We start from the raw sequence: 144,179 nt of genomic DNA, 5'->3' as shown, positions 1-144,179 counted from the left end.
ACAGTACTGTGATGTTTTGGGAGTGACGTTTGCTCACTCGTCATGTTGCTGTGAACATGAAATACGAAGTTTATTTCAGTATTCTTGGTGACCACCTGTTGCCCTTTCTGCTAGGTCTTCGTGAGTAGTATGCTGTGGACACTCTCTGCTCGTCTAGATCGACGAACTATCAAGCATCCTGTCGTACTTCGACTGCCGTGCTGGTCACCCGATCTTAATCTCGTAGAAAATGACAGGGACGTTATGGGACGTCAGGCGAAACGTAGCAGCCAAAATCCCCACAGTTTGGTAGCTCTATGGGATCCACTCAACAACGAGCGGCTTCAGTTGGGTATGGCATACTTGAAGAAACTTGCGGATTCTCTCCCTCTCCGAAATGAGGTCGTTATCAAGTCATCAAGACTAGAAGCGGCGTTATACGGTATTAGCGTGTGACTAATTTTTTGTCCGATATGCTTATTTTCGCCAATCGCAATTGCGTGGTTATCTCGTTGAAAAAGTCATTCATCAACTCTTTCGGCGGTTATATACTCAAAGGGTTACATAATATAAAACCGATAACCTAAAATAATGGACGTCACGTTTTTCGTCCATGAATTCAAACACTGTTCCACCCCATGTATGTACATTTGATCGTTGCAGCCTGCCACAGTCGGTCATACGTGAACTTAATTCAAATTCCATAATGAGATTTTCACTCTGCATCGGAGTGTGCGCTGATATGAAACTTCCTGGCAGATTAAAACTGTGTACCCGACCGAGACTCGAACTCGGGACCTTTGCCTTTCGCGGGCAAGTGCTCTACCATCTGAGCTACCGATGCACGACTCACGGCCGGTACTCACAGCTTTACTTCTGCCAGTATCTCGTCTCCTACCTTCCAAACTTTACAGAAGCTCTTCTGCAAACCTTGCAGAACTAGCACTCCTGAAAGAAAGGATATTGCGGAGACATGGCTTAGCCACAGCCTGGGGGATGTTTCCAGAATGATATTTTCACTCTGCAGCGGAGTGTGCGCTGATATGAAACTTCCTGGCAGTCGTGCTTCGGTAGCTCAGATGGTAGAGCACTTGCCCGCGAAAGGCAAAGGTCCCGAGTCCGAGTCTCGGTCGGGCACACAGTTTTAATCTGCCAGGAAGTTTCATATCAGCGCACACTCCGCTGCAGAGTGAAAATCTCATTCTGGAAACATCCCCCAGACTGTGGCTAAGCCATGTCTCCGCAATATCCTTTCTTTCAGGAGTGCTTGTTCTGCAAGGTTCGCAGAACAGCTTCTGTAAAGTTTGGAAGGTATGAGACGTGATACTGGCAGAAGTAAAGCTGTGAGTGCCGGGCGTGAGTCGTGCTTCGGTAGCTGAGATGGTAGAGCACTTGGCCGCGAAAGGCAAAGGTCCCGAGTTCGAGTCTCGGTCGGGCACACAGTTTTAATCTGCCAGGAAGTTTCTTAATTCAAATTATTTCTTCAGTATCAGTAATACTTGGTAGTGTTCAACCGTTCTCTGTCCAACACACGACTCAACAATACGTTTCGAGAGGCAATGACATCATCAGGTTATAAAACGTTTTTCATGGAGTGAAAAATTTAAAAGGTCGTTGCGGCGTTCACAAAATAAAATAGAATAAAAACACACTGTACTAGCGGTTCTCGCGTTACATTCAAATCGTCGACTTCTACTTCTGTCATTACTCGTCCCATATCACAAGACACACTACACAAGGCCGCGTCCACATTATCTGCTGTGGGCTCCAAAACTGTCAAGCTGACGCTTCTCCAGATGTCCAAAGGTTGTTGTTCACTAACTGACATTCCCACAGTTTTGTTGTGTAAGCGCAGCTGTTGGCTAAACCTCAATTCCATCCTGTTGGTTCCCTACATTTCGACGTTTAAAAGATGTTACTTGGATATTGTCAACCATCGTCAGCCGCTAGTCGTTTCATAAAGAGAAGTACCGCCAGTTTGTAACTATACATCTGCCTTAAACTAATTCTAAAAAACCGTCAAGAAATCTTTAATCTTTTTCTTTAGTTTGCGCGTGAAGAATATTGGTACGTTTCTATTCATGAATGGCAATCACTAGTTCTTCCAGCAAGTTTATTGTCTTTCTGTTCTATGTGCAGGATTTCTAGGCCATCTCCTATTCCCTTAAGGGGATGGCATCTTGATGTTCCTTGTATCTGGTCGAAAATTTTCCTTCCGTCTGTACAGTATACTTCCCGTAAAAATACGCGAAGTGTATTTTGTAAACCTTCAATCTTTCAAACTTGCTTATCTTTTTACCAACTTCATGCTTCAGGCTATATATAACTAAATTATTTGTCTGGAACACTATTTTGACACCGTAGGTTTAAAAATGTTCGTAATGTTTCGCCAGACTCTTACACACCTGTTACAAAGTGTTTGTCTAAAATTGTGAGCCATGTGTTTGTGACTATTACAGCGCCATCCATCAGAAAGCGAAAAAAGTGGTCCAACTAAAACATTCATATTTCTTTACGTACTACACGAATATGTAATAAAAAATGGGGTTCCTATTTTAAAAAACGCAGTTGATATTCGTTTGACCTATGGCAGCGCCATCTAGCGGGCCAACCTAGCGCCATCTGGTTTCCCCCTTCAAGCTAGACAAGTTTCGTTTTTTGTAGTTTTTTCGTTTGATGCTTATTTCGTGAGATATTTGCCCCGGTCACTGTCAATGGACCACCTGTATATATAGTAATACAAAGTACATAAATAAAGAGATTAATTTTTTACCAAAAATCAGTTATTTACAATTAATGCCCAAATTTTGGATTTTTATAGTTTCTCTCCTTTGAGTCCGTTTCAACGTGAACTTACTGCCATGTTGTTCCGATTAACACACTTCGTTTTAAATACTTCTTCGTCTTCCGCCACAAAACTTTTCATTCTTGACCGTGGGTATAACGTATATTCATTTATCGGACTTCTTCCTCAGATTCAGGCAGCACTCGTGACATGACGTTTCCGTATTGCGCGGAGATAACTGAATAGCTACTTGGTTTTGTTCCAATAATAATTATTATTATTCGGACAACACGATTGGCTACTAGACACATCTTACAAAAAAAGTCTTCTCCACTCGAGAACTAAAGACAGAGTCTCTCTATTAATTGAAAAAAAATTGAATGAGGTTTCCCTCATTTGTTACCGCCTTCCGTCATAGTAAAATACATCTTTTGCTGACGCTTACAATGCTCTCGCTAAAGTTTTTTGTCAGTGCTTTTCTTACGTACCTATACAATTGCCCCCACACTGTGCGGTGACATACAATGGACGCGCACAGTGTTTTGTATATATTCGTATAGCTTAAATTTAATTTTGTGCCGATGGGGGTACAATGACCTTCATTTGTCGGCGTATTTGTCTTTGTATTTTTGGGTTGGATTTGTCAGCTTGTTTTGATTATACGTTATCTTATAGGAAAACGCACAACTTACATATGGAATGATAATTTACCAATTATTTACATGAGGGCGCTACGAGAGCGGTTACTCGTCTCTTTGGCAACATTGCTAGTCTGCGTGTGCATGCGCTCTAAATATGTTTGTTGACGGCGCAACAACCGTTAAATGTTCCAAATATTACTGGGTACGGTCGTCCGCGCTTCCACTCGCACTTTTAGTGTCATTTTCACTCTGAGTGCCGTACTATCCGTCGAATAGTTCGTTGTGGCGTGGTTTTCCAACGTGAGTGCGGTGCATGTGCGTTTACTCTTCAAGAACCGATGCTGTGGCAGATAATTCAACTTTCATACGGCCCGGGAAGGATCTTCTCCGTCGTATCCACATTTTCAGTGGGGTGAATACTGTACATCAACACCCGACGTCAAGGTAAGTGATGCTTGCACAATTGTAGTTTGCTGATTAATATATCACACGTTGCGTAGCATGACATTACCACACTTGATTCGTTGCACTAATGCACACGCATTTGGGTACCACTATATGCTTCGTCGTTCAGTTAGTCGTGAGAATTGCTTTTAGTCCTTGAGGTTTTGTTACTTTTAGGTAGTTATTCAAGTTCATCATTTACATATGACTCTATATATACAAAAAATTCACATAATCATTTTCACATAACAATGCACATTACAATGGATTACATCTAAGGCTGACATTGCACCCGATATTTGTATCCAACATAGAGAATTCTAAATTACTAAAACATTACAAAATTCCTTCTTCGATTATACTTACTGGTTAGTACAGTTTGTTTGTTAACTTCAAAAAAATTGCTTTGTACATAAATGCAAATACCTTATTACATTTCATTACACTGTGTTATTATATACGCATTTAACGTATCCACATTTTATTTTCCAGTAATGCATACATCAGTCATGAGCATTTGCCATTTTTCTAGGGAGAAATAGAAAAAAAAATTTACATCAGAATTTTACATTATGCCTTGTTGGCCTAACTATGCTTTGTTACCGCCTTCCGTCATAGTAAAATACGTTTTTGCTGACGCTTACAGTGTTTTGTCACCGCTTTTCTTACGTACCAAAACAAGAAGTAACAGTCTGAATAATGGTCATTAGGCTCACACCACACCATCGGAACAGCGAATGGCATGGCTCGGCGTTTTCCTTTCAACCACTAGGTTAAGATTGCAGTACAAGTTATGCAGGCAATATGAGGTACAAAATTTTTATCTTGATCACCAACAGGACAATCAAAATACAATTTACGAGCATATGCCTTCTTAACCAAATCAGTGATTGGTTTTCTTTTGGCTTTTGGAGTGAATTTCCCACACACATAACAGAAGTTGTCGGATGGTTTGGACAGCAACGAGATTTACTACTTGCCATTTTTCGTAGAGTAAGTTTTAAATACAAAATGTTTGCACTATCTTTCACATGAAACACTCACTGAGGATCTCTTTCACACCACTGGATTAGCACAACCAACCATTTACTGACGATTTGTAGATATTTTAGCTCTCCTCTGCAAATCAACAACAAACAATTAAACATCAAAACAGAAGAACAGCAAAAAGCGAAATAGTGAAAACAAAAAAATAAAAAACCTTTAAAAACTCAAAAATGGTACGTGCTAGAGCGCTTTGAAAGGTATATTCGGATTCTACACACCAAAATACATACTAGTTGATGTATCACATCCCAGATGGAAAATGGTTTTTTATTAGTGCAATCGTTTGGTCGGATTTTAAAATTTTATTTCCTAGGCCACTGAGAAGAATGTCAGCCACAGTGCCTTAAATGTGGACCTACTGCCTAAACTATTGTTTCGAATATAAAACTTCTGACTGAAAGTGAGATAATTAAAACTTGTGATCAGCTATAAAAGTTATATGAGTTGGGTAGCCCGTTGCTTTGAAATTTTCCTGTGTTCAAGAAAACTTCTTCTAATTAGCTTTAGCCAGAACGTAAGAGTATAAATTCTTATCATACAGTGAAACAAAGCTGGAGAGGTGAGTGACTGGTTTATCCTTAATTTCGTTTATCGGAGCTGTGAAACTACACTACTGGCCATTTAAATTGCTACACCAGGAAGAAATGCAGATGATAAACGGGCATTCATTGGACAAATATACTAGAATTGACATGTGATTACATTTTCACGCAATTTGGGTGCATAGTACCCAGAACAACCACCTCTGACCGTAATAACGGCCTTGATACGCCTGAGCATTGAGTCAAACGGAGCTTCGACGGAGTGTACAAGTACAGCTGCCCATGCAGCTTCAACACGATACCACAGTTCATCAAGAGTAGTGACTGGCATATTGTGACGAGCCAGTTGCTCGGCCACCATTGACCAGACGTTTTCAACTGGTGAGAGATCTGGAGAATGTGCTGGCCAGGGCAGCAGTCGAACATTTTCTGTATCCAGAAAGGCCCGTACAGGACCTGCAACATGCGGTCGTGCATTATCCTGTTGAAATGTAGGGTTTCGCAGGGATGGAATGAAGGGTAGAGCCACAGGTCGTAACACATCTCACATGTAACGTCCACTGTTCAAAGTGCCGTCAGTGCGAACAAGAGGTGACCGAGACGTGTAACCAATGGCACCCCATACCATCACGCCGGGTGATACGCCAGTATGGCGATGACGAATATACGCTTCCAATGTGCATTCACCGCAATGTCGCCAAACACGGATGCGACCATCATGATGCTATAAACAGAACCTGGATTCATCCGAAAAAACGACGTTTTGCCATTCGTGCACGCAGGCTCGTCGTTGAGTACATCATCGCAGGCGCTCCTGTCTGTGATGCAGCGTCAAGGGTAACCGCAGCCATGATCTCCGAGCTGATAGTCGATGCTGCTGCAAACGTCGTCAAACTGTTCGTGCAGACGGTTGTTGTCTTGCAAACGTCCCCATCCTCCTCAGTGTCACTTTTGTCGCTGTCAGTGTTGCTATCACTGTCTGGAGAACTGTCTAGCCGCTCTGAAATTATCATATACGCTACTGCTGACGAAGGAAACGTGTGCACTACTGCTTGTGACCGGGACAGCCACGTCTTGTATGGGCGCATTCCAGTTTTCGCCACCAAGCGCAAATCTGGCGCTGTATAGCATTTCGTCAACAACTCTGGTGCTCATATTGAAGAAATTGAGCAAGCGGCGGTTAACAATAACGTCAACGTTATACCTTTATCACTTACCAATTTTTGCTGCCATACGATCATTACAGTCCACGCTGGAGCTCTGTGAGTGTTGTTGTTGCGGTCTCCAGTCCAGAGACTGGTTTGATGCAGCTCTCCATGCTACTCTATCCTGTGCAATTCTCTTCATCTCCGAATAACTACTGCAATTTACATCCTTCTGAATCTGCTTTCTGTATTCATCTCTTCGTCTCCCTCTACGATTTTTACCCACCAACCTTCCCTCCACTACTAAATTGGTGATCCCTTCAAGCCTCAGAACGTGTCCTACCAACCGATCTCTTCTTCTAGTCAAGTTGTGCAACAAATTCCTCTTCTCCCCAATTCTGTTCAGTACCTCCCCATTAGTTACGTGATCTACCCATCTAATCTTCAGCATTCCTCTGTAGCATCACAATTCGAAGGCTTCACTTCCATACATGACTACACTCCATACAAATACTTTCAGAAAAGGCTTCATGACACTTAGTATGCACTCGATGTTAACAAATTTCCCTTCTTCAGGAACGCTTTCCTTGCCATAGCCAGCCTACATTTTATGCCCTCTCCACTTCGACCATCATCAGTTATTTTACTCCCCAAATAGCAAAACTCATTTACTACTTTAAGAGTCTCTTTTTCTAATCTTATACCCTCAGCATCACCTGATTTAATTCGACTGTATTCCATTGTCCTCGTTTTCCATTTGTTGATATCCATCTTATATCCTTCTTTCAAGAAACTGCCCATTCCGTTCAACTGCTCTTCCAGGTCCTTTTCTGTCTCTGACAGAATTACAATGTTATCAGCAGACCTCAAATTTTTTTGTCTCTCCTCCATGGATCTTAATTCCTACTCTAAATTTTTCTTTTGTTTCCTTTACTGCTTGCTGAATACACAGACTCAATAACATCGCGGATAGGCTACATCCCTGTCAGTCTTACTCCCTTTTGTGACCGAGCGATTCTAGGCAATTCAGTCCGGAACCGCGCTGCTGCTACCGTCGCAGGTTCGAATCCTGCTTCGGGCATGGATGTGTGTGATGTCCTTAGGTTAGTTAGGTTTAAGTAGTTCTAAGTCTAGGGGACTGATGACCTCAGATGTTAAGTCCCATAGTGCTCAGAGCCATTTGAACCATTTATCACTCCCTTTTCAACCGCTGCTTCCCTTTCATGACCCTCGACTCTTACAGCTGCCACCAGATTTCTGTTACAAATTGTAAATAACCTTTCGCTCCAAGCATTTTACCCCTGCCACCTTCAGAATTTGAAAGAGAGAATGCCAGTCAACAGTCTCAAAAACTTTCTCTAAGATAATAAATGCTAGAAATGTAGGCTTGCCTTTCCTTAACCTATCTTCTAAGATTAGTCGTAAGGTCGGTACTGCCTCACGTGTTCTTGCATATCCAAGGAATCCAAACTGATCTTCCCCGACGTCGGCTTCTACCAGTTTTTCCATTTGTATGTAAAGAATTCGTGTTAGTATTGTGCAGCCGTGACTTATTAAACTGATAAGTAATTTTCGCATCTGTCAACACTTGCTTTCTTTGGGATGGAAGTATTATAGTATTCATAAAGTCTGAGGGTATTTCGCCTGTCTCATACATCTTGCTCACCAGATGGCAGAGTTTTGTCATGGCTGGCTCTGCTAAGGCTATCAGTAGATCTAACGGAATGTAGTCTACTCCCGGGGTCTTGATTCGACTTAGGCCATATATCCCTTTCCATCTTCATCTACATCCTCTTTCATTTCCGTAATATTGCCCTCAAAGACTACGCTCTCGTATAGACCCTCTATATACTCTTACCACCTTGCTGTTTTCCGTTCTTTGCTTAGGACGGGTTTTCCATCTGAGTTCTTGATATTTCTACAGGCGGTTCTCTTTTCTCTAGAGGTCTCTTTAATTTTCCTGTAGGCAGTATCTATCTTACCTCTGGTGACACATGCTTCTACCTCCTTACATTTGTCTTCTAGCCATTCCCGCTTAGCCATTTTGCACTGCCTGTGTATCTCATTTTTGGGACGTTTGTATTCATTTTTGCCTGCTGCATTTACTTCATTTTTATATTTTCGCCTTTTATCAGTTAAATTCAATATCTCTTCTGTTACCCAACGATTTCTACTAGTCCTCGTCTTTTTACCTATGTGATCCTCTGCTGCCTTCACTATTTCATCTCTTAAAGCTACCCATTCTTCTTCTAGTGTATTCCTTTCCCTCGTTCTTGTCAATAGTTTCCTAATACTCTCTCTGAAACTCACTACAACCTCTGGTTCTTTTAGTTTATCCAGTTCCTATCTCCTTAAATTCTCACCTTTTTGCAGTTTGTTCAGTTTTGACCTATAGTTCATAACCAATAAATTGTGGTCAGCGATCACATATGCCCCTGGAAATGTCTTACAGTTTAAAACCTGGTTCCTAAATCTCTGTCTTACCATTATACAGGGTGAGTCACTAACTATTGCCACCAAAGACAACTTCGAAAGTATGACGGGAGCTGAAAAGTTTGTGGGACAAACGTTCCGTGGGACAACGGAGGCCATAATATGAAGTTGATTTTTTGTTTCTAGGAGGGGTCGCTTCAGAGATATGCAGGTCAACTTCGTTTTTTTTTAAATGGGATGCTATAGTTTGGTACTGATTTTCTGATAGCGGCTATCGAGACGAATCCAATGATGTGTAATGGTAATGTCTTTGAAGGTCAACGAAGATCACAAAGGTGGCATGAGCGTCCATTTACAGAAGGTGTTCTAATTGATGACCGTTGGTATCAATGCAGTGCTGCAATCTTCTTATCATGTATTAAGTGGTATTCCTTATCACATCGGCACTTATCGAAGCACATGCCCTGACAATTCTCTCCCGTATGCCGTGCAAATAATAAATATTCGCCGAATACGACATATCCACCTAACGTGTCATTGGCATGTAAACACCATTCGACTGTTTCGCAATACAACACTAATAGGAACATATCTTTGAAGCGACCCCACCTAGCAACAAAGAACCAGCGTCCTATTACGGTCTCCGTTGTCCCATGGAACTTTTTTCTCACAAACTTTTCACCTACTATCATACTTTCGAAGTTATTCTAGGTGGCAATAGTTAGTGACTCACCCTGCATAATCTATCTGAAACCTTCCAGTATCTCCAGGCCTCTTCCACGTATACAACCTTCTTTCATGATTCTTGAACCAAGTGTTAGCTATGATTAAGTTATGCTCTGTGCAAAATTCTACCTGGTGGCTTCCCCTTTCATTCCGTACCTCCAGCCCATATTCAATTACTACTTTTCCTTCTCTTCCTTTTCCTACAATCGGATTCCAGTCCCCCATGATTACTAAATTTTCGTCTCCCTTAACTATGTGAATAATTTCTTTTATCGCAGCATACATTTCTTCAATCTCTTCATTATCTGCGGAGCTAGTTGGCATATAAACTTGTACTACTGTGGTAGGCGTGGGCTTCGTGTCTATCTTGGCTACAATAGTGCGTTCACTATGCTGTTGGTAGTAGCTTATCTACATTCCTATTTTTTTTTATTCATTATTAAACCTACTCCTGCATTACCGTTACTTAACTTTGTATTTACAACCCTGTATTCACTTGACCAGAAGTCTTGAGCTCCACTAATTCCCACTATGAAGTACTCTGTGAGTACTTGCACTTTAATTGTAACCACCCGGTATGATTCGTCATGTTTACTGTCGGCACTGTGACGCCCTTCCTTTTTCTTTCTTAGACCATTGATGGCACACGACGTCATTACGTTGAAACCAACATCTCTAACAACTGACCAGTGGCGGTATTCATTGTAAACGACTTATGGAATACTGTTCAATTCATGTTTACTCAGTTATAGTATTTACAGAAAAGGTTTCTGTGTTACAATGGTGAAATTTGTGCTGCATTTGTTTGCACCGAACGATATGTGAAAGCTAGTAATGTCTCGTTCCACAGGTAAATTTGTTTTAGGAATACAAAAAAGATTGCGAACACATTTTTTGAAAGTTAGGATATATCTTGGCCTTTAGATCTGAAAACAACGAAGATTTTGGAACATCGGATGTTAATATCTAATTCACTATAAGACTTTTTGTCCTTAACCAACTTGTTCTAATATAACTTGGTTCTTATCTTGCCATTTATTCGGTATTTGTACCGGCTTAAGCATAAGTCATAAAACATAAACATTTATTTTGTGTGAAACCCGGACTTTATGGGCAGAAACGGATGTCACTTCTAATAAAAGCATTATAAAACATTTCATACGTATTGTAGAGGAGTTGTCAAATAAGAAATGGTTTTTGGCAAACTGATATTTTGTCTTCTACTCACGTGGAAAAGTGAAGTAAAAGACTCACAACACAACAAAAGCGGGTATTCACTGAAGAGCAGTACATCGGCCGCCTGTAAAAAGTTTGATGATGTGTAAAAACGATGACCATCGGTTTACTATTAGGAATTTTAGAGAAATTAACAGTTCTACTACGAATATAATAGTCATGTAATAAATCGTTCAGTTGTTAACATCAGTGCTAGGTTTGAGCTCTGAATGAGAAAGTCTGTCGGTTCCACTTGGTATAAGTTAGTTATGACGCAAAATCGGCTTGCTGCCCCGAATCGCCGGTCGGAGTGGCCGTGCGGTTCTAGGCGCTACAGACTGGAGCCGAGCGACCGCTACGGTCGCAGGTTCGAATCCTGCCTCGGGCATGGATGTGTCTGATGTCCTTAGGTTAGTTAGGTTTAATTAGTTCTAAATTCTAGGCGACCGATGACCTCAGAAGTTAAGTCGCATAGCGCTCAGAGCCATTTGAACCATTTTTTTTGCCCCGAATCACGTGAGTTAGATGTTGGTTTCACACCTCAACGCGGCAAAGATAGGGGCGTGATCAATTTTTGTTGTCTATGGTCGAAGCTTCCATCGTTAATAAATGTAACGAGGCCAGCTGCAAGTCGTTGCGGCTGCCCGCGAAGACGCTTCTGGCGTTCACTGTTCATGCTCGCTCTGCGAGGTGACAACGCGCACGGGTTTGGATGAGGCACAGCGGTTAGGGTTGAAACAACCGGTTTTCGGTTGTATCTTTCTTTCCACACCAGTTTCACCTGACTGTTAAAACCGCTCAAAATAAGTGGTTTATGAAATAACTGGTTTTCAGTTTTTCTTATTATTTCCTGTAATAAACATGGAAATCGAATGAAGATGGAAAAATTTTGACTCTCTCCGTTTAAACATACATAGAACCAAGATATTAAATTAAATAACCAAAGAAAAGAAACGTTATTTTTGAATGAACACACCACTATTTCACCGTATTGTTGTTTATTTAATTATGACACAGGTTTCGTCCTTTTATGCCATTTTCAAGTGATTGAGTTTATGTCACTAACATATATTGCAGGACATCAAGCTCGCCGGCCGAGATGGCCGTGCGGTTTTAGGCGCTACAGTCTGGAACCGCGCGACCGCTACGGTCGCAGGTTCGAATCCTGCCTCGGGCATGGATGTGTGTGATATCCTTAGGTTAGTTAGTGTGGTGTCACCGCCAGACACCACACTTGCTAAGTGGTAGCCTTTAAATCGGCCGCGGTCCGTTACTATACGTCGGACCCGCGTGTCGCCACTGTCAGTGATTGCAGACTGAGCGCCGCCACACGGCAGGTCTAGAGAAACTTCCTAGCACTCGCCCCAGTTGTACAGTCGACGTTGCGAGCAATGGTTCTCTGACAAATACGCTCTCATTTGCCGAGACGATAGTTAGCATAGCCTTCAGCTACGTTGTTTGCTACGACCTAGCAAGGCGCCATAGCATTTGATAATTATCTTGAAGCATGTACAATCAAGAGCGATGTTCTACAATTATGGATTATAGTTAAGTATTACAGCAACTGCGTCCGTTTTTCTAAGCTCTCATTTCCTTGTAATGTTCCAGACCTCACGCCAATCTGCGTGAGCTTAAAAGCGTGCATTTCGGCCTCCTCTAGCAACACGATGTTGGCTCTTCAGCCAACACTTCAGTTAGATTTAAGTAGTTCTAAGTTCTAGGGGACTGATGACCTCAGAAGTTAAGTCCCATAGTGCTCAAAGCCATTTCTGAACGTCAAGCTCAAAATTGGCCATAAAGTAAGAAAAATACATCAATAAATAATAGTGGAAGCACATCATATGCGTTTATACCAAAGTAAACCTGTTTGTTTTAAATATGACGTGTTCCCACTATTATTTATTGATTTTTTTGTTACCTGATGATTTTTACATCTGGCATTTCGTGGGGAGCGAATATTTTTCTTAATTTATGGCCAATTTTGTACTTGGTGCCCTGCAATATACGTTAATGACATAAACTCAATTACTTATAAATGGCGTAAAAGGCCGAAACCTGGGTCGTAATTAAGTAAACAACAATTGCTCAAATGGCGGTGTGTCGATTTAAATTATTGTATGATTGTTGCTCAGCAACATCAAAAAGAAAACTTAGTCCCTCCATCGCTGCTTCATAAATGGTTGAATACTACAAAAAATCACCAGTAGTTTTCTATTGATTCCACGCTATTGAAACTCTACTCAAAAATCGTATTGTTATCGGTTATCATACCACTATTTGGGCATTCCGAATAGTCATTCCAAGAGGGTGAAAACTGAAGAACTCTGTTTTTCGTGTTTATTTGTCCATTTTCAAGGGCTACAAGCGGTTAATGACACAGGCAACGAATCAGCTACTTTATGTTTTTATTGTATGCTACGAATTGAGTTTTGTTAAGTTTTTAATTTATTACTGTTACCACTACGTCGTTCCATTTTCGTTATTTCACAGAAATGGCAGACAAATCTTTAATCTTTTCAGGTAAATGAAGCATTGTGCTTCATTACTGAGTCACTTCGTAAAAATATTTGCGGACAAGCTTGGGGCCATTCTGGAATACGGCGAACGTCCGGGATCGACAGCGACAAGACCAGGTGGGGGCAAGTTTTGCACACTGCACGTACAGACGTACATTAAGCCACGACACACGTCAAGAAGGATATTGTTGTCCCAGAAGTACTGTACCAATTCCTATGACAAGCGTTTGTTGCTCGTTTCTGTCGGCATTGTTATTAAAAGAGCACTGATTACTTTTTGAATTTTATACAATAACGCAATATATAAAATCTATGCAAGTTTTGAAAATAAAAATTACTCCTTTTTTTTTAAAAAAAAGGGTTGATTTAAAAATGGAAAATTTTAGCTCTGGTGCTATAGCTAACTGATATTTCGTTTTTTTACTCAGTTAAGAGTAAAAAAGAAAAATACCTGTTGTAGCTGAACCAAACAAATACCGAAAAAATGCCCGTTATTCAGATCTGAAATACCGGTACAGGTTTTAACCGGTCGGTTTTTGCCACTCCTACTTTGCACTGGAAGGTTGCTCCGTATTAGCCACGTGATCAGGTTGCCTCCCGCTGAGCTTTGCCGAGTAATAAGAGTGAAGAAGCTGCCCGGTCGCTGTGATCACGGCCCGGTTGTCAACACTGACGGTGCCTGCAGGAGCAAACATGGCCACGCACTGCTGTGCTGCGGCAGCTGCGCCAGTATTTATGGCCCGCATGCAAACAGCACCGTCAGCGGCCATCTACCGCCTACTGCCGCTCATCAGACATCGCACATTGGCATTTGGAAGCGCTACTTACACTGATAAGTTTGTCTTCCTGTTATAACCAACCACGCGTATCTCGACGAGATCTGAATGTACAGTCATCAGAGCTGTTTCTCCGCGTCCATCGTCCGATATCTAGACACTGCAAACAAAGGCGACAGGAGGGATTAACAGCAACATCTACATCAGTCTTGGAACATATTTGCAGGTTGCCTGTCTAACAGTACCAAGAGGCAACAAATATTTTATTTTCAATACTTCACATAAATACTGACCGAAGTTAAAAATTTAAAATGCACAATTATAATCCACTCATTAAGTGATATATAAATTTTTAAAAAAGTATGGTAAGTATTTCAGTTAGAAACAGTGTATGTGTCTTGAGGTAGCAAAACTCAAACATGGTTCAAATGGCTCTGAGCACTATGGGACTTAACATCTGTGCTCATCAGTCCCCTAGAACTTAGAACTACTTAAACCTAACCTAACCTAAGGACATCACACACATCCATCCCCGAGGCAGGATTCGAACCTGCGACCGTAGCAGTCGCGCGGTCCCGGACTGCGCGCCTAGAATAGCAAAACTCACAGCGCGCAAATTAGCAAACTGTATTCATCCAGTATTTACGAATGAGAGCACTTAGCAATTTCCTGTATATAATTCCAAAACTTTAGGAAACTTTTCCGCGCTAACACCGCCCACAAAATTAAAGAAAAGGAGTTTATCGCATACTTCATTTTTATCGTTCATGCAGTAGAACTTCGGTATCAGACAAGTTGTTATAATTTACACTACTAGCCATTAAAATTGCTACACCACGAAGATGACGTGCTACAGACGCGAAATTTAGCCGTCAGTAAGAAGATCCTGTGATATGCAAATGATTAGCTTTTCAGAGCATTCACACAAGGTTGGCGCCGGTGGCGACACCTACAACGTGCTGACGTGAGGAAAGTTTCCAACCGATTTCTCATACACAAACAGCAGTTGACCGGCGTTGCCTGGTGAAACGTTGATGTGATACCTCGTGTAAGGAGGAGAAATGCGTACCATCACGTTTCCAACTTTGATAAAGGTCGGATTGTAGCCTATCGCGATTGCGGTTTATTGTATAGTGACATTGCTGCTCGCGTTGCTCGAGATCCAATGACTGTTAGCAGAATACGGAATCGGTGGGTTCAGGAGGGTAATACGGAACGCGGTACCGGATCCCAGCGGCCTCGTATCACTAGCAGTCGAGATGACAGGCATCTTATTCGCATGGATGTAACGGATCGTGCAGCCACGTCTCGATCCCTGACTCAAGAGATGGGGACGTTTGCAAGACAACAACCACCTGCACGAACAGTTTGACGACGTTTGCAGCAGCATGGACTATCAGCTCGGAGACCATGGCTGCAGTTACCCTTGACGCTCCATTACAGTCAGGAGCGCCTGCGATGGTGTACTCAACGACGAACCTGGGTGCACGAATGGGAAAACGTCGTTTTTTCGGATGAATCCAGGTTCTGTTTACAGCATCATGATGGTCGCATCCGTGTTTGGCGACATCGCGGTGAACGCACATTGGAAGCGTGTATTCGTCATCGCCATACTGGCGTGTCACCCGGCGTGATTTTATGGGGTGTCATTGGTTACACGTCTCGATCACCTCTTGTTCGCACTGACGGCACTTTGAACAGTGGACGTTACATGTCAGATGTGTTACGACCCGTGGCTCTACCCTTCATTCGATCCCTGCGAAACCCTACATTTCAGCAGGATAATGCACGACCGCATGTTGCAGGCCCTGTACGGGCCATTCTGGACACAGAAAATGTTCGACTGCTGCCGTGAGCAGCACGTTCTCCAGATCTCTCACCAGTTGAAAACGTCTGGTCAATGGTGGGCGTGCAACTGGCTCGTCACAATATGCCAGTCACTACTCTTGATGAACTGTGGTATCGTGTTGAAGCTACATGGGCAGCTGTACCTGTACACGCCATCCAAGCTCTGTTTGACTCAATGCCCAGGCGTATCAAGGCCATTATTACGGTCAGAGGTGGTTGTTCTGGGTACTGATTTCTCAGGATCTATGCACCCAAATTGCGTGAAAATGTAATTGCATGTCAGTTCTAGTATAATATATTTGTCTAATGGATACCCGATTATCATCTGCATTTCTTCTCGGTGTAGCAGTTTTAATGGCCAGTTGTGTATTACTTCTGTACTACTTGCTATATTCGCAACACGTTCTGCAGATAGTATCCATATATATCACTGAATATCTCTGCAAAATTATATCTTGACATACTTCAGAAAGTTTGATGTCACAAACATTGAAAAGCGTGGAAAACTAACTATTACTTAAAACGTAGACCAAATTACCAGCGTGTACTCAGAATGGTTCAAATGGCTCTAAGCACTATGGGACTTAACATCTGAGGTCATCACTCCCCTAGACTTAGAACAGCTTAAACCTAACTAACCTAAGGACATCACACACATCCATGCCCGAGGCAGGATTCGAACCTGCGACCGCAGCATCCGAATGGTTCCGGACTGAAGCGCCTAGAACCGCTCGGCCACAGCGTCCGACGCGTGTACTCACCCAGAGTTTGATAATGATAGCAGTTAGCGACTTCCGATAAACTTAATTCAGTGACTTAATTCAGTAAACGTAATTTAAACCTTTTCTAAGCTTTTACTCGCTTATATGCTTATCGCCAGATATTTAACTGATTTTTAAAGTAGTAGGATGTTTGAAGATATTTTATACGTGGGAGTCGATTCTTTATAGAATATGTGGTAATGGAGGGTAAGGGGAGAGGGGTTTAGTGGAAAATTTTCTAAGCAGCAATCTGTAAGCTATGGACTATTTCGTTCTATGACCAGTTATCTTCGGATTGAATGATGCCAGTGTTCCCGATAAATAAATAAAACAAAATAAATACAGATTTGTGGTCGGTTACCTCGCATTGTTCACTGCAGCACGTCTTCAAACGGCCCAACAACACAAAAAGTGGATAATAACAGAGTGTGCTCCGGCGGGTCGCTGTTTGGCGTCGTTTCTTATCACGAATGGTCGAACGCACGGAGGGCACAATGAGACGTTTAACCCTCACAGTGTGGAGGGTCTAATTCAGGTCAGAGGTGGTTCTGTGATGTTCTTTGTGCCATGGCTCGACCCAGTCGTTCAGTTTACCATGAATACCTTGGATGTTTATTTAAAAATTTTCAGCCATCAAGCATTCTGCTTTTCATCTTCATGATGGGTATACTGTGGACTCTACCTTCTTCCAAGATAGGCCCATTAAATCACCTTATCTCAAGCTCATATAAAATGTCTGAGACTATTTGGAACAGCAGTTGCAATGTAGCAATCAGTATGCCGACAATTATTTAGCTCTCCGAGATGTAACCATCAATGTGTGTCTTCAACTGGTCATGGAAATCTGAAAAAAAAAAAACAAACAAACTTGTGGAGTCTCTTTCAAGCCGAATTCACAAGAAGGGACGTCGAACAGATGTGCAAAACTATAGACCTATATCTCTAACGTCGATCAGCTGTAGAATTTTGGAACACGTATTATGTTCGAGTATAATGACTTTTCTGGAGACTAGAAATCTACTCTGTAGGAATCAGCATGGGTTTAGAAAAAGACGGTCGTGTGAAACCCAGCTCGCGCTATTCGTCCACGAGACTCAGAGGGCCATAGACACGGGTTCACAGGTAGATGCCGTGTTTCTTGACTTCCGCAAGGCGTTCGATACAGTTCCCCACAGTCGTTTAATCAACAAAGTAAGAGCATATGAACTATCAGACCAATTGTGTGATTGGATTGAGGAGTTCCTAGATAACAGAACGCAGCATGTCATTCTCAATGGAGAGAAGTCTTCCGAAGTAAGAGTGATTTCAGGTGTGCCGCAGGGGAGTGTCATGGGACCGTTGCTATTCACAATATACATAAATGACCTTGTGGATGACATCGGAAGTTGACTGAGGCTTTTTGCAGATGATGCTGTGGTGTATCGAGAGGTTGTAGCAATGGAAAATTGTACTGAAATGCGGGAGGATCTGCAGCGAATTGGCGCATGGTGCAGGGAATGGCAACTGAATCTCAATGTAGACAAGTGTAGTGTGCTGCGAATACGTAGAAAGATAGGTCCCTTATCATTTAGCTACAAAATAGCAGGTCAGCAACTGGAAGCAGTTAATTCCATAAATTATCTGGGAGTACGCATTAGGAGTGATTTAAAATGGAATGATCATATAAAGTTGATCGTCGGTAAAGCAGATGCCAGACTGAGATTCATTGGAAGAATCCTAAGGAAATGCAATCTGAAAACAAAGGAAGTGGGTTACAGTACGCTTGTTCGCCCACTGCTTGAATACTGCTCAGCAGTGTGGGATCCGTACCAGATAGGGTTGATAGAGGAGATAGAGAAGATCCAACGGAGAGCAGCGCGCTTTGTTACAGGATCATTTAGTAATCGCTAAAGCGTTACGGAGATGATAGATAAACTCCAGTGGAAGACTCTGCAGGAGAGACGCTCAGTAACTCGGTACGGGCTTTTGTTAAAGTTTCGAGAACATGCCTTCACCGAAGAGTCAAGCAGTATATTGCTCCCTCCTACGTATATCTCGCGAAGAGACCATGAGGATAAGATCAGAGAGATTAGAGCCCACGCAGAGGCATACCGACAGTCCTTCTTTCCACGAACAATACGAGACTGGAATAGAAGGGAGAACCGATAGAGGTACTCAAGGTACCCTCCACCACACACCGTAAGGTGGCTTGCAGAGTATGGATGTAGATGTAGATTATCAAGGCGAGAGACAAAGTCACACTGTATTAGTGCTGTGTCCCTTGGGCGTGATTAATTTTCTGTCCTTTTCAGCAATTAAATCTCCAACCTGATCTCAGCCAAGATCTCATTTGCAAAACCTTTATTTACTATGGGCGGTTTCGATGCAACAGAGTTGCCCGTATCTTATCAGTGAATAGTGCACTTAATTGTAAAATATTAAATTATAAAAAATAACATTCAGTGTCATAAATGTAATACATAGAGTGAATTGTTATTAAACATATCTCAGTAAAAATTAATGCAAGTGCCCAATTAGAACTATAAATGTATTCCATATCTTAATTAGCCAGATAGTTGATGTAGGACGCATTGGCATGTCAAAGTTAAAACCAGTGTTTACAGAATGTTTCGCCAAATGCATCTGTCCCGTATTACAGGTCACAGAGTACATCACAGACACAAGAGCGCCGCTGAAACGACATGCAGCGAAGGCTAGTAGAGAACTTGTCGACTCTTGGTGCCACTAGAGGTCCCTAGCGTATTCATGTCATCGTCAATTACAAATATAAATATGCGATTATAATAAAATCTGGTAACTGGTACACAATTCTAAAATTTTTGTAGCAGTTAAAAGCTAAAATATTTTTTAGAAAGAGAAAGTACATACATAATATATAGAGGTAGAACAGTATATCGGAAAATACAACATATTTTTAAAACTGCAGCCTAAAACTGTAGTAACTAGTTTGCAGTTAAAAACTTTTCTAGCAGACGGAAGTTAAAACATTTTCTAACTAAATTTTAGAATTATATACCAGTTACCAAATTTTATTATATTACATATTTATATTTCTGACACGATAAAATAAATACACAAGCGACCTCTAGTGACACTAAATGTTAGCATGTTCTCTAGTAACCTTCACAGCGCATCATTTCAACAGTGCTCTTGTATCTGTGACGTACTCTGTGACTTGCAATATGGGACGGATACATTTGGCGAAACATTTCGTAAATACTGGTTTTACCTTTGATATACCAATGGATATTACGTTGTCTCTCCTGCTAGATAATATATGAAGTAAGTTTGTGGATCTAATTGGGTGCTTGCATTAACCTCTACCGAGGTATGTTAATAGTAATTCACTCTGTACTCTAGTTATCACATTGGAAGTTATTTTTTCATAATTTAATATTTTACATTGATGCACACTATTCTCAGATAAGGTGATGGTAACTTTGTTTCACTGAAACTGGTCATAGTAAATATGGATTTTGCTAACGCAATCTTGACCGACAAGTTGTCTTCCTTCAAGTTTAATATTTTTATAATGGTAATCAATAACAGGCTAGGTGTCAAAATTTTTTTGAGATAGACCCGCAAAAACCAAGCTAAATGCCATTGCCAACAACCTGAAAAGCGGACTAAGCACTACGATTATTTCTAGTACGCACGTAACACCCGAAAGATGGTATGAGCGGTATGTGTCTATAGTAGGAAAAAGTATGTGTAGTGCACATTGTGGGTTGGCTACACCAGTGGCAAGTGTACATTCAGGGTAAACCTATTCTCCTTTAATTGACAGGTCCTTAACCTATTGTTACGATAAGAGGATTAACACCCCCTGTGAGTAAAACATCCTTTTGATTGACAGGCTATGACCCCCTGGAGATAATCCATCCTTTAGATTGACAGGTTATTACCCCAAAGGATAATCCTTTCTTTTGACTAACACATTCTTAACATTTTGCTCTCCCATCCCTCCCCCTCAACATCCTCCTCCCCTATCCCTCAGGGAACTCTCCTCAGCAATACAAGCACACTTTTGATATCAATTTGAGTGATTAATTAATTAAATCGATCAGTTGATTAAATCTCTGGGACCCCCCCCCCCAGCCCTCTCTCTCCTCTCTCCCTCTCGGAAATTGGCAGGAAAAAGGCTCAGTTGCTCGGTCGTTTGGAGGGAAATCGATTGCAGTGTATGGAATACTGTATAAACAATTTAGAGTGTGTGGAATATTGTTTATTTAAACAATTTATGCGATACAAGGCGGTGTTTGGAATATAGTTTATTTAGTTAGTTAAAGAATTTGTCACGAAATTGACTACAGTGTATGGATTGTTTATTTAACAATTTCCAGGATACAAGATGGTGTATGGAATATAGTTTATTTAGAGAAATTGTCAAGAAATCGATTGCACTATGGAATATTTAAACAACTGTGGCGCTTTTTTATTCTGATTGTGCTTGGAATCGCTGAGTAGGCTTAGTTTATATTTGCTGCCGGAGTCAGCGGTATTAAGGCTCTTATTATTTCTTTTCCTCACTTTTCGAAGCACACTGGTGTCTAAGCACAGACGGGAAAATCAGAACAATTACATATCAAAAAGTTCATGACATATTTCGAAAACCGTCAGTTTCTGCAGACAGACAAATTACTATAATCTTAGTGGCATACTATTTTGTACAGATCGAGAAACATACAGCAGTGATATTGCACTGACCGTTAAACTCTGCAAAAGTGGTCTATAGATCATGAAAGAAATGAAGTGCGGTATAGTAGCTGCCATTTGGAGTTCCCGTGCGTGTCTGTATCGTCAGCGCACCGCAACGAAGGTCAAAACCGCCCACTGTCCTAATTACAGATCATGTTACTAAATATCACCGACCACGGATTACACATTGGCCTCCTTTGATCTTGAGCTCCTCAAACAAAGCTTAAAGTGGCGACATTCTGTTGACTGAGAAATCCCTGACTGGCTTCTTGTCTCTGTCTTTCTCAAAAGACCACTCCCTGATAGTTTGTGTGAACCAACGTCCCGAAACATGCAGAAGGGGTTTTCATCCCTCCTGAGGATATAGTGTTCCTATTGGCTATGCTGGAGACAAAACGAGGAGAGCTGATACGATTTCTGAAAAAAATGAAATTTTCACCACAAATAGACCGTAGTGCTAAATATAGCCAAGGTCTTGCATGCACCAACGTTTGAGAACACAAACACACTCGTCCACCACAACGTTCCACTAAATGAGACCTTCGTTGCGGCGCCCTGACGATAGAGACACGCACGGAAGACCCCAAATTGTGGCTACTACACCACACTTCATTCCATTCATGATCTGTGATTTAAAAAAATTCTGCCGATCACACGAACTAGCCATCGCGAGGCCCGCGCCATTCACCGGCTACAGCAGGGCCGGCCAGAAATTCTGCACGCGTGCGGTGCTCCTGCACACGTGCAACTTACGGGTCACAGCGTGCACGCCGCAGCCGTCAGCGTTCATGTAGTGCATGTTTCTACGCACAGATGTCGCTTTATCCACTTGCTGGGATACTCTGTACCGGCGAATTCTAGTGCTCTTACCACAGCTTGCAAGCCAACCATGGGAAGGTATTTCGCGTATTAAACATTTAAAATACTGTCACAGTCTACTCATTGAGACGTCTGCTTTTATGTTAACAGTTTAACCCAGTAAGACAAGTAATACAATTAACAACCGTGGGTTTTTATTAAGGCAGCTTGACTGACGGCACGTAAATACGAGTAATGTTTTTGATCTAGTATTTAAGAAAGAGAGCACTTAGCGATTTCCAACGAACCTTATACATGATTTCAAATAACATTAAACTAATGCAAGGTTTCCTATAATTAATTCTCGGTGCCCTCAGTTACACCCACATAATTTCTGTCTCACTGACCTCTGAACAGAATGATAACCGCAGCCCTCTCGATGATCACCTGTTATTTCAATACCATTATTGCTACATCTTTCATCAGCTCCGTCTGAAATCTGCATAATAACCGACAATTAGATGAATATTATGTTTTATCGACTTCAGCTGAGCGTAGCCCTTCACATTAATAAAAACCCCTAAATGTAAGTATACATTGGAACAATCGGTTTAATGACTAATTTTCCTTATAATAATGTAACATGGAGCAGAATGAGGCAATAATGCGCAATTAGTTAACAGTAATTTTTAATTATGAGAAATGATATAGTTAAAATCGTGCGCAAAAGCACGGCTCATTGACAAACGCAAGCAGCTGCGAAGATTTTCATCACTTATGCTTCATCGAAACCTTGATTTATTCATTTTCATCACCGAGAAAAATCTTTCACATACAAGCTCTTGCTTGTACCACATAAACAGGGAAGTGGAGCCGCCGCCGTTCATTTAGGACACATGTCTAATAACAGATGTCGCTGTCACTCGCTGTCGCACACGTGCGTACATGTGCAGCACTTCCGCACGTCTGCACACTGTGCAGCGTTTGGCCGGCCCTGGGCTACAGCGTAGCCCCCGTTCTCAATGGCCGGGAAAGAGATCCACACCCACGCAATACAACTACCGGAAACAATAAATTGATCAATTGGGAATTAGACATAGCGGTTGGGCTTTTGAAAGTACTGCAGGATTCCTAAATTGGTTCTCACTGCTACGTCTGGAAGGAGGGAGGATCGTGCGTGATACAATAGAGACAACAGTAAATACAGCTGCAAGACAGAGTACATTGCGATGTATTGAGAAGCACTAAACACGACATACCTAAACCGCGTTCCAATCGGTAGTAATAAGATATTCATAGCTAAATGTCAGAGATCGCTATCAATCGGGCTGACATCGCGACTTGTTTTTAAACCACTATATAACCCGTAAGGTGCTTCTCTCCGCTGCATGTTTACGTTCGCTATTACCAATACCTTCTTGATACTAAGCGCAGAAACTAGAACAGTACTTTTGAACTAATAGTGCAGGTGATTTACGTAAAATGCTTCAAACGTCATCCATCTAGAGCTCCATCATGCATAAAAACCACCTGTTTCTTATTCTTAACCATCTATTATATCATCATAGCACTTTCATATCTACTATAAACCGATAAGGAATGCTAACCTTCTCGAAATTCGCGCATTTGGAGAAATATTGTGCTCTTGGATGGGAGTGTGACAGCAGTTACGGACTCGCTTCGCTCTGTTCCTTCACAAAACGTGGAATGTAGCGGTCTGTTTATGGTCAGTTGCAGAGATTAAATCGGTGACAGTGTTGCAGGGAGCGTTGGTCAAAGACAATGCGACGAGATCCTTCAGTCTCTAACTTTATCCTAAGAATGCGAGAATGCTCTGTGGCTCCCATCTGCGTAGGGAAGATAGGCAATCGTAGTCGCAAATTGCGCACTATGATCGAAAAGCTAGAAAAATGTAGACCACAGTCTGGTGCACTTTGGTGTATATGTTCGAGAATTAACGATCAGTGGACGTACTGCACAGTCATTTATCTACACTCGCAATGGTACGCGTAAAGTAGATGGGCGGCGGTTTAGCGATGATACAGAAATTGGTAAGAATGCTGCCATGTCACTGGTTGGCTTTGTAAAAAAACTGGTAAAATTGCTAAAATTGATCGCATTATCAACTGTGATACTTATTGCAGTACATAGGTAGTGTCTTTTCCATCCCATTCGCCCACTGGTACACTGGTATAATGATTGATTGACATCGCTTAAGATGGAGAAAGAGTCTTGGCGGAGGGGCAACACTTTTTGGAGATGAGTAGCAATAAAGCAGAAGTCGCGTACATCACTGCAATATGAAGAATTAATCGAAACGGAACATTAGCCATCCTGTTACTGTGAAAAATGAGTTTAAATGTAGAGGCCATCAATCACCTTCAGATAGCAGTTTAGGAATGATCTACAATGTCGCAAAACTCTTCCAGCTTCCTTACATTGTGACTGTCTTTTATTTCAGTCATCCAGTGTTTGTTTGTTGTGAGAGCAACAGTAACATGAATTTCACCATGCGATGTCCAGTTTTCTGTGGGACCCTATGGATCGAAGCATGTTAATGTCAGTTTAGAACCTGACACAGACCTCGAACTGTGGCGGAAAAAAAAATCTATGGCGTTGTACAAAGCGTGTTGCAGCAGAAATAAACGTGTCAATCAAAAAACAGGGACCCTCTCTTGCGACTGATAGTCTGTGGGATACAGTCCTTCTGCAGTGCAGCCGGCCGCTGTGGCCGAGCAGTACTAGGCGCTTCAGGCTGGAACCGAGCGACCGCTAAGGTTGCAGTTTCGGATCCTACCTCGGGCATGGATGTGTGTGAGGTCCTTAGGTTAGTTAGGTTTAAGTAGTTCTTAGTTCTGATGACCCCAGATGGTAAGTCCCATAGTGCTCAGAGCCATTTGAACCATTTTTTCTGCAGTACAGGCCATGAAACGTAACACTGCTTTGTGCAAGCGAGTTCGATCGCTGACCACCTGTTCCTGTGGATCAATAGCTGTATATTTAAAAGGTTCGCCACATAAGCTCGATGCCGACACACAGATGGTATTTGTTTTTGATATTTTAGATGACAGAGATGCTTAAAAATCATATAGAGCTCTCTGTCGGATGAAGTTAGCGAAATTTTTATAGTTCATAGTTTTTTTATTCTCTATTGGATGGTACAGAATAACGATGATAGAATGTTTGGGTGACAGACGTGAATACACCCTGAGGAACGCACATCTCCTTCAGACTGCAGTACCTGTATGTTGTTTGGAAACACATTGCGATGCAGTAGCAAAGTCCTCGTTCTTCTTCCATTTCTTGTGTGATGTGGAGTCTTCGTAATTTTACCAATAAGAAACACCACTGTAAGTGTTCATACTGTCTTTTGTATTACATCACACTGCAGGAAAACTTTGTTTTGGAGCTGATCTTACACATCGTACACCATTGGCGGTGCTACGACAGCATGTTTCCATTTCTGTCGAGTAGTCAAAAGATTGGCCGGTCGCATTAACTAAGCTTTCCCAGTTTCTCCATGGATTGCAGAAGGTGGTAGATAGAGCGCTCTCAGACTTCTGCTCAGTTCGAACTTAAACTGGAACGATCACATGTGCAAACCTGCAGGGGTGGTGGGAGAGACTGAGGAGCATTTACAAGATGTGTAGGGACTACCTAAACTCACGTTGGAGTTTTACTGTAGCAGATAGGTTCGGAAAAGGTGACTCGTCTGAAGATATGAGTGTGCCATGAATATAATTCACTAGTGGCTGTAATCATTAAGACGTCTCCATAGGATCCAAAACAGGGTGTTTGATTGAATGGAAAGCCTTGATTGCAAACTGCATACAGCATTTCTACCAGAAAGCGTAAGACTATCAATGACTGCTGTGATTACGTGTAGAACCAAGACCGCTTTTATGCAGGATGACAGTAACATAGTCGTTGTGATCACGTTTTTAATAGTGCTGTCCTTACGCTTAATATGTTGCCGGTGGTAGAATCCTTTCGTGGTCAGCTTCGTTGGCGGAGCTACGACAAAATGTTACCATTTCCAACGAATGGTGAAACCGTCCTGTTGCATTAACTCAGGTCAACCTGTTTCAACACAGGCTGCAGAAGGTGGTGGATATAGTTCTCGCTGACTTCCGTTCAGTTCAGATTTCAACTGGGTAGATCACATGGACGAAGCTGCAAGGAGGCTGGGGCATAGACTGAGCAACAGTCACAAGATGCAGAGGAATTGTCTAACATCACGTTGGAGTTTTGTTGTAGTAAACAGTTTCGAAAATGTGACTCATTTCGAGATATGAGAGTGGCATGAATATTATTCACCAGTGGCTGTAATCATTAAGACCTCTCCATAGGACCCATCACAAGTATGTGGTTGAATGGAGAGACTTGATTCCAAATCGTTGACAGAATTTCTACCAGGAAGCGTTACACTATTAGCAACTCTTGTGTGTGCCTGTAGAACCAAGACTGCTTTTTATGCAGGATGACTGTAACATAGTCGTCGTGATCATGTTTTTAACAACTTGGTCCTTACACATAATGCATGTTGCCGGCGGTAGAATTCGTCCGTGGTCAGTTTCAAATGTCGTTTTTCAATAGTATTCCTCGAAAAGAACATCGTCTTCCCTCCAGGGATTCCCACTTGACCTACCTGGAGCGTATATCCTGCTACTGGAAAAGAAAAATTACTCGCCACGCAAAGTGACTCTCATGATCAATTTAATTAATTACCCTATCAATTTGATATCAGTGACACGCCGCCTGGCGGGTATAGGCGATTGCTAGGGCACCATGAATGTGATTTTTCACTTGGTGTTTTTTTTCATTGCTGCGATATCTTTGAACGGTATTTCAATTGTCAATCTACACTCCTGGAAATGGAAAAAAGAACACATTGACGCCGGTGTGTCAGACCCACCATACTTGCTCCGGACACTGCGAGAGGGCTGTACAAGCAATGATCACACGCACGGCACAGCGGACACACCAGGAACCGCGGTGTTGGCCGTCGAATGGCGCTAGCTGCGCAGCATTTGTGCACCGCCGCCGTCAGTGTCAGCCAGTTTGCCGTGGCATACGGAGCTCCATCGCAGTCTTTAACACTGGTAGCATGCCGCGACAGCGTGGACGTGAACCGTATGTGCAGTTGACGGACTTTGAGCGAGGGCGTATAGTGGGCATGCGGGAGGCCGGGTGGACGTACCGCCGAATTGCTCAAGACGTGGGGCGTGAGGTCTCCACAGTACATGGATGTTGTCGCCAGTGGTCGGCGGAAGGTGCACGTGCCCGTCGACCTGGGACCGGACCGCAGCGACGCACGGATGCACGCCAAGACCGTAGGATCCTACACAGTGCCGTAGGGGGACCGCACCGCCACTTCCCAGCAAATTAGGGACACTGTTGCTCCTGGGGTATCGGCGAGGACCATTCGCAACCGTCTCCATGAAGCTGGGCTACGGTCCCGCACACCGTTAGGCCGTCTTCCGCTCACGCCCCAACACCGTGCAGCCCGCCTCCAGTGGTGTCGCGACAGGCGTGAATGGAGGGACGAATGGAGACGTGTCGTCTTCAGCGATGAGAGTCGCTTCTGCCTTGGTGCCAATGATGGTCGTATGCGTGTTTGGCGCCGTGCAGGTGAGCGCCACAATCAGGACTGCCTACGACCGAGGCACACAGGGCCAACACCCGGCATCATGGTGTGGGGAGCGATCTCCTACACTGGCCGTACACCACTGGTGATCGTCGAGGGGACACTGAATAGTGCACGGTACATCCAAACCGTCATCGAACCCATCGTTCTACCATTCCTAGACCGGCAAGGCAACTTGCTGTTCCAACAGGACAATGCACGTCCGCATGTATCCCATGCCACCCAACGTGCTCTAGAAGGTGTAAGTCAACTACCCTGACCAGCAAGATCTCCGGATCTGTCCCCCATTGAGCATGTTTGGGACTGGATGAAGCGTCGTCTCACGCGGTCTGCACGTCCAGCACGAACGCTGGTCCAACTGAGGCGCCAGGTGGAAATGGCATGGCAAGCCGTTCCACAGGACTACATCCAGCATCTCTACGATCGTCTCCATGGGAGAATAGCAGCCTGCATTGCTGCGAAAGGTGGATATACACTGTACTAGTGCCGACATTGTGCATGCTCTGTTGCCTGTGTCTATGTGCCTGTGGTTCTGTCAGTGTGATCATGTGATGTATCTGACCCCAGAAATGTGTCAATAAAGTTTCCCCATCCTGGGACAATGAATTCACGGTGTTCTTATTTCAATTTCCAGGAGTGTATACAGGGAGAGACAACCATCATAATAAAATCAGATGTGTTACCTAGTTGACAAACTGATACATAGTATAACACTTATACTTACAAATTCTTTGTGCTGTTACCTTAAGAGACCTCTTATATGGCGAGACATTTGGTTACCTTTACAGAGTATTGGAAAGTGAGGTGTTTGGTGACTGGACTAGATCTTCACGCCCAATCATGAGCCAAAAATGAGTTTAGTACTCCAGTCTTGTGATGTATGATGTGACAGATACGAAAAGATATTTTTCTACCTGATGAAAAAAAACTTAGAGGCTATAGTCCTGTACAGGATTTTCACAACAAATAGCGATACTTTAGCGACATAAAAATGCATGTCTTCTTCGATTTCTTCTATCTTCGAAAACGACTCGTATAAAAGGGATGAATCTATATGTTTAGAACTACTATATACGTCCAAGCTGTAGCTGCTTTTTGCATTGCAGCTGCCTTCAAGGGCGGTCACGAGGAGTCGGCAACCAGAAGTAATAGATTAACTCAGCCTTTGACAGGCACAAAGAATGCGCCTACCTGTGTGATCCTGGCCGAGCGGTTCTAGGTGCTACAGTATGGAACCGCGCGACCGCTACGGTCACAGGTTCGAATCCTGCCTCGGGCATGGATGTGTGTGATGTCCTTAGTTAGGTTTAAGTAGTTGTAAGTTGTAGGGGACTGATGACCTCAGAAGTTAAGTCCCATAGTGATCAGAGCCATTTGAACCATTTTTTTTGTGAACCTGCCCTCGGTAGTCAGGGCTGACGAGAAGACCAGTGCGCTGGATGAGCGCGGCAGAAGTGGACGTGTGTGTGTTGCATGAGAGAAGGTTAATAGCATCCAAACTCCTGCCACTCCAATCATCCCCAGATGCCCTCCACGGCCGGGGCTAGTGCACTCTGGCGTACACACTCGTCCACGGATGCTGCTGAGTTAACCCGTTACTTCTGGTTGCTGACTCCTCATGACCGCCCTTGCATGCAGCCGTGGTGCACTGCGAAACAAGCAGCTGCAGCTTGGATATATGCAGGACTAACCTCTTTACGTCGGCGCTGGCGTCGTTTAGAGGGGTTTGGCGCGCTGCGTGCGGCCGTCTGGGGGAAGGCGGGATGGTGGTGAGTGCGCGCGATGTGCGAGGGTTTCAGCGATCTCTGACATCTACCCACGGCAGCTACGGCTACTGACTGTGTTGTGGTTTGACTGTGTTATGTTTAGTCCTTCTCTGTCCTGCAGGTGTATATTCCATTGTCTCTACCCTATTATGCAGCATGTCTTCGTCCTTCTTCTTCTTCCGAATGTAGTGAAGAGAAGCAGATTCTGGGTTATATAGTGCTTTGAAAACCAACACGACGTCAGATTCCCGATTGATAGCGATCTCTGACATTTAGCCATGAGCAGCTTATTACTACTCATTGGATGGCTGCTTCAGTATGTCGTGTTTAGTGCTTCTCAGTACATCGCAATGGACTCTGTCTTGCAATGGTATTTGTTTGTTGTTGTCTGTACTGTATCACACACGTTTCTCCCTCCTTCTGAATGCAGTGAAGAGAACCAATTTAGGAATCCTACAGCACTATAAAAACCCCAATCGCGACGTCAAATTCCCGACTGATCAGTTTATTGTTTCCGATAGTTGTATTGTGTGCATGCATGTGTTTGCATGTGGGTCTCTCTCCCAGCCGGTGCGGACAAGGGCTATGTTCTAGACGGCGAACAGCGCGCTTCGCGATCGCTAATTTGTGTGTTCGGTAACGCTGCAGTCGCAGATTCGATCCTGCCTCAGGTATGGATGTATGTGATGTCCTTAGGTTACTTAGGTTTAAGTAGCTCTTAGCTCTAGGGTACTGATGACCTCAGCTGTTAAGTCCCGTAGTGCTCAGAATCATTTGAACCATTTTTTTTATGTTCGGTAAAATTTTTATTTTCATCAGATTTGTTTAGTGAAGAGTTATGGTGGAGGATGGAGGAGAGTGTTTGGCTCTCAAACACTGGTGCGTGCAAGTCCTCAGATATATTTAGTCCTACGATCTATTTGTGGTTTAAATTTCATTACTTGATTTGCATAATGTTTTTGTGTGATACTGAAACGTTAAAAATATGTTTTATTACGCAGAAGGATCATCGTAAGGTGGAGGTGAGTGTTTCAAGCGATCTATTTGACTGCTGCAAATTGTTAATCGGAATTGTATCGCTTCTCCTCCCTTTGCCTCCAGCATTAGTCAAGAGGAACACTGTATTCTGACACTGTATTCTGTGGAGAGATGCAAACCCCCTTCTACATGTTTTGGGACGTTGGTTCACGCAGACAATCAGGGTGTGGCCTCTTGAGAGAGACAGAGACAAGAAGCCAATCTGAAATTTCTCTCGTGCGGTTCTAGGCGCTCCAGTCCGGAGCCGCGCTGCTGCTACGGTCGCAGGTTCGAATCCTGCCTCGGGCATGGATGTGTGTGATGTCCTTAGGTTAGTTAGGTTTAATTAGTTCTAAGTTCTAGGGGACTGATGACCACAGCAGTTGAGTCCCATAGTGCTCAGAGCCATTTGAACCATTTTTTTTTGAAATTTCTCAAACAACAGAATGTCGCCACTTGATGCTTTGTTTGCGGAGCGCGAGATCAAAGGAGGCCGATATGTGGTTCATGGTCGGTGGTACTTAGTAACATGTTCTGTAATTACGACATTAGGCAGTTTTCACATTCGTTGCGGTACACTGACGATACAGACACGCACGGGAACCCCAAACGGAGACTACTATACCGCACGTCATCCCATTCATGATCTATAGATCACTTTTGCAGGGTTTAACTGTCAGTACAATATGACTGGTGTATGTTTCTCGATCTGTACAAAATAGTATGCCACTAAGATTATAGTAATTTGTCTATCTGCAGAAACTGACGGCGTTTTTCGAAATATGTCATGAACATTTATATATGTAATTGTTCTGATTTTCCCGTTTGCGCTTAGACACCAGTGTGCTTTGAAAAATGAGGAAAAGAAATAATAAGAGCCTTAATACCCCTGACTCCGGCAGCAAATATAAACTAAGCCTACTCAGCGTTTCCAGACACAATCAGAATAAAAAAGTGCCACAGTTGTTTAATTATTCCATACCGCATTCGATTTCTTGACAATTTCTCTAAATAAACTATAGTCCATACACCATTTTTATCCTGTAAATTGTTTAAATAAACAGTATTCCATACACTGCAGTCAATTTCCTGACAAATTCTCTAACTAATTAAACTATATTCCAAACACCAACTTATATCTCATACATTGTTTAAATAAACAATATTCCACACAGTCTCTAAATAGTTTAAACAATATTCAGTACACTGCAATCGATTTCCCTAGAAATGACCGATCAACAGAGCCTTTTTCCCGCCAATTTCCGACATGGGGAGAGGAGGTAGTGAGCTGAGGGGTCTCGCAGAGGATCGATTTAATTAACTGATCGATTTGATTAATTAATCAATCAAATTTATATCAAAAGTGTGCTTGTATCGCTGAGGAGAGTTCCCTGAGGGATGGGGGAGGAAGATGTGGAGGGGGAGGGGCGGGGGGAGCAACACATCGAGAACTTCTCAGTCAAAAGGAAGGATTTTCAAATGGCTCTGAGCACTATGGGACTTAACAGCTGAGGTTATGTCCCCTAGAACTTAGAACTACTTAAACCTAACTAACTAAGGACATCACACACATCCATGTCCGAGGCAGGATTCGAAGCGGCGACCGTAGCAGTAGCGCGGTGCCAGACTGTAGCGCTGAGAACTGCTCGGCCACTCCGACCGGCCGAAGGATTATCCTTAGGGGTCATAACCTGTCAATCAAAAGGATGGAATATCCCCACGGATTTTAATCCTGTTAGCAGAACAATAGGTTAAGGACTTGTCACTGAACGGATAACAAGAGGTTTGCTCCTGAATGTATACCCGCAATGTACATTGAAACATAATTTGTCCTTCTGCTTGTGCCAGTCCACTGGTGAGGTTAAAGTGGGCTACCTGCTGCAAAGATTTGTAATTGCTTGCTACAATTGTCTGCGACAATAGTGTGTAATCACACAGAGTTTTTATGTTTTGTTTCTTCACTTCACGAAAATACGTAGCAAAAACGATGGATTTATACAGTGATGTAACCGCAAATATTCCACACAATCTCTAAAGTGTTTAAACAATATTCCAAACACTGCAATCGATTTCCCCCCAAATGACCGATCAACTGACCCTTTTTCCTGCCAATTTATCTGACGATTTAGGCAAGTTTGATGAAACGAACAATAAATTTTTGGTCTGTGACCAGTCATTTACGTCGTGTTACGGAAAGGTTGCCCAAATTGAAAAATGTAAGAGGCTGGAAGAATGTCATGTACCTGAGGATCTTAAAAAAGTTATGGAAGATGCGACACCTATCAGTCTATTTTTGTTTACTATTCTCCAGGCTAAGGACATCATTGACTTTAAAAAAAGCGACCGATACACATATTAACACAACGAAAATAAGTATTTCAAATATAATTGGATTCAACTGAAAAAATTCAAAATGGTTCAATTGGCTCTGAGCACTATGGGACTTAACATCTGAGGTCATCAGTCCCCTAGAACTTAGAACTACTTAAACGTAACATACCTAAGGGCGTAACACACATCCATGCCCGAGGCAGGATTCGAACCTACGACCGTAGCGTCGCGCGGGTCCAGACTGAAACGCCTAGAACCGCTCGGACACCGCGGCCGGCTGAAAAAATTGCATCTGGTATCGTCAAGATGAGAACGTTGTTTAACTAACTTGAAGACTGCAGCAACTACAAGATTTTCGGGAAAGGGACTGCCACTAACATAGTAAAGAACTTTGTTTCACCGTCACAACAAATCAAAAACAACTTGTCAACTGAAAAGAAAAGGGATCTGTAGGAGATGCCACCATTTTTAGAACAGTTAATCAATTAAAGTTGCTCTGCGCGCTATAAAATTAAAAGAAGTATTGGATATAATTTAATCACAGGACAGTCTATCTGTATAAAATATCTGTAACATGCTTATTATTAAAATATCTGATAAATACTTCAGATTTCTTTCTTTGAGGCTTACCTCGTTGTTTGCCGATAGCTGTATGGCATTTAGCACGATCTGTGTTTTTCAGAATAAAATGTTTGTTTTCATTGATAAAAGGCAGGGAACTTAAAAAAGTGCCATAGTTGAGTGTATGACTCTTACTGTAGACAATAAATAAAAAATATTGTTCCGATTTTTTCCTTAAAATATTTTTGTAAAAAAAAAGGAAACAACTCTGAATCACTTTTTTGGCACTTAGCCCACTATTGGTTTTCAGTCTACAATTTTACAGGTCACCTCTTCTCCTCAGTACGAGCAAGTTAACTAATTAGATCTCCGTTCTGCTTGAAATGTATGTTCAGTTAAGATACTTTACGTTCGGTATAAATAGAATGTACGATCTCTTCTCAACTGCAAGTTCGGAGCTGTAGTTGGCGGAAGTGCGCGACGTGGACAAGTTGCTTGCAATTCGTTTCCGGCCGTCGCGTGACGAAGGTGCGCCGGCTGGAGGCAGTTGCGCGCGAGTTTCGGTTGGCTGGCTCCATTACGCAACTGTCAGCGGCCGGCGTCTCCAAGTTGTGCTGACGTTTATCCCACCAGCGGCGGTCGACACTACGGTCGCATTCTGCTCCGACGCCCAGCGCTTCGGGCGGCTCTCCACTCTACAGTTTACGAGTTTCTCCGCTGACTATATGCACGCACAGGGCCATGTAATAAAAAGAGATTGCTGCCTGAATTAGATTACAGCCGAGAGCCCTGTTCTGTATCGGTGGCAGAGTTCCCAAAATAATTCTTCCAGCGAGTTTTAAAGCGCCTCTCGCTACCCTGAGTCCCGCCGCACATTGTTTGGTTGCTGTGTCCGTCAGTTTTCATTGTTTCGCAGCAGTTACTCTCATACTTGACAGCAAATTTTTGTTCAGAGGGTACGTCGCGTTTATGCGGTAAAGTTCGGCACCCATAGATTTACTATTGTTCTGAGGTTTATTGTTCACTTCGCTTATTGATTGCAGACAGGACTTAATTTACGAGTGCGCATTTTTTACATGACGTTCTGGGACGCCATTGAATGCTGACTAATAAAATACGTCATCTGCAGAATACACTGCTTGGCTGTTGCTAGCGAACAGCAAGATTCCCAGACCGGTTGCTACGCTGCAGTGATGTTCGGCATGGAGCTATTGACGGCTCCGGAATCCGGATTGGCGGTGAAGAGGGGAAGGGGTAGCGCAGGAACATATACATACTCTCCATCGTTTATCACCAAATGATTGTCTGTGAGTTTACTAAACACCATCTAGAGCTACATTTTCATTTACTCCCAAGAGCTCACCCAAGATCTCATCCAGGGGAGTGACCAACTCATATTAGTTTCTTGCAAGGAAAAGAAACGAAACACAATTTCTTGCGAAAGAAAAGTGAAAACTATAAAAAAACTGTTCATTTACCAAAAACCAAACAATTACTAACGCTGCTACTTTATAATAGGTACCAATTATTTATTTTTATCGTAACTGAGAGAGTATAGGCTGTAAGAGATTTGTACATTATTATTTTACTCTCAGGCGGGTAACGTTGAGTTACAAGCTGCAGTAAAATGAAAACAAGATAGACGGGAAAGTTGTAAGTAAACAGTTTATTATTTTAATTGCCGTAATTATTAAAACATTAATTCCTCTCTGAGACAAGGCGGTTAATGCATTCATGGAAAAACGTTTGGGTTTGGCTACACATCCATGATTGCACTGTGGTATATACGGCTTCGTCCCGAGCAAATTGGCGGCTACAAATGTATTCCGTCAGGGCTCCAAAAATATAGAAATCGCAAGGTGAGTTGCTCAGTTAGTGAATACTAGAAATCAGAAACCTATTAGTATGGCCATCGTCGGGAATGGTGAACAGGAGCAAAACAATCGTTATAGAGATTCAAAGATGGCAATGAATAGGAGGAGTAGGGAATCAGTGAAAGGAGATTCAGAAATTCAAAAAGAGATTGGTAAAGGTGTTAGTGAAGAACTACATAACAGCAGAGAATACCTGATGAAGGTTTATAGGTGTGCCCAGCACTAGGTGTCGATATGAAAGGAACAGACTACAGCACAGTAGAATAAGTCCTCATAGGGACAAGGTACATTGTAAGAGAGTATCTACTTTTGATTATAATCACTTTTAAACTATAAAAAGTTTCAGGTGTTTAGAAATTCGACCGTTAGCTTTCATTCTAATGTTGATGAGAACATTTTGATTCTTCCCTTCTACCCATCTGGTCGACTAGCCATACGGTTGAATTTTTATGTGGATACCTTGAAGGTGAACCTGCAGTATGAATCTGTATATTAATTAACATTTTATGGAGCGATTTGGTAATAGAGCCAAACTTGTTATATGAAGTGAAGAGTAGTGAACAGAGGAAGCACTACACTTCATCGTGGCTATAGAAGCATATGGAATAGAGACTCAAGCTTTAGTATAGAGTACTAGTCACAGCAGTGCTATATCTCAGTCGATTTATGAACACAGTGAACCAGATCAGTTGTAGTCAGAATGCATGTCATCAGTGTGAACTTGGTAGCTGAATTTTGTGTTTATAGTAAATCTACTAAAGCTCATGTTGGCGTAATATTTTCGATCTAGAGGGTTACATGGAAACATGGCTTGCTGACGATATCTCAGTTGAGTAATGAAATAATTGGAGAATGAGTTTCTTGATGGTACCGCCATGTAAAAGTAGAGACGATAGGGTGCTGAGATAGCACATTCTGTATCATTTGAAAAGTGTGAAAGATGTAAAAGAAAAGAGGTTTGAAAATCCCCTTGGATAAACGTACATCCATGAACAATGCTGCCATAAACACAGGGCATGGGGCAAGTTATTGAGAGTGTTGCACACCCTATATCTTCTATCTGATGTACCCTCATTCAGCTGTGTAAAATCACTGATATGAAGTATTATCAGATTAGGAATGACTTGTGTTTGTTCTGTAAAGAAAAAGAGTAAATGATTACAAGAACTGGACTTACATTTGTAAGTATATAGTAGCAATATCATTTAAAGAATTAGATGAAGTAATTTAAATATAGCATAATTAAAAATAAATGTCAAGATACTAAGAGTCTTGTTTAAGTTGCAGATGAACTGAAATTAATTAATGTTCAATAAAGCACAGAAATGTTTAGTACCTAATAAAGAGAGCAAAAAGTAGATGAAACTGAACATAAATAAAATGTGTGAAGAGACAATGACGACATGCATACACAAAAATAAAAGCTGCGGAAGGGGTGCACCAGACAGTGTCAAAGTAATCACCTTCACTTAAAGGAAAAGGAAGGTTAAGAGAAAGATGAAATCTATGTAAAGCTATTTTTTCTAAAAGGAAAAAGTGATCCAAAAACTCATCAATCGAAGTCAGGAATGTAAATAATGCTTGTACCATTTTATGTGAACACTAATAATTTTATTACTATATATTAAATTTCTGTGATGTTTCAATGAAAAATAATAATTTGTGACCTTTAAATTAACTAATGCACCATTAGTGCACTAATTAAAGGGACAATAATTTTATCTAGGTGCTTGAAAAACAGTATACTCCCTACATAATAGACTGCTATGCTTTAAAATAATTTGTGTAATAGTTGCATACACTGTTTTAGACTAATTATAATTAATATTTTTGTTTTCTGTACTCTTAAATCTGTGACAGACTGTTATATATTATGCAATACATACCATGAAAACAATTTTCGTGTTAGTACATCATAACATTTTCCTCAAAGATAATTTACAGTGATGATTTAAAATTTGTTTGCTTATTACAATTGAAACATGAAGCTTGCAAGCCACTGTGTGCACGTTTGGACATTGCATTGAGTCTGTATTTGTCAATACAAATCAGTGAAATGTGGGGTACATGTAACTTCCACAACACAACGCCTCATTATTTTACAGTTAATTAACTCTGTAATTTTGCTGATAATTTTCTTGTGTATGTACTATGTACTTTATAAATTTTGCGTTATTTTCTATTTAAAAATGTAATATAATTATGAAAAACTATTGAAAAATATTGTAAAACTGAAGGAGAAATGCTAGCGAAGTTAGAGGAGGTTCAAAGTCTATAGAATCCAAAGAATATGTTTCAGAGTTGACAATAATATTGTTGAGCTCGAATGCACACACAGTTAGTAGCTGAGAGAAATTGAGGGGTGAGAGCTGCTATTCTTGTGTGGGATGGTACAGACATAATGTGGCAGTGCTCCAATGCGTGATGGAGATTGTCCTCCAAAAGGTGTTGTAAGCATTGTGCAAATGTGATCGAGCATGTTCTGGGCACAGTACAAAGTGTATGAGAAGACCTATTAATTGAGAGTATTGTGTGACCCAGAAATTATTAAAAGTATCTCATTGTTAAAGATGAGTATGTTACCAATAATGGCCATAACAAATTGCATTATGTGCACCAGTAGCAACTTGCCAAAAAGTAAGATCAAGCCAGTTACCTTTTTTAATTGTGTACATGGCTTGCCAGCATAGTATTTTCAGAACCTGAACCTTAAAGCGTTTATTTAATTGAACTATAAGCCCTGTGAGTGCTGCTGATTGTCCCAATTCATTACCCATCCGTAGGGTCCTAATACTTCCCCATAATTACCGAGAAAGTCAAAACTGAAAGAGATAATTCAGTAGAGATAAAAGGTAAATAAAACCAAGTAATTCAAAAAACGGGCGCGGTAATATAGTTCTTTTACAATGTAATGCCTTTCTGCACCAACCACTATAGTAGAAGTCATTTCACAGAAAGGTGCTGATGCTATTCCAACTAAAGAGACTTCTCTAATTTTGTGGTCTGTATTATGCAAATACACCATGTGTTATTAATTTTTGAAAGATTGGTATCACCTAGTGTTGACTGTGAGTTAGCGAAGTCATTACGAATTTCTCTGAGACACATTCATTATGAAACAGTGACTTGCCTCGCGTATTTGTTAGACTGAATCTGACAACACAGTGAGTAATGTAATTCAGAACATTTCACATGATGTGTTAATTGTTGGAAACTGTTATTGGTTTTTATTAATTGCAACCTGTGCATATGCAGTTTTGTCTTGCTAACGCTTCCCTTTACACTTATAATTATTAAGTAATGTCAGTGTCAATTCAGTTATTAACCACTTTTATCTTTCGATCGTGTTTGGGCTGATGAACATGATTAATTAACTTATAACGCCAGTTTCATACCATGTTGGTTAGTTAGTCCAAACAATTTTAGCTACACTGGTACAGTTCACTTCTTACAAAGTTTCGTTCTTTATCGACGTTGTACACAATATCTGTGCAACAATAATCAAGTTACAATTATCTACATTCTTTTGGTTAACATTGTTCTTAAAACTGATGCATTTTGCTATTAAATAGGGATATTAGGTACACAGGCCATTAAAATCATTGATAAACTGTAGAGTATAAATAAGTTATGAGATGACATCAGACTAGTGTTACATTTCACGGAGGTTAATACAGTTATTATGCCACAAACAGACAGACTGTTGACATTATAAGAGTTTCATAGTTGATGCCACATCTTAGGAACTGTGACCCTTTTGTTGTAATAAATACACACTGCCTGGATCACAACATTTTGTTTACTGACTACTGGTTTGAACCTGCATTGTTCATCATCTTCAGGTCTGGTACCACAAATACAGTTTGTCAACAGTTGTGTAAAACTCACATAATAAAAAGATCGTTAGTTTTGGACAATTATTGACCATCTGCACTTTTCGGCACCAGACGTTTATGTGATCTGCAAAGCTTATTGAAATCAATAACCAGCAAATGAAAAGTTGTGGTCCAGGAGGCGTTGGTTCATTTACTGGAATAGTTATTGCAAAAGTTCATGGTGTTAAGGTCCTATCGACAGGTGATCTATGAGTCAGTTGCTGCCAGACAGAGTTACACTGAAAGGTGACTCTGCAATTAAGGGGTATCTTTACAGTTAATCTGAATATGGGGGTAAAGTGTGGTCTCAATATAACTATAGCACAAATGAAATGCTGTAACATGTGCCAAACATAAGAGCCGGATGAAGCATGGAGTGGAATGTTTGCAGTGAGAGCATAAACAAAAATTCTGGCAAAAGAACATTTTTTAGGTCGGTAAATTTAATTGCTCACATGAACGTGTATAGTGAGTAATATGGAAGTTGATGTTGCCTGCAGTATGTTACGTCGCATATTAATTAACTCTAGAACTTTACTTCAGAGTGTAGTGTAACGACGTAAGTTTTGTATAAATGATTTTCTTTTGACATATGACCATGTGCAGGCTTCGTCACCTACGTCAGTTACAAAACGGTTCAAAATTAAATTCTTTTTAAAGTTGTCTCTGAATGGTTCTTGAACGAAACTGTAATTAAAACATCACCATTTGAGTCGTATGCACAGAATTACGTCACTCAGTCCAATTGGTTTGCGCAAAGTTTTTTCAATTTAGATGTCGTTTGTTTCTTCTCAGAAATTATATTAATGCAAGTTATCTGCTTTAATAAATATTAAAACCACATTGAATAAACTTTTAAGACTAAAACTCGCGATGAACGTTGTCAAAATTAATAATCTTGTCAAATAAATCAGTAATACTTCTTCCTTAATCTAATTCTTCATAAATAAATTCTCGTAACACGTATTTAAACTTTTGTAGTATACACTAGTTTATTATCTTCATATGTACTACATATAGACGCGAACATGAGCCTTGACAAGATAGGCCTTAACATTTACAACATGATTAAACTTTCTATGACGTCATTGTTGTAGAAACATTACAAATTCTTATTTTTCAGTTCTTAGAAGCACGACGCAACAACTCGGTTTCAGGATCTTCTGTTGCTCTTTGGCTATCGACTCGCGACGTATAGTGGGCAGCAATTTTCTCTCTGGTCCCGGCAGTGAAGATCCTGTCTCCGTTCATTGAGCCGCCCTCTCCGTACATGAAACATAAAAGTAAATACAAAACTTTAGATAATTCACAAACATTACAAATATTACTAAAATACATAAACAAAACACTAAATTAAACTTATATTCACCTCCAAACTGAGCTGACACTGGTGAATGGGTTACGCTTCAATTTCGTGTCCCACTACATACCCCACCCACAAGCTCAGTTTGTCAGGTTTTAACCAAAAATAAAACTTCTATATACAATATTTAACTGTTAATATTATACATTTTCTCACATTTTTCGTAATCTAAAGTCCTTTTTCTTAGATAGATTCAATCCTTTTATGACGATATTGTTGTGACTATTTGTCATTTACATTTAATTATGATATTATTGTAATTCATAACTGAATATAAGGAGATTACTCCTTTTCATTTAATAGTTGCTAGTAAATAATAATTTAGTACGTTCTTTAACGTTGTTACATTAGACAGAGCATTCAAATTGTGATAGGTTAGTTTCAGTTTTATTCATTTACTAGAGTTATTCTTTCCAAAATATATATTACTAATACGTTTCTCACAATAACTAATAGTACTATTTACTTAATGTCGTTCTTTTCCATAATGCTTTATTTATGCATGAGGTCAAGAAGAAATCAAGCAAAACTTTCTTTAGAATCTCGGCACAGCTTTCTTTACATTCAGACACTTTGTTGTGTAATGGTCATTTATTTAGAAGAACCAAGCGAGAGAGCCCCATTTGGTGTGTTCTATATTAACACTATTACAAATCTCTATTAAAGGCACTCTGCTATGTCCTTGTGAGCCATATAGCTCTGGACATCCATGGGCCCTAAAATTATTAACCATCCCCTATATAATCCCCTATATAAAATATACAAAATTCCTTCTGACCTAATAACAAAAATATCTTCCATATAAATCCCTTTTTAGTTATCTTTACCTTTTTGAAGTACCTGTAGATTACTGTAGAACACTTGTTTAAACTTCCTGTCATTTCTTTAAAATAACACGTAACTATCACGAAAAACTTCGCATGAATAAACTCTGAACGCTCGTCCGTATGTAACATGTACTAAATATTAACTTATTTAGAAATGAGGGGTTTAATTTGATAGACACTATACAATCCTTTAATTGCACCTGATGAAGGTTCCATAAGAAGTAACACTTTGGGATGTACAATCTTATGAACAACATATGGACCTTCAAAGATAAAGAAAAATTTTCTACATTCCTTATTGATCTTCAAACTTTTAGGATGAGCTCGTAGTAATACAAGGTCTCCTACCTGAAATGAGGGTTCTATAGCATGTTGGTTATAACTTTTAATTCTCCATTCAGCATTTTTCACAATCTGATCGCGAATTTTGTCGCTTGGAATGCATTGTTGGATCTCATTTACTGGTGGTCAAGGTAGAGCAGCTAGTAATGGCTCACCAATAATTCGTTCACCTAAAATTTCTATAGGTGATAATCCTGTCGTTATATGAGGCAATTCATTTAATATCTTTTCGAATTCAGGCATTAGTTTGGCCCACCAAGTATGCTTATATGCACAATAAGTTCTCCATAATTGTCCTAATTCTTTCATGACTCTTTCTACTAAATTACTTTGAGGGTGATATTTCGAAATTAAGATATGTTTGATTCCATATTGTTTTATCATATCTTGAAACTTTTGACTAATAAAAGCACTACCGTTGTCAGACATAAGTCGTTTAGGTATGCCCCAGTTAACAAAGTAATTTCGAGTAAGACCGCATATAACGCTTGCTGTATTCGCTCATTTCAAAGTATATAGTTTCACATGTTTGGACCAACATTCCATTACAACAAACAGATACGTAAATCCTCCTGAACTACGAGGCAGAGGGCCGAAAAAATCTAATGATAGTAGATCCCATAGACCTCGAGGAATTACAGCATATAATTTATAACGCTTAGATTTGTTATTAACTTTAACCTTTTGATAGGTTTCACAAGCTCTAATAATACTTCTCACAATATGGGACATATTTTTGAAATAATAATACTTCATTTGTATAATTTTGACTAACAGTTCCCTTTAGTCGACCCATACTAAAGGACTTTACTAGTTTTCCGAACTTTCTATGATAACGTCACCTGCAACTTGACCTTCATTAATTACTTGAGGATGATTTATCTCATTACCGTTGTTGTGTAATTTCCGCATTTTAGAGTTATTACCCCAATTTTGTTGGCTCTCTTTATCTTTAGATTGACGTTTTATATAACAAAACTGGCTATGATTGTTGTTGTTAAATTTTAGTGATTCTGAATTATTATTATTTCGAGAATTGTCATTTCTACCAAATCTAAATTTCTCGTCTTCCCATTCTCTATTAAGTATTAAATTAAACTTATATTCATCTTCAAACTGGGCTGACACTGGTGCATGCATGACGCTTCAATTTCACGTTCCACTACAAGAGTCCCCGGCAACGTCTATTATCTATGGAAGAGGAATGATCAAAGGATGGTTTAATCATGAACACTTACAATCACATGCACTTCAGAGACTAACAAGAAGGAAAAGAACTAAAAACCTTTATACAGGAAGAGGGACTTTTCCCTTGATTATAACATGCTGGATAAATGAATAAAGTTTGTATTTAAGTGAATTGCTATAAAAATGAAGCATAATTAAGAATCATAATTAAGATATTCTACAGCAGAAGATCACTATGGTCTTGATACTGTAAACTTTCTCATTAGATCGCGACCTCGTAGTGGTCACTAACAAATGTGTGCAAAAAGAAAGTTATCAAGTAAGACGATCAGCACAAATTCAGTCATAAAATCACGGAAATCATATGCAATATACATGTTTTTGCGAAAGGGATACTAAACCAAATGAACTAAATCACAATAAACTCAACACAGCTCCACATGTTTGATTAACAGATCAACTGAAGAATAGCATACATCACCCCTGGTTTTTAATGCATTTAACACTCCCGAATTAGCAAGTAAAACTTTTAACACACGATAATAAACTGTGAACGATTTAAGGAATCATTTACCTTGACTAGCTTTGATACACTTACATAAAACACAACTTTAACTTCACATCGAACAGGCACACTTACCTCCAGTAGGTTCCACCTGTCTCGCATCCCACGGAACAGTCCATGAGCATTTGCTCTCCAACCAAAACCAATCCTATGGAAGTGGCCAGATGAACCCCCATTGTGGTGCCAACCTATACATTAGGTTCGTCCAAGGCAAACAGAAACCTCTTTGCTACCTGGTACATGTTTCCTACAGCTGGCTGTTCTGACACAGTGGCAGACTACTACACTCCCACAGATCTACACACTGAAATCCTTGCGCACTGTCATTCGTACATTCAACTGATCGGACAAGAAGAGGAAAGAAAAGATACATTCAAATATGGAACTTAAATGTATCAAAGATGTGGGTGGGTTCCCACAAGTACCAATAACCTAATGAAATGTTAAAACGAAATATGGATAGTATACTGTGGCCACCACAAATGCACTCAGCTGCTCAGTCTTTTTCCCTTTTCTTCTGTACATCTAGGGTACTAGACCATTTGCACCAACAATTGAGGTGCCAGAAGCGAGCAAATGAAGCTGTGTGGTATGTCAAAATCATGGAGAGACTCACGCAGAGACCCTTCAACATCCCTTATGCAGGAAGTATACAGCATTATTATGCTATGGGTGCTGCAGTTCTGTAAATTACCCTTTGGCTTGGATGTTAGTTTGGCTGCAATTGTCACAGGCTTTGATACAATTATAATCCAACAAGGAGTGAAGATTGGATGACAGCAAAGGGAAAAAGGTTACACATGAGGAATAAAGACATACTGGGTCTATTTGAACAAATAAAGGGAAAGTGATGGACAGAATGTACTCATATTTGGCATGACTGGAGACTGATTCTGCGATAAGGCATAGTTTGCAATTTTAATTTGGATGTGAATCATGTGTGATTTTTTATTTTTTTCTCTCTCTCTGTGTGGTATGTCATTTTGATATGTGTGAAGTAGTGAACCAACGTGTCAGTCTGTAAGTATTTGTGTGATATAGAATGGATTTGATGATGCTTATTTATATGTGCTTGAGATAATGTTTTGTGTTGCAAGCGTTGAACTGTCTTGGTATGTTAATGTTTCCATACTTCTAGTTTCTGTCATAATGATGAACATTGTAACAATCAAAATTTGATGATGCCTAGTAATGATAAACATGAACATATTCATATTTTGTTAACACTCTTGTTATCTACTTCAGGATCCTTTCCATTACTACCTAGGTTAAGGAATTACTCATCTCTCGATGTTGTTATAATTATCCTTGTCATATGCAAGTGAATTCTTTCTATCTTGTCAGTGTTTTTCTACAGGAAAGGGTGTTCTACTTCTAAATTGACTTAGATGCATTGATGTATCTAACTATATTTTACACATGACAGTTGACATTTCCTGAGAAAATGATCGAACTTTGCTTATGTATGACAGTAATTATAAATGGTGAATGTAGTATTATGAAGAATCTAACATGGTATGGGTAGTGAGTACTAAGGTATGGTTATAGATATTGCAGTTGGGAAAGCTTCTGGAAATAAAGAGCTAGATATATAGCCAGAAAGAAAGAAAGAAAGCAATTGCAATAAACAAGTAAATTAACTGATTTTCAGTTAGTAAATATAGCAATGATGCACTTCTTTTTGTAATGTCATGGGAACAGTGAGGCAATACATAAGCTTTAAATTAATTGATTTTCAATGTTCGATTAAATTTCAGGATTATGTATCCAACTGTGTGACATTATGCCCAAAATAACCCCACATTTAAGCTTCTAAGTTACCTGTCTTATACTATTTCCTCTTTTTGTAGCATCAAAGCTATGATCTGATCAGATGTTAAATTTAATCCGCCAAGTTAATTATGTGGCTACTCAGACATATTCCGTTCTAAATATCTTTCTGATTCCATGATTTGTATATATTTTCATTAAATATTCAAACAATTCAGGTAATTTCATTATGTGCAAGTAAATTAAATAAGTTATGTATTACATATATTTAATGAAGTTATAAATATATTTAGACAAATGAAGACAAGTTCTCAAGAGTAGCTCGACTGGTTAACAGCTAAGGCATGGTAATGCCATGTTAGCATGTAGAATTTGAAAGGAAGGAGAGGCAGGACAGATTGTTGTCATCAGGTATGGGTCCTCCTAAGTGGTGTAATAATGTAATGCAGTGCATGTTATTGTGAGTCAGTCAGAACAGAGCAGTTTTACTTATGAAGTGCAAGGAATTTTGAGTCTGGATGGGCAGGCAGTATGGAGAGGGAAAACTGAACAGACAAGTTGTGGCCTGATAATACTTCTGGCACTCATTTGAAGAGAAAAAGTGCACAATATTGGAATTAGTATTGGAAGTGTCACATTATTATATCTTGAGAGAGCAAGATATATTTGTTGAATTGATTACAACAAGCACATGTCACTCCTCTCTTTTTATTCTGCTCAGTGGTACAAGGTAAGGCATATTGTTTTCCTCACGGTTTGGTGTGTTGTGTAGGGGCAATTTGACTAGACTTTCAAAAAAATGGCTCTGAGCACTGTGGGACTTAACTTCTCAGGTCATCAGTCCCCTAGAACGTAGAATTACTTAAACTTAACTAACCTAAGGACATCACACACATCCATGTCCAAGGTAGGATTCGAACCCACGACCATAGCGGTCGTGCGGTTCCAAACTGTAGCCCCTAGAACAGCTAGGCCACCTAGGCTGGCACGACTAGACTTTCATATGAGCCAAGTAACAGACTACTGCTTACACTAAAATGAACATACAGAATCTTGCTTACAGTCACATACCATATTCAATTCATGGCTAGGAGTACGTAAGTTATTGTTTTATTCTCCATAAAGATTGATAATATATTTAGGCATGAGTGTTGGTGCTTTTAATATTGCCATTTCACGAAGCGAACAAAATAAGGCTGTATTATATGTAGCAAGTAATTGTTTCAATTTATGTGAGGGTTAATCACAGAAATTATTCTAATAAATCAGAAGTTTATTCGAATTTTTCATTACCTTAAACAAATTTTCTCATCTCATGACTGACTGAAGTAATAATAAATGAACATTTTGTGATTAATACTAATCCAGATTTTAACTTATTTCTACCTAAGTATGCTTCTATGTGGAGCCAATGTTTCATAATAAGGTCATTTTGTAAATTTATTCTAAGTCATGTTATAGAACGACGAAACTGCACCTGTTGAGCTTTTATGTTATTCTTTTGAGGTAGAGTGGCATTGCCAGTCCCTGTTGGAGTAAACATATCGTTTATTTAGCTTCTTTATTCCATATATAGTGATAGGAACTGGCCATTAATGTCATACAGGCTTTATTTGTTGGTTGAGGAACACCAGAATATCTTCAAAGTAATGAGAATGTACCATTGGACAATAATGTACTGATGTCTTTTTAAATGTGCTTGGATACAGTCAGACACAATCGGTATGTTGACTAGTTGAGTACACTTCACTATTAGTAGACGCTATACAATGTGTTTTATAAGCAGTGTTTTACCATGAATAATATTGATTGGTATATTATCTATGAGTATGAATGGTTTGCAGTTATAATATAGGTAGAGTGATTATCTAATAAGAAACAGTTCAATCAGTTTTGAGTATGAATGAATGAATGAATGAATTAATTTGAGCAAGAATCCATCCATGTGAGTATGAAATTCTTAAGGCAATATCTTTTCTCTTGACTACTGTGAAAGTAAGTAAAAAGTGCGAGTAGAACTTTTTTAGGTGGTCTCCCCTTACATACATGTAATATGAATAAAAAATTATCAATATGTCAGCAGGTATGCATACTTGTGTGGAGGCTTGTGATTATATGTGGGTGTAAACTTAAAGTTGTGGCTGAGGAATAGGATACCAAAATCCATACCATAATCCACACCATGAATCGCATTAATCCAATAAACACAAGAACAAAAAGAAAAAAATACATCCCAAGGCAAAGGAAAATTTTTCTGATATACTTGTGCTAAAAGACAAGTCCAGCACAAGAGCAATGGCAGCAATTATAAAACTGAGGAAGGCGTGATGTTATGATACAGTTTTTCTAAAGCTGCTTTATAATCTTATTAACAAACCTTTATTCAGCTGAGGATACCCAATCTATTGCATTACAGCATGTACACAATTAAATCTAATACCAATGATTGGAAATCTAAGTAGTATGGTTACCTTTAATTCTGCATGGTAGCACGTCCCTGTAGTGTTTTTCTGCAACTTGGGATGTTTAGTCAGCTTAGTGAATGAACAGGGGCCCTGAGGGAGAATGGCGCACAGACGATTAAAACTTTTCTGCTGAAAGCCAGGACTCAGTGGAGCACGTGCTGGGAGCTGAGGGCTGTTTTTCAACAGATACGAAAACCCTGGTCAGTAGCTGTGACTATTTCAGACAGAGAATGCGCGGCATACTGTAAATTTTCAGCCCGTGAGGAGTTTAAAGACTACCCTTGAGAAAAGATAAGTCTTGCAAGGGGAAGAGACAGACATCACGTACGCTGTGTTGGACATAGCAGCTGAGGGCTGAAGAATGCTCAAGTGTAGATGTTTAAATTTTGTATGGAGGCCTATGGTTGGCTCATGACAGTTATTTTTAGCTGTGTGGTGACTCATGAGTGCAGACATGCGGCTGTTCCTACTGGATGAAACAGTGAAAACATACATACAGTAATGCAGAATTTCTGTTTTCTGCCCAACTCTAAGAGAGAACTGATCATTTGCAGTCGTTGCAGTCGTTATTGTTGGTCAGAACTCAGAAATTATATTGCTATTGGTTAGCAAGATTCTGGGTGCTGGCAGAAACAGATAGATTTTGTAGAGAGTCGGGGAAACACTTCATCTCAGATCATCAAAGGAAGACGATTTCATCTTGGAGCTTTAGACAGAGAACATGTTAGTACTGCAGAGGCAGACCGCTTTAGAGCTCATCACAGATGATGGGTCTGAACTCAGCCACTACTGCAGCCATCCTCTGCACCTGAGTATATGCGAAGTGGTAAGCAAAGACCGCATACGCACAGGTCATGATGAGGACTGTAAAATTTATTTGTTTCATTTCGGAGTTTCGTTTTCTCAATTAATCCTACAGATATAGTCAGTTAGCTGCAATCAAAATGTTCTTAGGCGAGAGAACTGGTACTTGTGTGTACTGCTATGGGTACTTTCTTTAGGCAATCAACTTATTCAGCAATCATTGGCGATTTTCAGGGCCACAGGTTGTGTATTACTTCTATTTCAAATTCACCAACCTGTCCCAGAACCTTTCGTAAATGTTTTTGCACCTTTGAACCCTTTTGTAATTATTAGTGTTGTTTATTCAGTGGCTGGAATCACATTGCTTCTAATATGAACTCGAATGGTTATAGTGACGTTTAGTCTCACTTAGTAGCTTGATGGAAACCTCCATCAATATATTTGAGTTGTGATACCCATGTTTCGTTTTTTATTGGACCACATCTGTTTAATTCAGATATTTACTGTAAATAGTTACCATTGTTTTCATATTTCACATGATTTCATGGGGGAGATCAGTTTACTGTATGGGTACTGGGTTCCAGTCTCATAGTATCTCATGCTAAATCCTCAACAGAACCACACAGTATTCACAGTACGAAATATGGAGAAGAACTTGCTTACTCACAGGAAAGTAACATGTTGAAGTAAGCGAGCTTGTGGAATTATAGGAACTCGTACATTAATTATTTGAAAATTAGTGGAAAAATAGTTTAGCAGAAAGTACTAGAGATATGTGTCTAACGACGGTATGGCTCTTATATTATTATTTTAATCTTCAAATCGATCAACTGGGATCCTGTAACTACTGCACTTCTTCTTTCTTTCTTGTTTCTTACTTTTCTACTAAGCACTCATTTCAACCCTATGTTGTCTTTTTGTTTCTTCCATCCATGTTGTTTCTGATATATTATTTTAAACTTAAAAGCATTTTTACAGAAATGCTTAACTCACTCATTATTATCGGTTTCTGAGTGTTGAGCGCAATGAATTCGCGAGAATTGTACATGGGCGGAAGTGGTAATTGTTACACCACGAAATATTTGTCAAACTTTGTGGAGGTGTTTGTTACATAACAGGTACTAAATGATCAGACTTTCATTCCATTCGCAAATGGTGTTCATAGTCTACATCAGTATCAGATGGGACCTCCTCATGGATGCATACACTCTTGTATTCATTTTGTCGTGGAAGAAGACCGCCATTGAACGTCGTCTTGAGGACTTTCTTGTCATGCCTAAAGAGTGTTGGCTGGAGACTGGTATGGAAGTATACGTCCTCCCATCACATCTCAGGCACGGTGCATGGGTACCAGGCAAGCCAGTCAAGGATTTATACATTCCACAAGGCGCTTGTTTGCAATATCGGGTCTTGGAACAGCATTATAAAATACGCCATTTGGTGCCGTGATCATGAAAAGTATGGCAACAGTGTTTACCATATTCGCTCCATGCTGACGAGCATCGAGCCTCCTCTCAACAGTTACCAAATCAGTCCTGTTGTCGTATCCAATAGCTTCCCACACCATGATTCTAGCAGCTGGAGACGTATGGATCTTTAAAGTCGCTGCTTCCTGTGATCTTCCACCAGGTCTCCTATGGACACTTTGGCGTCGGTCTGATCACTTCAAATAGAAGAGAGATTCATCGCTGAACTCAACAAAATGACACTACACATCCCGGTTGACTCCATATCTACACCATGCAAGTCATTATTGTCTGCGGTATGACGTCAGTGGCAAGCGAGGCATGGAAGTTCAAGATCACAACCCAGTTTACAGAACCTCAAGAGTTCCAGGACTGTTAGACAAACCGAATAGTGTCATGTACTCACATCTTTCTGCATATACGGGAATGGCTTTTTTCTGCACTGAAAATAAGTTCACATTAGGACGAAATTTTAATCAACATATCCCACCAAGCATGTAAATAATGGGGAATGAGTTTTAGGTCAAGGTTTCCAATTTCATCAATGTATCACGAGTTTACTGCTGGATTAAATTGTTGTAAATGACGAATTAAGTATGTCACTGATTTGTGAGAAATAGGACAATGGTGAGTACGTTAAGAGTTGCAGAAGAGCGGGTCATGGGTGGAGTGCTCTAAAGTGTGCTTCTCACGCTCTTATTGACACTGGGCGGAGTGAAGTACTGATCTGTGAACATCGCTACTTTAAATGCGGAACTATCCCTGGACGTCGCGAGGACGTAGAGAAAAAAATAGAAGCGTATAATGTGTTGTTAGTATTCCTTGCGATCTCGCAGGCGAGGTGGCCATTTTCGTTAAACGGCGCCAGCGGCCGCGCGCAATTGTTTTAACGGATTACGAGACCCGCATCCCATCTGCCTGCGGCGGAGAATTCTAACGTACCAGCGTGTGTGTGGACGGCAGGCAATCTTTTCATGGTAGCGATACATATTTATTATTTGTTTCTGATTTTACTGTACAGTACCGCCAATAATATGGCACAATAAGAAATAGTCTACATAGATCTATCACAAGGAAAAGAATTTGCATAGTAATTTAAGATTATTTTAAAGTATGCAAACAGGCACATAACTTATAGCTAAATATACTTGAAAGTAATCAGCTGTAACTGAAAGGAACACAAAAAGGAGAAATTAATAGGTTTTGCAACATACACGAAAAAGTAAAGTCTAAATATAATCACTGATTTTGTAAACGCTCATGGCTGACACATACAAAATCAAGAAGGTCTTTATATATTTGGATTACCTTCATGAAACAATAAGAGCAATTGCGAAAGTCGTTTCTGTAACCATTTGTTGAACTAGGGGGCGGTGGTACGATGAACATTACAGTGCTATAGACACTGGTATCCTTTGTCAACTGGTCCACCTTATTATTTTAGCTCAGATATATACGATCTAGGACCCATGGAAAGGAGATTCTTATACCTCTTCTTTTATTATGTGGCATTCCTTGTAGACTTTCCAAAATTTAAGATATTAATTCGTTGGATTCTAATACTATTTTCGAGTCAGTTACTTTAAGCAGGTTCTGCAACCCAAATGAGGACGCTGTTTGAGAACCTATAGTACTGATACTGCCTCTGCAATAGAAACAGAACTGTATGGAGGCAGTCGGAATTGATTCGACATTTCAATTTTGATGTTACACTTTTTTGGGAGAAATGGACCCTAAGTATATAATATACCTTACTATAACCTGTGAGAAAAATGAAAAACATTCGTTTTATGTTCTCGTTTCTTCTGTAAGTGAAATTTGCAAAATTTGCAACATATGTTTATGATAGGACATTTCGCTTTTTTTATTTTCGAACCCAACCTCAATGTAATGAAACTTCAATATAGGCCCGACTTCTGAGTCATTTTCTTAAAAAGTTTACATAATTTAATGTATACAGTTATTAACATCTTGAGTCATCATTCTTCTGACTGGTTTGATGCGGTCTGCCACGAATTCCTTCCTGTGCCAACCTATTCATCTCCAGCTAGCATTTTCAACCTGCGTCCTCAATTATTTGCTGGATGTATTCGAATCTCAGTCTTCCTGTACAGCTTTTATCCTCTGGAGCTCCCTCTAGTACCATCAAAGTTACTCGTTGATGTTTTAAAACATGTCCTACCATTCTGACCCTTCTTCTGGTCAGAGTTTTACAAATATTCCTCTCCTCTCAGATTCTGCACAGAACCTCCTCATCCCTTACCTTAGCAATCCACCTCATTTTTAACATTCGTCTGTAGCAACGCATCTTAAATGCTTCAATTCTCTTATGTTTCCTTTTTCCTACAATTATACAATGCTGTGCTCCAAACGTACAGCCTCAGAAATTTCTTCCACAAATTAAGGCCTACCTTTAATACTAGTAGACTAGTGCCCTTATTGCTAGTGCTTGCCTGCTTTTGATGCCCTCCTATATCCAGCCATCATTGGTTATTTTACTGCCTCGGTAGTAGGATTCCCTAACTTCATCTACTTCGTGACTGTAAATACTAATATTAGGTTTCTCACTGTTCTCATTTCCGCTACTTCTCGTTACTTTCATCTTTCTTCGATTTACTCTCAGTATGTATTCTTTACTCTTCGACTATGCATTCCATTCAGCAGATCCTGTAATTCTTCATTACTTCCACTGAGGACAGCAATTCATCAGCGAATCTTACCATTGATATAATTTTCCCTTGAACTTTAATTTCACTCTTGAACCTTTCTTTATTTTCATCATTGCTTCTTCGATATACAAATTGAGCAGTAGAGGCGAAAAACTGCAACCCTGTCTTACACCCTTTCTTATCGGAGCACTTCGTTCTTGGTCGTCCACTCTTATTATTCCCTCTTGGCTCCTGGACATATTGTCTCTCTCTCTCTCTCTCTCTCTCTCTATAGCTTACCACTATTTTCCTCAGAATTTCGAACATCTTGCACCAGTTTACATTGTCGAACGCTGTTTCCACGTCGACAAATCTTATGAACGGGTCTTGCTTTTGAAACTGAATTTTATACTTGTAAGCAATCTTATGTAAGAATAGTTATTGGCGTCATAACGTAGGAACACTACCTAACGCACACTTTCAAGTACTTCACACCACACATGTCGCAATAATCAAATAATAATCAAATAGTAAACACTTACAACATATTATATTAATTTTCAAAGATCAATTAAAATAAGATTGTTTACTGGCTGTGAACAGAAACTTTTTGTTACATTGCTCACTGTAATACCGACTTTCATAATTGTAGCAAGCAGAAAGATTGTTTGAATTTACTCATTGGTAAGGACTGTCATATGCATAGCAGTTACTCTGATACTTCTTTGTAATAAATGTATTAAATTATGCCACAAGACATAAATTAGAACTGTGCTCTGACAGTGAAATTCAGTGTCCAAGTTACTTAAAGTTTTGCTGCCGATTGTTTATTATGAAAGTTACTCTGTTTTTAGCAAATTAATTAATACTGGCTTTTGCATCATTCTATTTCTGACATTATTCATACTACTGCCAAACATTTCATTATTACGAAATTGTTATAAAATTAGAAAAATTATCTTTTGATAATCTAATAAATTAATGTTCACTTCATTTTCCTTTTATCTCGGTCCGTAGAAAGGGATAGGATGGATACTACTTGGATAACGACTTAGGAAAATTATTGACGTGACAATATGCACGAAAACAATGTTATTTAAAGAAATTCTAATTAAGCTGGTCAGTTTGTTACACTTCTAGCTATAAAAAGTCTACATTTTACTTCTGTAACACTTCTGGTACTAAATGTAACTGGGTTTTCTCTTTTGATGCTAGTCAATTGTCAGGATGGGCATTACTGCAAAGGGCCTTTGATGCTAAAGCATTATGACAGGGTGAAAATACTAAATAAATTAATTTTTCTTTCTTAACAACATGTGGGCAGAGTAGGTTCTTCCTTGGCTCGGGTATGAGGTAGAATGAAACAGCATTTTTACATCAGATAACTTTTATTCAAAGTGTTGTACAACTGTTCCTTACTGGATGTTCTGGCTGGGTAGAGCGGCAGCTGTGTCGTTTGCGAAGCCTTCTGCTGCGGCAGCGGCGGCGTCTGATTACGCGAGGCGGTGTCTATCTCGTGTCGCCGTCTCGCCCAGTTGACTGGAGACGCGCATCGTGCTGTGGCCCGTTTAATTATTGAGAACGAAGTCGTGAATCAGACGGTGATACCTTGGATGTGGCGTCCCAGTGTTTCTCTTCTCTAAGCGGCCGCGTGTGTTGTGCGTCGGCCAGCGGAGCGGCGCCGCGGGGGAAGGCCAGTGTCCCGGACTCGAAAAACGGACTCCCGCTTGGCAGTCTTCGGCTGTCAGATCTTCATCCCAGCTCACAGGTGACTGCTGATGTGAGGTCGTCTCCTTCCCGTCCTCACGAGTCACCCGGGTACGTAAAAATCAGTCTTCAAATACCTTTTAACTTCTGTCTTCTGGCGACGAGGCTGCTGCTTGCTATTCCATGACAGCGGCGGGCTTGGTGCTTCTGTGTACGATGTAGTCTCTTCTTGCATGACGGTCTTCACCGAAACTGACTGAAAACTACTCTTCTCTTCTCCTCGGGCCCACTGCGTCTCGCGTATTTATTCACTTCAGTTCGCTAGAGGTGAACCACTTCACGGCCATTGCCTCTTCTGTCACGTTGAAAAGCTTCTAGAAGAATCTTCTTAACGTCGGTCATTGGCTCTTGGAATGTAGGCGAGGGCCTTTGATCATATGTGACAACTGAGAAACACGTGAGCCGGTCGGGCGATGCCCTGACGGCTGAATCGACAGCGTCCGCTTATGTGGGGAGGGCGATGGCTTCTCCTGAACTCGCTGACTTCATGGTCATTGTCTCTTCTGCTCTGCCCGGTGTTTGCCAGTATGTAACTCTCTAAACTAAACCAAGTTTTTCATTTATTTTCTAATTTCTACTTCACTTTGATTTCACTAATTTATTTACTTGTCTTAAGTACCACTCAACACTTCATTTTATGATGCCATTGATTTGGCAAGTGGCTTCATTAGCGGTAAAATAGGGCACATGTGGATCTTCTTGCAATACCATAACCAATAACAAAGGCCCACAGTACTCTTGATGTGAACTACTCTTGCCCATTAAATGTTATAGCTTGCCCATATTAAACATCCACCAAACCAACCATTGCAGTTTTCACTGCCCCACAATTCGAAAAAAGACTTTTACTCTCCTCACTTTTGCATAGCCAATCTGGTCACTGCCTTCCTATTTATTTTATTCCTCCCGACTTTGAACGGCTACTTTTTTGGCGCGCTCGCACGCTCAGCGATAATGCGTTTAAAATTTATTACACTCTTTGACAATGTCTTTTCCCTGACTAGCCAGCGTGCTACACACAAAATGTTAACATTCCATGCATATCTTCTTTCTTAAATAAGAAATAGCATTTGTAATTTGACAACATATTTACAAGAACAATATTCAGGAAAACTAATAAAACGAACTTCGAAAAACGCGTAGAAAATGTATGATAATCCACATAGTTGTGGTGTTATAGTCAGCTCTTGAAGTCTTCGGAATTTTGTGGATGATATTTTCTCGTAAGTCAGATGGTATATCGCCAGATTGATACGTTCTACACACCAACGTGAACAGTCGTCCTGTTGTCATTTGCCCCAGTGATTTTAGAAGTTCTCATGGAATGTTGTCTATCCCTTATGCCTTATTTGGTTTAAGTTTTCCAAAGCTCTTTTAAATTATGATTCTAATACTGCATCCCCTATCTCTTCAGTATTGTAATTTTACATAACATTGTCGCAGACCAGCGATCTTATTGTGATAAAATTATTTAAAAGCTGTGTTGATCGGGCCATCATCAGAGTTTGTACCATCTGGAGCCACTATAACTGTGACTGAGGCATCCACAGCGGGTCAGGCGCCATCGCCATCATCCAGATGATACAAACGCTGATGATGGCCCGTAATTAAAAGGCCGAAACCGGTCAGAAGTTAACATCGGCTGCGATGAAGACTGCTTTTAAATAATTTCTTCTGTATCGACTTCTGTTCCTTTTTTTTATAACATCAGACAAATCTTCTCCCTCATGGAGGCCCTCCATGCACGCTTTTCACCCATCCTCTCTCTCCCCTGCATTTAACAGTGCAATTTCCATTGCACTCTTAATGTTACCGCCATTGCTTTTGATTCCACAGACGGCTGTTTTTACTTTTCTGTATGCTGAGGCTGTCCTTCTGACAGTCATTTCTTTTTAGATTTCTTCATTTTTCAAGCAGCCGTTTTGCCTTAGCTTCCCTGCACTTCCTATTTATTTTATTTTTCAGCGACTTGTATTTCTGTATTCCTGAATTTTCCTGGATATTTTTGTACTTCCTTCTTTCATCGATCAACTGAAGTGGTTCTACTGCTACCAATTACCTTCTTTGTACCCATGTTTTTCTTTCCAACTTCTGTGATTGCCCTTTTTGGAGATGTCCATTCCTCCTCAGCTGAACTAACTGCTGAGCTATTAATTATTGCAGTATCTATAGTCTCAGAGAACTTTAAGCATATCTCGTCATTTGTTAGTGCTTCCACATCCCACTTCTTTCCAAATTGATCCTTCCTGGCTAACCTTTTAAACTTCACCCTACTCTTCATCACTATTACATTGTAATCTGAGTCTATATCTGCTCCTGGGTGCACATTACAAACCAGTATCTGATTTCGGACTTTCTGCTGGACCATGATGTAATTTGACTGAAATCTTCTCATACCTCCAAGCCTTTTTCAAGTACACCTCATCCTCTTGTGATTCTTGAACAGAGTATTCGCTATTACTAGCTCAAATTTACTGCTGAACTCAATTAATCTTTCTCCTCTTTCATCCCTAGTACCAAGCCCATGTTCTCCCATAACCATTTCTTCTACTCCTTCCAGTACAATCAATCTCCCATGACTGTTAGATTTTGATCTCCGTTTGTGTCCTGAATTACTCGATCAGTGTCCTTATATACTTGCTCTATATCTTTATCTCCAGCTTGTGACATCAGTAACTGTCGTCGGTTTGCTGTCGATCCTGATAAGAACAATCCTATCGCTGAACTGCCACAGTAACACACTCTCTGTTCTACCTTCTCATTCATAACGACTGTTCGTATTACCCTGCTCTCATCTGACCAGAAATTCTTGTCTTCTTTCCATTTCACATCACTGACCTCCACTATATCTAGACTGAGCATTTGCATTTCTCTTTTCAGATTTTCTAGATTTCCTGCCACGTTCAAACTTCTGACTATCCACTCCCAGACTCGCAGAACGTTTCCTTTCGTTAATTATTCAGTCTTCTTCTCATGGTCACCTCCCCCTTGGAGTCCACTCCCAGAGGTCTGAATGGAGGACTGTTACGGAGTGTTTTGTCAATGAAGGCCGCATGTCCTATGGATAGACACTATGTGTCTTTAATACAGTGGTTTCCATTGCTTTTTGCATCCACATGCTGTTGATCATTGATGATACTTCCGCCTTTATGGGCAGTATCCCAGCCAAAGCAAGAGAGTGCCCTGACTCTGTCCCCTCATCTGACCTCTTTGAAGCGGCCGATGTCAAGTCTTCAGGCGCCATTGCTCGTGATTTTAATTCAAAATGTAAGTGGTATGGCAAGTTTCGAACCTGGGACCTAAGTCGTTTTGATTACTAATCATAGATGTTACCTAATTTTTATTTTGTTCGTCATTGTTCGCTGTGTTGGGTGGTAGCAGACGTCACATGATATCCATTGAAGTTCGCTGTTGATACCTTTGCTCGGTTTTTTTATTACAGAGAGCAGCCAGTTCTCTGACCAATCACGCTGAGCTACCCTGCGGGCGACCCTTAGACCACAGTTCTTTTTTTTTTTTTTGAGCTCATCAGTCACTGTGTACGTTTCACTATTACTTAGTGAGAAGGTTAGAAGCAGTTAGAAGACTGTACCATAAATTGAAACACCACAACAGCGAGTTTTGTTTATGACGTGAAACTGGGTCAACTTTTGCAAACCAGGAGCTGTACTTACTACATTTAGCGTTATCAGTCCGACAATATCAGGTACTGTATTGTAGAAAATAGAAAACTAAGCAATCATTGCGGTAATACAGTAGCATAAGTATTTGTACAAAAAAAATTACACAGTTTTGAGATGTTACGAAGCGAAAACAGAAATTCTGTGTCAAGTTTCAGTACTAAGAAGAGACAAGTTGTCACTGATGCAATTGTAAGTATTTAAAGAATATTCTGCGTTCTAGTGGAAAGTTACACATACTTTCAAACACGAAATGTAGAATCCACTGATGTATTCAATAAAGATTGCAAAGTAACTGTGCTGAACTATTTACATTTTTAATAAAATTTGAGCACACTGACTATGTATTTGAAAACAAAATGTATTAGGTGAAGACGGGGAAAATATAAGGTGCATCTAATGAAGACACTAAATGAGTTCCCCATTCGTAAGAAACTGATAGCTTTAGTTGAGTTAGGCGTGTCAAATCCAGAAGTGAACCCTGAAATATGTAATGAAGACACTCTCAGACATGAAGTTGTGATAGGCTTAGTACTGTGGGATGGGCTGTCACTAATCTTTCCTAGTGTGACACTTGGGAAAATAATAACAGACACTGACAATCAGCTTGCTATCTTGGTGTCCATTTGAACCAGAAAAACATCGTACATTTAGTCTTTGTCGATGACATTATTTTGCTATTCTGAAGAAAATGGTTCCTGGAGATTTACTATGACTATGAATTTGCAATCAGAAAATGTTTAAAGATAAACTGCGTGAAGTAAATTAATATTATATAAACTTCAAGAATCCGTTTTACTTCTGGAAACTTCAAAAGCAAGCCTATGTATGAGGAGTTTCTCTGTCCTGTTAAAATTCTGATGATAAAATCCTTTTCTAGTGGAAAACAATAAAACACCCTGTGACTAATTTGATGAATAATGACACAGTATACCGTAATTTTGCTTACCAGTAACAGTTAAATCAAGATAAATTTGCATCTAAACATGAATGAAAGGAAATGTGACGTTAAGTGACGTGTAAAAAAAGATCGCGTACTTTCACAGCTGTCAGATTCAAAGTTCCCTCTAATATACTAACTTGAACCAACGGCGAATAAGCTACTTCTTTGTAGTTCGTCGGTGTAAGTAACTTCAATGACGGATGTCTCAACTTATACGTCTGGCCACATTTCATAGAACAACACATACATTCTCCTACCTAAACAATTGAATATTCACATCAAAGCACACCCTTTCAAAACACACCTATAAAGCATGCAGCTACTAGTACAAATACACTGACAAGCAAAAACAAGTAAGTGATTGCAGTAACTACTGTTAGTGGTGGGGTCAACAATCAGTGAACGTGAACAGTCTTTACAATTCACTAATTTTATTTACAAAGAGAAACGTTAAGAGATAATTTATTACAAAGCAGAAAGAAATTAAATTGGTTACAATTGTGAATTTCTCGAAGAGAGGAATGGCGTTGAGTCTTATCTGTTCTGGGTCGACGTGATCTGACGACAGCGGTAGAAGCAGTTTGAAGTTGCTCATATGAATCCTGTAAGTTCATCCTGTCATGTCCCTGGCATTAACATACCCTCTTTCGTTACATCCTGTTCCGGCTGGTGGTAGTAATAAGTAGCGTAGCATCCATTTGTCGTAGGCTGGAACAAGGTAACTGTTTACGCACCATTTGAAGGTCGCATTAGTTCAACAGTAACATTCACACATGTTAGGTTGGCACAGTCCATACATCGTATATAAATAATATTTCATTTGCTACAATTTGCCAATTGCGAAATTAGACAGTCCTTCTGCTGTTAATATTCATGGTTCACAATAACTCTGTTCCCGCGAAAACAGTTACTTACGTAGCAACACAGTTCACACTTCCCATACTGCGGTTAGTGTTTTAGCATACGTCATATTTCGTTGTCAAGAAAAACGAGCAGTATTAAATTCACAATTTATGTAATGCAGTTCAATTCTAATCCGACGACAATACTGTCTGTTCACGAGTGCGTTGTCACTGCCACAAGCATCGTTTTGCAAAAATCAACAGTTTTTGCGTAATACAACGTCCATTTAGAATATCAGTTATAATGTCAGTTTTAAACCGTGTCTAACACACGAAAGTCCGGTATTAATATAACGTTAAACGCACACCATTACAACACACAGTAATTGCTTCCGTGCCGCAACGCTCAAGCGCCATCCGCGACTGACTGCCACACTGTTCGACCCGACAACTATCGATACCTCCCTAACTCCACAGTTCTTACAACACATCTGCCTATTGAAACACGTATGTAACGCAGCAGCGATGGCGAGGCATTGCAGCGTCTCTGACCAGAGGGTCTGCGCTTGACCGCGCGAGTGTTGCGAGCGGTTCTCAGTCTGTCAGTCAGTCGTTGCGAGTCTGTAGCTCTGTCTAGTTGAGAGCAGTACTCTGTCAGTAGTGGTCGCGAGCAGTAGCTCTGTTCAGTGGCGTGCAGTACGCTAGTAGTCGTCATGCAGAGCGGTCGGTCAGTGATAGCAGTCCAGTGCGGGTGATGTAGGCGGTCGGCAACACTGGTCAAGATGCTGAATGAGGTATACTATTAATTAATATAATCATTAGATAATGTAAAAAATTTATTTATTGTAATTATTCTCCAACAAGTCCCCCAATAATAATTTTTATTTCAAAAGCATTTTCTCAAAAATTTAATTTTTTATTGAACTAAAGATTTCGTTGCACTTCCCATTTCATTCCACTTCCTTTGAAGAAAAATTTCACTAAAATCACAAAAAAAGAGAATATTATTATTTGCAATGCAGTTCCTCCAAGCGGTGCGCAACAACAAGAGCAGAAATTTGACTAGGTGATGCAATGAGGTAAGAATTTAATTTTGATTTTTTTTGCATAGGGCCAAAGACCGATATTTCGGTTTAATTGAATTTTCTTATCACTGAATGGACTTTAATTTTTTGTGAAGAATTTATATTTGAGTCAGATTGCGAATTTCACATTTTTGTTGCCATTGTCAGTACATTTCATTGTGGGCAGGTTACGCTTAGAGCAATGTCCATTAGCATTCTTAAATAATATTGTCCATACATTTCTTTATAAAATTTTGTGGGGAGGTTACACTCGGCTCCCATTTGTATTAAATAATATTGTCATTTTTCATTTAAACTTACGGTGGGGAGGTTACACTTGGCGACACCCAGTCCAGGATCGTATTTCGTTGAGAGTCTTTTGAGCGACAGTCAGATACCTGCTCTTATTTGCTTAGATATAATTAGGATTTGGCGCAACGCTTTTATTAACTTGTGACTTTCTTTCTACAGGTCAACGGCAATTCGTTGCTCTATTGTATTTGTGTGTTGCTTTTGCATTTGTGCTTATTTGTTTTTGAATAATTGTGACTATTGTAAAAATGCCGCGAAAGACTGTGAATAGTGTATCGCGAGGTATTATGAACGAATTTACCGACTTAAACAACGTGACGAATAATAATTGTGACACGCAGTGTAATGATGACAATCCTGCGTTCACTGACAATCAATGCATTCCAACCACTAGTGATGACTTTTACCCTGATAATGAACAAACAAACTCAATTGTCTCGTCTGTTAATTTGACGACAATTGATGACGCGGGACGCCCTATTGTAATGAGCGCTGCCCAGCTTAACACACCCGATTTGGAAAATTCAAATAACGTACAGACAAATTTTTCGAACGAAAATGGTCGGTGTACCGAAAATACGACGGATTCATTTAATTCCGAAATAGTGACTGACAATGTACGTTCGAGTGACAGATCTTTTTGTAAATTACAGAATGACCAAATGGTCGCACAAAACGTGACAATTGGAGGTACGCAATCAAACAGCACAGATAATAGAGTAGAGAAAGTTACATTGGATCAAATTTTGGCAGTATTACAACTAATGACTGAAATACAGAGAAACGATCGCAAACAACGTGAATTAATTAATGAAAGGTATAAACAATCGAATGAAGATCAAGACAACATTAATAAAAAAATCAGACAACTTAGTGAACGGAATGAACAGCTTGATGCAAAGATTAAAGCCATTGCCGCGCAATATTATGACGATAGAGGACAATTATGTGTGAATACTAAGACTTGTGCTAATAACAGTAATGAAAAAGTTGGCACTGTTGCACAAGAATTAAGTAGCACACGTGTAGGCACAACAGAATCACATAAAGACAAGATTAATGCAGTCACTGAACAATGTTCAACGAACGAAACACAGATACACGAAATTAATGCAGTCACTGAACAATGCCCTAAAAACGCAGTACAGATTCGCGACGAGGTTAATTTAGAGTCAGTGGAAGTTTCACACACTCCGAATACGGAAGTTGACGAGAAATTTGCACGACAGATCAACCAAATTGGCGAAAGTGTTACAGTAACAGAGTTGAAAACTATTTCAGTCACCAATACGTCACAGAATCCGCCACTTTGCGAACATTTGTCAGACTCGCGCAACGCGTATAATGTGAGCAATTTACAGAGACTACGAGACGTAAAATCCGAAAAGCCACGCGATTTAAAATCTGAAAAGCTATGCAACTTGAAATCCGAAATGACACAGACAAACAAATTCTCACACAAACCCGAACGTGTTCTCAAATTCAGTGACGAGAACGTTGATAATAAGCAGTTTGCATTTGTAAGGAAATGTAAAGAATTTAATAATGACAGCGTACAGGTACACGCTTTGCACTGTGTACGACAATTTATCTTTGTACATTCACCGCTATTGCGTGTAATGCAGGAACTAGCTTTGAAACAGATGCGACAATTTATTTTTGTATTTTCATCAGCATTATCTATTATGCAGAAATTGGAATTAACATGGATACAACAATTTGCTTTTGGATTTTTACCGCTATTGCGTGAAACGCAAAAGCTAAAATTTATTTGCAGTGCGTAATTGACCTCAGGGGATTCATTACGCTTTTATGAATATGTGCCGTAGCGAGCATAGGGCCCCGAGCTGTAGTAGTGCTGTTTCATCTTTAGTTTTCTGCACTGCTGCCTTTTCTTCTACTATCCTTTATATCTATCAAAATTGCTCTTTAACTATTGCTCTACCTAGTATTAAGAAACGAGTAATGAAAACCAGATATGACAAATTTTTACCGAATGTGACAATTTTCAGTAGGCACTCCCGTAATGACAACTACCGTCGTAATTTTAATAACAGATAAAATCGTAATCATCAGTATGTGTAAAATTTTGAGCAATCGGAACCATATTTTCGTAACAATAGATGCTTTTCACCACAATAGCATGAAAGTCAGCCGCTTAGCATACCTAACCAACAATGCAGTCTACAAGGTCAACCAAACTTTAATGTTTCGCCGCGTGTACGTATAGTCCCAGCTCCAACAAATAGTGACGCATGGCAGCAAAGAAATAACTACGTACAGACAACACACTATTTCAACTCGCATCGCAATGCGCCGTATAGAAATTACTATTATGACAGACGTAAAAATAACGAGCACAATTTTCAGCGTACATTTAATAACAGTCGATCTTATGAGCAGCAACAACATCAGCAACAACAAATAATCACGAATGAAACAGACAATAAGTGTCATCTATAGCGTAATACGTCAGTAAGAAATAACAGAACAGTTCATATAGTGGATATGCCACAACATTCTCCCGTAAATAATAACACGTACGATAGATTTTAACCAGATACAGCACAGATTGCATATTACAGTAACGCAAACATTACTTTTGACACGCAGAATTTTGTTCACGAGAATGTTATTTGAAACATGCTTTGTTGAATGCTCCACTTTTATCGCACCCAGACCTTAATAGAAATTTTTCCATTGCCACTGACAGTTCCAACACCGCTTTAGGCGTACACATTTTTCAGGAAATTGAAGAAGATGGTTCTACAGTAATTAAAAACATCGCATTTGCAAGCCGCATTCTGTCACCTGCTGAGCGTAATTATTCCGTTACAGAATTGGAAACATAATGTGTTGTATGGGCTTTTACAAGATTTAGGCATTTTCTTTATGGCAGACATACCACAGTTTACACAGACCACAGAGCGATACAATTTTTACTTTCGGCCAAATTCACGCACGATAGATTAAGCAGATGGAAACTTTATTTACAGGAATTTAATTTTACAATAGTTCACATTCCCGGCACACAAAATGTTATAGCAGACGCACTATCGCGTTCTCTTGGCAACAATCAGCAAGACGTAGCAACCAACGTCTGCAAAACAAATTTCAGTGTCATGTACATTCAGCAAGTTGCATTTGAAAACTTTATTTCATCGTCATTACAGGACATAGCACAAGAGCAAAATAAAGACAATGTGTGGAAAGAAATTAAACACCTTTGGCAAGATAAGAATAATGTTACGATTAGAAACCATTACACTGTACGCAATGACATTCTGTTTCGCCGCTCTCATCCTGACAGCAACAATTGGTTATTATGCATACCTGACGAACTGGTTAACAAATTAATTTGGTACACTCATTTAAGTTACGCACATTACGGAGCACGAAAATGTTTTCTTATACTGAGACAGAACTGTTATTTTTCTAACATGGAGAAACGTATACGACGAGTTTTAGCGTCTTGTAAAATTTGCCAGAAAGCTAAATCAGACACCACTTCACATATTCCTCCTTTATATCCCATTATACCTGTTAAGTTAAGACACATGGCCGCAGTAGACATTTTTGGTCCGATTCCGAGAACTAACAGAGGTTTTTGCTACATCTTTGTCGCTGTTGAACTCACTTCAAAATTTGTTACTTTCACTCCATTACGCAAAGCTACTGCTAAAACTGTTTCGAAAGCATTTGTAAAACATTTTCTATTTCATGTAGGGCATGTGATGAGAGTAATTTCTGACAATGGATCTCAATTTCGTAGTACCATATGGACACGCATGTTACGAGCCAGAAACATTTCTCCGATTTATATATCCAAGTACCACGCTTCTTCGAACCCCTGTGAAAGATTAGTGAAAGAAATTGGTAAGCTGCGCCGAATATACTGCCACAAAAGACATATTGATTGGGATACACACATACTCTCATTCCAAGGTGTAATTAATTCCATTCCAAATGAATCCACTATGCTATCTCCGTCTGTTATACTGAAAAACGTTGAACCACCAAACAAAATTAAAGAATTAGTAAAATTACCCAAATGTAGGCGACTAAGACACCACGAAATAATTGACATTGCGCTGAAGAACATCAAACGTGCCGCAGAGCGCCGGAGAAGACAGCAAAAACAGGTTTGTACACGCCGCGACTTTCACATTGGACAGAAGATACTAGTACGTACACACTATTTATCCAGCAAATTAAAAGGTAAGTGCAGTAAATTTGAACTTCTATACGCAGGTCCATATCGGATTCGCAGCATCCCTCACCCCAATGTTGTACACGTCGAAACTTTGAGAACTAGAAAATCGAAAGGCAATCACCATATCTCAAACGTTAAACCGTTTATTGAATGAAGACACTGTATGATTCAACACACTATGATGCCATTTACTAATGCAATTACTTCACCTGACTAATTACTGATGATTATCGTATTTTTTCTTGGCAAGTGCCCGACAAGGTAAGGTTAGCAGTTCGCTTTTCTTGTCGTTACACATCAGACCGTGCATATTTTTTCACAGACACGTATTTTATGACTAATTATGCAATGTTAGCTAATGACATGTTAATTTCATTACATTTTTTTCCATTAAAGGCTTTAATTCTCGCCTCTATTAACTACACTCTATACAAGCTGAACACAACGAACGTCACATTTTGTCTTTTTATGTACGATTGTATTCCAGTTTAGTTAGTATGCACTGTGAAATAGTTAGGATATAACACACACCAGTTGACTTTGACATTTTTTGCTTTATGACATCTCAAGATCGTGACTGTTTTACATTTTTTGCTGCTGCATTGTATTATTCTGTGTACATTTTCGCATCTGAACACTGTCAATGTCTTTGACATATTACGTTTTCTGTCATGTTATGCTGTATGCTTAATTGTGTCACCATTAACCAGTCATTATTTAGTGGGTATATGATATAAATGCAAGACATTAATCTCTGTTTATCAATTTCAGAAAGAAATGATGTATGTAAGAAATAAATTCAACAGAAATGGGAATTTCACCTATGGAATAAACGAAAGAAGATGCAATAACTTTATGAGGAAGAGTAAATGGATCAGGATTAACAAGCATTAACAAGAATATACTATACTCATCGTAGAATAGCAGTCTTAACTAATTTTTTCTTTCAGAATACAAGGTGATTGATGCAGGCTGTCAGACAGAACTACACATCTTAGTTTTAGTGATGAAATATGCTAGTGATAAGGAATAGTTATATAATGAGTAATGAAGTGATTTTTTTGCAGATGATAATGAATACTGATGGATAATGATGAGGGAAATGGGATTATGAAAGTTATGGTAATGTGGATAATGAAGTGATGGATAATGAAGTTTTTTCTTTACAGATGAGGATAATGTTGAAGTTATGTATTTATGCTACGTAGTTATTTAAGTATTTGTTGCAGTTTGTTTTGACAGCAGGTGTTATATTGCATAGTAGGATGACGGAAAGTTTTGGAAAGGACAGCTATGGAACACATTTTTATACACATTTCACTACCTGTTAATTCGAAGTTCACTACTTTTCAGCATAGTGTGCGTTTCTTCTTTCAGGTCAATAATCCGTTTTTGTATTTTTTCCAGGAGAAGCTTTTCATGATACTTACTAAACCTGTTAGTTATTATACCTGTTCTAGTACTTGCATTTTTATTTTTTACCCATTTGTGTTTATCATTTATAAATGTGATCACATATACTGCCTTGTTACATAACCTTGCTACAGCTGACTCATGACGAATGACGTTACCTATCCTCATTTGCAGCAATAGGTCAAAAACAAATAGTGTTATGCCTCAGCAATTAATTATCGATCCCAACGCAATGCATTGCTAACAAAAAAAAAAAAAATGTATTACCAGTCCCACATAATGTCACTAGTTTATGAAAATTCTGAATAATACTGATTAGCTCTGAATAGTATGTCACTTGAGTAATGACCTCTTAATGAGACAAAAAAAACGTATATATTTAAAATAATGCTTTGTCACTAGCTAATAACTGCCACTGTTTATTGTAATGAGACTACTTATAATGCCTGTGATTATTAATGATTTGACTGTAATTAACTGATTTTAATAATGACTTTGTAATGATCTGAATACTACTGAAGGAGAAACACTGTTTATTGTAATGAGACTACTTATAATGCCCATGATTATTAATGCTATGACTGTAATTAACTGATTTTAATAATGACTTTGTAATGATCTGAATACTACTGAATGAGGAACACTGTTTATTGTAATGAGACTACTTATAATGCCCACGATTATTAATGCTATGACTGTAATTAACTGATTTCTAATAATGACTTCATAATGATCTGAATAATACTGAATGATGATTCTATTCAATACTTGCTGGCCACTGAGTGCCAATAATTAATGTCACTCAATGAATTGTTATTAATTATGCCATTAATTAGCTCTTGTTTTCGATGTTGATAATTTGTAACTGGAAAAGAATGTGATTGTTTAATAATGCTTGGTAATCAGGAGAAGGCTAATGATTCTTACTATATTGGAATGACAAATGATTAATTAACCATGCTATACTTTGTAACTAGGAAAAGAAGGCTACTGATTCTATGTAAAACAATTAATGAACATTTTTCTGTAATACTACATACTTGGTACAGAAAGGTTCAATAACTGGGCTATGAATGCCACAAACTACTAATTAAGTCTGTAATTGTCAATATTATGTGACTTGATGTCCTTCACCTCATGAGTTAACTACCCTGAATTACTGCAATGTCCATATGTCCTGTTTATCCTAGTGATCATGGAGCACTATCTTTGGTTTTGCACTAATTCTACGTTGGTGTGCCTTGTAAGAGTGTGGTGTTGACACGACATGCTGTCCACCACCGTGAGCGATGAAGACATTATTATGGTCCCACTGTTTGGTGTACCTAATGTACTGCCAAAATGAAAACATGGAACATTACTACGACAATTCAGTGTCTTGGCTACACTGATAAATTCTGATGGGAAAAGAACTTCAAGTTGTGTCACTTGGTGTTGTACTTCTGTGGAAAGATATGGACTTTCAGAACAGCTGTGTGCAATCTAAAGTGCTACAACCATGATGCAATCCTTCCCTTTCCTATCCTAATTTTTGTCACATAATGAAAATCATTTTTTGGTAACATCATTTATGTTCGTGGGTTATACATTTTTTTTTCGATTCGCTGAACTCCAGTGCGAGTACACTTATGTCACTGGTCGACATGATGTTTTGCCATTATGTTTATTTGTTGTGAAAATGCTAAAGACATTTTTTCAGTGCGTGTGCACTTTGGACATGATTTTTTGCCATTATGTTTATTTATTGCGAAAATGCTAAAAGACATTTTTCGATTTGTTCCGAAGTACAGTATATGTACACTCTTGTCTTTCATATTGTATATACATTTTTATTTTAATGATATGTTCTGAATTACAGTGCATGTGCACGTATGTTAGGTGTTAATGTTTTCCACTGAACTTCAGTGCCTGTGCACTTTTCTCATTTTTCAATATGATATGTACTCATTCTGTATATTCAATACTTCAATGCGTATGCACTTATGTCATTTGTTACTCATTGTATATACGTTTCATCATTTACTGATATGTTCTCAACTGCAGTGCATCTGCACTCATGTCACTTGTCAACATAATATTTTTTGCCAGTCTGTTTATTTGTTCTGAATATGCCAAAGAATTTTTTCACTGCGTGTGCACTTTGTTATCTGTCAAATAATTTGTATATACTTTTTTCTGATTTGTTACTATGTTTTGTACTCACATTTTGTCTTTGTCGTATATATTTTGTACTTAGTGCGTGTGCACAACATTTAATTTATGTACTACATCTAAATATTTTGTAAATTGTAGAAGTTTATTAGTTAATTAAAAATTTTGCCGCGATTGGCAAGTCCAAATGACTCACCATCGCTGCCAAATTTTTGCCCCCCCAGTGGAGGGTTATGAAACACGTATGTAACGCAGCAGCGATGGCGAGGCATTGCAGCGTCTCTGACCAGAGGGTCTGCGCTTGACCGCGCGAGTGTTGCGAGCGGTTCTCAGTCTGTCAGTCAGTCGTTGCGAGTCTGTAGCTCTGTCTAGTTGAGAGCAGTACTCTGTCAGTAGTGGTCGCGAGCAGTAGCTCTGTTCAGTGGCGTGCAGTACGCTAGTAGTCGTCATGCAGAGCGGTCGGTCAGTGATAGCAGTCCAGTGCGGGTGATGTAGGCGGTCGGCAACACTGGTCAAGATGCTGAATGAGGTATACTATTAATTAATATAATCATTAGATAATGTAAAAAATTTATTTATTGTAATTATTCTCCAACAAGTCCCCCAATAATAATTTTTATTTCAAAAGCATTTTCTCAAAAATTTAATTTTTTATTGAACTAAAGATTTCGTTGCACTTCCCATTTCATTCCACTTCCTTTGAAGAAAAATTTCACTAAAATCACAAAAAAAGAGAATATTATTATTTGCAATGCAGTTCCTCCAAGCGGTGCGCAACAACAAGAGCAGAAATTTGACTAGGTGATGCAATGAGGTAAGAATTTAATTTTGATTTTTTTTGCATAGGGCCAAAGACCGATATTTCGGTTTAATTGAATAATCATTATCACTGAATGGACCTTAATTTTTTTATGAAGAACTTATACATGACTCAGATTGCGATTCTCACTTTTATTGTCATTAAATTTAATTGCTAGGGAGGTTACGTTTGGCTCCCATTTCTATTAAGTATTGTCATTACATTCCTTTTAAATTTTTGTGGGGAGGTTACACTATTACATTCCATTTCATACAATACATTTAATAAAGCTATTTGAAAGATCATCGGAAAAAATCTATATCTTTGCGTAAGGAACTCGTATAGAAAATAGCACAGAAATAGTCACACACACTTCATGTTCTACACTATGTAACAAAATGCAAAATATTCCACGTCATCAGAAATATATCTATGAAGTCCAAGATAGTGAAAGAAAGGAAAAAAATTATATCTCTTTATTAGTCATGGCATCACTGTACCAAAGAAATTGGAAGATATTACTCCGCAAACTGTAGTAACAAAGTTTCAAAACAAACTATATGTTGATAGTTAGTTACTTGTTCCACAGATCATAGTCATAATGAACATCATACACACACAACCGACTGTTATGGTGTAAAAGGACTTGCTAAGGCGAGACATCTTTAATCTACAACTGAAAACACTTCTGTTATCCGTCAGATGTTTTTGTTTTCATGAGTAGACAGTCAAACAATTACATAGCTGCCTATTTCGTTACTGTATGTTCTGAAGCTACATGCCTTAAAAGGCAATGCTGATTAATTTTTCTTGTAAGTTTGTACTTGTGAATATCTCTGTTACTCTCGAACTCAAATGAATTGTTGGTACCAAAATTATTAGTGAACAACTGTAGTGTGAAGCTCTGGTTGATATTCACAGCTGCTTAAAGAGATGCCTGGAAAATGTACATGTATGAACCCCACAGATAATTCTTTTGTACAACGAATACTTTTCACCTAAAAGAGAATGTTATACCAGACTATTATCCCACATGGCGAACATGAAAATATGCAAAATACATTAACTTACTGATGCCTACATCCTCAAATTTGGGGATTTTTTTCATAGCAAAATCAGCCAAACCTCAGTGTTTTGGCAGGTCTACTACATAGTTTTTCCATCTTAATTTTTCATCAGAGTTCACTCCTAACAACTTAGACCTTTCAACCATGTTTATAATTTCTTGTCGGTATACTGCGTAACAGGAAGTGGGAGATTTTTGACTGGATGAGCTACGTTGTTTTCAGTTTACAGATAACTCATTTATGTACGAAGGTTGGAACTTTAGCAGTGGCAATTATTTATTTACAGCTCGTACAAAATAAATACGTGTTTCAAAGTTTTACTGACCTTCAGGGTAGTCACCAGCATTGTGTATAACCCGTTGCCAGGGATGTGGTAGTCGTAGAATACTCTTAGCAGTACCAGTTGCTTTGACAGTTCGAGCGACGCGGTCTATTGCCCGACGAGTTTGTAGCAGTTCTGAAGCGAATGTCGTGAAGTGTGTCCTTCAGTTTAGGAATCGAGTTGAACTTACATGGGTTTATGTCAGGGGAGTGCAGTAGGTGGTATAGCACTTAGCAGCCCCATCAGTCAAACAAGTCAGTAACAGTTTGCACTGTACGTGCTTGAGCATTGTCCTGCAAAATGATGGTCAGATCCTGCTCAATGCCAATGATCACATCTTATGGGATTACCATCGTAATTTCTTCCCAGCAGATGATGTGAGTTTTGTGTTTGTATCACTCGAACAGCCTCTGCATCAGGGGCAAGCTGTAGGGAAAGACTGGTAATATACAATTCGTGCAAGTGCCAAGAGGGACCAATAAGAGTGGAAAACCAAGAAGAAAATGCTCGGATTAAAAAGATGTATGACAGGGATGTAGTCTTTCGCCCGTACTGTTCAGTCTATACAAGGAAGAAGAGGACGGAAGCATTTGGATGTGGTGCTACAGAAGAATATTGAAAATCAGGTGGAGTTGTAAGACAAAGACATAAAAGAAATAAAAGAAAGATTGAAGAGTGGGATTAAAATTCTAAGTGATAGGATATCAATGATTCGCTGATGACATTGCTATCGTCAATGAAACTGAAGAATTGCAGAATGTGCTGAATGGAATGAACAGTCTAATGAGTAAATGAAAAAAAGACGAAAGTAACGAGATGCAGCAGAAATGAAACATCAGGATTGGTGATCACGAAGGAGATGAAGATAAGGAATTCTGCAACTTTGGCAGCAAAATAATAACAGATGGAGCATGGAGGACCTCAAAAGCAGACTAGCACTGGCAAAAAGGGCACTCCTGGCCAAGAGAAGTCTACTAGTATCAAACACAGGCCTTAATTTGAGAAACAAATTTCTGAGAATGTACGTTTGGAGCACAGAACTGTATGGTAGTGACAGAAGGACTGTGGCAAAACTGGAAAAGAAGAGAATCGAAGCATTTGAGATGTGATACAACAGAAGAATGTTGATAATCTGATGGACTGATAAGGAGGTTCTCTGGAGAACCGGTGAGGGAAGGAATGTACGGAAAACAATAACAGGAAGTAGGAAAGAATGATAGGAAATACCTTAAAACATCAAGGAATAACGTCCACGATATTAGAGGGAGATGCAGAGGGTAAAAACTGTAGACGGAGACAAAGAATGGTATACAACCGGCACGTAACTGAGGACGTACGTTCCAAGTGCTGCTCTGAGATGAGGAGGTTATTACAGAACGACCCTACTGCTGCCAAAGTACATTTCGCGTTAAGGACTACGACGATGAGGTACGAGAACTTAGGGCTCATACAGAGTTTTATAGATGTCGTTTTTCCCTCGCTCTATTTGCGAGTGGAACTAGAAAGGAAATGACTAGCAAAGACACAGGGTACCCTCCGCTACGCACCGTGCCGTGGCTTTGAGAGTGTGTATGTAGATGTGGATGTAGACGAAACCATTGCGTAATCTTTCCTAATTTACAAAATGTAGAATGCTTTAGGCCTACCTACTATGTGCGGTTGCGCTGAAATGCTGTACATTTTTATAGATTAGTGTATAGTACACTTCATGCTAATTTGACATTTGTTGCACGCTGCCTTCATTGTACAGCAGTGCTTATTGTCAGCAGTGTATACTGACTGCATGGTTTCACATTCAAGTCTGTGGAATGGCAAAATACTCGTGAAGCGTATGTCAAGATAGAATAGTCCACGGGCAGGAAGAGGTTAGTGTAACGACATTATGTGCAATAATCCAACGGCATTTCAGTAGTAAGTTCAAAATTTGGTGAAGCGACTGAGATGACATGCAGATTCGTGGGTGAGGTTCAAATTCAGTGCCGTACTGGCTCGATCAGTCTGATGGCCGGCTTACGAAGCGCGAATCGTGGTCACCTGATATGCTCAGATAATTAAAGCTCTGTATATGGAAAGCACGGTAATTATTTACTCCTCTTCTTGCCGCCTCAGGCGGCTGGTGATTGGCTGAGGTTGCGTCAAATGACATTTCCGGATACATTAGGTCCTCTTGTTCGTTTTGTGTATTTTCGGAAGTTTTGAGCGAAATAATGCTGTAATGCTGAGCCTTCAGCTACATTTTTCGAGGGCGGAAGTGAGGAAACTTCATAGGATACCTGTCGTAGAGATGCACCAAAAAGAGTTTTTATTCATCAACGTAAATCATATTAATATTGAAAATTCTATTCTCCACCATACAGCAAAAATCTACAATATTTCAACTTACGCAATTCATGACCAAAGTTGCTGCATAAGTTTGTGAGGTGAAATTCTTCACGTGTCGATGGTTTTCATTTGTCTGAAGCCGGTTGTGGCGCACAAGAAAAGATGATCTACTACAAACAATTATCATTGTTTTCATAGTTTTTGCTAAATTCTTGGAGAACTTCTGTAGGCTTTTGTCATTCTTTTACTTGCGTTTAGCATATCGTCGCAGGAAATAAAGAAATTAAAAAAGATAACGAAAAACGAAAAACATGCGAATCTAATCGGTAAAATACAGTCGATTTTTAAGTCCTCTGTATTTTATACCAGATTCTTTATTACATTAAGCAATTTCTAACGTAAATAACAAGTACAATGTGTGTGACTTACGATGTTCGTTGTTACAGATTAAACAATTACCAGCTATGTTGTTCAAGTAGTCGCACTTTATCTAACAGTATATGTTTCCAAACGTTGTGGTTCAAATGGTTTAAATGTTTCTCAGCACTATGGGACTTAACATCTGAGGTCATCAGTCCCCCAGAACTTAGAACTACTTAAACCTAACTAACCTAAGGACGTCACAAACAGCCATGCCCGAGGCAGGATTCGAACCTGCGACCGTAGCAGTCGCGCGTTTCCGGACTGAAGCGCCTAGAACCGCTCGGCCACCGCGGCCTGCTCCAAACGTTGTAAAATGTGTGAGTCATTTATAGTTAATTAGGCTTGTCTTCTGGAGCACAAGTTCTGGTTTATGTATTTCATGATCTGAAGGACTGTACTAAAACCATAAGTATGCCTTACATCTTAGTGACAAGGAAACTATCTCTCTAAATACAGTGACCAGTTTATGACAATGTATCAACTACAAAAAACTCCGGATATGCATGTGAGGTCTGTACCTGTCAAGCGGAAATAATGTGGCTGCTTCATGCCTGGATGATACATCTGTAGGATGGATACTGTTCACTGCTTGCCCATTATTCCTAATTAATTTATGTTTTGACCAGCACTTTGTTTAACTGTTTCAGACCCACTGGCTACAATTGTGTTCATTAACGTTTTCTGTGTCTTAGATGAAACAGAAGTATTTTTCCCCGATAGAAATCTGAGGTACACATTTTTGAATGTTCAACTGTTGGCCATTACTATGAAAATATCAGCATGTCAATGTAGCAGCGGTGACCAGCAGAATACATGGATGTTGTTGATTCGCTATTTTCCATTGTATAATTGAATATTGTTATTGTCGTTTTGCATGGTAACTATTGAATGATCATTTCATTTATTACAAGAGAGAATATTTCATAATGAGTTATTTTAGTCCATAAAATGAGGCCAAGGGTATAAAGTATGGCTTGAAAATGGATACATATTTTTGCATAAATCTTGCCGCTGAAATTATTAACAAAAAATCACGTAGGAGCCTGACCATATAAAGAAAAATTTTCCTTCATCCACGAAAAATTAAGGTCAAGGATGGTTAAGTTAAAAATTCCTTGACAAAAGTACAACACTATAGCGACACGTGCAGAACATAATACACTACTGGCCATTAAAATTGCTACACCAAGAAGAAATGCAGATGATAAACGGGTATTCATTGGACAGATATATTATACTAGAAGTGACATGTGATTACATCTCCACGCAATTTGGGTACATAGATCCTGAGAGATCAGTACCTAGAACAATCACCACTGGCCGTAATAACGGCCTTGATACGCCTGGACATTGAGTCAAACAGAGCTTGGATGGCGTGTACTGGTACAGCTGCCCATGCAGCTTCAACACGATACCACAGTTCATCAAGAGTAGTGACTGGCGTATTGTGACGAGCCAGTTGCTCGGCCACCAATGACCAGACGTTTTCAGTTTAACAAATAATAGCACCTGAAACTAAAAAAATGTAGTTTTGAGGAAAATCCATTTAAAGTTTTACATTGAAATTCTAGTATAGCTATTGATGAGAATTAATTACCACTAATATTTTCCTGCACTATACTGAGTATTATCTGAATCATACTGATCTTCTTTTCTTCTCTTGGTTCCCCTTCTTTTCTGTCTGGCCTCTTTTGTACATTTTAAATTAGCAATATCTGCTTTGTGGGTTCTCTCTTTATCTAATTGCAACAAGGATTTTGCAGCATTTCCACTAGATTTTATGCCCAATAATTCCAAAACATACACTTTTCTAATTACACCATCATTAAAGCATAAAATAGCATCATAAACACCAAATTTGAGGGCTGTAAGCTCAACAGATACAGTTTTCGGTAACCGTTTCCAAATGGCAGAATTCACACATTCATTAAATTTTGGGTTTTCTCATGAAGACATTTCTTCAACAAGGTATCTTTACAAAGATCTCTAAATATAGGTTTAATTTCATTCATTACTGATGCAGGTAATGAATGTGTGTGCTCATATCTGGCATTTCTCCTGTACTTGCACCAAGTGTCAGGATCATTTGGGCAAAGACCGTGCACTGGATTTTCATTTGTGGAAAGCTTATGGAAAAAGATAGCCCATAGAGCTTTTCTCATGTTTTCTAAATTCTCTACATTTCTTCTTATGGCCAAGCCATAATAATTCTGTAGTTTCTCTACTTCAACATTTGTTAGGCGACCTTTACCACCTAACTTCTTACCATCTTGCAATACTGTTTTTGACTTTTCTTTCAATAATCTTCTCAACCTGGACCCCATTATCTTCTAGAAATGCCCAATGTACTCTAATTTACAAATTGTGACATTAGGGTCATAGGGTTGCTCTGCACATACCCAGTCATAAGCCTTGCACAGAGCGTCAGGAAAACCATCATATCTCACGAACAAATTGTCATATTTATATAAAACAAAAACTGTTTCACGCAGGAAATACCAGGCATTTCATATATCCTAAAATCTAAAAATCGAATTTTTGAAGCCAACTTTGCTTCTGTCTCCCCGTAAGTTCATCGCTCGCTGTTGATGAACGACATCATGATAACTGGGGTTTGTCCTTGGCACAAAAGAAGCACTGTCAGATGGAATCTATCAGGACACTCCCTTCGTAATATGGAGTTGACCCATCAGTACAAAAGGGAACGATGAGTACTGTGTTGTCAGCATAGATGCAGTAACAGCAGAGCGGGTAGTTCAGGAGAGCTGAGTGACTTCGAAGGGGGGTCTGCCACTGGACGTCACCCTAGTAACAGACCCATCAGTGATATTTCAACCGTTCTAAATCTGCTCAAGTCGACTGTTGGTGATGTGGTTGTGAAGTGGAAACACGAAGGAAGAATAACAGCCAAAACAGTACTAGACAGACCTCTTGTACCGACAAGACAGGTACCGATGAGTATTGAAAACGGTGGTCATAAGAAATGTGGTGTGTGTACTGTAAGACCTTTGGTACACACACCATCAGATTATTTGACTTGTCGCTCTAACGAAGTAGGCGAGTGTCAGCAATATGTCTCGTGGTCTTATCGTGGCGTGTTTATCTTCTATTGTTAGGTCAGACGATAGAAATGCCACTTGGACACTTAGAGCAGCAGATTGACAGTGACCAACTTTAAACAGAACTTGATTAATTTTCACACACATTTATTAAAATAATAAAAAGCATAGATATTACGTTACTTGATTCTGGATGCTGTTTACAATTGACAATCTGAAGTTCCTTTGGTCTTGGTACGTTAATCTTTTTCTCACATATCTCTGATACTTGACAAAGTGTCTATACATTTCTCTTCATGGCTATGTACAGGAATATGATAATCTTATTAGGCGCAGACTGAAACTTGACTATAGACTGGTACAGACTAATGCAGGCTGATGCAGACTAATTCAGACTGACTAATCGGAGGTCTGTACACTCGTTATAATACCTCGCGCATTCAGGTATCACTGCGCGAGTGTGATCCGTGAGGAGAAAAGGTTCTACGTTAGCAGCAATGTCAATGGCTGCGTTACATATTAATACGCGGATCGGCGGAAGCAGAATTTGGTCCGTCTCTAAGACAGTGCCATCTCGTAGTGCGGAGACGGACGAGCGCTGCGCCTGTGCTGTTGTGCTTAGCGGGGCGCGCTCTATTGGGAAAGTTGTGTGCGCGCTGACTACGCAGAACTATGTACACAACAAGAAATCTCATGTAATCAGCAGAACGAATCATTCCGAGTTCCAAATTGCTACCAGCTGTCCAGCTAGTGAAATGGCTGTGCGTAGAGAGTTAAAAAATATGGGATACAATAGTCAAACAGCTCCTAATAAAGCACAAAGTCAGTACTAAGCGACGCTTGAGGTGATCTAAAGACCGTCGCCATTAGACAGAAGTTGACTCAAAACTAATGAATCAAGCTAAACCTTATGGCAGTTGTGACACGGCAGACTGTGTTTACGTGTGAAAGAGACGGCTTGGTTATGGTTACCAGAGGCTGGCCGCAGTGCCAGCTGGTCCTGGGTGTGTAGTCGGTTGCAGTGCTTGATTTGGTCCGTGCACTAATTTGTGTCAGCCCCGTTTCTGCGCGCGCAGCCCGCTGTCCGGCGGCTGCGTCATGCGTATCTGTCAAACTTGAAATAATACGGACGTGACGTCAGCTCAGCCGTTGGACGCACAATGGCAGCTAACTACATTGTTCGCGCTTGCGCTCATACAAAGCAAACGGTTAATCATACAACGGAGGACGGTACTTCATGTGGAAGAGGGGAGCAGCACGATTCTGCCTCTGTGCAGATCATTGTATACAAAAAGACATAGCATGCGAAAATTTTTCTGTAACCTCCAGTCAGCAAAAGTATAATAATTTCTTTACTAATTAATGTACAATGAAGATCAGGAAGCCAATTTGTAGCTCTCGCCGAGACGCTTCGACTGATACGAGGGTTGTAACTTTACGTGCGCAACTATTTATTTACAGATTGTGCAAAATCGATACGTGTTTCAAAGTTTTACTGACCTTCAAAGTAGTCACCAACATTGTGTATAATCCGTTGCCAGCGATGTGGAAGTCGTAGGATACTCTTAGCAGTGCCAGTTGTGTTGACAGTTCGAGTGGCGCGGTTTATTGCCCGATGAATTTGTAGCAGTTCTGAAGCGAATGCCGTGAAGTGTTTCCTCCAGTTTAGAAACTGAGCTGAGCTCACGAGGGCTTCAGTCAGGGGAGTAGAGTAGGTGGTATAGCGCTTAGCAGCCCCATCAGTCAAACAAATCAGTAACAGCTGGCACTGTACGTGCTTGAGCATTGTCCTGCAAAATGATGGTCAGCTCCTGCAGAATGTTTCATCACTTCTGTCTCTAAACTGGTCGTAGTTTGTGTTACAAAAACGAACAGCATTGCTATGTCATGAAGTCATACTTAAGAGTAAAAATAAACCTTAATTACAAAAATCTAATATTTTCAATTTTTTGCTAAAATGTAGTTACGCCTGAACCCATACATTATTTTCTGTTAGCGATAATGTTTATTTTACAGGGAGTGTAGCGAAACCGACATTGAGGTCATTGTCTGATTACATCACTGTCTGTACTGCTGCGCTCTTCTGAACACTACATGTGTGAGATGGTATCTTCCAACGTCAAATTCAACACCAAATTCCAGAAACACTCACAGAGTGTCCTTGTGGAACTTTGGTAGGAAGATAGATCAGAACCAGTTTCACACATGTTAGAACCAGGAAGAAATTGTGCGACATAAAGGAAAGATGGTAGGCGTGATTGTACACCTGAAAGATGGTGTCTATTCAGATTTCATCGTTACAATTACTAATATGCATGGGAAAGGGAAACTGAATTTATCATCCCAGTGAAGGCAACGAGAGCCATCGATTTGTTCTTTACAACCGCAAAACGACATGTGATTTTTTCCCCGTACCGTCGCAAGTCTGATGGAAAGGTTTGCGTTTGGAAGATGCCTGTAAAACGTTATCTGCCAACATGTCTAGAACCAATAGTGAAGTACGAAGAAGTTGGTGTTACGGTAAGAGGGTGTGTTTGCTGGTTAGGGCGTTGTCCCCTTACTGCGCTTAAGGAAACGCTAAATGCGGAAGTATATGTACATATTTTACAATATTGTATATTGCGTGCAGTAGAGAAGCATTTTGGAGACAATGATAGTATCAGTTTGACAGTGCATCCTGTCATAAAGCAGCAGTTGTGAGGCGATGGTCTGTGGACAATAACATTTCTAAACTCTCCTGGCCAGCGCAGAGTCCCAACCTGAACTCAATGGAACACCTTTGGAATCAGTCAGGCCATCGACTTCGCCTCAGACCCCAGTGTCCAGTACGACTAAGGGCATACCACAGTGCGGTCTCCAAATCAGTACTCAGTTGCACAGCTAGTATTTGGGCACGCAACCTGAATTGGTCACCAAAAAAGGATCAGTCAGACGAGGACATAGAAGTGTCCTACATAGGCTATCAGAAGACTTCGACACCATCTCAGTGGATGAACTGCAGTCGTGCTCGGAATATACTGGACAGATATCACGATCAAATATAGAGCAGCGAGATTCTGGTTGAAGAAGGGGAGACTAGATAATGTAGACGCAATGACTGGTGTAGCAATACACGCAACATGTAACCTTAAAAGTTGGTATTTGGATATGTGCCCAGGTTAGTGAGATGTAAGTGATAAGGGGTGTAGAGTGTACGACTTCCTCCCTGATATGACGCAGTGGTTGAAAATGAAACATATCGATCCCAGCATTCCTTAACTGGACATGGACCTCATACCACGCACTTAAACCGCTTGAATCTGAGATAGACAACAACCTGCACACACAGGGAGGAAGGTTCCCCAGAAGACAACGTCTTCTTCTGCAGGCAACGCGAACAGTAGACATGCACTACCTTTAGAGTACACAGAAACAGAAATACACAAATACACAACAATGAGAGACCAAGAAAAATGGACCCAATAAAATGCATTAACAGACAGTGTTTCAAAAACAACACACATCTGCAGCTCATGATCTAGTGGCTAGCGTTGGTGCCTCTGGACTACGGGGTCCTGGGTTCGATTGCTGACCAGTTTGGTGGTTTTCTTTGCACAGGGACTGGGTCTTTGTGTTGCCCTCACCATTTCATCATCATCATTCGTGTAACGGGGTGGCGACGGGAAGGGCATCCGGCCGCCCATTAAATTAACCCTGCCAAACCCGACCATTACCATGCTTACCCTGCGAAAGTGTTGGACAAAGGCACAAGCAAAAGAAGACTTCAAAAACAACACATGGAAAGTACCTGTGCATACGGCATAGTAGACATGCCTACATGCAATGTAACAACGATCTCCAGAGGGTTGACAGTGACACCCACAGTGAGAGTGACAAAAGTGACACTTAAGAGGATGCGGAGGGGTAGTGAGACGAGATATAACAGTATATAAGACACGCAGAATTGTGAATCAGACATAACATGCCGAATGCACTGACAAGTTGTACTTATCAGTCAAATGATAGTTAAGGATAGCGAATACTGCAGTAAATGTAGTGTGAAGTGCTGGCAATCTAGGCGAGAAAACACCCAGTGTTATAATGGCTGAATACCTAGCTTTAATAGATAGGATTAGTAAAACAATTTGTCTACTACTGTCTATAAACTGTTTTATTGTGACTGGCGGTCAACAGATGAATAAACCACTCCGAGGTATTCAGTGTCAGTCGCAATCGGTGACGGCGCTAACAAATTTCTCCTCAATGCTATCACTTTTTTACATTCTTCTTAAAACAATAACATTTTATTTACATTTAATCTCAAATTATTTGTTGTTTTTTTTTAAAAAAATTATTTATTTCCTGTCAAATGTTGCAGACAAAATCAAAACCAAAAACTACAAAAAAGATTACAAACGAAATATATGATATGTAGGACATGTTTTAAAATAGCAAACTGCAATCAATAAAATAAAGCACTTCCTTCTCTGGTTTCGGCTCTTGAGGAAGAATGAGCTGCTATTACTCCAGACATTCGGAGACATCATTGAAAGTGTACTGAGCAGAGGTCCAGCCATCATAATGGCGAAGGATGTACACACCTCATATTAATGTCCACTAACAGGTTTTCGAATACTTTTAATCAGATACTGTATATTGCGGCACATTTTGCTTCCATTTTTGTTGCTGATGATTCGGACGTTCAGTTTGAAGCTAGTATTCTAACTCATCAAAATGTGAGATGGTGAGTTCCTTTCTTTAATACAAACGGCTAAGCATGGACAACGTACGATCAGCAGGATGATGGACCCAAAATGGCGGCCGCCAGTAGGCTGGGCAGCACAATCTTCGTACAGAGCTTTCCACGTGATTACGCGTGAGCGCATAGTTTTTGGAGCCAATGGCGTGTGCCGGCTGAGGCAATCTGAGGTCAATGTCTGCACCAGTGTGCGATTTGTGCTTTTACCGGTGGGGGGGATGTCCTAGGGGGTTAGTATAATTATATATGTTACTAGCTTGGACCGTGGCGTTACCCATGGTTAAATAGTTATTTATAAATGGATGTTAATGCCGAAACGCACTATTCACGCGTATGCACTATCAGAAAAGCCATCCCTTGTTATATCTTTAAAAGTACATTATAGGTAAAGCTTATTTACAAAATCATCTACATACAGGTATACGAGGGGAATTCAAAAAGTAAAGGTACATTTGTGAAAAGCTGTACTTATTCTGATGATAGAAAACTGAAACATGAGTTATTTTTCTACGTAACATCCCTCGACTTCAATGCAGTTTTCCCCACGTTTTACGAGTTTTTTTTTATTTCATCAGAAAATACGTTTATCGGTTGCATCTGTAACCAATTTTGCACCGCAGCAATGATGTCTTCATCACTTTCAAATCTTCTTCCCTGCAGTGCTTCCGTTAAGGGTCCAAACATGTGAAAATCGCTTGGAGCCAGGTCTGGGCTGTATGGTGGATGTTCCAGCACCTCGAATCTCAACTCCTTTATTGCGTCGGCTGCCCGTTTGGCAGAATGTAGGCGAGCGTTATCTTGCTGCAGGATGACACCTCTTCACAGTTTTCCACGACGTTTGGATCTGATTGCAGGTTTTAGTTTCGTACGCAACACATCGCATCCACCATACAATACAGACCTGGCTCTAAAGCCTCGTTTACGCTGGGGCGACGTCTTGCAACATTGTGGCATGCTACGGAAATATGGCGTGCGTCGTCTTGTCATTTAGTTCTAAATGTTTTGAAATGCTTACCTACTACATAACACTTCTTCAAAATTAATAAGCAAACATATTAATAGTATTAACAGTAAGACTGTATTAAAAACTTTCGGTGTTCGGCTCCGCAAATTTAAATTATACGTAAAGTTTTACTCCAGTACGTGGGAAATAAACATCCCAGGTTGGGATGCATAAACTAAAACCAGAGGAGGGGATGGTCTGATGCAGGGGGGGGGGGGAGGGGGGGAAATCCCCTTCATCCCCCCCTGCAAATCGCACACTGGTCTGCACTGTTTCGATATTCATTTCGGGATCGCTGTTTATCTGTGACCAGCATACAAGAGTGACGCTATCGCATCTTACATCGATGGACGAAGACGCATGGGTGACAGAGACCATAGGCAATAGTAAGCTTTATGGCTCCGCCACAAGCTACGGTAACCACGGGACGTGGCGTGGCAATGTTAGCGGCCTCAGGGCAGCCACCTATAGCAGGTAACTACGCCAACATCTTCCCGTCGCTACTGCCAGTGCAATACGTCATCGCTTCGCTCAGCTGGACTCTTCCGAAAACGTCACTCGCCCTGCGGTACTGGCGAGGGACTGCTACTCTGCCAGCAGTGCTCGACTACAGATACGACGTACGGAGACATTTTCTCTGGACATATGTGCTACCGTGTCGTCTCCCCCATGTCGTCAGCAAGTGTCACCGACTGCCATCTGTGATGTGCACCGAACTTCTGGAATTTTAATTGCCAGCATCTGGCAACTATTTTATTTTCTTATGGACTTTAATTTTTGTTCACAAGCAAGGATCCAGTGATTAAGCTGTAGCCTATTAATGTTTGTTGTCCAATACATACTGTATCTTATTGTTGCAGGTTACAGCACGGAATAATTTTAAAACTTAAAGGTGGATAAATATCTAAATTTACGCAACAAACTTTGGGGAGGAACGAGATTCGGTTCCCATGTATGTCTCCGTTAACGCATTTGCGTGGCTTCATCTGGCCGCTTACAGCCATAGCAGAGCGCTTGATGTGGGCACGAAACTGTGATGGAGTACACAAGAAGAGGCCGCACCAGCGCCTTGTATGCGCTCTCCTTATTTCTTGTCAGACTAGCGACGACAGAATACATCTAACTATAAAGCTATGATGTATTCTGTCGTCATTGGTCAGATAGTAAATTTTCTTCCCTACGAACTATTTCACGTGCTTGTTGTACATTATTTGATCTAACGCTTCGTGTAGGAAACTTATTTCATTTAGGTGTCATACTGGGGCTGAAGGTACGGATGTCTGTTATCGCTTAAACAACCAGTTTTCGGTTATAGTGGCCTCTTTCGTCTCCACTTTAACCTGACTATTAAACCCGCTCAAAAGAACCGGTTTCTGAAATAGCCAGTTTTCGGTTTTTTATTGTTATTATTTCAAATAGTAAACGTAGACTTCGAACAAAAATTAAAAATTCTAATGAAGATGAAGGAGATCTCGATCGGTATGGGATTCAGGTTGTGGCAGGAATCGGTCTTATTGTCTCCACCAAAGATTGCGAAAGTGAAGGAGACGGGGTAGAGCGAAATGTCAAAATTTTATGACTTCCCTGCCTCACCAGTTTTGGATGGTATCAATTTTTATCCATGAAGCAACCACAAAATTAAGGTTTCAGTTATTATGCCATGTTTGAAGCACGTAAACAAAATTATATGTATATCAGTCAAATTTACCTTCTCTTCCAAGAAACATTGTGCGTGTTTTTTCCTTATATGATACTGCAAGTTTGTCGTGCGTCCACACACTTTTAATCTTTTGAAGCAAATGGAGTACTGTATCAGAGGCGGATTAATGAAATTTTGTGGGTGGGGACGGTTGCCTAGAAGGGAAAGAAGACTCAGGGGACCTCTCCTTGAAAGTTAAGGAAAAAAACTTCAAAAACTACTGTTTTAAACTGTTTTAATACTTAAAACTACAAAAAATTGCAAAAATGTGTTTATTTTAGACAAATATGTTTTAAATTTCTTGAAATATGTAGCAGTCACAACCTTTTCTTGAGTAACTTCTTTTATATAATTGTTAACACTCAACAAGAAGCTCATAAGCGTTTTTTAACACACAAATTAAAAGCAAATAAACTGAAATTAGGATAAAATGCTCTTAGAACTGTAGTTCTTAATTTGTTGACAGTCATATTTTTGTCGGTTTAGTTCATAAATATATACAATCACATTTTGAAAATAATAATTGTTAAGTCTTGAATAAATACTTAAATATGTTTTTCTAATTTTTATTTTCAATGCAATTCACAATGATACTCGTTTTTAAACAAACTTAGTGAGGGTAAAAATGCAATATCCATATTAGTTATGTTATCAAAACAACGTATTTCAGACTAAAACTTCCTAATAAGTACAATGTAAATAGTGAGAATGATATTACATCGGTACAGTGGCTGAAAGCTTACTTGCAGGTACATAAAGCCACTGTTTTAAATGTAATATTGTGTTTCTTTGATTCACTGAGTGGTTAATGTCTGCCAAAAGGATCTTTTTAAAGAAACAATCGTGTTTATATTTTTCAAATGGTTCAAATGGCTCTGAGCACCATGGGACTCAACTGCTGAGGTCATTAGTCCCCTAGAACTTAGAACTAGTTAAACCTAACTAACCTAAGGACATCACAAACATCCATGCCCGAGGCAGGATTCGAACCTGCGACCGGAGCGGTCTTGCGTTTCCAGACTGCAGCGCCTTTAACCGCACGGCCACTTCGGCCGGCTATATTTTTCATTTTAGTTCTCTACACATACAGTGTGTATATGGCAATCTTCATGCATATCAGCATCTGAGTCACACTTTTTTCAGTATTTATACAAAATTACAATATGAGTGTGTGAATACTAATTACTCAATCTTTTTATATCACGGAAAAACAACTGTCAGTGTATTGAATGTTATCTGTATTTAATAAAACATCTTTCCTGTCCTTTTTGCTCTCCTCAAAAATAATTTTCCTTCGTTTATAATGATGTCTCTGTGGAGATACAACAGAGCAAGCCCTGTTAAGTGGTTTTGCTCGCAACGGTTTCTCAAGAAATTCTTAATGAGTTGGGTGCGGAGAAAGATCTTTCTGCCGTCGCATTTGACACAGGAGGACAAGGAAGGATCGACATCAGAGATGTAATTGTAGGAAAAATTCCTGGAGTGCGAAACTACAAACACTAAACTGTGTAGCCTGGCGGACGTGTTTTGTTTGCGTCTTCCACAGCGCCGCGCTGCGGAGAAGCACTTCTCGATGGCGTCACTTGAAGGCGCACAAACTGTTTGGAATTGCTCCTGAATTCTGGGCAAGCAGCGTAACAATAGTAGCAATGACAACAATGGGGGCAAGGCAGATAGTGGCCCAAGGGAAACGCGAAGCGCGTGCTACTGTGGCAGATCAGGATGCCCTGCTAATATTTGGCGCCCGTAATTGGAACACGAGGGAGCACACAAATCACTGGTACAGGTAGTACATTATCTCGGGCACACAAGGCAAGACGGCTTGGGGAAAGCTAAATTATGTGTCTAAATCCACTGACATACACTCTTAATTTGCGTGGTTAACGCTTTGGTGCAGATTACAAAATGGCTCTGAGCACTATGGGACTCAACTGCTGTGGTCATTAGTCCCTTATAACTTAGAACTACTTAAACCTAACTAACCTAAGGACATCACACACATCCATGCCCGAGGCAGGATTCGAACCTGCGACCGTAGCGGTCGTGCGGTTCCAGACTGTAGCGCCTTTAACCGCTCGGCCACTCCGGCCGGCCCGCAGATTACAAAAATTACCATTTGATTTTAATTTAGTTTCAACTCTTGGAGGGGGGGGGGGGCGGTCCCAGTCCATCGCTCCCTTCACCACCCCCCCTACCCCCATCCCGTTCTTTAATCCGCCTTTCCTCTATTCTTCGTCTTCGCTTCTACCACACTCCGTAAAATACTCCCAAACTAGGGCTGGTGTGATTCTGCAACACAGCCGATCTCCGAGGACGTATAGACCAGGAGGCGGGCAAGTCTTGCACGATGCACCTACACGCGTACGGACTAGTATGCCATGCCACACGGCAACAGGTAAATTGTTACCCCGGCAATGCGGTACCTATTCCTGTGTCATGTGTCGGTTGCTAGTTTCTGACTGTCAGCGTTGTTGTTAAAATAGCACTGATAGTTTTTCCCACTTGGTATAAGAGCCCAGTATTTCAAAGCAATGGGAATTTTGCGAAGAAGCATTTTTCCTTTTTCAAAAAGGTTTTATTTAAAAACGAAACAAATTAGCTATGGCAAATTGATATGTCGGCTTTTACCAGGTTATCAGCATAAAATGAAAAAAAAAGAGCTGTTGTAACCCAGATGGAATCAATACCGAAAAATACCGGTTATTTAGAACTAAGATACCGATATCAGTTTTAACCAGTTAGTTTTTACCACTGTAAGGAGTAGGGTAGGGAGATTACTTGTGCTGGACGGTGTTAAGAATTTATAAGTGATTAAAAGTTTTACCTCGAACAGTTTTAAACCCTCAAAATAATTCGTTTAGCAATTTGGGTGAAAAGGACAAAATTTCAGTCATGTGAAAGACATGCATATTAACGACGTCACTGCTCTGTCAAAGTGGCTGAACCGTTACCGTGCTTCTTGAAAACTGTTATGGCTATGCCGGCCGATTAAAAAAAATAATGGTTCAAATGGCTCTGAGCGCTATGGGACTTAAATTCTGAGGTCATCAGTCCCCTAGAACTTAGAACTCCTTAAACCTAACTAACCTAAGGACATCACACACATCCATGCCCGGGGCAGGATTCGCACCTGAGACCGTCGCGGCTGCGTGGTTCCAGACTGTAGCGCCTAGAACCGCTCGGCTACTCCGGCCGGCGGAGTAAGATTTTATGTCAAAGCATAATCTATATTCTCGAAAAGAGCCTGGAAAATTATCATTTCAGCCCAGCGTATATGTTCGAAAAGAACGTGAAAAATAACCGTTCTGGTCTATTAGTCTATCAGTGATGAAAGCAAAGGACACATATGCGTGTGAAATACCCACAATTTAATACTGTTTGAAACTGAAAAGCGAACGTACAGCTAGGATTGCTGGAAACGTCTGACTGTGCGAGAGCGTACAGACGTGAAGACAACGCCACCACATGCGTCACGGCATCGTCCAAGAGCGGAGCGCAGAGAAGGCAGTGCAAACACTATTTGCGCGAGGCGGAGATCGTTCCAGACCGGATGCGGATGAGTCGCTGAAGAGTTCTAAAGTGCAACGGAGGCACATCCGAGTCCCTAATGAAGATTTTCCACTCTCAGCATCTACATTATCCATCAAATTCCGTTCGGTTCTTTCAAGTGCTTCAGAACTTCGTTCTAAGGCAAAGAGTTTAGAATTATGTTTGAAGTGTGTGACCGTTTATCGTTTATAAATTATTTGAAGCCAATGACTAATAAAGTAGCTACATTAAAAAATTGCAATTTCATTTTTCCAAAACACTAAACTGAAAAGTGACAGCAAAAGTCTTCCTGCTTTGTTGGAAGATGTGATGCAGTGGAGTTATTTTCACGGTATCAAGATATTCTTTGATAAGGACGGATGAACGTCAAGAAACAATCTACCACCCCTGACGAAAACTCTTCAGTCTCTAGAATCCACATACTATAAAAAAGTCTTTAAAAATTATGTATCCCACTTCTAATATCAGTCTCACAAGTTCAATAAATGAATCCTGCCTGGAATAAATACCAAATAAATAATGAATGATGAACCGTGGACTTTGACGAGGTGAGGTGGCTTGCGTCCTCAGTGATACAGACAACCGTAGCATAGGTGCAACCATAGCCGAGAGATATCTGTGAAGGCACTAGATTACCCCATGGTTCCTGAAGAAGGGAAGCAGCCTTTTTGGTACCGGCAACTGGCTGGATGACTGAATGATGTGGCATTGTAATATAGAGTACCCATAAAGTAAGTATCCATTTTACATGTGGATTATTTCTTGTAAATAATAGATTTCAGCTATCAATCGTCCTTTTGAATGCATTGAGAATGGCTAGTTTATAGCTGAAATCTAGATATGAACAATAAAATTTCAAAAGGACGACTGATAGCTGAAATCTATTATTTACAAGTCAATATAACAGTTGCTGCGTGCAACAACCTTCTGAATGGAAGGTAACCTGATGGATTATTTCTGTTACAGGTACCGTGAAGAGACACCGCAATGTTAACAATTGCCGAAAGAATCACAATTCTGGAACATCAACCTATACTGAGGTCCAGAGGCTGTTTGAGAGAAAGTATAGGAAGGACGGCCCTACAAGACTTGCCATTCGGAACCTCGTCAACAAATTCCGGGGTGCACTATCTGTAGCTGATAAAAGACGCGCTGTGCGACCACCGGTCAGCCCACAATCTGTACAACGTGTAAGGGAAGCTGTCGACAGAAGTCCAACGGCATCTTCCTGCCAGCTGAGTCGTGAACTACCCATGCGGAAATCCACAGTGTGAAAAGTGCTGGACTACACCTTTAAAAAGAAGGCATACCATATCCAGGTGCTTCATGAGCTGGAGGATGAAGACCGTGCGGCACGAGCAGCCGTGTGTCACGATCTGTTGAAGGCTGTAGCAGAGGAGGACCTGATGAATCGTGTTATGTTTAGCGACGAGGTGACATTTCATGTCTGCGGCGTCGTCAACAAACACAATTGCCGGATCTGGGCAGACGAGCAACCCCATGATTTCACTGAGTGGCAAAGGGACTCTTCCAGAATCAATGTGTGGCTTCGTCTGATGGAAGATAGAATCTATGGGCCGTTTATGTTGTCTGAAAAGACAATTACCGGAACAACCTACCTGGACATGCTGCAGTTGTTCTTGGGGCCACAGTAGCAACAGGATGGTATCCTTGACTTTGTCATGTATCAACAAGATGGGGCACCACCCCACTATGCAAACATTGTCCGGGACTACCGGGACGAGACCTTTCCTTACAGGTGAATGGTAAGAGCTGCAGGTCGCATGTGGGCTGCTCGCACCCCCGACCTCACTCCTCTGGACTTTTTTGCGCGGGATTTCATCAAGAGCCGAGTTTATGCTACCAGGGTGCCACATTTGAATGAACTGAAACGGCGAATACAAGAGGCGTGCTTGCTCATAACCCCTCAAATGTTACAGCGCGTGTTCCAGCAACCACAAGGCGATGGGAACAGTGTGTTGCCAATGAAGGTGGAGATGTTGAACAGTAGTAGCCTCTCTCTAAATATAATGTTTATTTTTCTGTAGCAGATCGGGGAAAATGAAAATGGATACCTACTTTATGGGCACCCTGTATTAGCCAACATGGACTTGCTGCATTGCTACTGCGAACAGCTAAATGCGAGAGGAAACTGCAGTTGTTATTTTCTTCTCGAGGACATACAGCTGTATTCTTTGGCTTAACCATGAAGGGATTCTCTTGCTTAAAATATTATGGAGGTAAAATAGTCCCTCATTTGGATGTCAGGGCGAGGACTACTCAGAAGGTCGTCTTTATCAAGCAAAAAAATTGGCATATCGCAGCTCGGAGCGTTGAACGTTGGATCCGTTAATTGGGTAGGTAGCTTATACTATAAAAATGAATAGTTTGAAGTTAGATACAGTGTGAATTCCTAAGCGTGGCGGCAGGAAATAATGGACGTCTGGTCATGTAAATACAGGATTATCAGGGAGTAAGCTTCATTATTCATAAGAAAACAGGAACGTGGATAATCTACCATGAACAGCATAGTGAACGTTCTACATCTACATCTACATACATACTCCGCAATCCACTATACGGTGCGTGGAGGAGGGTACCTCGTACCACAACTAGCATCTTCTCTTCCTGTTCCACTCCCAAACAGAACGAGGGAAAAATGTCTGCCTATATGCCTCTGTACGAGCTCTAATCTCTCTTATCTTATCTTTGTAGTTTTTCCGCGAAATATAAGTTGGCGGCAGTAAAACGTTAATCGAGTCCAAGACAGACATGAAGCCAATATCCACCAAAAGTTACAAGTTTATAAGCCAAATAACTTCATAGATGATACAGAGAGAGGAAGAACGTGTAATGATATAAAAATAAATCATTCAGGTAGTTAAGAGAGGTGAAAATTTGATTGTCATGAGTGACTGGAATTGAAGGAAAAATCAAGTTTGACGAGTAATAATTCTGACTGACAAAGGCAAACTTGCCACTTACTATGCAGCAGACTCACCTGTTATGACAGATACTGTTCTGTACCAAGCAAGAGAGACACGACAAATACCACGAGAGGCTACCAGCAGACAGATACAACCACGCACCTGACATCTCTCAGTCCATGCAGCAGTCTCTAGATGGCGCTCACAAACATTGATCTCTTCCTGCTTCTGCACCGCTTCCTGCGCCGCGCCATACGTCTGCCGATAGAGTGGACAACATCCAATAGGGAACGCTGTCAGCTGTGGACTATTTCTCTTCTGCCTTGTACTGGCAGACATTGGGAATCCTTTGCCTGCGCTACAGACACTTACACAGTTATGTACTGGCGTTTAGATAGTACCATTCAGTGCTTGGAGTCAACGCAGTATAGTACTCTGAAGACATTCTTCCGACTTAGAAGCCGTTATTTAAGGTAGAGTGTGACCAGTAGAAGAGTGTTTGTAAAAATTACTGTCAGTGATACGTAAAATATCATAGACTGTCAAGAGATCGCAAAGTTAGTTGGATACCATTGTATAAATCTTTGGGCCTCAAGTGCCATACATCAAACTGTACTGAAATACCATTTTCTAACATACTCGCAATGAACGTTATTTTTTATTTCTAGTTATGTTGCCACATCTTCATTAGAGTACTGCCCTATCAAACAAGTGTTTATATGCAACCATGCAAATCAGCCAGCGTTAAGGAATCGTGGAATGAAAGCACTATTCTGCTGCTGTGGATGTTTGGGTTCAATTACTAGTACCATTCAGTTACTACATTCACAACATTTTTGCAAATGAGGATAAATGTTACATATTGTTTGTTTCTTACAACATCATTTTGGCGAAGAGAGGAAAACATTGAGAACAGATATCAATTTTCACGTGTCAAAGTTTTTGTGACGTGGGCCGGCCGGAGTGGCCGTGCGGTTCTAGGCGCTACAGTCTGGACTCGAGCGACCGCTACGGTCGCAGGTTCGAATCCTGCCTCGGGCATGGATGTGTGTGATGTCCTTGGGTTAGTTAGGTTTAATTAGTTCTAAATTCTAGGCGACGATGACCTCAGAAGTTAAGTCGCGTAGTGCTCAGAGCCATTTTTGTGACGTGGAAAAACTTTCAAGGTAGTTGATGCTTCGTTATCAATACTCAACACTGGAGGATGAAGAAAACTTGAAATTATTGATCAGCGCAAACCCAGAGTTTTCTCGTGAACACTGGGAAACAAACAAAAGGCACAATATTTGAGAAAGAGTGATAACTAAGCAGGAATTTTTTTATTTTTACTTAACCTATGAGTGCATGACTATTTTCATTGATGTCTGTGCCAACATTGCGTGGCTGTTTGATTCTAGGACTGCTAATCCGGTTCCTTTCCAGGAAGATTTTTGCGAATTTTATCTAATCGGAACTCGTCCTACAATCAGTGCTAACCATGTTGTAACAACTGTCAGCAACACAGGAGCTCTTGATGGCGCACTTAGCCCAACTTGATGGACAGAAGGACGACGGCCAAATGAAAATGCTACCCCTAACCTTTCCGGTGTTCGATCGGAAAGTAGAGTCCTGGAATAACAACACAGTGCAACTCAATTGAATGGTCACTTTTCGAAAACACGTAATTATCTCCCATTCCAACGAAGTAGTTTGAAATTTGCCTCAGAGGTGCCTACAATCTTTCTCTGTAGTTATGCAAAAGCGTGGCGCCCTGCGCCTTCATACTCGGGTTCGGCGATGCATGCTTTTATTGCGACTGGATCCGTGCAATGCTTTAGGCTTTAGCATTGATGAGGGAGAAAATAAAATTCAGATTGACATTTCGAAATGGAAGTTATTCAGTCGTTGCAAAAAATATGAGAATATGTTTTTCGAAGCAACAAGCAGGATCAAAAGTTACAAGGCACACATTACGCTGAAGCCGAATGTGGTGCCGAAATTTTGCAAAGCATGCTACATTCCTTTTGCGTTAAAAGATAAAGTAAAGCAGAAACTCGACCATCTTGAACAGGATGAGATTATCGAAACCGTGGCAAGTAGCCAGTGGGCAACACCGATAGCAGTTGTACAGAAACCCAAGGGCTGACTTCGATTCTGTGGACGATTGAAACGCTAATTAATTCTCAGTCTGTTATTGATTGATACCCTATTCCCAAGCCGGAATAAGTGATGTCAAAATTAGTCGGTGGTGGGTACTTCGCGAAGCTGGATGTTAAGGAAGCATATCTGCAAATCCCTTTGAACGAAGCCACACAGAGATTTGTGATGATAAGTATTCCATTTGGTATCTGCTGTCATAATCGGTTACCCATCGTGATTGCCACAGTTAATTCGGAAATCTCCAAACGCTGTCTCATGTGAAACTCTACAGGAGCTGTACAGAATATTGAATCTGGTTTGAAAATTCTACAAGCGGCAAATTTGAAATGCAAGAAAGACAAGAGTATCTCTTTTTGAGCATGGATTAGGATACATAAGGTCTGCACACGCCATCAAGCCGACGCTGCCACACGCTGACGCTATTAAAAACCTCCCGGCTCCCAAAGACGCAAAGCAACTGTATTCCGTATTCTGACAGCTAAATTATTATGAAAAGTTTATCCCTCACGCAACTTCCATCAGTGAACCTCTGCACAAGATTTCACGAAAATGCACGAAATGGAACTAGAACAGTGAATCTCAATGCGTATTTAGCAAACTGAAACAATGTTTGCTTTACGCCAAATGTTTTACGACTTATGATCTGAGAAAAATGGTCACAACTGGTGCTCATGGTTCAGATTATGGCATAGACGCAGTGATGTCACATGGTTCTGTACAACCAAGTGCGTTCTCTTCAAAGACTCTGACAGTGGCACAAAGAAATTACAACAAAATCGAGATGGAGGCTCTTGCAATTATAGTTGCAATCAAGAAGTTTCATGATCACATTTACTGACTTAAATGTATCCTTCTTGCAGAACACAAACATTTAGTGGGTATATATGGGCCAAATAAAGTTGTTCCTACACGGACACCTCAGCGCTGGGCGCTACTTCTGTCGAATTAAGGCTATGAAATTGTATTCAGCTCAATAGCACAACACGCAAATGCGATTTGCTTTCAATTCTGCTAACAGAACGAGAGAAAAGTTCGACTCATGAGCTGATGTTTATTTTGCAATAGATACCAGTTGCCACAACACTGTGGAAAATTTCCCAGTAAATTCAAATTTAATTGTCTACCTTGGGCCTAAAGATCCTATTTTGTCTAAGATCAAACAAAATATTCAAATGGAGTGGCCTTATGATAAGAATCAACCAAAGATTGAACCTGACCGGAATATGAGACACACACATACAGTGTACAAAGGTGTCATTCTGGTACATTCAAAACCAGGCAAGAGACGAGTGAATATTCCTGCGGTGCTTAAATCTAAGGTACTACAGATGATACAGCAATGAACTTGGGGCATAGTTCGCAAAAAAACTAATTGCCAGAAAACATTGTTAGTAGAAATATATTGACAAAGACGCAGAAATGGTGTCGGATAAACGCCAATATATCAGTCAGCGCCCTCTCGAGAATATTTTCTGTGGCCACAGGCAGTAAGAACCTGGTCTCGTCTGCATATTGATTTTGTAGAATCGTTTCTCAGAAACTACTGGCTATTCCTCGTCGATAATTTCTCCAGGGATTCTCATTTGAGTTCCCGAAGCATCTCTGTAACACTTAAGTGCTGTTCGAGTCTGCTGGTAACAAAAAAAGTGGCTTGCCTCTGAATCGGTTCGATGTCCTTCAATTTGACCTGGTACTGATCCCAAACACTCGAACAGTATTCAAGAACAGGTCGCACCAGCGTCCTATATGCGGTCTCCTTTGCAGATGGACAACTTTCCTAAAATTCCCCCGATAAATCGAAGTCGACCATTCGCCTTCCCTGCCACAATCCTCACATGCACGTTCCATTTCATATCGCTTTTCAACCTTATATCCAGATACGAGCGTTATTCGGAAAGTCAGGAAATATAGGTCGCGAAATGGAAACCAAATCAAAACTGTTTTACTTGCAACAGTTAGCTACAACTTCCAGCTACTTATCGCCATAGTCGCCGATCCGACTTAGACGTTTGTCGTAACGTCGTACCAACTTTCCAATATCCTCGTTATAGAAAGCAGCCGCCAGTGCTTTCTGTCAATTCCCTACGCTGGCCATAGCCAATGGTTCATGTGAGCAGAGATGAAACTCAGAGGGAGACAATTACAGGCTGTATTGTGGGTAATCAAACATTTCCAACTGAAAACGTTGCAGGAGCATCTTCATTGCCCCTGCAGAATGCGGCTGAGAATTGTCTTGAAGAAGAAAACGCCAGACAGTTATGTAATGTTGGCTGCATAGCTTCAGGCGAAATTTCTCCCCAGCCCTCGTACTTGGCGGGAGACACTGTTGTTCTAGGTATCTTTATGTGCTCCCTGTGTACTCAGAACTAAAAAGAACGACGTGATGCGATCAACGGGCATACTTGAGACATCCCCAACGCACCTGTGCAAAACTTCATCGGATTTTCATTGTGGTTTCCATTTCGCGACCGATTGTTCCTTACTTTCCGAATAACCCTCGTATTTAAACGACGTGACTGAGTCAAGCAGTACGGTACTAATACTGTATCCGAAGATTACATGTTTGTTTCTCCTAACCGCTTTGACTTATATTTTCCAACATTTAGGGCTAGCTGCCCTTCATAACACCAACTAGACAATTATCTGTCGAGTTGTATCTTCCTACCGTCACTCAGCTTCGACACCTTACAGTATGCCGCAGCATCATCAGCAAACAACCTCACACTACTGCCCACCCCATGTGTCAAATCATTTATCTATACACAAAACAACAGTGATCCAATCAAACTTCCTTGGGGCACTCCTGCCGAATCCTTGTCTCTGATGAACACTCGCCGTCAAGGACGACATACTGGTTCTACTACACACATACATCAAAAAACGTTTGGCATCTCCCCAGTTCGCAGAATTCCTGAAGATAGACGTTGACTGTGGATGTTGTATGACAGACACAGTTCCTTTGACTGTTCTGAGATGTCACTAAACCTACCCAAAGATGTAAACAACCATTCATGAGCAGCGCCTATTAGATGGAGGGCTTCCGACAGCCAATCAGTTCCGACAGCCAATCCACCAGGAAGGAGATACACTGCTCGTGTTCCCTGTAGTTCAACCATGCCTAGACGGTCAATACCGCTGTTCGATCGCATCCACATTGTTACTTTATGCCGGGAAGGGCTCTCAACAAGGGAAGTGTCCATGCGTTCCGGAGAGAACCAAAGCGATGTTGTTTGGACATGGAGGAGATACAGAGAGACAAGACTGACATGCCTCACTCAGGCTGCCCAAGGGCTATTACTGCAGTGGAGGACTCTACCTACAGATTATGGCTCGGAGGAACCCTGACAGCAACGCCGCCATGTTGAATAATGCTTTTCATGCAGCCACAGGACGTCGTGTTACGACTCAAACTGTACGCATTAGGCTGCATGATGCACAACTTCACTCCCGACGCCCACGGCAAGGTATACCTTTGCAACCATGACACCATGCAGCACGGTACAGAAGGGCTCAACAACATGCCAAATGACCCGCTCAGGACTGGCATCACGTTCTCTTCACCGATGAGTGTCGCACATGCCTTCAACCAGACAATCATCGGAGACGTGTTTGGAGGCAACCCAGTCAGGCTAAACGCCATCGCCACACTGTCCAGCGAGTGCAGCAAGATGGAGGTTCCTTGCTATTTTGGGATTGCATTGTGTGGGGCCGGCATACGCCGCTGGTGGTCATTGAAGATGCCGTAACGGCTGTCGATACGTGAATGCCATCCTCTGACCGATAGTGTAACCATGTCGGCAGAATATTGGCGAGGCGTTAGTCTTCATGGACGACAATTCGTACCCGCATTGTGAACATCTTGTGAGTGACTTCCTTCAGGATAACGACATCTCTCGATTAGAGTGGCCAGCATGGGATGGACTGGAAAGGGCTGTTTATGTGCAGTGTGACCCACCAATCACTCTGAGGCATCTACGCCATTGAAGAGTGGGACAATCTGGACCAAGAGTGCCTTGATGCACTTGTGGATAGTATTCCACGACGAATACAGGCATGCATCAAAGCAAGAGGAGGTGCTACTCGGTATTAGAGGTACTGGTGAGTACAGCGATCTTGACCACCACCTCGGAAGGTTTCGCTGCATGGTGGTACAACATGCAATGTGTGGTTTTCATGAGCAATAAAATGGTGGAAATGATGCTTATGTTGATCTCCATTCCAATTTTCTGTACAGGTTCCGGAACTCACGGAACTTTTTTTGATGTGTGTGTTTAAGAAATCTTTGAGCCACTCACACATCTGTGAACTTATTGCCTATGCTCATACCTTAGTTAACAGCTTGCAATGGGGCACCGAGCCAAATGCTTACCGGAAATCTAGAAATACGGAATCTGCCTGTTGCCCTCATCCACAGTTCAGAGTAAATCATGTGAGAAAAAAGCAAGCTGAGTTCGCACAAGCGGTACTTTCTAAAACCATGCTGATTCCTGGACATAAGGGTCTGTCTCAAGAAAATTTAATATACTCGAACTGAGAACTTGTCTTTTTCTTTTATTGGAGTTCGAACAAAAGCAGGCGATAAAACGGTGGGTACTAAAAACTGAAACATGGAGAAAAAGATACGAAGAAAAATATAAAAACAAAATGGTCAGCGATGCTAATTAAAACACATAGTAAATAGACAGGCACAATTAAAAAACACGGCGACAGTCTGTTTCTGTTCGCACGAGATAAAAAACGCAACTAGCGAAAGTATGTAGGCTGTTCGCAACACTGACAGGGGACGCACTACACTGAGCACTCACCTGAAACAGCACTATACAGGCGACACAGTGGCAGATTGGTGGGGGGGGGGGGAGAGGTCCCAGACCGATGAGGAGAAAAAGGGGGAGAGGAGAGGAAAAGAAAAAAGGGGGGAGCCGATGGAGGGAGAGGACAGAAAAAAAGGGGGGCTGGGCGGATGCGAAAATGAGTGGGAAAGGCAGCGGAGGGGAGAGCAAAAGGACTCAGGTGAGAGAAGGGAGTCAGAGAGAGGGTAGGCGGGGAAAAACAGGATGGAAGCGGGGAGAAGGAGCCCGGAAAAGGACAGAGGAAGAGAGGGGGAGGTGAGGATCAGAGTTGATAGGAGGGATAAATGGAGGGAGAGAGGGCATCATCTGGGAGAGTTAGTCGATAGAAACCATCTTGAGAAAGGAGATGAAGGGTTTAGAGATGGAGGATAGGGGGGACACAACAGTGAAGGCACAGCAGAGGGCAGGGGTTGGAGAGAAGAGCAGCAACCAGGGGATGAGGGGGATCAAGGCGGCGGGAGGTATAGAGTACACAGATATGTTCGAGGAAAAGGAGCAGATGGGGGAAAGGAATCAGATCATAGAGAATCCACAAGAGGGATGGGAGGCGTATACCAAAGGTGATGTGGAATGCATGGCGCTTGAGGATCTGGAGGGACTTATAGAATTTGGGGGGGGGGTGGATATCGAGGTGGGACTGGTATAACAGAGGATAGAACAGATTAAGGATTTGTAGGTGTGGAGGATGGTAGAGGGGTTCAACCCCCATGTCCACTCAGAGAGGAGTTTGAGGAGTCGGAGGCAGTTGTGGGCTTTGGATTGGATAGATGAGAGATGAGGGATTCACGTGAGGTGATGGTTAGTGGTGAGGCCAAGGTAGGTGAGGGTGGGGAAGAGGCGGACAGGACAGGTGCAGATGGTAAGGGAGAAATCAAGCAGCCGGAAGGAGCGAGTGGTATGACCTAGGATGATTGCCTGGGTCTTGGAAGGATTGATTTTCAGGAGCCACTTGTTACACCAAGTGGCAAAAGGTGAAGGTGATTCTGGAGAAGGCGGGGGGGGGGGGGGAGGTTTGTGGCATATCTGCTGTGTACATGAGATAGAGGAGAGGGGAGAGGACAGAGCCCTGGGGCACACCTGCACAGGGTAGAAGGTATGGGAATCTACGTTCTGGAACTAATGGTCACGAATTAAAACTTCTGGCAGTGTGGGGTCTCAATGAGCGATGGGTGTGAGACAAGCTTTTATAATGCGTTTATGTTTCGTAACACACAATTCCCTACCGCTTTGACGTTGTTAGCGCTTTTTCAAGAAAATGTTGATTTGTTGACGATCATGTTTAGCACAGTTTACAGTTCACGACCGGTTGTCGATGATGGTGCATTACTGCTTATAGGAACACGTAGATAAGTATTTAATGTATGGTATAGTGGGATGCAGAGCCTGGGAAGCTGAATGAATGTACAAAGAAAAGTTTCACAGCAGGTGGCATCCTAAGTTGAAGAACTATGTAGAAAAATGAGAAGTAGCACAGTACCAGTCCAAATCGTAATTTATTTTCGTTCTTATGGAGCTAATCTGTTTCGGTTAAAATAGCCATCATCAGACCAAAATTCTAGGCCACATGAAGAGCTGGTGGTCGGAGCCACGGAGTCATACCGTGAGAGATTTGTCATAGTAGTATGATAATGGTTTTTATTACCGAAAACGATTATCTCCAGTAGAACGAAAATAAATTGCGATTTGTACTTTTACTTTTTATTCCCGAAGCAATTGAAATTACTGAAGTTGCGGCATGATGCCTCCATTTCACAGGAGAACTTTATCTCCAATGAGAAACTGGGTTGTTCAGTCTAAAAAAAAAAAAAATGCTCTAAGCACTATGGGATTTAACATCAGAGGTCATCAGTCCCCTAGTCTTTGAACTACATAATCTAACTAACCTAAGGACATCACACACATCCATGCCCGAGGCAGGATTAGAACCTGCGACCATAGCAGTCACACGGTTCTGGACTGAAGCGCCTAAAACCGATCGGCCACAGCGGCCGGCTCAGTCTACAGAGAGAAAGAATTTTTCTCCGTGAAGAATTTTACGAGGTAGCGTTGGATAAATTCTTTACACCAAACTGGTATAGGCATGCGAATTCAAATACAGTGATACGCAGGATACGGCGCTGCGGTCGGCAACGGCTGTGTGACAACACGTTTCTGGCGCAGTTGTTAGATCGGTTGCTCCTGCTAAAATGGCAGGTTATCAAGATCTAAGTGAGTTTGAACGTGATGTTATAGTCGGCGCTCGAGCGATGGGACAGCACTTCCGAGGTAGCAATGAAGTGGAGATTTTTCCCGTACAACCATTTCATGAATGTACCCTGAATATCAGGAATCCGGTAAAAAAATCAAATCTCCGACATCGCTGCGGTCGGAAAAAGATCCTGCGAGAATGGGACCAACGGCAAGTGAAGAGAATTTTTCGACGAGATAGAAGTGCAACCCTTCCTCAAATTGCTGCAGATTTCAATGCTGGGCCATGAACAAGTGTCAGCGTACGAACCATCATCGATATGGGCTTTCGGAGCCGAAGGCCCACTCGTGTATGTGCGACACAAAACTCCACGCCTCGCCTGGGCCCGTCAACACTGACAATGGACTGTTGACGACTAGGAAGATGTTGGCTGCTCGGACGAGCCTCGTTTCAGATTGTATCGAGCGGATGGACGTGTCCGGGTGTGGAGACAACTTCATGAATCCGTGGACCCTGCATAGTCGAGTCCACGCCACGTCGTGTTGCGGCACTTCTGCGTGCTCGCGGGGGCCATGCACGATATTAGGCAGGTGTACGAGTTTTTTTGGATTTTCAGTGTAACATGTACACTGAGCCTGGCGGTGATGACTCTGAATAGTTGCTACGATCTTCAGGTGTAAGGTATAAATTGTTTATGCCAATAAAAGATAACTGCCCATTTTCGATTATTGATTCCTTATCTCAAACTACGCAGTTATCATTCCCTACCAAAATTCCGATCGTTATGGTTTGGAATACTCTGTGTGTGTTCGTGTTTTTAGATGTGTATGTGTGTGCCCGTCTACTGAAAGTATGACATACTGAAACGTCCCCTTAGAAAAATTGTGAATGACTGTGCTAGTAAACCTCTTACGTTATTTGATTTTCAAACAGCTGAGCAAACTGAACGTACTGAGACATTTCTCTCTTTACTTATTCTGATCATCACTAAACTAACACACAATATTTTTAGCGCAACGCAATCTGACTTTCAATAATCCCCACAAAAGAATGGCCCTGACTAACAATAACCTATACCTTTCATGAATCACTTACTTCACAAACATACTCGTTACTCGAACTACTGCAGTACAGCGAGCGCCAGTACTGCCAGCTAAATAAAAGATTCTAACTACTGAAGGCACTAACTACTGATAGGCATAATTAACAAATGAAAGATTTTGGTATAAACATTGTATTTACCTTAATAATGTTCAAAAGTCATTATATATATATATATATATATATATATATATATATATATATATATATATATTCATGACCTCCATCTTTACAAATTTCCGTTTTCTGGCGGACACACGTCCAGATCGTCCGCTTATAGTAACCTCTGAAAACTCTGGCATCTCTCTCCCCACATCCACACATCCACCACTGCTGGCGGCTCACCTCCAACTGCACAACGCCACGTGCTGTTCACGTCCAGCTGTCCAACACTACAATAGCAAATATTCCAACAATGAGTCCAACTAGCCACAGACTGCACACAGCACAGTCAGTGATTTTCATACAGAGCACTACGTGGCGTTACCAACATAAAAACCTAAACAACCTACTTGCATAGCCCCTACGCTCTCCACAAAAAATTTTGCAAATTGTTTTGGGCAGTGGCCGAGACAAATTTGCAATTTTTTTTGAGAGAACATACAGTATACTTACCTTAATAATGTTCAAAAGTCATCATATCTATATCAATCCATGACCTCCATCTTTACAAATTTCCTTTTTCTGGCAGACACACGTCCAGATCGTCCGCTTATAGTAACCTCTCAAAACTCTGGCACTTCTCTCTCCACATCCACTACTGCGGGCGGCTCACCTCCAACTGCACAACGCCACGCGCTGTTCACATCCAGCTGCTCAACACTACAATAGCAAATATTCCAACAATGAGTCCAACCAGCCACAGACTGCACACACCGCAGTCAGCGATTTTTATACAGAGCGCTACGGGGCGTTACCAACATAAAAACCGAAACAGTCTACTTACAATACATTTCAACGAATACTTTGTAACATCGTGGAAAGACCGATTTGTTATCTGAGTAAACACTATATAATAAAAATACCGTAGGACTTCCCTAATAACTGAAATGTACGGTAACGGCTCTCAAATCTCAATTGGTACTGCCGCCCGTGGCCTGGTGTGTGCTTCAGTGCACTACTTCGGAAACGACGCCAAGGACCGGACATACCGGGACAATTTTTTTTCCGCCACTTGGGATGGAAAGAGGTCATTAGTAATGGGCTGCCGGGGGACAGGCCATCGCGCATTCGCTAATGAGGCCACACGTTTTGCTGCTGCTGGCAGCCACGCGAGTTTTTGAAAGGAACGTATTACAGTAATACATATGCATGTCATACGGCGGTAACAGTCGCGGAAAAAAGCCCGTCCGCGCCTGCGTGCTGGCCACGGGAGGAGAAAACACGTCCGGGAGACCCAGAGGTCCACATGACGGATGGGATGGTCGACCCGACTGTGGCTCCAGCGAGCCGCTGATGTCGTGGGCTGCGCGACCGCGTCGGTTTTGATGAGGGCTGTATATCGTCCGCTATTCTGCTAACTGCCATGTAAAACTTTATTGCGGGAAGCTCTGTAGCGGTCTTTGTTCATAAAGTACATTATTGCTTCGCATTAAGTGACTGTCAAAAGTTACCGCTTGCAGTCCCAAAAGACTCTTTACAATCGAAGTGTTTCTGCAGTGTTCCGTCTTCAGGAATATGATGTATATGGGTTCTAAAGCGACATCATCAACTTCTAAAGGCTATTCTTTGCTCTGCATCCAGTCTGCTCTAATTTGTGCTGCCCTCGTTCTTGAAAATTCAGATGTTTTATTAGCTGCAATTCACGTTGTGTTTCCTTTCTTTGCCTGCCCTTGGTTCTCTATCCTAAATAATCCCCCCCCCCCCCCACTATAACTGTTACAATCTTTTTGTGTGTAAAGTAAGGTCCAGAAATTTCGGCATCCATTTTTAAATAGTCGCTATGAGTCTGCTTTTGCTCGTCGATCTCTTTCAAGACATCAAAATATCCACGGGTGTACTGCCGGTCTACAGTGTCCAACGGGCACAATATTTCAGCGATCATACAGGTCGCCATCATCAGGTGAACGGACGGACTGAGCTCCTGTGAACGTGCCGGTACGGAGATCTGTACGCTATGGCTGCTCAGAGGAAACTGGGTTCGGTCGCGGCGGCGGCCGATTTAAATACCCTTCGCCCGCGGCGCACTCCCTCCGCCGTCCGCGCCCCGCGCCACGGTCGCGCGGTGGAACAGATTGCGACGGCGTCTGAGATGACGTAGGTGTGATGGCTCTGTCCACCGTGGTCGTCACAACTATACGTTTGCTCGATTTACTCTTGATTAACCCAATCACTGGTTCCGAAACCTTGCTAAGATTATAGCCACAGTCACGGTTTATGAGGTCGTCATTGGTGCGAATTTCGATGGCCTATCTAACAACGCTGTCCCAGTATCTCGACGTCTGTACCAGAATCCTCGTGCGTTCATACTCCATAGCGTGATTTTCCGACAATGTTCAGCGAACGCCGACTTGCTCGGATACATCAGTCGAGTGTGCCTCTGGTGTTCACGGCATCGATCCTCGACGGTACGCATCGTCTGACCAACATACGACTTGCCACAATGACACGGAATCTGGTACACGCCGGCCTTCCTCAAACCGAGGTCATCTTTGGCGTTCCCCACCAGTGCACGAGTTTTATTCGGAGGACAAAACACAGTTCCGACCCGGTGTTTCTTCAAAATGCGGGCGATTTTCCCCGAGAGTGGGCCTATATATGGAATAAACGCAGTGCCTACCTCCTCCCTCGTGATTTCATCCATTTCCACAGGTTGTGCTGTAGTGATTGGGCGGAGAGCACGTTGAATCTGCCACTCTGAGTATCCAAACGTATAGTTGTGACGACCACGGCGGACAGAGCCATCACACCGACGTCATCTCAGTCGCCGTCGCAATCTGTTCCACTGTGTGACCCTGGCGCGGGGCGCGGACGGCGGAGGAGTGCGCCGCGGGCGAAGGGTATTTAAATCGGCCGCCGCCGCGACCGAACCCAGTTTCCTCTGAGCAGCCATAGCGTACAGATCTCCGTACCGGCACGTTCACAGGAGCTCAGTCCGTCAGTTTACCTGATGATGGCGACATATATGATCGCCGAAATATTGTGCCCGTTGGACACTGTAGACCGGCAGTACACCCGTGGATATTTTGATTATCAAATACGCCGGGAGAAACTCAAGAATCTTTCAAGACATGTTACTGGATTTTCCTTTTGTGCAGCTGGTCCTCGTTAGCCTTCTCCAAAGCCGCATGTCCGTCCGTTTCAAGCGTTTCCTGTCGGTCACCTGCACTGTCCATGTTTCAAGGACATGGTTCAAATGGCTCTGAGCACTATGGGACTTAACTTCTAAGGTCATCAGTCCCCTAGAACTTAGAACTACTTAAACCTAACTAACCTAAGGACATCACACACATCCATGCCCGAGGCAGGATTCGAACCTGCGACCGTAGCGGTCACGCGGTTCCAGACTGTAGCGCCGTTAACCGCTTGGCCACCCCGGCCGGCTTCAAGGACATGCAGGAGCACATTCCAGATAAAGGTCTTGACACCGATTTGTTCGTGATAGCATGTTGCACTGTTGGAATTATTTTTCTGGATTCCGTACTATATCTATTGTCTTCTAAACCATCAACATCCATCATCTGCAAACCACCGTGAAGTGCACAGCAGAAGGTACTTCCCATTGTATTAATTATTAGAACTCCTTCCCGTTTCATTCTTCTGCAATGAAGCTGCTTAAATAACGAAATTTATCAGCTTTACGTACTTCATCACTTTCACTTTTGGCGTCCAGTGTTCTTATCATCCTCGATTTGTCCACTATCTCAGCTTTCATACTTCGACTATTAGTATTTGAAGTACAACCTTTTAGAATTGATGCAAATTTAGGTTATTTATACCGTTTCACTGTCCGCTGTTAGCGCGATATAATTCGCAAATATTAGACAGTCAATTACACAACTGCTGCTACTGTCGCAGGTTTGAATCCTGCCCCGGGCATGGACGTGTGTGGTGTCCTTAGGTTAGTTACGTTTAAGTAGTTCTAAGTCTAGTGGACTGATGACCTTATCTACATCTACAACCATACTCCGCAAGCCACCTGACGGGGTGTGGCGGAGGGTACCTTGAGTACCTCTATCGGTTCTCCCTTCTATTCCAGACTGGACTCGCATTCGGGAGGACGACGTTTCAATCCCGTCTCCAGCCATCCTGATTTAGGTTTTCCGTGATTTCCCTAAATCGCTTCAGGCGAATGCCGGGATGGTTCCTTTGAAAGAGCACGGCCGATTTCCTTCCCCATCCTTCCCTCACCCGAGCTTGCGCTTCGTCTCTAATGACCTCGTTGTCGACGGGACGTTAAACACTAATCTCCTCCTCCTCCTCCTTCTATTACAGTCTCGTATTGTTCGTGGGAAGAAAGATTGTCGATATGCCTCTGTGTGGGCTCTAATCTCTCTGATTTTATCCTCATGGTCTCTTCGCGAGATATACGTAGGAGGGAGCAATATACTGCTTGACTCCTCGGTGATGGTATGTTCTCGAAACTTCAACAAAAGCCCGTACCGAGCTACTGAGCGTCTCTCTTGCAGAGTCTTCCACTGGAGTTTATCTACCGTCTCCGTAACGGTTTCGCTAATACTAAATGATCCTGTAACGAAGCGCGCTGCTCTCCGTTGGATCTTCTCTATCTCTTCTATCAACCCTGTCTGGTACGGATCCCACACCAGTGAGCAGTGGGCGAACAAGTGTACTGTCACCTACTTACTTTGTTATCGGATTGCATTTCCTTAGGGCTCTTCCAATAAATCTCAGTCTGGCATCTGCTTTACCGACGATTAACTTTATATGGTCATTCCATTTTAAATCACTCCTAATGCGTACTCCCAGATAATTTATGGAATTAACTGCTTCCAGTTGCTGACCTGCTATATTGTAGCTAAATGTTAAAGGATCTTTCTTTCTGTGTATTCGCAGCACATTACACGTGTCTACATTGAGATTCAATTGCCATTCCCTGCGCCACGCGTCAATTCGCTGCAGATCCTCCTGCATTTCAGTACAATTTTCCATTGTTACAACCTCTCGATGTACTACAGCATCATCTGCAAAAAGCCTCAGTGAACTTCCGATGTTATCCACAAGGTCATTTATGTATATTGTGAATAGCAACTGTCCTACGACACTCCCCTGCGGCACACCTGAAATCACTTTTTCTTCGGAAGACTTCTCTCCATTGAGAATGACACGCTGCGTTCTGTTATCTGGGAACTCTTCAATCCAATCACACAATTGATCTGATAGTCCATATGCTCTTACTTTGTTCATTAAACGACTGTGGGGAACTGTATCAAACGCCTTGCGGAAGTCAAGAAACACGGCATCTACCTGGGAACCCGTGTCTATGGCCCTCTGAGTGTCGTGGACGAATAGCGCGAGCTGGGTTTCACACAATCATCTTTTTCCCCATGCTGATTCCTACAGAGTAGATTTCTAGTCTCCAGAAAAGTCATTATACTCGAACATAATACGCGTGCTTAGAGTTGTTGAACCAATTACACAACTTTTAGAAAATTGTTATTAGGCATAAATAGTACTATGGACTAAAATTATTGGCACATGAGTACAATAATCGTAAGATTCCTGAAGAATTTTCTGCAAGATGTTGGGCTATAAACATAACAAAAATTATTATTGTGCTCTTGCTCCAGAGGGTTATGCCAAAGAACTATGCTGATGAGACACCTTGCAGATGATCCGACACCGTGGATCCACTCTCACCGCAGGTGTTAACGCATTCGCATCACTCGAGCTGGAGGGCCAACCTTGAGGCTGGCCATCTGGTCTAGCCCATTCACTCTGTAAGTGGACGGGTGGATGCTCCTTCAGCAGGGCCAGAGTCCGAGAGGGAGAGGGAACTCCATGTTGGGCGCATTATGGAGCCGCTTAGGCAAATAGCGTTCGCGGTTGGAAAGCAACAACTCAGCAGAAAACCGTTAGGCAAAGTCACGAGTGACTCCAGAAAATTGTACCAGAAGACATTACTGAGTGCAAGTGCGCAAGTGTTGTAAAGAGTTGTTTCCACGATTGGCATTTAACACCAAAGCAATATCTTCTTTTGTTTTCTCTCTAATGGGATTTATTATATACTAGTACTGCCTGCAAAAAGTACCAATTGTGCTTGTTAAATATTAAGTGGAAGGCCATTCACATACGTAAGGAACAGGAGTGGACTCTTTGTTATCTCTCCCCAGTCCCTGGCATTTTTTACCTTTCCAATATTGTCTGAAATATGCAGCACAACTTTTCGCATTCTGCTTGTGAAGTATCATTCATACCAGTTATGTGCAGTACAACTTAAGTTTTTCCGAGAGTGTAACACGATCTACACAATCAAATGCCTCGGAAAGGCCACAAAAAATAGCATTTAGAAACATTTTATTATTTAAGGCTTGTAATATTTGGTGAGTCAAAGTTTAAATAGCATTGTCAGCTGACTAAACTAAATCGTTTCTGCTTCAGTGTGAGACTACTCTTACGTAAGTACTTTTTGAATATTTTGGAAAAAGATGTCAGTAAAGAAACTGGACAATAATTGCTTAAGTCATTCATGTCACTTTGATTATAAAGGGGCTGCATATTCTAATCCGTTTGGGAAAGATACTCTATACCAGTGATGCATAACGTTAAGTTACTAAGGACATTACTTATTAAGTGCACCTGTCTCTGAACAAGTATTAGTATTAAGTGTTCTCTTCCCCTCACAGTATTACCGATTTATAAAGCAGACGTAGCTCAAAATTTGGACACAGTATTAGGGTTGATAGTCAAAGAACTTCTTAGAAAATTTGTTAGATATTTATTATATTTTGATGTTGACAACAATATTTATAAAAGGCTATAAAACAGTACACTGTTCAACTGAGATACCATTCAGTCAGGTTACAGACAACATGCAGGAAAGTATGTTATGTCTCCAGTTTCCTCGTCTGATGCTGGTCTGTGATAAATATACAAAATTTATTTTACTACTAGAAACATATTTAAAAATTTAGGTCAACAGTTATCATCATATTTTAGAATTTTCTGAAAATAGTAGGCAAGGGGGGTAGAGAAGGTCATTCTAATTATGTTTACTAATTTTGCTAAATGTAACTTCATTCATTTAGGAGAAAAGTGCAGGTGAATGACAAAAATTCAAGTTTCTCGCAAATCGCGAAAGAAAATTCACGAACTTAACGGTTTACCATTATGCGTGTTAAAACATTCAACTTGCATATTCCCATTGCTCATCTGTTTCTTTATCCACCATACTCTTTCTCTTCAGTCTTTTATTTGTTCTAGCCTCTTTAGTAGCAGCTTGTGCACCCCTCTCCACTTCGTTTACTCATAGGCGATCAACAACAGTTAGAGCTGAAACCATATTCCGTCTAGCCCGTATATTTAATTCAATATTCAGAACATGAATCCTACAAATTGAATCATCACTGAAAATTAGTGCTGTATCCATTATACCTGTGTTCAACACTGCCAACCCGACAAATACAGTTTTCGGTATTCGTTCTCCTATGCAGCTGTGGAGGTATCTCCTAAGAAGATTTACGTTTGCCAGATCGCTCTCTTTAAGCTTAATTGCCTCCATAATAGCAAGGTGTTTTAGCGAGTACATTATATATTTCTGTAGATGATTGTTGAACCAAATGATCTGTATTATTCGACGTTGCTTAGAACTAGTGGCCTCAAAACCTTCGTTTGGTGATAAATTTCTTTATTATCGACATTTATAACACAGAAAAGCAGCACACTTAAATAAAACAACCTAGCAGTGACTACGAAGCATACAAGTTTCAAATTCTGAAAGCAAGAAGTAAACAAATATATCACAATATCTTTGGTTACAGATAAGCTAAAGCCTTTTAGATATGCCTGTACTTTAGTTCCAGCAGTCAGAAGCTTCTGAAACTTTCCGTATCTAAAATCGAATAAAAGTAAAGAAGAGAAAAATGTATCACGTATTTTGAAGCACTTTAAAGTGAGAGAGAGGCGTGGTACCTGTGTAAAATTACCTTCAAACTGAATTTATGAACGAACGGAAAATGAAAATCTCCACAAACTATATATTTTTGTAACCGGCGTGAAATGCAGCAAAAATATGTTTTCTAATTTTTGATCACTTTTCACAAGGTCTCAGTAAGTCAGAACAACTTTTCAGAATTGTATTTGAATTTTTTTTAATTCTGTTAATTTCACAAAAGGATGTTCGTGCTACTTCTAGCTGCTTCAAGTTTTATGGAATGCCATTTTTAGTATATTCTCTCGCTGCCTTAACACAACCATTTACTCCTACTTTTGCTGCTACATTTGTAAAGTGGTTATTAAAAGTACTTGCAACTTATGAATTATCAGTCACAACATTGTCATTAAGTTTAGTTGTTACAGTATATTGTTGACTGACTGGTTGTACTATCTCCTGTTTGGCAATATCCCGTAAAGTTTCAATCTCATTACTTGCGTTATTAACTGCCATCAGGAGGTGCATCGCTCTGGACATTTTAATGTTTCCTTAAAATATAATAGGTATTTTGTCGCAGGGCGTTTTTATAAAAAATGACAGTTTTAGTCTGCATTTCACACCCACGCCGTTCAGACTCATCAGAATACGTATTTAGAGGTGCTGGACCATCCTGCTTGCAGTCCAGACCTCGTTGTGTCAGATTTGCAGTTGTTCTGTCTTCTTAGAGATGATTTAATAGGCCGAAGAATCACCTCCAATGAAGAGGTGAAGGAAGCTGTGGGTACGTGACTTGCTGCTTAACCAAAGCACATTTTTTCTGAGTTTATTGGGAAGAGTGTACCGCGATGGATTAAGTACAATGAAAAGCAGTGTGACTGTATTAAAACAAATCAGTGCCAATTTCGTACTGTTGTTGTAAAACATTGGAAGAATGTCATACAGATAATTTTTTCCTTGTACTCACAAATCTAGGATGCCTAATGTTTCCCTATTTCCATAACAGTAAAAATGGAATGTTAGCTATGCAGATTGAAGCTGGTCTATGCAACCTGCGAGCTGTAGCGTGTTCAGCTTAAACATATACCAGAGCAAAGCTCGACGCTCATCCTGCTGCAAGTGGTACCTTATTTTGACCAGAATCATTTGTTCTTCTATAAAATTCTACATTTTAAATTTTTTGTTGTTCTCGTTTTCGGTGCAAAGGCTAGTCTGATGTAGCTCTCCATGTTCCTCCATGCCATGCACACCTCTTCATTTCAGTCAAATTATTGCAATTGGAATCCGCTTGACCTGCTCACTCTCCTCGCCTCTTGGTCTCCTTCTGCAATTTTTACCTCTCAGACTTCCCTCCAATGCTAAACTGACAATTCCTTGATGTCTCAGAATGTATCCTATTGAGGCGAAACAAGCGATTTATCATTTTGAGAGATACAGAGGCGAGCGACTGTGCCAGGACTTTCCCTAGTTCACTACTACTAGCGCCACACCATCATAATGCTTAACATACAAAGGACTGCACCATAATCTAAGAGTGAAATTAACAATTAAAATAACTTTTCCAAACTTTGTAGTGTGTTCTTCAACATATTAACGTTAACATCGTGAAGTCCCAGAATGATCAAATAAATACATTTTGCTAAATATATTATTTTAAGAAATAAATAAATGGCGTTAAAGAACGAAGTTAGGAAGCTAAAAATTATTCAGAATGTGCAGTTGTATGCCACAGTTAAAAGTTATAAATCTCAACTTGATCAGAGCAATATTTTGCTCAAAATTGACGTTTTCATGGAAAATTGAAAGCGCTAAATATTATACTCAGAAAGACGAAATTTCGCATGAAGCCTCAGGAACTTTTAAAAATCTTATATCTGTAACACCAAAAAGACACCGCTATTGTTTTTCAAGGAGCTGTGTTCTAGGTGAAGCATGGCAATGTTGGGGTCAAATGTACCATATCTGTGTGCAAGTATTGTCGAAGAGCCCGCGTGGGCACTTTTAGACTCGAGGAGTTCGTGCAGTCTGATTAATAAAGCTTCATACTGAGCTTAACTTGGGGTTTGTAGATTTCTCGAACGTGAGGGTGGCATGACATAATTACCGGCGGCCAGTTCTTAGCAAGTGCCGATGTTGGAAGAAATCTGTATCAAGGTACATTTCCAAAATTTTACTTGGAAATTTAATGTTAGAAAGATGTGGAGTTTATCTGTGTACACCACATTGGGAGGCAATTCTGCTGATCACATGTAGGTAATTCTGGACTGGAGGCAGGGGAGATCCTTGCGCAGCCTTCAGTCATATTTTGGGTGTTTTCAGAAGGCAGAGGTGTTTACCACCCTTGACCTTAGTCAAGCATAATATCGAATTCCTTTGGCCAAGGCCTAGAAGGTGGCAACAGCTTTTAGTACAGATTGGAACTATTATGAATACTATCCGGTATTATTCAGGATATTGGAGAGGATGCTTTTTGGACTCAGGTTCCATTGTATTTACCACAACCTAGATTAACCTGTCATATTTACTGAGAGATTTGACGAGCACTTAGTGCTTATTGTGGACCCCCAACAATAGCTCAGGGAAGCTGGGCTTACAGTCAAACTGGGGAAAGTAAGATTTGGTCAACCAGAGATATCTATCACCTAATTTGAGATTTGGGGGGAGGAGGAATCGTCAGTACTGACCAGCAATGTACTGAATCCGATCAGTCATGCAGGTCCTCTGCATTCTTGAAATGGGAAGGAGACATCTCGCTTTGTTAGGATGACGAATTTCTTTCATGTGCGACAGAGGTGCCCTGTTGTGTATACGTCGAGGGCGCCGACGCCTTCAGAAGCAAAACATTCTACAAATCGGAGGCACTGGTTGTATTATTTGCCAAAGAAAAGTTTTGAATTTATCTAAAGCATCGTCCGTTTCAACTGGAGACTGATAACCAGGCTCTCAAATGGATGCTGGGTAGGCCACAGAGCACTGGAAACAAAGCACAATGGACCGTTCTGTTATCAGACTTTAAATTTATGGTGAACACGTTCACGGGAGTCAGAATGTGGTGGCCAATGCACTCAGCAGAATTTTTGAGGAAAAGGAAGATCCACTCATGGAGGAGGAAGAGCCAACTTCGTCAGAAGGGCATGTTAGTGAGCATGTGAGTGCCGTATTGACTGAGTGCCTGCTGTTGTTCCAGGACGTAGGGGAGCAACAGGATGCTGATCTCGTATTTAGTCAGCTGAATGCATGGATCCAGAACGGTGAAGTAGCTAGGCCCTATGGGCCTAAATGGGAATGCCTTACATCGTTCGATGAGTGGAGACCGGAAGGATCGAATTATGTTGCATAAGGATTTAGTGCCCCTCGTCTTTAAATACTGTCACAAGACATCACCAGAGGGACACCTTGTCGTATTCAAAACTAGGATGAAAACAAGGGTGATCTTCACGTAGAAGATGATGGATAAAGATATACAGGGTATGGCGACCAGGTGTAAGGTTTGCGAAATGAGCAAAACCAACTACCTGGGCTCACCGAAGAATGTTGGCTTCTGAAGGGACCGTGCAACCAACGGAGAACTTGCACACTGATTATGCGGGCCTGTTCCCATGGTAGCAAGAGAGCAATCGTCAGATACTGGTATGTGTAGATGCCTTTACGAGGTTTAGCTGGAAGATGCTGGCACACGGTACGATGTCCAGATCAAGACCCTCTAGACGATCTTTGGGACATTTGGGCCCTGTGGAATACTGATTACCGACAGTACTCCAAATTTCGCCTCTGTAAGCTTTAGGAAATTTTCAGAATGAAATTTTCACTTTGCAGCGGAGTGTGCGCTGGTATGAAACTTTGTGTAAGATTAAAAACGTGTGCCAGACCGAGATTCGAATTCGAGACGTTTGCCTTCCGCGGGAAGTTGTGCTACCGACTGAGCTATTCAAGCACGACTCACGACCCGTCCTCACAGCTTTACTTCCGCACGTACCTCGTCTCTTACATTCCAAACTTCACAGAAATTCTCCCATTCCTTTCGTGAGGTCTGGAAGGTAGGAAATGAAGTACTGGCTAAAGTAAAGCTGTGGGGACGAGTCGTGAGTTATGCGTGGGTGGCTCAATCGGTAGACGTCTTGCCCGCGAAAGGCGAAGGTCCCGAGTTGGAATCTCATTCCAGCACACGGTTCTAATCTGCTAGGAAGTTTAATTTAGGTTATTTTGTTTCGAAGTGGAGATCTATCATACATAACCACTCCGCATTATCCGAATCCGTCGTTTGCAGAGAGGGTTAATTGCAATCTGCAAGCTGCTCTTATCGTGTCGCAGGTTTGAATCCTGCCTCGGGCATGGAAGTGTGTGATGTCCTTAGGTTAGTTAGGTTTAATAATTCTAACTTGTAGGGGATTGATGACCTCAGATGTTAAGTCCCATAGTGCTCAGAGCCATTTGAACCATACTCATTCAACACAGAAATACACGAAGCTTATAAGGAGCCCACTCGAAATTTTGGTCATAGAACGATTCACTGCTGGGGCACATCGACGCTGCACGAATTAGAAACAAGCGGGCGTCACAATTTGTAGCTCGCCCAATAGAGGATGGCGCAGAAATACAGTGTTTAGAAGCCACCGGACCTTACTTCGGTCAGGGGACAACTTGTGGATCACGAACATCAGTGTAGCGGACAGCGGATCGGATAAAGTGATGGGGAAGCTGCTACATACGTTTGTGGGTATGTCACAGAGCCTGCGTTTCGTGATACTCATAATCTTCCTCGTGAGGGATTCGTAGACCAGCTGAATATTGAGAGTGTTGTTCATATCATCGCAGCTTTCCTTATTTTTCGTTTCTAAAATTAAATTGATGGCGGGGAGTATGGACTTTTACTTTTTGCATCAATGAAAAAAATATGTGTAGTGGTGCAGATTGTGTGACCTATTACTGTAGACTAGCAGACTGTTCTCATTATTGTGTAATTAAACACGAAATGCTTTGCTTATTACCACAACATAATGAGCTCGTTAGTAGGAACGCAACGTTGATTATGAATCAAAGTCTCCCATTGACCTTTGATCTTGACCTTTCCTCCCTCACGTCGCTACCTCCCTTCTCCTGGCTGCCTCTCGCCCTTCCCTCCCCTTCCTCTATCCTAAGCCACACCTCTAGCTTGGGAGCAGCCTTATCAGAAAGTTACTAAGCTATGTTACGTATGCCACAACTCGGTATTCTATCGTCATAAAAACTAAACGGCCAGTCACATTTCTATACTCCTTAGGCCACGCTCCTTTCTTAGAAGTAGTTAGCCAGCCTCCTATGACAAGTATGGGCCATGAGACAAGACATCATGAGAGGTGATTACAACTGCCCATCTTGTGGATTGGAATGGGCATATATTTCACTTGTCTGTCTGCCATGTAGGGCTAAACAGACATGGCAAGTGTAGACCACAAGAAAAACACTGAGATATGTAACTCATAATTTTTTATGAAAGTGTTTCATTACATAGTGTACTGTTTCTCCTGGGTGGACTTGGGTTTAAAAAAAATGTAAACTAAATATTACGATAGATTTTATAAATAATCGACAAGAAGAAGAGATAGAACTACAATGGACATGTTATTCCATGGAATCTTGCGCCTCTATGCATGAGCTATCTTTCCTTTGTCATTGGCTTATCTTATCTGCTTGGATTCGGACCTAGGAGGATGTTCTTGTGTAAAGCTCATCTTGTTGTACCAGATTAAATGTAAGTTGTACTTAAAACCCGAAAAATATTATGGTTATTTTGTCAAAAGAATTTGTGTATGTGGTCAATTAATTGATCGTCTGATATCTACACTGTCTTAAGTAGATATGGGCCTTAACAAAGAATTCTCATTCTTAGGTGCCATCTTCTTTTAGCTCATTTACGAGACGCGCCGTCGGTTAGGACAATTAACTTTGTTTCAGATCCCACGAGACCAGAGACAGCTACTAATAATTTAACACTTTTATTTACAGATTTTCTTTATACAACGAGATAACATCCTAGGCAGAAAAGGTCTGGTCACAGGATTCGAGTTCCACTATAGGATTTCATTTGTAGATGCTACTCTTGGTATCTTATATTGGGGAATCGAGACAAAACCACGACATTAAGTTACGTACTACAGTAGTGTACATCGAACAGACTTGGCAAATATTCTCTGGTGCAATAAGCACACGGCTTCTCACGACCCTAGTGTTGGATAAGAAAAGGACAATTAATTATAGACGATTACGTAACTACCCCGAGAACAGAGCTAGTTTACTGAGTGCTTATACACGTCGAGCTAAATTAAATAACATATTACACTGTTGATAATATTACTACATTACGTATTTCTCTTTTATGCCGAGCCATTGCATTAATGTCTGTTTCTTTTTTGTGTAAGTCACGGCTAATATTTTATTTTATTACATTACACTAATAGTCACAAAATAATAAAAAAATTATTTTATTACATTACAATAGCACATAAATTGCATGTTTTGTACAACTACTACATGTGCACTGCAGTTACATTTTCATAATATGTCTACAACCAGTGTGTTACATTTTCATATCTATCTATTAACACACATGTTACAATATAAGAGCCTGCATAAGATTAACATCACATGTAGGTTATAGTTTCAGTTTACATCTATCATATGTATACAAAACGTAAGTTATGATTTCAGGACATTTCATCTACCAACCAACAAGTGAAACTGTTTAGTGTCTAATCCTTGCGTGAAAATAATGACCCGCATAAAGTTTTGCCTGGCGATGTAATCCCTTGGGCCATAACGCCCATCGCAACCGCAACCTAAGGGTATTTCGTGGCACTTCATTGTTTTCCTGAATACTAAATTATTCATTAATTTTAAGAAATCCTTCTCGATATCACACATTAAAAGATCTTTCTTTTAAGCATTTTCGTCTATAAGAGGCACTCAAATGAAAACAAGACACGTGGAGAAAAAAGAAAGTAAACTGTTTATTTTGTATTTCGACATAACTGTCGTCAAGGAGTGAGACTGAATTAAATTTAAAATGTTAATTTGATACCACAAACTGTCGTCAAGCCACAGTCACTAAAACAATAAAACTTTTAAAAAGTTACGCAACTAGTTTCGACGCACTAAGTCGTCATTATCAAATGTAATCACAAACCTGGAAAAAGGCATTGATAACTGCAGCCACACTTCTTTAAAATATTACGAGAAAAACACAAAAACCAGTAAACTGAAGCAAAGGCATCATTCTGTCGCAAAATAACGCTGCCAATGTTGTATCGACTACGCTGCTGGGAAGTCCTTGCACATCCACCATACATTCCTAATCTCATCCCATGCGGTATCTATTGGACCCCTGAAGAAAAACTTTCGTGGCCGTCGATCTGCTTTGGAGGAAGAAGTGAACGAGTGGGCACTACCACAGTTCCGTTGGCAACCAGAGACAGTTTTCCATGAACGCATTCATTGTCTTGTCTCACAGTGGGATAAATGTTTAACATTTTAAATTTCATTCTGTCACACTCCTTGATGACACTTATGTTGAAATACAAGGTAAACAGACACTTTCTTTTTTCCACCTGTCTTGTTTTCATTTGACTCCCCTTATAGATGAAAATACTGAATAGAAGGATCTTGTAACGTGTGTTATTAATGATTATTTAAATTAGTGAATAATTTAGTATTCGGAAAAACTATGGAAGATCAGAGAAAGTGCTGCGAAATACCCTTAGTTTGCCTAGGGATGGGCGTTATGGCGCAAGAGATTACATCGCCAGGCCAAATTTTAAGCAGGTCACTATCTTCAGTCAAGCATTAGTCATTATGGAGATGGCTAAGGTTTCGCTAGAGTTCACAAAAACTCTTGGATGGTATGTGTATACTGGACTTTCCAAATGGTCTCATTCTAATCAACACGCGGCCATCACTGGCACCGAGACAGGACCGCCTTTTATCAGAAAACCCAACGGACCTCCACCATGCCCTCCAACGAGCTATCGCGGTGATACGAGGTCAGTGGACTGTACGCTACAGGGCGTCTGCATCGCAGCTGTCCTCCAATTAAACAATTGGTTGCAGTTCGTTGTGTCAGTGTGGTGCCAACTACTGTTCAGACTGCTGCTGCAGATGCAGTACGATGCGCCAGAGACATACGCCTAACACTCGTGGCAGTGCCACGTGGCCGTCAGGACCCGGTCTTTTCGCGACCGTACATTCTCGCGACCACGGCTGTCAGTAATCAACTACAATGGCTACAGTCCCGCCAAGTCTTTTTGCTTTATCCCAGAAGGAGCATCCAGCTTCTCGCAGCCCTATTACACGACCTCTTTTAATCTCAGAGAGGAGATGATGTTTCTGTCGCCTTAAATGCATTTTTGGCTACTAACACAGGATACTTTTCAGGTCCCTGTTTCTGTACTTTTAAGATAGCACTTTGCATCATGGGAAGCCTTCTAAAATATTTCGTTCTTCCACAACATTACAACGGCACTTGAAGCCAGTCTCTTTGACAGCCGTTTTGCATTTCTTGCATAATTATCTCTGCAATTCGCTTGAGTGGTGCATTATGTGAACTGCGTATTTGGTAAATTTTACCTGCCTGTTAGGCTGAAAACTTATCTTCTTCAGTTTTTAATGATCCTGCCTCTTATTCACAATACTGTGTTATTCAGCTGTTGATTTTAACGCGAACATAGAATGTAATAAGGGACACCGTGAACAACCGAGGCCGGACCGAGAACATTTTTCCTCGCAAGCGAATTATCATTTGTCACTCCCCCTCCCCTCCTTCCTCTGTTTCCCCTCGTAAACTTTCACTAGTATCAGTTTTCGCTACTAATTGTGATACACACTGTACACAAATCTTGCACTAGGATGCCCATGGCGCCCCTCTCAGCTTGGCCGCTACCAATTGTGACACTTCCTGTGTAGAGATCTTACGCTCGTGGTGTCCCTCTGAGATTCGCGCCCCAAGCTTGGGTGCTTAAACCGACCCTGTTAACAACCAACAACAGAAGAATTCAGCTATGGATTCTTTTTTTCCTCTACAGTTGTTCTTAGAAGCTCACGAAATTGATGATCAGCTTCTCTAGAGGTTACAGAGGTTTGTGAAGTCCTTTAAAAATCGCTTTCCAAGAGCCATGAACAGTCTCTCGTTCAAAGGCGTCATGTCTGATCTGAGGAATGTGGTGAATGTTTTCAGTTTAAGGATTTCCTTCAGGGTACTACCTGACGTGTACAGTAAATGTCATATCTGATCTGACGAATAGGCTCTACCTAGATGTGGTGAATGTTTTCAATTCAAGGATTTTTTTCAGCGTACTACCTAACACGAAGAGAGTTTTGTATCAGCGTGACAGATAACGGTGATACGCAAGCATTGCTCGATGCTTCTCTCTCAGTGTTAACAAAGGAATTTAAATTTTGCTTGAGTAGACAGAAAACAATGTCAAGCTCGTCGTAAATATCAAACTCTGTTCATGGCATTGTCATCATGTGCTAGAGTGAACAGTATCAATATATCAAAATATTTCATTACTTTCAGCTATGCTGCCAATTAGTGTTGCAACAAGTAAGTGATGTAATGCCCAAAAATTGTTTTGTAGCAACAACTAGAGAAAAATGAATCAAAAGTCCTGCTTTCACCCATGTCCTTGAGGACAATGATATTGTTGCAGGTATTACCACATTTGAGTTGCATTTTTCTATGAATTATAGGTGTTAGAATATTGAAACAACTTATATCTGTAATTGTTAGTATTATTGTCGTTGGTTTTCGATAAAAATGAAAATAAAAAAATAAACAGAGTATAAAATGGTTTTCAGAGACAACGAAATATAAGAAGGTTGACAGAAATTAAGATAAGAAAGGGAATCGAGATAAAAACATATTTCTGTAGAGAAGCAATTTTGATGGTATGGTCATATGAGGAGGTTACTAGGCAACAAGCTTCATAAAGAACTTGGAAATAGATTACACCGGAGAAGAAACGACGCCCAAGGAAATAAAAGTTCCTATAGCGTCAATAAATGTATCGGAGGACAAGAGGCAAAATATGTTGCGGCGTTTAGAATGCGACAATAGCTTTTCACATTACAAAGAAAAGCTGCTTCATAGACAGATTATCGTCATGTAATGTCAGAGGCAGCTTTGGTATATCAAGGCTGGAAGTGAAGGGAAGTTAGTGTGTGAAGGAGATACATTACATACAGCGAAATTAGCAGACATGCTTTAGAAACAAAGCAACCAGTAGGGTTTTTAATCACCACTCTCATCCCTCCTTCGTAACAGAGCTGCTAACAATATAATACACTCATAAGATACGAGGCCTGTTCGGAAATCTCTTACAGGCATTCATACTTGGCGGGAGACACTATTGTTCTAGGCATCTTTACGTGCTCACTGTGCGCTCAAACTGAGAAGGGCGACGTGACGCGATCGACAGGCATACTGGAGACACTGCCCAACACATCTGTGCAAAGCTTCATTGGGATTTCACTATGGTTTCCATTTAGCGATCGATCGGACCTTACATTCCGAATAGCCCTCGCCCAAAAAAAGAACTACACATCATTAAGGAATTATCTGAATCAAACGGAAATCGGTAGATGTGATGCGTGTATAGAGACAAACAAATGATTGTTGTGTTGTGTTAACTGGAGACCTAGAAACGACGGAGAGGCTCCATCCCCGCAGCAGCCGCAGGGCTCTGCAACCCCACGACGACTACCGCAGTCCACTTCACTCCTCCGCCGCCCCACACCGAACCCAGGGCTATTGTGCGGTTCGGCCCCCGGTGGACCCCCCCCCCCTCAGGGAACGTCTCACACCAGATGAGTGTAACCCCTAGGTTTGTGTGGTAGAGTAATGATGGTGTATGCCTACGTGGAGAACGTGTTTGTGCAGCAATCGCCGACATAGAGTAGCTGAGGCGGAATAAGGGGAACCAGCCCGCATTTGCCGAGGAAGATGGAAAACCGCCTAAAAACCATCCACAGACTGGCCGGCTCACCGGACCTCGACACGAATCCGCCGGGCGGATTCGTGCCAGGGACCGGCACTCCTTCCCACCCGGAAAGCCGCGCGTTACACCGCAGAGCCAACCGGGCGGGCAACAAATGATTACAATTTCAGAAAAATTGGATGATTTAATCAAGAGGAAGAGCTTCACAAATTGAGCAAGTCAATAATGCATTGGTCCATCTTTGGGCCTTATGCAAGCAGTTATTTGGCTTTGCATTGATTGATAGTGTTGTTGGATGTTCTGCTGAGGGATATCATGCCAAATTTCGTCAGGTCGGCGCGTTAGATGGTCGAAATTACATGATGCTTCGAGGGTCTTGCCCATAATGCTCTAGAAGTTCTCAATCGGAGAGAGATCCGGCGACGCAGCTCACCGACGTATTGGCAAGAAGGAAGACAAGCAGTAGAAACTCTCGCCGTGTGCAGGCGGGCATTATCTTGCTGAAAGGTAAGACCAGGATGGCTTGCCATGAAGGGCAGAAAAATGGGGCGTGTAGTGCTGTGCTGTAAGGGTGCCGCAGATGACAACCAGAGGGTCCTGCTATGAAAAGCAATGGCAGTCCAGACCATCACTCCTGGTTGTCGGGCCATATTTCGGGCGGCGGTCAGGTTTTTATCCCATCGTTCTCTGGGGTGTCTCCAGACAGGCCTTTGGTCTGGAATGTTATTGACTGGAGGAGTGGAGTATAATTGTCTTCAGTGATGAGTCCCACTTCGAACTGAACTCTGATGACCAGCGAAAGCGAGTCTGGAGACGAGCCGGACAGCTGTCGGACACCAACCAGGAGAGATGGTCTGGGGTGACATTTAATAGAAGGACCCCTTTGTTTGTCATTCGTCACACGGGACATAGATGATATTCTACTCCCCGTTTTGTTGTCCTTAATGGCAAGACATCCTGGCATTACATTTCAGTAAGATAGTGCCCCCCCCCCCCCCTCCGTCCCTAGTTTGTACCACTTGTCTTCGTGCTTGCCAAACCCTACCTTTGCCAGCAAGATCGTCAGATCTCTCCCCACCTGAGAACGTTTGGAGTCTTATGGATAGGGCCGTCCAACAAGGTCGGAATTCTCACCATCTGACGCCAAAGTTGAACAGATTTTGGCACGATATCGCTCAGGAGGACATCCAACAAATCTATCAGTCAATGCCAAGCCGAATAACTGCTTGCATAAGGGCCAGAGGTATACCATCATGTTACTGACTTCTTCAATTTCAGAAACTCTTTCTATTGAATAAATCGTCCAACTTTTCTGAAACTGTAATCATTTCTTTGTATTTCCAGGTATGTCACATCTAGCAATTTTCCTCCCACTCGAACAATTCCGTTGTCGTCGTATTTTTTTTTTTTTTTTTTTTTGTCTTAGAGTGTGTAATGTGCGAATCGTGCAAAAATGAGACCAAACCGCAACGCTCTCACTCCCTCCACAACCTCGAACTTTCTTCCACAAATAGAACGCTGCATCGACTACCTACCGGCTTCATGTTGTGACGTCACCTATTTTCCCCCAACTCGCCTGCCTTCTGCTTGGCGATGTTACAGACGTGTTCTGTCTGCCGTAGCTTCTCTCTCTCCCTTACCCATCCTCCAGTCAGAGTCTCTGACATTCTAAAGAGACGAGCTGAGACGGTTCGCTCTCATAGCGGAAAGCCGAGAATAAAAGATGCTTACGTAACGCGAAGGGAGAGCCAGAATTACTGGTAGCGAAGTACGTCACTTCCAAACCGCCGCTGTCATATTAACGCCGACGAGTGGAATATTATCTGTAGGAGGAACTGAAGATCGTCTGCCGGACGGGCAGAGTATTTTGTGAAATAGCAACGTGAATACTCGTAGAAAGTTACAGGTTGCCTGCGGCTGACAGTAATTAACCGGCAGGAAAGAAGAGGTTGTTTTGAAAGAACCTAACAAAGGCCAAGCTACCACACATCCTTATTACATTCAGCTTTTGCAAAACGAGCAAACCAAAGCTATGAGTTGGCATTCAGATTAAAATGTATATTAAAACACAGACACGGTTGGGCCGAGTTTTCAAAATTTTACTTACTCCGTGAGCAGCTCTGCCGCTACAGCTGACTTCATTCTATTTTGAGATTGTGTCAAACTTTTGCTGACTGGTGGTTACTGTGAAAATGTAAGTCTTGCCACTGAATCTCAGACATTCTCTGTAAGTTGCCATGACCGTAGAAAATGTTAATAATTTTAATTACATGTCAGATCATAAAATGTTCGTAATTTTAAATACATGTTAGCTCATAACTCGAATTACATGGTTCATCAAAGCGATGAGGGTCGAAGTCACAGGCATCAGTGATAATCTTCCGATGTACATAACGGAGGAATTTCGGTGGAAGATAGTATTCCTGACAGATATTACAGAGGGGCGTATGCACCCAGAATCAGTGAAGCACGGAATAAAAGCTCAGAGAGGGCCAGATTAAAAGAGAATAGAGATTTACGAGTAATCCGAGCAAGCGGATTGCAGTGATACTTCTCAGCGACAGCTGATGGTGCAGCAGAACTTCTGCTAAGAGAAGACGGCGATAGACTGTGAAGGACACGCGGCAACTGCAAGCTAAATAGCATTTGAATAGCACTGAACAGAAATTTCCTGTCTCTGTATCAAAGCACTAATAAATGTCAGTGAACAGAGGAACGAGTTACTAACCGACACTTGTCTCTTGTACAATATGGCAAGCGGCCCTTGACTGACAGTGAATTATTTCAGAGTGTAAATGATTTATGATTTAGGCCATGGGGTCAGTAGTTAGCGGGCGAGTGACCGTGAAAGGATTTTTCTCTGATAAAGGCTCTACCTAATGATTATTGAAAGCATCTGACATTCTGTTAAGAGGTTTGGTTTGACGCTTCAGTAAACAAATGTGTTCGTTAGAAAATTTAACGAATTGACGAAAAGAAACAACTTGCTATTTCAGCATTTCAGTCATGCCAGCTCCAAGAGAAGTGCGAACCTGTTGTAGTCGAACACCCATCCCAACCAAGGAGAGCTTCTCCCTCACATCTTCGCGATAAATGTTAACAAACAAGTTAACTAAACATATATTGTCGTTAACTTGACATGGTGACACATCAGGGGACCAGACTGGGTAGTGTAGGGCGTGTACACGCGGCATTTATGGTGTCAACTGCATATTGGCGTTTTGCGTTATTCTGCTGGAATTATCCATTTTATATCCTGTTCATGAAGCGTGTAGTAACAGCCGCATACTGGCGAGCATTTACACTCGTTTTAAAAATTGCCAAGTGTCATAGTCAGTAGCTCCCTATACCTTGAATCCAGATGTTGGAGAGGTACTGGCCTGGAAAAGCACTGCTTCCTGTGACAGGCTGGCCTCGTTCTGACCGCCACGAACAGAAACGGGACTCATCGCTGAAGACACCATAATGCTACTTGTAAGAGGATCCATGCTCCGTTACTGAAAGGTAAGAATATTCTATTTGCACAGGTTCAGGATAGTAAGCACCAAGCGCGTCCAACAAGTGTTATTGTCGTCAGATGCAGTTGAGCCCTAAGTGAGTGTCGATGTAACGCAGTAGCGGGCGGAGGAATGTCGTACCAGCCGAGCATATGTCTCCTTGGCAGTGGGTTGACCCCCAGCAAACGTCAGAAATATACCGAATAGTGAAGAAGTGTTTTTAATGGAAAGTGATTATACATACGGAGTGCCGAAATTACGCATTCGCGTCTACCGCGCAAGACATTGGATCGCAGTGAGGATTAAGTGTGCAAATTGTAGGAACAGCCTTTGGCGATATTTCGGTATATTTCACCTCTGTCGAGCTCAGCGGTGAACAGAAATGTGTGTCAATGGTAGTTCCTGTCTTCATTTGTGTTTAGTGAGAATGTATGACTTTCCTTTATGCAAACCTTTCGCAATCTTAATTAATGTAGAAACCTCTCTTTCTTGCATATAGCGCTTATTCATTAGGTCACAGTCATTTGAAATCAATTTTAGGCTGCTACATTATTCGACCGCTGATAACAACTTATTTATTCGGGTGTGTTTCATACAGTGCCCCAGTTCACTCTGGTTTTACGCAGTGCATGCGTATGTAACCTGTGGTACAGTATCAGAGGCAAAGAACGCGTAGAAATTCGAGTAGTCAACTCAGCAACATGTACCGACGGTTCGCATTATAATAATAATGTCCTGTGACTAGGGCCTCCCGTCGGGTAGACCGTTCGCCGGGTGCAAGTGTTTCAATTTGACGCCACTTCGGTGACTTGCCCGTCGATGGGAATGAAATCATGATAATTAAGACAACACAACACCCAGTCCATGAGCGGAGAAAAATCTCCGACCCAGCCGGGAATCGAACCCCGGCCCTTTGGATTGACATGCTGTCGCACTGACAACTTTTTTTTTTTAATCTCATTTTGTTCGCTTTTGATCGTTGCATCTGCTCAGGGCGGACGTCGTAAAACATCCATTGAAGTTCGTTGATAATCGAGTAACTCAGTTTTTTTATTACAGAGAGCACGTAACCCTCTGACCGAACACGCTACCGTGCCGGCTAAACTGTGTGCCCAACCGGGACTCGAACTCGGGACCTTTGCCTTTCGCGGGCAAGTGCTCTACCATTTTTTTTTTTTTTTTTTTTTTTTTTTTTTTTTTTTCGTTGCATCTTCTCGGGGCGGACGTCGTAAGGCATCCGTTTTAAGTTCGTTGTTGATCGATTAGCTCAGTTTTTTTTTTATTACAGAGGGCTGCTAACCCTCTGACCGAACACGCTGAGCTCCCGAGCCGGCAATTTTGTCATGAGTCTGTTCATCTGAGTCATCCGAAAAATCCTAAGACATTCTTGAGCTGTAGTCCATTCGGAAGGACCTTGTAATCTTACCCTACAACACATCACTATTAAAATTCTCTGTCTTTGCACAAATTTTGAAATCTTCCAGAGGCGTAAGATATACAAAAGAATAACTTTTTACTTATCTTCATTATCGCGTTGTTGTTGTCGATGGCTCAAAGTCTTGTCTAGGGGTACATTCTTGCAGCTGAAATTTCGATTTTGTAGGTTCTTGATGACTAAATAACTGATCAAGCTTTGCCTGTATTATTCTTGAATTTTATTCTGTGTCACATCTTACAACATCATACCGGTTTTATATTTTCCACATTCAAAAAAACCAATAATTACATAGTTGGTGACAAACTTAGGAAACGTCTACTTCTATCAGATACATGCCCACCACTACTAATATTCTGCCGTACTCATAATTTCCAAAGAGTTTACGAAGCAAGAGAGTTTATGAAATTTCTTTACCAAAGAAGAATCTTTGCTAAAATATATCATTATTTTGTAAATGAATCTGGAAATTTAATAATTAGAGATATTTAGTGCAATTAATATTATGAATTTTGAGTATACCAGAAATTTCGTAATTTCAAATATTTTTAGGCGGAGGGTAATTTTAACTCCTAGTGCATATCGATTGTAACACATTAGTTTCTTTTTTACACTTTTTAGCCTGAAATATAATACATCGTATACAAAATCATATAAATTCTTTTAGTGAAACAGCTGAGACAGTTTTAACCTATGCAAGAATCGATAGTATACATGGTATCGGTAATGTTAGAGGAGGGTGATTCATTATAACCTGTACCAATTCTTCATGTCCACTGTTGCCCAATGTCCATCACGTCAACACTCATTCTACAGTCATTGCACTGCATTTGTCTGTCTGCGTGATTGTTGGTAAGAACCTTCACACAAATGATTCATCATTTCTCAGAGTTTGAATGATCTCAACAGACTACGCACCTGTCCTCTGGGTTTTGTGTTCGCTCTCACCACCTGGAAAATTCCAGAAACGTTAGTCAAACCCAGTAGCCATCGTGTACCCATACCATTCTATATCTGGAGAAATGGCTGTTTTCTCAACTGCATACACTGAGAAAAGAGCTCACATGTGGATGAAATCGAAACGGCAGGAGCGTGGGTGGGGGAAGGAACAAGATGACTTAGACAAAATTTCCTGTTGGTGTCGTGAATGACAACTAACTCAACATGTAGAAAAATGTAAGTTAGCGCGGATGAGTAGAAAAACAGATCTGTAGTGTTCGGATACAGTATTAATAGTGTCGTGCTTTACAAAGTCAAGTCGTTTAAATATCTGGGCGTAACGTTGCAAAGCGATATGAAATGGAAGGAGCATGTGAGAACTGTGCTAGGGAAGGCGAATTTGGGAGAATTTTAGGAAAGATTGGTTCACCTATAAAGAACATTGGGCGCTGGTGCGACCTGTTCTTGAGTACTATTCAAGTGTTTGGGATCTGTAACATATGGGATCGAAGGACGACATCGAAGCATTTCAGAGGCGGGCTGCTTGCTTTGTTAGCGATAGGTTAGTACAACACGTAAGTGTTACAAAGATGTTTCAAGAACTCAAATGGCACGTCTAATCCCTGGAGGGAAGGCGACGTTCTTTTCGAAAAATACTATCTGGAAAACTTAGAGAACCGTCATTTGAAGCTTCTAGTATAAAAAAAATTATTAGGTTAAATATATTTAAATCTGTGTTTCATACTAGAATGTCGTGTTCCCAGTTTGGCACAGCATTGCCACAGGAGACACGAAAGCGGTCGAAGACGTCCGTCTTCTGGTCGGCTCCTGATCGTTGTCAGAAGGAGGCTAGTTTTTGATTACGCAAAGACTTCTATTATTTGGAAAAGAACAACCCGGATTTCTTTACGTAATCAGTATGAATTTTATAATTACCTAAGGGACCTTTAACAATGAACAGTAAAAAAAATTGCATTTGCAAATGAAATCGTTAATAAATGGGCCAGCTATGAGTTGTATAGAAGACAAGGGGCGGCCTTCTGTACGCGACCAGGATGCCGCAGTATTCTCTGCTTTAGTAAAGGCTGTTTGACGTTATAAAAATAATATGGCACGGAGGTTAAAAAGTATAAAGGAAAAAAAAACAGAATAAGAAATCTGGTAAACATTAAATATATTCAAACAATTCTCACTAGCAAATTAGGGCTTATTTATAAACAATATAACTTACATAAGTACTTTTCTAATTGTATGGTGCGATCAGAATTCAGCCTGCCCTGTGCTGTCTCCTTGGTTTACGTTTTTGTCACAAATTACAGTCATTACTTTTCTCCTTCGCTAAAGACAATTCTTGCACTGTTCAACACCTTCATAACAATAACTTGCCGATTTACAGTTTCGAACATAAATTACTTGAATTTTATTATTTAATAATGTTGTCTGCACGCTGGCAAGACCGCCCACTTTTCTAGGTTAAAGTCGACCTTCTTTTACGTTTTCACATTACAAGCAGAAGTAGTACATTAAAATCTGAAGATCTTTAAAAGTTTCTTTTTTTACTGTCATCTTTTATTTAGATCGAAGCGGAACGTCAGTTCAGCTTCTGTTAAAATGTGTCTTTGTCTGCGCAATCGATGTATTAGCGTCCGCGCTAGATGCGCATCTTTACAGTTACGTAAATTATATAAAACAAATGTCTTTCAAAGAATAGGTCTCATCTCATAAGTTGATCATTTAATATAAAGATAGGTGAATGCCTTTCCAAGGGTACTCACAGCTTTCATACTACGGAAATCCCAGTAATATTACAAGCTGACTGCAGAATGATGCTACTCGCTCTAACATAGGTTTCGGGTGCGTACCACGAAGGTAAGATACGAGAAATTAATGCTCATTCGGAGGCATATAGACAGTTGTTTTCCCCTGGCTCTATTTGCGAATCAAACAGGAAAGGACGTGACTAGTAGTGGCACAGGGTTCTTCCAGCATGCACCGTACGGTGGCTTGTGGAGTATCTTTGTAGATGTAGCTGTACAGAGTGGAGCATGCTGGACATGAATTTTAACCCACCATTTATTGAAAAACAATCAGCATACTGCACATCCTGGTTAGGGCAACTGCGCAGCCATTGATCCAAGCACACTTTAAAATCCATCTGCATGTCATCACATTACCCATAATAAAAAAAAAGCTTTCAGCTCGCAAGTTACGAGAAAAATTACCAAGTTAGTTCTCAGTTACTTGAAAACAACTCTCACATCGCCCTAGCACTATTAACGCAGTACACATGAACACAGTTAAATGGCGGCTACCGTGCATCAGTAACTCTCACATAATTTCGACCATCTGTCTTATAATATATTTAAAAAAAGAAAACAAACCAGATGGTGGCAACCATTGAAAGATAAACTTCCAACCAAATATCAAAATTCTTTACATTAACTAAAAGATGCACAGGTACCACGTATGTAATAAATAACAAAAGTCAACTTAATATTTATTGCAATCAGAGGCCAACGAGAAGGAATCTTGGCATCCAAGCCAAATACACTGACATATACGCTGAGCTGACAAAAGTCATGGGTACCTACTGATATCATGGCGTACCTCCTTTTGCCCAGCGTAATGCAGCAACTCCAACTGACATGGCCTCAAGAAGTCGTTGGAAGTCCCCTGGAGAGTATTGAGCCAAGCTGCTTCTGCACCCGTCCATAAATGCGAAAATGTTGCTGTGCAGAGTTTCTTGCGCGAAGTGACATGTCGATTACGTCCCATAAATATTCGAGAGGATTTACGTCGGGCCAACTGGGTGGCTAGATCTTTTGATCGAGTTTTCCCGAATCTTCCCTGGCCCAGAGATATTGCACATTGTTATCTGTAAAAATTCCATGTTTGTTTGGGACATGAAGTCAATGAATGGCTGAAAATGGTCTCCAATTAGTCGAACATAATAATATACAGTCAACAATCGCTTCAGATGGACCAGAGGACACAGTCCGTTCCTTGTAAACACAGGCCACATCATTATGGAGCCCTGGTGCCTTGTTGACAACTAGGGGCCCATGGTTTCGTATGTTCTGCCCCACACCTGAAGCCTACCATCAGCTCTTAACAACTGAAATTGGACTCATCTGACCAGGCCATGGTTTTCCGGTCATCTGGAGTCCAGGAGAGGCGCTGCAGACGATATCGCGCTATTAGCAAAGGCACTCGAGTCGAACGTCTGCTGCCATACCCATTAACACCGTATGTTGCCACACTGTCCTAACGGATAAGTTCGTCGTAACTTCCACATTGATTTTTGCTGTTATTTCACGCAGTGTTGCTTGTCTGTTAGCACTGACAACCGTATGCAAACGCCGCTGCTCTCGGTCGTTAAGTGAAAGCCGTGGGCCACTGCATTCTCCATGGTGAGAGGTAATGCCTGAAATTTGGTATCCTGGCACACTCTTGAGACTGTGGGTCTCTGAATATTGAGTTCGCTAATGATATCCAAACTGGAAAATTTCCGTCGTGCGGCTATGATCACGTCAGAAAACTTTTCACATGAATCATCTGAGTTTAAATGACAACTTCACCAATGTACTGCCCTTTCATACCTCGTGTACACGATGACTTCTGTCACCTCAGAGTGTAGTTTAACGAACATGAGCTCATAGTCGGAGGTAATACTAAAGTAATAAAATGCACGACATAAACATGATAGAAAAGACAACCAAAAGGGCAACGATATAATAAACCACAACGACATCCAAAAAATACATTGCTCAAATGGTAATCAGCGTGCCAAACAACGTCACTCAAAGCTAAACAACCGCCAAACAACGTCGCTCACATATTAGTGAACCACATCACACGTACGTGTCACACTGCTGTAGCAACACGCAGCAGTAAAGAGGAAAACAGACCAACTAGCCTCTACCAGACCAGAATGCATAGCGAATCACGACACACAGAAAATAACTTAACTCCGTTGATTACTGGCGTCGCGACTATCTGTCCTCTTGCAGTGACAGCTGAGCAGCATTATAACATGATCCCGTCACTTTCCCATTCAGGCTTACGGGACGTGACAGGCACAACAGCCACTCAATCACCTTCCTCTGTATATGTCAGCGAGAAATAACAGGCAGACAACCTGCGCTCGTTGCCTATAAATCCGCAGCATCCGTCCGAGCGTATTGCTCCATAAACGGCAATGAAAAATGGCAGGCAAACATCCTGCAGTCGTTGCCTGTGACTCCACAATATCCATCCGGGCGCCGTACTCCATGCAAGGAAGCGATAAGTGCCAGGCAAACAGTCTGCACTCAAGGCATGTAGCTCGGCCCTGCCCTTGGCGCAAAGTGGTCGCGCCTCGGTGACTGCAATATGCTGACTTTCTGCTCCATAATGCACTCCATCTGTCAGAGCGTTCACATTGTCATCCTCAGACAGACTTCGTCTTTGACCACAGGTCACACCAGCCACACTGTAGTCACGGCAAGTCTCTCTGAGTTCGACTGGCGGCGATGTTCCTAGACGACAACTGTTGGGATAAAACTTAAAGTTAATTGGGAGGGTATGGAGTAGGAACACTGCTTTATGTCTAAGTACCTTGGAGTCATTATAGATAGGCCTTTAACATACCAGAAACACTTTCAAATCACAAAGCTTAAAGGTCAGCCAGAAATAATGTAGTTCGGAAAATCACTGCTGCTAACCTCAATTCATCAGAGCGTCCGCCTTGCCATCTGTTTCTCTGCAGCAGAGAGCACGCGCGCGGTGCATTTTCCCGCTGTGCCCATACGAAGCAAGTGTTCACCGCATTGAACGAAACTGCCCGATTGACAACTGTATGTCTGAAACCGTCACCTACAGACTTCTTGGCGCGTCCCACACTTATTGATATACGTCTAAAAGTAGCTGCAGACATTGAAATGCAAAAGACTGAACTAAGCCATTTACACTCTCTCCATGGCCATCAACCACAAAGATCCGGGTTGAAACCCAGAAGTAGCTTCGTTAATTCAGCCTCAGCACTATTTGGGTATCCCCGTGATACCGTAAAGCAACTGCGGTCAGCAGGATTTGACCAACTTGCTGAGTGGCTACTGCATGGACGTACTTTCGGCTGATCCAGCTGGAGATAACTGAACAGGCTGAGATCAGACGTTCGTAAATCCAGGGTCAATCTTGTCAAATGAGAATTTTCCCAACAAGGTCCCCTATGCCACTGTCAATGCTGCCCTGTGTTTAGATTAGATTAGATTCGATTACATTCACACAGTGAAGAACAGCTGATAAGCGCTGTGAATGAAATACAAATGCTGTTGCTCAGTTCTGGGTGGAGATCATTTAGTTAATTATGTTAACCGTGTTGTGGGGCGGCGGTTGTTTTTGTAAAAAAACAAAATAAAATCTGATTGCTGGATATATGCTTGCGTGTTGAATCAGTTTCTAGCTTTTAGAATGTTGTTATTGCTGTCTTTTGCCGTTCTCAACACTGGCTCTCTATTTACTCCGTGACCCCCAGAAAGTGATTTAATAAAACTTGGAGCCAGTAAATAGATATCCTAGTGCCCACTTTACCTGAGAATGTTCTTATAGCTGCAGCTTATAGCTCTGAGGAATTAGGAGATTGTCCGGGATTTCTAATCAAAAACGGTTTTCCAAAATAGTTGAGTATATTCTGAAATTCACTGATAAACAACACAAGTATCCCTACAACCTAACTAACAGAACAGTCCAGAGTCTAATGCGCTGATGCAACTATAAATGTCCGAATCAAATGTTAAAAAGAATGCTCGCCAAAATTTGATGAAAATATTTCATCAAACGCCACACTAAATATTTGGTAGAATGTCTGTCCCGCGAAGGCACGTGAAAATACGACAATACGCAAACTGAAGCTAGTTAATGAAAATCATCCCAGAATTAACACTTCACATAAAATGTTTTCATGGTTCCGCATATCTCTAGTAACTTAATACGGCACCCGAGGCCGTTTGTAGCAGATACACTGATGCGACGCGACTACCGACACAGATGGCGTGTCATTCAGCGTCTGGAGAGAACTGGGGCCTTGCTTCCTCGCGCAGTGTTCTTATATATAAAGCCGCGGTGCGGACGGCTGAGGGAACGCCTGATTAAATCCGCTCTCCCGACTAGCCGCTGGGCTAGTAACGCACCACTTCAAGTTACATAATAATTTATAGCTTCTTTGGCTGATGGCCGAAGAATCTCTTAATTTAAACGTGCATTCAGCACGCAGGTAAGTATTGATAATAAAATTTTGACGTGGCTAAGTTAAATACTTTAGGCGAGAGAATTAATTTAATTGCCCTGCGCGCACTAGATGAGCTCTGAACTGGCCCTGTTGAGATCCGCTATCGCTATAATTTTATAGGTATTAAAAAGAAACTTTACACATCTTCATAATCATAGCGGACCTCCAACCTATTTAAATCTAAACAACCTAGCCTTATTTACTAGCCTACTTAATCTATCTTGCTTCCTTCAGTTTTGAGACGAAAACCAGAAAATCATGAATTTCCACTAAAATCTTAATATGTGAAATCCAAAGTACTGTTTTTATTAAATCATTATGAAAGATGAATCTAAATATAAATTTTGAAGTCTCTAGCTCTTTTCTGTTGCGCCAATGATTTTTCCAGAAAAACGTCCAAATTTCGATAATGGCTGAAGTTATCGAGCTGATATTTAACACACATTAATTTAATATTATTTCTGACATGCTAGAAAAGTTTTAGTTCATGTGCTTGATTTTTAAGGTATTGCGCAACATTTATGACGTCAGAGCTAGTTACAGCAGACTGGCTGGCACATAATGGAAACTGATGTGAATTTACTACAGCGTGAGTAGGCTGCTTCCCTACAGTGTTGATTGTGAATTATGGAAATTGTTAAGTAGTATCTCCAAAAATAGTACGTTCATGTGATGTAGAGTTTCGTATTACTTCTGACTCGAATGAATACATACAAACGTTGTGGGCCAGTTCGGCTCAGGAGAGGATTCTACGGCTTTTTGACACACCTCCGAACCGAATCAGGGCATCCATTCAGGTCAGAGGGGGAGCAGCGTGATATTGATTACTGAGCTCATACTGCCAAGTTGTTTGTAAATTTTACTTGATTTTGTAATCACTGAAAAAACTTCCTGGGTGCCTCACATCTTTTTGTCAGGCAGTGTATAATTTATGCGAATTGAATGGTCTCAATGAAGTTATCATAACAAAGTCATTATGATGGATAAAAGCCCACCTTTTACTTTACACTTTCCCAAACATTACGGTCTTCAGCTCTACGCATCTATCTTGTGTCTGCGTGTTTTCTAAGGTCGTCCACCAGTCTTCCACTGCGTTATCGTCTCGGTCTTTCCTTACTGCCTGCAATGTAGTAAAGAACTTCCTTACTCCATCTGCCATCCATTCGTCTGGTTAAATGTCCTCTCCACCTACATTTCATTTTCATTAGGACCTAACTACGCCTACAACTCCAGCCTTAACTGGTCCTCGAAACTCAGTTGGTCCTTTTCTCGCATGATATCCTGCGAACCATGAATCAAGGGGAACAGGGAGAGTCCATATTCTTGTATTTCCGAATGCATTTGACACGGAACCACACTACTGACGGTTGACGAAAGTCTGCCGAGCATACAGAATAGGTCTTCAGAAATGCGAGTGGCTGGAAGACTTCTTAAGTAACAGAAACTAGTTTGTTGTCTTGGACGGCGAGCGTTCATCAGGGCAAGGGTATCATTGGGAGTGTTATAGAGAAGTGTGATAGGACAGCTCGTCTTCGTTATATACACAAACTATCTGGCGTATACGGTGAGTAGCAATGTGCGACTGTTCGCTTTACTCTATGGGAAAGTATCGTGGTTGAGTGACTTAGAAGGACTCGGTATGAGTTAGACAGAATTTCTGTTTGGTGCGATGGAGGACACTTTGCTCTAAACGCGTAAAAATGTAAATTAATGCAGATGAGTAGGGAAAACAACCCTATAATATTCTAATATGGTAATAATGGTCTGCAGCTGGACATAGTCACGTCGATCAACTACCTATGAGTAACGTCGCAAAGCGATATTAAGTGGAACGAGAAGTAAGGACGGTAACAGGGAAGGCGAATGGTCGACTTCAGTTTCCTGGGAGAGTTTTAGGAAAGTGTAGCTCACGTGCAAAGGAGACCGGATATAGAATACTTGTGGGACTGATTATTGAGAGCTCCTTTTGTAGCTGACTGTGGAACTTTTCTACTGCTGCCAAAGAGCATTTCGGATGCGGACCGCGTAACAGAAATCAGGGCTCGTATGGAGGCAGTAGCTTTTTCCTCGCTCTGTTTGTGAGTGGAACAGAAAAGGAAATGACTAGTAGTGGCACAAGGTACCCTTCACAACGAACCATACTGTGGTTTGCGGAGTATGTGTGTAGATGTAAATGTTGTTATAGAACAGCACCAATGTGCCTCGCCACAACATTGAAAGGCTGGGATCTTTCTTCTGCTCATCGCCATACTTGTCGGCGATGGTCCTCAGGGACAGAGCAGAACTTTGCTGGACACAATGTAACGCCACTCTTCAGCAGTTCATTCTTCCTGGTCCCAGCACCGTTCCAAAATCATGTGTTTGTGTTGTGGTGTTAATGGGAGGGGGACGGTAATTCTCTATTCTGGCTGCTGCCTAGTCTCCAAGTCAATGATGTGGGATGACACAGAATGTTTCTGGGAGTTCATTACTTGTTCTCTGATGGGTGGCACAGGTACGAAGACGTTGTTCTGTGGCTTGTCGAAAATTCGGTGATCCTCCCTTTTGATGGTCACGTGTGATCGAGCGGAACACTGACGAAGAGTATGCCCGCTCTCACTTTCCCAAGCATTCCAACATCGGGCCACTATCGCAACCGAATGTCCCGCAAATCAAGATATTGCACAATTCGACCAGCGAGCCAAATGGAGACCCACAGTGAAGCCACTTTGAAACTTTTGCTCATAACATCCGAGTGCATGGCATCTCCATCTCCCTGACAGTAATCACTCAACATCTGACGCTGTTCTCAGCACATATATACCCTACCAGGCCTCGTAAAATCGCTAAACACGAAGAATACTAATGCACTCTGGTGTCTGTTCTGCTTCCACCCATGGGTGTGTACGCGTACGAAATTACACTGATACCTGACCATGTCTTTCAGGTACTTTACTTTCTCTGTCAGATAGTGTAATTCGTATAGCTTCTTTTTAATGGTGCTACGAAGGCCATATATCAGTCCCTTCTCCCTCACAGTGACACTCGAGTGAAAGGACTGACATCTTCATAAAGTGAAGTCCATAGTCCGACAGGACGCTAGGGTAGCGACAGACCACAACTTCATTCTTTGCTTGAGCTGTCTCTGGATACGAGTGCCGCAGGGACGCCACGTAGCCCCACAGCTGTCTTCCAAACTGCGTTAACAGTTTTGCAGTAACTAAGGTCGAACCAGAGTCCTCCGTTTAGCAGTCTCATATGTTGACTACTATGTAAATGATGCTAATTACCTTATTTGTTTGGAGGTGTCTTCAGTTATCTGATTGGTTCTATGTCACCGGCACCTGTAATAGTGCACTTTTCTTGCAGATGCACATACGAATCTTGGTGTCCATTACCTTCTGCGTCGTCATATCGATGGCTATAGCTGTCTCCCTTTTAGGTGCTGTTGCCTGATCCCAAGGGCAAAAGGGAAACTCTGTCATCTTTTCCGCTCTCCTTGACAAGCTATTTGCAGAACTATGATGGCTTCTTACATAGCCGCGCGGGATTAGCCAAGAGGTCTCAGGCGCTGCAGTCATGAACTGTGCGGCTGGTCCCGGCGGAGGTTCGAGTCCTCCCTCGGGCATCTCAGGCGCTGCAGTCATGAACTGTGCGGCTGGTCCCGGCGGAGGTTCGAGTCCTCCCTCGGGCATGGGTGTGTGTGTTTGGCCTTAGGATAATTTAGGTTAAGTAGTGTGTAAGCTTAGGGACTGATGACCTTAGCATGAGATTTCACACACATTTGAAGACACTTCTTACACAGGAAATCAAGCATCGTGACGCACTCTGCCGCCTTAAGTTTTCTTCCACCTTTCTCACCAATATTAATGGCTTACAATATTACGTATGATGCTGCTACGAATGCTCGTTAAACGCGAGGTTCACATTGCTACAGTTCTAGAGAGGATAACGGGATTAAAAGTGCGGTGTACAGAATAGTGCCTGCAATCTACCTAAAAACTATCTGTGGATTAAAATCGCCAAGTTCTGAGTCTAGCTATCCATCATAGAATCAAAGGGTGAGCCAGTGTATATTTTCTCTCTTCATCTTTCACGAATGGCTGCGTAGTATCGATATATGCATGTGGAATTGTGATGGACAATGTGTGAAGAAATGACGTCAGAGCACGTTTCCACGGAAACCACGCTTAGCATTGTCACACTTCTATAAAAGGAAAGACGCTGGGAGGCTTATACACAGTTTCAGTAAGACGTCGCTGCGAGTAGACTGCATGCTGCGGAAGGGAGCATATTCGGATAACGCGACCGCCGTATACAAGTCGCTGGATGCGCAAAAGTTGATGAGATGGTGGCGTCGGTGCTGTATGCGGACTATACAAAGGTACGCCGCGGTTCCCAAGCACCTACGAGCATCCACGATTTGCAGTAAAAGTTTTTCTCATGTGCTTTTTTCTTTTCAGAGCCGGAAGTTTATATGAGTACGAAGAGAACTCCGCCGACTTATGCAATTCGCTGGAAGCGCAAAAACAAGAGATGGCGGCGTCGATGCTGTTTGCGAACGATACGAAGGTACGCTGTGGTGTCTGAGCACTTACATGTTCCCACGACTTGTATTAAACTTTTGCTCATGTAAGTTTTCTTTTCTCCAGAGCATTGGATTTGTGTCAGTACGACGAGGATGCCGTCACTGTTTATAGTTGTCTTCTATTGTATTCAGTGGAACTGACGCACAGTCGTTTAACTCGACTCTGTGTTCGCCTTGGTCGCGTATGACCCCATCTGTTTTTTGCGCCCTAAAACAAAACAGAACTAAACAAACCGTGTGCAAGTCGCTTGAAGTGCAAAAGCTGAGGAGATGGCCGCGTCGACGATGTTTGCAAAAGATTTGAAGGTATGTCATGGTGTCTGAGCTACTCGCAGGAGCTCTTGCTCATGTCATAATTTTTTTTCCAGAGCCTCACATTCGTTTGTGAACGACGACGACGACGACGACGACGACGACGACGCTTTGACCTTTGTGTCAAGGCGCTGGAAGCGCAAGAACTGAGGAGCTGTTTGCAAACGACACGAACGGACACCGTGGTATCTGACAGCTTAGGCCAGTACAAGATTCAAGAGACATGGGGACGGCAGAGGAGCAATCGAACTGAGTTTTACCTAGCGAGCGTTGAAGATGGCATGAGTGGGCTGTATTTCTAGATTCAAAGTCAAAATAAAATGAAACTGAAAGAAGTAAACTGATCTTGTTCTAATTGCTATAGCCGTAGACACATGGAATATATACTGGTTTAAGGCTCATGATGCGCAAAACTTATTTTCTCTCACCCTTATAAACGCAATGAACCAGTACACGCAAAACTTTTCTCTCACCCTTATAAACGCAAAGAACCAGTATGAGGAATATACCACACGAAGCTCATAAAAGCCTACAACCCAGACAGATGAATGGATTTTTTACATAATATGTTGACTACATCTATGTCACTAATTAGAGTCCTGTCCTGAATGTTTCCCTTGCGTACAGAAAGCTATAATTGCTGAGAGAAGTATGTGTTGTCTGTAAACAAACTCCTGTAATTAATTCTTATATCGACTAAAAATGGTTCAAATGGCTCCAAGCACTATGAGACTTAACATCTCAAGTCATCAGTCCCCGAGACTTAGAACTAAATAAAGCTATGTAACCTAAGGACATCACACACATCCGTGCCCGAGGCAGGATTCGAAGCTGCGACCGTAGCAGCGGCGTGGTGCAGGACTGAAGCGCCTAGAACCGCTCGGCCACAGCGGCCAGCATTTAGATGGCACTGACAGCTCATGCGACGACGAAAAGACGTCATGGTGACGAGTTAGTTCGTGGTGAGATTCACACTTGTGTGAATACAACCGGTTTAAAGTAGTGCTCAAGTGGTTGTCGCCTGTGAGCGCCTAGGTGTACTTCACAGGTTTTCTCTGGACAAGGAACATTTTTAAAATTCTCAGTAAATGTCGGCAGGTGCCACGAGAGTATTGCCAAACTGTGGCTTTTTACACGGACCATTCGCTGTTGTATTCATGTGTTTGTCAATGCCACATCTCTCCGTGACCACACGAGCATGTGAAACGGGAGGGTTGAAAAAGCGTAAGGGTGCTCTGCTACTTCGCGTCGGATTCAAAATTCGTCTAATAATTCAGAACAGTTCCTAGTGTTTCCAGCTTATACACGGGAGCAAAAATAATGGTCGCACTGCTCTCCAGATGGGGATGACCATGTTCAATGTGGATGTTACCCCAAAACGTTCTTAGAAAGGAGTTGAAACGTCTGGGGCTGTGAGCGCCGTCAGAGATTGTGAAGAACGTCGTCCTCTTGCTGAGAGATAGCGTTTGAGACTGTGAAATGTGTGGGAATCAGCGCCCCCAAGTCACCCCCGTCGATCCCTTTTCTTGTCGATTTTGCGGAGTGGTATGTCTGAAATCTCTTCCTTAGCCATCTACGAGAAAATCGTGTGATTTCAACCTTGGGTACATCGTTCTGAAGGGGTCAAATGTCCGAAAGAGCTGGATGCACCGTTCTGAAGGGGTGAAATGTGGGAAAGATCGGGTGTGACGGCCTTCCCACTGTGCAACGCGTCAGTGGTGGCGCTTGGCAGAATTGTGGCGAAATCTGGAAGCAATATGACATCATTAAGCCATTATACACGTCAAATTGTTTTCTGGGCACTGGCTTTTTTCGCGCCAAGCTTTGCATCATTGCAGAGGTAGTGTGTCGCCACCTTTGATCTACATTTCTAACTTATACGTCGGAAAGGGAGAAAATAACTGAATTTCGAAGACGTGGTCCTGTAATTGTGTTACGTAGTGTATTTAGTAACATAGATGACAATTTGCTGTATTTGTGACTGTGCTGAAGCTCACGAAACACAAAAGTAGCAGAAATATTCGTTATTAGTCGACAAGCTAGTAACGGAACGAGAGAGTACAAATTTTTCTAACAGCCGGCGTTACGCAACCACGAGGAATTATCACTTACCTAGTCGGCAAGCGTGAACATTGTAACACAGTTACTGGAGCACGGAAAACAGCCCTCTTATGCCAGACTGCGAGAAACACAGCGATAAATGATTATAACAGTTGCAGTATTACGTGGCTTTATGCTTAATTACAAACTTACTATTTTATCAGTTGATTTGTTTTCACCACGTAACGCCCGCTGTTTACGTCCTTCTTCGTTGCTTAGCGATGTATCACTTTTCGTTCTGACGCCGCAACTCCTTTTTATCTATATAAATGATGAACTATTGGTTTTTCCGTTTAACAACGTTTTAATAACTGTGGAAGTATTACAGGCATCGGGTGCCACCGAATGTGTCACCCGCCTATACGTTTTACATAAACCTTTCATGACTCGATCGATCTGTTTACAAAGAGAAAGCAGAATATCTCTTCCTTTGACGTAGTCCAACAACGACCTAGGAAGCTCGACGCCCTCGCGGTCCAGGCTCTTCCATGGCTCGCGATAGTTTGCAGCATTCGTTTTATTTCTGGCCCACTTGCCGCTACGTCGGACTTTCGTGGTGATCGTTGGACAACGTCTTCCACGTTATCTGCAACATAAATAAACTTTCTTCCCACAGTATTTCTGAAAACCCAAAAACAAACTTAAAGAACATAATAATAATAACTGTTTTTACAATTATTCGTGTAATTCTTGGTCGATTTAATGGGCGGGTGGGACAGGCCTAAACCTTATGACACCACACAGTGCAGACCGAACCGCTTTCGTTTCTCCTGCAATGTTACATAACAGAGTCTAGGTAGGTTGCAACAACGATTAGCGAGAGTTCGACTTGTGTGTGAAATCGTGCTACTGTAGGTCTTATACTTGCTGCCCTACGACACAGCCAGCGACCTGAAGCCATGGCTGGTGGAGTCCAGCATCTAGTACTGGTGTCAGTACAGCAGCCAGCGCCGAAGAGTGGACCGAGGGTTTCCCAACACGAGTCCGGTCCAGGGCGGAAGCTGCCCTGAATTGCAATCACACAGATTTGAAGGCCTGCCTTACCAGCGGACCATGTTGAACATTCGGCACGACTACACAGAACCCGACAACGTGGACCATCTGAGGGGACAGTGCGTGCAGTGATCTGGGAGGGATCGAGCACTAACCGAAACGGTGTGTGAATCAAAACACACTTGGTGGTCGCCGCCATGTCCAAACGAAGAGCTACCGACAGGATGTGCCTACCTCGCCAGCAGGAGGCAGAACCGCCCCTTCAGGGAGTCATCAGGTTCTATTTGAAGCTGATGCGGCTCCTTCGGCAGCCGTGAGTGCGCTATTGGATTCAGCGGAATCTTCTCAGGATTACATAGCCCCCAGTCGGCGCAGAAGAAGCAGAACCCACTTGCGTTTACAGTAATAAGCGGCATAGTTTAAAATATTGTTTTCTTGCGTCTATAGACGCCGCACAGGCCCTGCTAATGAATTAGTGGGAGTTTCTAGCCTGGCAGAGTGCATCCCCCCTGTATCGTGAAAGATTTTGTTCAAGAATATATGTCATGTATTTATTATGCCTTTCACATAAACAATATAGTGAATGTGAATTATTTATATGTTACTTAAAGCTATAGAAATTACCGTTGGATACAAGGATCAATTTTAACTTATTCTTAAATGTCCCTAATGTTTTTATGTTCTTCATTTTTTCCGGAAAGGAACAAAATGTTATTTAACGTTGATACAGCATAATTCTCTGCTACAAGGCCTTGGTGTTTACATCATCTGATCAGACCTTGGCGTTTACGTTATGCGATCGAAAGTATCTGGACAACTATTAGAGGACGTCAGTAAGGATCCGAAACGAGAGTAGTGCATGATGTTGAACGCTGGGGTCTGGAGCAAAGTCGATGTTGGAACCCAGAGGCATTCCACCTTGAGGAGGCCAGACCGTTTCACGAATGTTACTTTCAACGAACAACTGCCTCACAGACACTGCTTTATGACAGGTTGCATTGTTATGCTGATACAAAACCACCTCCCTCTGTGCTTCACTACCAGTGCTATACATGATGGCAGGTAACGTTCTCCAGGTATCCGACAAACTAGAAACTTTCCTTCGGATTGCCACAGGATATATCGTGATTTCTCACTCTAAATCACTCTTTCCAGTTATCTACTGTCCGCTGGCGTCGTTCTTTGCACTGCCTCAAGCTGCGGTTAGGACTGACTACAGAAATTTGTGGCTTATGGAGACCTGCTGCATCGCATCCTTTTTAACTCATTACGCACGGTGATTGTGTTACCTGGGCTGACAGTAGCGCTTTGGGGCTAACGAGTGATTCCTGCAACTGATTTCGTGCGATTTTGTTCCAACCACCCTCGGGAATGCTCAGCCATTTCTGTCCGTCAGTAAATGAGGTATGCCTGGCCTAGGTTTGTCTGTGGTTGTTCCTTCGTGTCTCCATTTCCCAGTCACATCAGCAACAATCGACTTGGGCGGCTTTAGAAGGGTCGGAATGTCCCTGGTGTATTTACCACTCAGGTGACATCCAATTACTAGTCCACGTTCGAAGTTACCTTGTTCTCCTGACAGAGCCTCTCTGTTGTTACTGCTTCCCTATCGACAACATTGTACTCCCCATCTCCTTTGATACTGGCGAGTCCGCCTCTCGTGACATCTAGTGATCAGTTCCTCATTCCATATTGGTATCCGTATACTTTCAACGAGATAGTGTACTGCACTATGAAACCCATTAATTTTCTCAGTAACACGATACTGAACTCGCGCTCTTTAGTCTTGAAAGAGTTTATTTTATATTATTTAAAAACGTACGCTGGAGATTCCCTATTGAGAAATCATTTTTGTTGCTCTTATTGCACGTTTCTACGTCATACTAAACTTGTTTTTTTGGAGAACAGCATGCCATGTCGTAGGGCGCGGTGCACATTTGAGTATTAAGCACGTAGTTCTGCTTCACTGGTTCTGTAGCCCAGTACCACTCTTAAGACGTTACGGTATTTTCCTTAAACTGTATGATGACATAACCAAGTCTGATACGCTTGTCCGTGTCTGTTTGCTTTGAGATCGGAAGGACTGGGACAATAAGGTACCATAGGTCATTCGTGACCCAACCAACTTTTAATTCCATTTATTAAACATTACATTCAGGCAAGTTAATACAGAACATTGATATTTCCTTTGAAACAATTGTGAAACACGCTAACCCTGTTTGGGATCGAATACTGAAGAGTCACGCAAGTGCCTGCTTTGCAAGAAACTGCAGTATTAATCCTTGATTTAAAACAAGTTCTTTAAAGAGGTCAATGCTTGTCTGACCAAATAATCAAGTTTCAGCGCTTGCTTTAAGGAAAGCTACTAGAATTCATAACTTCTGGTTTTAGAACAAATTGTTCAAATACATCAAAATCGCACATGCAAAAAGCCTGTTTATGAAAAAGCCACCCAGTGGCTGATAACATGCCCCGATGTCTCTAGAAAACTCTAGACGCCTAACGAATTGACATACTAAGTACACAGGCTCTGTCTCTCTAAAAAGTGGATGCAAAAACAAGGACATTTACTGACATTGCGGATCCCGTTCCAAGATCAAAATACCTTTAAGTCATTAAAGAGCGCACAGTACCGGAACTTTGGCAATTTTTTTTTAAATTTCAGGTCAGAACGAATAGTTAAGGTGGTGCGCCTCCAAATATATTACAGAGCCATAAGGAAGGCCCACTGGTGGAACCGCCTCCGAAATCTCACAGAAAGCTGCAATTATTTCACTGACCAAATTAAGTGCACTAAGGTGTTTTATAAGGCAGCTACTTCATAAATCACTAGGGAAACCCGCAATTACAGGATTAGCGTCACGCTCTATCACACAACAAGACAAAAAAATTGTATTAATTAGCTGAAAACACCAGGAAGGCGCAATAACCTTTTAAAAACTAAACAAGGCAATGCTTACTAATTAAAATGCAGACGTCAAACACGGGTGTATTTCCATACTAATTAAAATGCAGGTGTCAAACATGGGTGAATTTCCATACCATGAAAGACTGGTACAACATGCGGACAAGTAACAAGAACATATATTTAAATGATGATAGCCCAGAGCTCTTGTCAAACTTGAGCACTCCTGAAAATACTCCAGAGAAAAGGGATGATAATTAATTCCTGATGGGACTTAAAATTTTGAATGCTGGTATAACAGCTGGTTTATCGTTAAGGCAACACAGTGTAATGGTTCACTTAAAAGAGAAACCTTAAAAGGTTCGTACAGAACCGTCTAAAGGTAGGTCACATGACAAACAGGTGATAACAATAGTTTGGGGCTCCGGCGTGATTGAATACATCTTCTCAGCTATACGCGAAGTAAGTCTGTATACAAGCGTGTTTACGAAGTTTATTAACGAAGGAATAAACAATTAGTAAAATTTCTTCAAGACCTAAAGCAGTAAGGCAACACACCTTTAAATACTCAGTCACAAAATACACTGCAGCGCTAGTTAAAAAGAGGTAACACTAAAATTAAAGACTCTTCAGAAACGCCTACATCAACGCCAATTCACGCTAGGAAGGCTGCGAAGTGATCGAGATCTGATTGTTAATACTTTTACTACCCAATCCT

This window comes from Schistocerca americana, chromosome 3 (assembly GCF_021461395.2).
Source record: "Schistocerca americana isolate TAMUIC-IGC-003095 chromosome 3, iqSchAmer2.1, whole genome shotgun sequence".
In the NCBI taxonomy this organism is placed as follows: Eukaryota; Metazoa; Arthropoda; class Insecta; order Orthoptera; family Acrididae; genus Schistocerca; species Schistocerca americana.
The sequence above is the reverse complement of the archived record's forward strand: the minus strand, read 5'-3'. Positions refer to the sequence as shown.